The sequence below is a fragment of the Hydractinia symbiolongicarpus genome, chromosome 5, assembly GCF_029227915.1.
Source record: "Hydractinia symbiolongicarpus strain clone_291-10 chromosome 5, HSymV2.1, whole genome shotgun sequence".
Classification (NCBI taxonomy): domain Eukaryota; kingdom Metazoa; phylum Cnidaria; class Hydrozoa; order Anthoathecata; family Hydractiniidae; genus Hydractinia; species Hydractinia symbiolongicarpus.
In genome coordinates this window covers 27,844,966-27,989,144 of record NC_079879.1, presented here as the reverse complement: position 1 = coordinate 27,989,144, position 144,179 = coordinate 27,844,966, and the positions used below count along the sequence as shown (strand labels likewise).

At 36.8% G+C, this 144,179-nt stretch overlaps 7 protein-coding genes across 7 annotated transcripts; 3 read left to right on the top strand and 4 right to left on the bottom strand.

Moving 5' to 3' along the window:
- The first annotated feature begins 65,755 nt into the window (after window positions 1-65,755).
- On the top strand, window positions 65,756-71,035 carry LOC130646106 (uncharacterized). Its single transcript, XM_057452245.1, has 4 exons — window positions 65,756-65,792; window positions 66,103-66,163; window positions 66,274-66,376; window positions 68,299-71,035. The coding sequence occupies exons 1-4, from the start codon at window positions 65,756-65,758 to the stop codon at window positions 71,008-71,010; spliced, it is 2,913 nt and encodes a 970-aa protein (XP_057308228.1). The 3' UTR covers window positions 71,011-71,035.
- Window positions 71,036-71,251: 216 nt separating this feature from the next.
- LOC130645816 (ATP-dependent DNA helicase RecQ-like) lies at window positions 71,252-73,712 on the top strand. The gene is made up of 2 exons (XM_057451921.1): window positions 71,252-72,010; window positions 72,561-73,712. The coding sequence occupies exons 1-2, from the start codon at window positions 71,481-71,483 to the stop codon at window positions 73,420-73,422; spliced, it is 1,392 nt and encodes a 463-aa protein (XP_057307904.1). The 5' UTR covers window positions 71,252-71,480; the 3' UTR covers window positions 73,423-73,712.
- A 212-nt stretch (window positions 73,713-73,924) lies between these two features.
- Window positions 73,925-76,830, bottom strand: LOC130645815 (uncharacterized). Its single transcript, XM_057451920.1, has 2 exons — window positions 76,099-76,830; window positions 73,925-75,786 (listed from the first exon to the last, which is right to left on the bottom strand). The coding sequence occupies exons 1-2, from the start codon at window positions 76,426-76,428 to the stop codon at window positions 74,002-74,004; spliced, it is 2,115 nt and encodes a 704-aa protein (XP_057307903.1). The 5' UTR covers window positions 76,429-76,830; the 3' UTR covers window positions 73,925-74,001.
- A 1,644-nt stretch (window positions 76,831-78,474) lies between these two features.
- Window positions 78,475-80,916, bottom strand: LOC130645817 (uncharacterized). Its single transcript, XM_057451922.1, has 2 exons — window positions 80,398-80,916; window positions 78,475-80,080 (listed from the first exon to the last, which is right to left on the bottom strand). Exon 2 carries the CDS (start codon window positions 79,762-79,764, stop codon window positions 78,475-78,477), a length of 1,290 nt encoding a protein of 429 aa, XP_057307905.1. The 5' UTR covers window positions 79,765-80,080; window positions 80,398-80,916.
- A 553-nt stretch (window positions 80,917-81,469) lies between these two features.
- Window positions 81,470-85,486, bottom strand: LOC130645814 (uncharacterized). Its single transcript, XM_057451919.1, has 3 exons — window positions 84,935-85,486; window positions 83,754-84,619; window positions 81,470-83,442 (listed from the first exon to the last, which is right to left on the bottom strand). Exons 2-3 carry the CDS (start codon window positions 84,594-84,596, stop codon window positions 81,658-81,660), a joined length of 2,628 nt encoding a protein of 875 aa, XP_057307902.1. The 5' UTR covers window positions 84,597-84,619; window positions 84,935-85,486; the 3' UTR covers window positions 81,470-81,657.
- A 5,178-nt stretch (window positions 85,487-90,664) lies between these two features.
- LOC130645812 (myosin heavy chain, striated muscle-like) lies at window positions 90,665-107,687 on the bottom strand. Its single transcript, XM_057451916.1, has 6 exons — window positions 106,452-107,687; window positions 106,026-106,063; window positions 103,806-103,899; window positions 94,655-94,695; window positions 92,181-94,445; window positions 90,665-91,462 (listed from the first exon to the last, which is right to left on the bottom strand). Exons 1-6 carry the CDS (start codon window positions 107,116-107,118, stop codon window positions 91,238-91,240), a joined length of 3,330 nt encoding a protein of 1,109 aa, XP_057307899.1. The 5' UTR covers window positions 107,119-107,687; the 3' UTR covers window positions 90,665-91,237.
- LOC130645813 (uncharacterized) lies at window positions 96,065-97,826 on the top strand. The gene is made up of 2 exons (XM_057451917.1): window positions 96,065-97,341; window positions 97,454-97,826. The coding sequence occupies exon 1, from the start codon at window positions 96,742-96,744 to the stop codon at window positions 97,324-97,326; it is 585 nt and encodes a 194-aa protein (XP_057307900.1). The 5' UTR covers window positions 96,065-96,741; the 3' UTR covers window positions 97,327-97,341; window positions 97,454-97,826.
- Window positions 107,688-144,179: the final 36,492 nt, after the last annotated feature.

The following is a 144,179-nucleotide window of genomic DNA, read 5'->3' as shown; positions in this document are numbered from 1 at the left end:
TTGAGTTACAACAGTTGCGTCACATATTCGTATGAACATGTATTTAGCGATCCTTTTCTGATATTACTAGGTTGCATCGCTTTTAACAGTGAAACGATTGACTGTGGGACTTAATTAAACTGATTTTACATTTTGACTTTATAAATGTCATAAATGAGACAATTGGAATCCAAGAAAAAACATTGGCATGATTGCTGGAACTGAGCGATTACACTTGGCGCTGTCATAGCGCTTTATTTAAAAATTCAGATAAATAAGTCATCTTTTACTGTGGGACCAATCGCTGAAGAAATAGAAACAGTTTCAAAAACTACATTTCATTATATTTCTAACGGTATCAGTGCGTTTGAGTTAAAACGGTTGCGTCACATATTCGTACCAACATGTATTTAGCGATATTTATCTGATATTACTAGGTTGCATCGCTTTTAACAATGAAACGATTGACTGTGGGACTTAATTGAACTGATTTTCGAATTTAACCTTATAAAAGTAATGAATGAGAGAATTGGACTGCAAGAAATAACATTCTTTTTAATTTGGCTGATTGCTGGAACTGAGCGATTACACTTGGCGCTGTGGTATCGCTTTATTTAAAAATTTATATAAATAAGTCATTTTTACTGTAGGACCAATCCTAGCCGTTAGGGCGCGCCGAAGAAATAGCCAAAGTTTTAAAAACCACATTTCATTGATTTCCTAATGGTATAAATCCGTTTGAGTTACAACGGTTGCGTCACATATTCGTACCAACATGTATTTAGCGATCTTTTTCTGATATTACTAGGTTGCATCGCTTTTAACAGTGAAACGATTGACTGTGGGACTTAATTGATCTGCTTTGGACTTTGACCTGATGAATGTCATATATGAGACAATTGGACTCCAAGAAATAACATTGTCAAGATTGCTGGAACTGATCGATTACACTTGGCGCTGTCACAGCGCTTTATTTAAAAATTCGGATAAATAAGTCATCTTTTATTGTGGCACCAATCGCTGAAGGAATAAAGACAGTTTCAAAAACTACATTTCATTGATTTTTTAACGGTATCAATGCGTTTGAGTAAAAATGGTTGCGTCACATATTCGTACCAACATGTACTTAAGATATTTATCTGATATTACTAGGTTGCATCGCTTTTAACAATGAAACGATTGACTGTGGGACTTAATTGTACTGATTTTCGAACTTCACCTTATAAAAGCAATAAATGAGACAATTGGACTCCAAGAAATAACATTCTTCTTAATTTAGCTGATTGCTGGAACTGAGCGATTACACTTGGCGCTGTGGTAGCGCTTTATTTAGAAACTTTTATAATTAAGTCATCTTTTACTGTGGGACCAATCCTAGCCGTTAGCGCACGCGGAAGAAATAGAGACAGTTTCAAAAACTGCATTTCATTTACTTTCTAATGGTAGCAGTCCATTTGAGTTACAACGGTTGCGTCACAAGTTTTTAACAACATGTTATTTAGCAATACTTTCTTGATATTACTAGGTTGCATCACTTTCAACAGTGAAACGATTGATTGTGGGACTCAATTAAACTGATTTTGCACTTTGACTTTATAAATGTGATAAATGTGAAAATTGGACTCCAAGAAATAACATTTTTCTTAATTTGACTTGATTGTTTGAACTCAGCGATTACACTGGGCGCTGTGGTAGCGCTTTGCTTAAGAATGTAGATAAGTAAGTCATTTTTTACTGTGGGACCAATACTAGCCGTTAGCGCGCGCTCAAGAAACAGAGACAGTTTCAAAAACTACATTTCATGGACTCTCTAACAGTATCAGTCCATTTGAGTTTCAACGGTCGCGTCACATATTCGTAACAACATGTATTTAGCAATATTTTTCTGATATTACTAGGTTTCATCGCTTTCAACAGTGAAACGATTGACTGTGGGACTTAATTGAACTGATTTTAGACTTTGACCTTATAAATGTGAAAAATGAGACACTTGGACTCCAAGAAATAACATTATTTTTAATTTGACACGATTGCTGGAACTCAGCAATTACAATGCGCGCTGTGGTAACGCTTTATTCAAAAATTTAGATAAAAAAGTCATTCTTTACTGTGGGACCAATACTAGCCGTTAGCGCGCGTTTCAGAAAAAGAGACATTTTCAATAACTTCATTTCAATTAGTTTGTAATGGTACTAGTCCATTTGAGTTACAACGCTTGCGCCACAAGTTGATACCAATATGTTTTTTAGCGATACTTTTCTGATATTACTAGGTTGCATCGCTTTTAACAGTGAAACGATTGACTGTGGGCCTTAATTAAACTGATTTTAGACTTTGACCTTATAAATGTGAAAAATGAGACACTTTGACTCCAAGAAATAACATTATTCTTAATTTGACACGATTGCTGGAACTCAGCAATTACACTGCGGGCTGTGGTCACGCGTCATTCAAAAATTTAGATAAATAAGTCATTCTTTACTGTGGGACCAATACTAGCTGTTAGCGCGCGCTCGAGAAGCAGAGACAGTTTCAAAAACTGCATTTTATTTAGTTTGTAATGGTGCCAGTCCATTTGAGTTACAACTGTTGCGTCACAAGTTTATACCAACATGTTATTTAGCGATACTTTTCTGATATTACTAGGTTGCATCGCTTTTAACTGTGAAACGATTAACTGTGGGACTTAATTGAACTGATTTTAGACTTTGACCTTATAAATGCCATAAATGAGAGAACTGGACTCCAAGAAATAACATTCTGCTTAATTTGACATGATTGCTGGAACTCAGCGATTAAATTGGGCGCTGTGGTAGCGCTTTATTTAAAAATGTAGATAAGTAAGTCATTTTCTTCTGTGGGACCTATTCTAGCCGTTAGCGCGCGCTCAAGAAACAGAGACAGTTTCAAAAACTACATTTCATGGACTCTCTAACAGTATCAGTCCATTTGAGTTTCAACGGTCGCGTCACATATTCGTAACAACATGTATTTAGCAATATTTTTCTGATACTACTAGGTTTCATCGCTTTCAACAGTGAAACGATTGACTGTGGGACTTAATTGAACTGATTTTAGACTTTGACCTTATAAATGTGAAAAATGAGACACTTGGACTCCAAGAAATAACATTATTTTTAATTTGACACGATTGCTGAACTCAGCAATTACACTGCGCGCTGTGGTAACGCTTCATTCAAAAATTTAGATAAATAAGTCATTCTTTACTGTGGGACCAATACTAGCCGTTAGCGCTCGCTCAAGAAGCAGAGACAGTTTCAAAAACTGCATTTTATTTAGTTTGTAATGGTGCCAGTCCATTTAAGTTAAAACTGTTGCGTCACAAGTTTATACCAACATGTTATTTAGCGATACTTTTCTGATAATACTAGGTTGCATCGCTTTTAACTGTGAAACGATTGACTGTGGGACTTAATTGAACTGATTTTAAACTTTAACCTTATAAATGTGGAAAATGAGACAACTGGACTCCAAGAAATAACATTCTTCTTAATTTGACTTGATTGTTTGAATTCAGCGAGTAAATTGGGCGCTGTGGTAGCGCTTTGCTTAAGAATGTAGATAAATAAGTCATTTTTTACTGTGGGACCAATCCTAGCCTTTAGCTCGCGCTCAAGAATCAGAGACAGTTTCCAAAACTGCTTTTCATTTAGTTTGAAATAGTACCAGTCCATTTGAGTTACAACGGTTGCGTCACAAGTTGATACCAACATGTTTTTTTGCGATACTTTTCTGATATTGCTAGGTTGCATCGCTTTTAACTGTGAATCGATTGACTTTGGGCCTTAATTGAACTGATTTTAGACTTTGACCTTATAAATGTGAAAAATGAGACACTTGGACTCCAAGAAATAACATTATTCTTAATTTGACCCGATTGCTGGAACTCAGCAATTACACTGCGCGCTGTGGTAACGCTTCATTCAAAAATTTAGATAAATAAGTCATTCTTTACTGTGGGACCAATACTAGCCGTTAGCGCGCTGAAGAAATAGAGATAGTTTCAAGAACTACATTTCATGGACTCTCTAACAGTATCAGTCTATTTGAGTTACAACGGTTGCGACACATATTCCTACCAACATGTATTGAGCGATATGTTTCTTATATTACTAGGTTGCATCGCTTTTATCATTGAATCGATTGACTTTGGGCCTTAATTGAACTGATTTTAGACTTTGACCTTATAAATGTGATAATTGAAAAAATTGGACTCCAAGAAATAACATTCTTCTTAATTTGACTTGATTGTTTGAACTCAGCGATTACACTGGGCGCTGTGGTAGCGCTTTGCTTAAGAATGTAGATAAATATGTCTTTTTTTACTGTGGCACCAATCCTAGCCGTTAGCGCGCGCTCAAGAAGCAGAGACAGTTTCAAAAACTGCAATTCATTTAGTTTGTAATGGTACCAGTCCATTTGAGTTACAACTGTTGCGTCACAAGTTTATACCAACATGTTATTTAGCGATACTTTTCTGATATTACTAGGTTGCATAGCTTTTAACTGTGAAACGATTGACTGTGGGACTTAATTGAACTGATTTTAGATTTTGACCTTATAAATGCCATAAATGAGAGAACTGGACTCCAAGAAACAACATTTTTCTTAATTTGACATGATTGCTGGAACTCAGCGATTAAATTGGGCGCAGTGGTAGCGCTTTATTTAAAAATGTAGATAAGTAAGTCATTTTTTACTGTGGGACCTATTCTAGCCGTTAGCGAGCGCTCAAGAAACAGAGACAGTTTCAAAAACTACATTTCATTGGCTTTCTACCGGTATCAGTCCGTTTGAGTTACAACGGTTGCGTCACATATTCGTACCAACATGTATTTAGCAATATTTTTCTCATACTACTAGGTTGCATCGCTTTCAACAGTGAAACGATTGACTGTGGGACTTAATTGAACTGATTTTAGACTTTGACCTTATAAATGTGAAAAATGAGAAAATTGGACTCCAAGAAATAACATTTTTCTTAATTTGACTTGATTGTTTGAACTCAGCGATTACACTGGGCGGTGTGGTAGCGCTTTGCTTAAGAATGTAGATAAGTAAGTCATTTTTTACTGTGGGACCAATACTAGCCGTTAGCGCGCGCTCAAGAAACAGAGACAGTTTCAAAAACTACATTTCATGGACTCTCTAACAGTATCAGTCCATTTGAGTTTCAACGGTCGCATCACATATTCGTAACAACATGTATTTAGCAATATTTTTCTGATATTACTAGGTTTCATCGCTTTCAACAGTGAAACGATTGACTGTGGGACTTAATTGAACTGATTTTAGACTTTGACCTTATAAATGTGAAAAATGAGACACTTGGACTCCAAGAAATAACATTATTTTTAATTTGACACGATTGCTGGAACTCAGCAATTACAATGCGGGCTGTGGTAACGCTTCATTCAAAAATTTAGATAAATAAGTCATTCTTTACTGTGGGACCAATACTAGCCGTTAGCGCTCGCTCAAAAAGCAGAGACAGTTTCAAAAACTGCATTTCATTTACTTTCTAATGGTAGCAGTCCATTTGAGTTACAACGGTTGCGTCACAAGTTTTTAACAACATGTTATTTAGCAATACTTTCTTGATATTACTAGGTTGCATCACTTTCAACAGTGAAACGATTGATTGTGGGAATCAATTAAACTGATTTTGCACTTTGACTTTATAAATGTGATAAATGTGAAAATTGGACTCCAAGAAATAACATTTTTCTTAATTTGACTTGATTGTTTGAACTCAGCGATTACACTGGGCGCTGTGGTAGCGCTTTGCTTAAGAATGTAGATAAGTAAGTCATTTTTTACTGTGGGACCAATACTAGCCGTTAGCGCGCGCTCAAGAAACAGAGACAGTTTCAAAAACTACATTTCATGGACTCTCTAACAGTATCAGTCCATTTGAGTTTCAACGGTCGCGTCACATATTCGTAACAACATGTATTTAGCAATATTTTTCTGATATTACTAGGTTTCATCGCTTTCAACAGTGAAACGATTGACTGTGGGACTTAATTGAACTGATTTTAGACTTTGACCTTATAAATGTGAAAAATGAGACACTTGGACTCCAAGAAATAACATTATTTTTAATTTGACACGATTGCTGGAACTCAGCAATTACAATGCGCGCTGTGGTAACGCTTTATTCAAAAATTTAGATAAATAAGTCATTCTTTACTGTGGGACCAATACTAGCCGTTAGCGCGCGTTTCAGAAACAGAGACATTTTCAAAAACTTCATTTCAATTAGTTTGTAATGGTACTAGTCCATTTGAGTTACAACGCTTGCGCCACAAGTTGATACCAATATGTTTTTTAGCGATACTTTTCTGATATTACTAGGTTGCATCGCTTTTAACAGTGAAACGATTGACTGTGGGCCTTAATTGAACTGATTTTAGACTTTGACCTTATAAATGTGATAATTGAAAAAATTGGACTCCAAGAAATAACATTCTTCTTAATTTGACTTGATTGTTTGAACTCAGCGATTACACTGGGCGCTGTGGTAGCGCTTTGCTTAAGAATGTAGATAAATATGTCTTTTTTTACTGTGGCACCAATCCTAGCCGTTAGCGCGCGCTCAAGAAGCAGAGACAGTTTCAAAAACTGCAATTCATTTAGTTTGTAATGGTACCAGTCCATTTGAGTTACAACTGTTGCGTCACAAGTTTATACCAACATGTTATTTAGCGATACTTTTCTGATATTACTAGGTTGCATAGCTTTTAACTGTGAAACGATTGACTGTGGGACTTAATTGAACTGATTTTAGATTTTGACCTTATAAATGCCATAAATGAGAGAACTGGACTCCAAGAAACAACATTTTTCTTAATTTGACATGATTGCTGGAACTCAGCGATTAAATTGGGCGCAGTGGTAGCGCTTTATTTAAAAATGTAGATAAGTAAGTCATTTTTTACTGTGGGACCTATTCTAGCCGTTAGCGAGCGCTCAAGAAACAGAGACAGTTTCAAAAACTACATTTCATTGGCTTTCTACCGGTATCAGTCCGTTTGAGTTACAACGGTTGCGTCACATATTCGTACCAACATGTATTTAGCAATATTTTTCTCATACTACTAGGTTGCATCGCTTCAACAGTGAAACGATTGACTGTGGGACTTAATTGAACTGATTTTAGACTTTGACCTTATAAATGTGAAAAATGAGAAAATTGGACTCCAAGAAATAACATTTTTCTTAATTTGACTTGATTGTTTGAACTCAGCGATTACACTGGGCGCTGTGGTAGCGCTTTGCTTAAGAATGTAGATAAGTAAGTCATTTTTTACTGTGGGACCAATACTAGCCGTTAGCGCGCGCTCAAGAAACAGAGACAGTTTCAAAAACTACATTTCATGGACTCTCTAACAGTATCAGTCCATTTGAGTTTCAACGGTCGCGTCACATATTCGTAACAACATGTATTTAGCAATATTTTTCTGATATTACTAGGTTTCATCGCTTTCAACAGTGAAACGATTGACTGTGGGACTTAATTGAACTGATTTTAGACTTTGACCTTATAAATGTGAAAAATGAGACACTTGGACTCCAAGAAATAACATTATTTTTAATTTGACACGATTGCTGGAACTCAGCAATTACAATGCGCGCTGTGGTAACGCTTCATTCAAAAATTTAGATAAATAAGTCATTCTTTACTGTGGGACCAATACTAGCCGTTAGCGCTCGCTCAAGAAGCAGAGACAGTTTCAAAAACTGCATTTCATTTACTTTCTAATGGTAGCAGTCCATGTGAGTTACAACGGTTGCGTCACAAGTTTTTAACAACATGTTATTTAGCAATACTTTCTTGATATTACTAGGTTGCATCACTTTCAACAGTGAAACGATTGATTGTGGGACTCAATTAAACTGATTTTGCACTTTGACTTTATAAATGTGATAAATGTGAAAATTGGACTCCAAGAAATAACATTTTTCTTAATTTGACTTGATTGTTTGAACTCAGCGATTACACTGGGCGCTGTGGTAGCGCTTTGCTTAAGAATGTAGATAAGTAAGTCATTTTTTACTGTGGGACCAATACTAGCCGTTAGCGCGCGCTCAAGAAACAGAGACAGTTTCAAAAACTACATTTCATGGACTCTCTAACAGTATCAGTCCATTTGAGTTTCAACGGTCGCGTCACATATTCGTAACAACATGTATTTAGCAATATTTTTCTGATATTACTAGGTTTCATCGCTTTCAACAGTGAAACGATTGACTGTGGGACTTAATTGAACTGATTTTAGACTTTGACCTTATAAATGTGAAAAATGAGACACTTGGACTCCAAGAAATAACATTATTTTTAATTTGACACGATTGCTGGAACTCAGCAATTACAATGCGCGCTGTGGTAACGCTTTATTCAAAAATTTAGATAAATAAGTCATTCTTTACTGTGGGACCAATACTAGCCGTTAGCGCGCGTTTCAGAAACAGAGACATTTTCAAAAACTTCATTTCAATTAGTTTGTAATGGTACTAGTCCATTTGAGTTACAACGCTTGCGCCACAAGTTGATACCAATATGTTTTTTAGCGATACTTTTCTGATATTACTAGGTTGCATCGCTTTTAACAGTGAAACGATTGACTGTGGGCCTTAATTAAACTGATTTTAGACTTTGACCTTATAAATGTGAAAAATGAGACACTTGGACTCCAAGAAATAACATTATTTTTAATTTGACACGATTGCTGGAACTCAGCAATTACAATGCGCGCTGTGGTAACGCTTTATTCAAAAATTTAGATAAATAAGTCATTCTTTACTGTGGGACCAATACTAGCCGTTAGCGCGCGTTTCAGAAACAGAGACATTTTCAAAAACTTCATTTCAATTAGTTTGTAATGGTACTAGTCCATTTGAGTTACAACGCTTGCGCCACAAGTTGATACCAATATGTTTTTTAGCGATACTTTTCTGATATTACTAGGTTGCATCGCTTTTAACAGTGAAACGATTGACTGTGGGCCTTAATTAAACTGATTTTAGACTTTGACCTTATAAATGTGAAAAATGAGACACTTTGACTCAAAGAAATAACATTATTCTTAATTTGACACGATTGCTGGAACTCAGCAATTACACTGCGCGCTGTGGTCACGCGTCATTCAAAAATTTAGATAAATAAGTCTTTCTTTACTGTGGGACATATACTAGCCGTTAGCGCGCGCTCGAGAAGCAGAGACAGTTTCAAAAACTGCATTTTATTTAGTTTGTAATGGTGCCAGTCCATTTGAGTTACAACTGTTGCGTCACAAGTTTATACCAACATGTTATTTAGCGATACTTTTCTGATATTACTAGGTTGCATCGCTTTTAACTGTGAAACGATTAACTGTGGGACTTAATTGAACTGATTTTAGACTTTGACCTTATAAATGCCATAAATGAGAGAACTGGACTCCAAGAAATAACATTCTGCTTAATTTGACATGATTGCTGGAACTCAGCGATTAAATTGGGCGCAGTGGTAGCGCTTTATTTAAAAATGTAGATAAGTAAGTCATTTTCTTCTGTGGGACCTATTCTAGCCGTTAGCGAGCGCTCAAGAAACAGAGACAGTTTCAAAAACTACATTTCATTGGCTTTCTACCGGTATCAGTCCGTTTGAGTTACAACGGTTGTGTCACATATTCGTACCAACATGTATTTAGCAATATTTTTCTCATACTACTAGGTTGCATCGCTTTCAACAGTGAAACGATTGACTGTGGGACTTAATTGAACTGATTTTAGACTTTGACCTTATAAATGTGAAAAATGAGACACTTGGACTCCAAGAAATAACATTATTTTTAATTTGACACGATTGCTGGAACTCAGCAATTACACTGCGCGCTGTGGTAACGCTTCATTCAAAAATTTAGATAAATAAGTCATTCTTTACTGTGGGACCAATACTAGCCGTTAGCGCTCGCTCAAGAAGCAGAGACAGTTTCAAAAACTGCATTTTATTTAGTTTGTAATGGTGCCAGTCCATTTAAGTTAAAACTGTTGCGTCACAAGTTTATACCAACATGTTATTTAGCGATACTTTTCTGATAATACTAGGTTGCATGGCTTTTAACTGTGAAACGATTGACTGTGGGACTTAATTGAACTGATTTTAAACTTTGACCTTATAAATGTGGAAAATGAGACAACTGGACTCCAAGAAATAACATTCTTCTTAATTTGACTTGATTGTTTGAATTCAGCGAGTAAATTGGGCGCTGTGGTAGCGCTTTGCTTAAGAATGTAGATAAATAAGTCATTTTTTACTGTGGGACCAATCCTAGCCTTTAGCTTGCGCTCAAGAAGCAGAGACAGTTTCCAAAACTGCTTTTCATTTAGTTTGCAATAGTACCAGTCCATTTGAGTTACAACGGTTGCGTCACAAGTTGATACCAACATGTTTTTTTGCGATACTTTTCCGATATTGCTAGGTTGCATAGCTTTTAACTGTGAAACGATTGACTGTGGGACTTAATTGAACTGATTTTAGATTTTGACCTTATAAATGCCATAAATGAGAGAAACAACATTTTTCTTAATTTGACATGATTGCTGGAACTCAGCGATTAAATTGGGCGCAGTGGTAGCGCTTTATTTAAAAATGTAGATAAGTAAGTCATTTTTTACTGTGGGACCTATTCTAGCCGTTAGCGAGCGCTCAAGAAACAGAGACAGTTTCAAAAACTACATTTCATTGGCTTTCTACCGGTATCAGTCCGTTTGAGTTACAACGGTTGCGTCACATATTCGTACCAACATGTATTTAGCAATATTTTTCTCATACTACTAGGTTGCATCGCTTTCAACAGTGAAACGATTGACTGTGGGACTTAATTAAACTGATTTTAGACTTTGACCTTATAAATGTGAAAAATGAGACACTTGGACTCCAAGAAATAACATTATTTTTAATTTGACACGATTGCTGGAACTCAGCAATTACACTGCGCCCTGTGGTAACGCTTCATTCAAAAATTTAGATAAATAAGTCATTCTTTACTGTGGGACCAATACTAGCCGTTAGCGCGCGCTCAAGAAGCAGAGACAGTTTCAAAAACTGCATTTTATTTAGTTTGTAATGGTGCCAGTCCATTTGAGTTACAACTGTTGCGTCACAAGTTTATACCAACATGTTATTTAGCGATACTTTTCTGATAATACTAGGTTGCATCGCTTTTAACTGTGAAACGATTGACTGTGGGACTTAATTGAACTGATTTTAGACTTTGACCTTATAAATGTGAAAAATGAGACAACTGGACTCCAAGAAATAACATTCTGCTTAATTTGACATGATTGCTGGAACTCAGCGATTAAATTGGGCGCTGTGGTAGCGCTATATTTAAAAATGTAGATAAGTAAGTCATTTTTTTCTGTGGGACCTATTCTAGCCGTTAGCTCGCGCTCAAGAAACAGAGACAGTTTCAAAAACTACATTTCATGGACTCTCTAACAGTATCAGTCCATTTGAGTTTCAACGGTCGCGTCACATATTCGTAACAACATGTATTTAGCAATATTTTTCTGATACTACTAAGTTTCATCGCTTTCAACAGTGAAACGATTGACTGTGGGACTTAATTGAACTGATTTTAGACTTTGACCTTATAAATGTGAAAAATGAGACAACTGGACTCCAAGAAATAACATTCTGCTTAATTTGACATGATTGCTGGAACTCAGCGATTAAATTGGGCGCTGTGGTAGCGCTTTATTTAAAAATGTAGATAAGTAAGTCATTTTTTTCTGTGGGACCTATTCTAGCCGTTAGCTCGCGCTCAAGAAACAGAGACAGTTTCAAAAACTACATTTCATGGACTCTCTAACAGTATCAGTCCATTTGAGTTTCAACGGTCGCGTCACATATTCGTAACAACATGTATTTAGCAATATTTTTCTGATACTACTAAGTTTCATCGCTTTCAACAGTGAAACGATTGACTGTGGGACTTAATTGAACTGATTTTAGACTTTGACCTTATAAATGTGAAAAATGAGACACTTGGACTCCAAGAAATAACATTATTTTTAATTTGACACTATTGCTGGAACTCAGCAATTACACTGCGCGCTGTGCTAACGCTTCATTCAAAAATTTAGATAAATAAGTCATTCTTTACTGTGGGACCAATACTAGCCGTTAGCGCGCGCTCAAGAAGCAGAGACAGTTTCAAAAACTGCATTTTATTTAGTTTGTAATGGTGCCAGTCCATTTGAGTTAAAATTGTTGCGTCACAAGTTTATACCAACATGTTATTTAGCGATACTTTTCTGATAATACTAGGTTGCATCGCTTTTAACTGTGAAACGATTGACTGTGGGACTTAATTGAACTGATTTTAAACTTTGACCTTATAAATGTGAAAAATGAGACAACTGGACTCCAAGAAATAACATTCTTCTTAATTTGACTTGATTGTTTGAATTCAGCGAGTAAATTGGGCGCTGTGGTAGCGCTTTGCTTAAGAATGTAGATAAATAAGTCATTTTTTACTGTGGGACCAATCCTAGCCTTTAGCTCGCGCTCAAGAAGCAGAGACAGTTTCCAAAACTGCTTTTCATTTAGTTTGCAATAGTACCAGTCCATTTGAGTTACAACGGTTGCGTCACAAGTTGATACCAACATGTTTTTTTGCGATACTTTTCTGATATTGCTAGGTTGCATCGCTTTTAACTGTGAATCGATTGACTTTGGGCCTTAATTGAACTGATTTTAGACTTTGACCTTATAAATGTGAAAAATTAGACACTTGGACTCCAAGAAATAACATTATTCTTAATTTGACCCGATTGCTGGAACTCAGCAATTACACTGCGCGCTGTGGTAACGCTTCATTCAAAAATTTAGATAAATAAGTCATTCTTTACTGTGGGACCAATACTAGCCGTTAGCGCGCTGAAGAAATAGAGATAGTTTCAAGAACTACATTTCATGGACTCTCTAACAGTATCAGTCCATTTGAGTTACAACGGTCGCGTCACATATTCCTACCAACATGTATTGAGCGATATGTTTCTGATATTACTAGGTTGCATCGCTTTTATCATTGAATCGATTGACTTTGGGCCTTAATTGAACTGATTTTAGACTTTGACCTTATAAATGTGATAATTGAAAAAATTGGACTCCAAGAAATAACATTCTTCTTAATTTGACTTGATTGTTTGAACTCAGCGATTACACTGGGCGCTGTGGTAGCGCTTTGCTTAAGAATGTAGATAAATATGTCTTTTTTTACTGTGGCACCAATCCTAGCCGTTAGCGCGCGCTCAAGAGCAGAGACAGTTTCAAAAACTGCAATTCATTTAGTTTGTAATGGTACCAGTCCATTTGAGTTACAACTGTTGCGTCACAAGTTTATACCAACATGTTATTTAGCGATACTTTTCTGATATTACTAGGTTGCATAGCTTTTAACTGTGAAACGATTGACTGTGGGACTTAATTGAACTGATTTTAGATTTTGACCTTATAAATGCCATAAATGAGAGAAACAACATTTTTCTTAATTTGACATGATTGCTGGAACTCAGCGATTAAATTGGGCGCAGTGGTAGCGCTTTATTTAAAAATGTAGATAAGTAAGTCATTTTTTACTGTGGGACCTATTCTAGCCGTTAGCGAGCGCTCAAGAAACAGAGACAGTTTCAAAAACTACATTTCATTGGCTTTCTACCGGTATCAGTCCGTTTGAGTTACAACGGTTGCGTCACATATTCGTACCAACATGTATTTAGCAATATTTTTCTCATACTACTAGGTTGCATCGCTTTCAACAGTGAAACGATTGACTGTGGGACTTAATTGAACTGATTTTAGACTTTGACCTTATAAATGTGAAAAATGAGACACTTGGACTCCAAGAAATAACATTATTTTTAATTTGACACGATTGCTGGAACTCAGCAATTACACTGCGCCCTGTGGTAACGCTTCATTAAAAAATTTAGATAAATAAGTCATTCTTTACTGTGGGACCAATACTAGCCGTTAGCGCGCGCTCAAGAAGCAGAGACAGTTTCAAAAACTGCATTTTATTTAGTTTGTAATGGTGCCAGTCCATTTGAGTTACAACTGTTGCGTCACAAGTTTATACCAACATGTTATTTAGCGATACTTTTCTGATAATACTAGGTTGCATCGCTTTTAACTGTGAAACGATTGACTGTGGGACTTAATTGAACTGATTTTAGACTTTGACCTTATAAATGTGAAAAATGAGACAACTGGACTCCAAGAAATAACATTCTGCTTAATTTGACATGATTGCTGGAACTCAGCGATTAAATTGGGCGCTGTGGTAGCGCTTTATTTAAAAATGTAGATAAGTAAGTCATTTTTTTCTGTGGGACCTATTCTAGCCGTTAGCGCGCGCTCAAGAAACAGAGACAGTTTCAAAAACTACATTTCATGGACTCTCTAACAGTATCAGTCCATTTGAGTTTCAACGGTCGCGTCACATTTTCGTAACAACATGTATTTAGCAATATTTTTCTGATACTACTAGGTTTCATCGCTTTCAACAGTGAAACGATTGACTGTGGGACTTAATTGAACTGATTTTAGACTTTGACCTTATAAATGTGAAAAATGAGACACTTGGACTCCAAGAAATAACATTATTTTTAATTTGACACGATTGCTGGAACTCAGCAATTACACTGCGCGCTGTGGTAACGCTTCATTCAAAAATTTAGATAAATAAGTCATTCTTTACTGTGGGACCAATACTAGCCGTTAGCGCGCGCTCAAGAAGCAGAGACAGTTTCAAAAACTGCATTTTATTTAGTTTGTAATGGTGCCAGTCCATTTGAGTTAAAACTGTTGCGTCACAAGTTTATACCAACATGTTATTTAGCGATACTTTTCTGATAATACTAGGTTGCATCGCTTTTAACTGTGAAACGATTGACTGTGGGACTTAATTGAACTGATTTTAAACTTTGACCTTATAAATGTGAAAAATGAGACAACTGGACTCCAAGAAATAACATCCTTCTTAATTTGACTTGATTGTTTGAATTCACCGATTAAATTGGGCGCTGTGGTAGCGCTTTGCTTAAGAATGTAGATAAATAAGTCATTTTTTACTGTGGGACCAATCCTAGCCTTTAGCTCGCGCTCAAGAAGCAGATACAGTTTCCAAAACTGCTTTTTATTTAGTTTGCAATAGTACCAGTCCATTTGAGTTACAACGGTTGCGTCACAAGTTGATACCAACATGTTTTTTTGCGATACTTTTCTGATATTGCTAGGTTGCATCGCTTTTAACTGTGAATCGATTGACTTTGGGCCTTAATTGAACTGATTTTAGACTTTGACCTTATAAATGTGAAAAATGAGACACTTGGACTCCAAGAAATAACATTATTCTTAATTTGACCCGATTGCTGGAACTCAGCAATTACACTGCGCGCTGTGGTAACGCTTCATTCAAAAATTTAGATAAATAAGTCATTCTTTACTGTGGGACCAATACTAGCCGTTAGCGCGCTGAAGAAATAGAGATAGTTTCAAGAACTACATTTCATGGACTCTCTAACAGTATCAGTCCATTTGAGTTACAACGGTTGCGTCACATATTCCTACCAACATGTATTGAGCGATATGTTTCTGATATTACTAGGTTGCATCGCTTTTATCATTGAATCGATTGACTTTGGGCCTTAATTGAACTGATTTTAGACTTTGACCTTATAAATGTGATAATTGAAAAAATTGAACTCCAAGAAATAACATTCTTCTTAATTTGACTTGATTGTTTGAACTCAGCGATTACACTGGGCGCTGTGGTAGCGCTTTGCTTAAGAATGTAGATAAATATGTCTTTTTTTACTGTGGCACCAATCCTAGCCGTTAGCGCGCGCTCAAGAAGCAGAGACAGTTTCAAAAACTGCAATTCATTTAGTTTGTAATGGTACCAGTCCATTTGAGTTACAACTGTTGCGTCACAAGTTTATACCTACATGTTATTTAGCGATACTTTTCTGATATTACTAGGTTGCATAGCTTTTAACTGTGAAACGATTGACTGTGGGACTTAATTGAACTGATTTTAGATTTTGACCTCATAAATGCCATAAATGAGAGAACTGGACTCCAAGAAACAACATTTTTCTTAATTTGACATGATTGCTGGAACTCAGCGATTAAATTGGGCGCAGTGGTAGCGCTTTATTTAAAAATGTAGATAAGTAAGTCATTTTTTACTGTGGGACCTATTCTAGCCGTTAGCGAGCGCTCAAGAAACAGAGACCGTTTAAAAAACTACATTTCATTGGCTTTCTACCGGTATCAGTCCGTTTGAGTTACAACGGTTGCGTCACATATTCGTACCAACATGTATTTAGCAATATTTTTCTCATACTACTAGGTTGCATCGCTTTCAACAGTGAAACGATTGACTGTGGGACATAATTGAACTGATTTTAGACTTTGACCTTATAAATTTGATAAATGAGACACTTGGACTCCAAGAAATAACATTCTTCTTAATTTGACCCGATTGCTGGAGCTCAGCGATTACACTGCGCGCTGTGGTAACGCTTCATTTTAAAACTTAGATAAATAAGTGATTCTATACTGTGGGACCAATACTAGCCGTTAGCACGCTGAAGAAATAGAGATAGTTTCAAGAACTACATTTCATGGACTCTCTAACGCTATCTGTCCGTTTGAGTTACAACGGTTGCGTCACATATTCGTACCAACATGTATTTAGTAATAATTTTCTGATATTACAAGGTTGTGTCGCTTTTAACTGTGAAACGATTGACTGTGGGACTTAATTGAACTGATTTTAGACTTTGACCTTATAAATGCCATAAATGAGAGAACTGGACTCCAAGAAACAACATTTTTCTTAATTTGACATGATTGCTGGAACTCAGCGATTAAATTGGGCGCAGTGGTAGCGTTTTATTTAAAAATGTAGATAAGTAAGTAATTTTTTACTGTGGGACCTATTCTAGCCGTTAGCGAGCGCTCAAGAAACAGAGACAGTTTCAAAAACTACATTTCATTGGCTTTCTACCGGTATCAGTCCGTTTGAGTTACAACGGTTGCGTCACATATTCGTACCAACATGTATTTAGCAATATTTTTCTCATACTACTAGGTTGCATCGCTTTCAACAGTGAAACGATTGACTGTGGGACTTAATTGAACTGATTTTAGACTTTGACCTTATAAATGCCATAAATGAGACAACTGGACTCCAAGAAATAACATTCTTCTTAATTTGACTTGATTGTTTGAACTCAGCGATTGCACCGGGCGCTGTGGTAGCGCTTTGCTTAAGAATGTAGATAAATAAGTCATTTTTTACTGTGAGACCAATCCTAGCCGTTAGCGCGCGCTCAAGAAGCAGAGACAGTTTCAAAAACTGCTTTTCATTTAAATTGTAATGGTACCAGTCCATTTGAGTTACAACTGTTGCGTCACAAGTTTATACCAACATGTTATTTAGCGATACTTTTCTGATATTACTAGGTTGCATCGCTTTTAACTGTGAAACGATTGATTGTGGGACTTAATTGAACTGATTTTAGACTTTGACCTTATAAATGCCATAAATGAGAGAACTGGACTCCAAGAAACAACATTTTTCTTAATTTGACATGATTGCTGGAACTCAGCGATTAAATTGGGCGCTGTGGTAGCGCTTTATTTAATAATGTAGATAAGTAAGTCAATTTTTACTGTGGGATCTATTCTAGCCGTTAGCGCGCTGAAGAAATAGAGATAGTTTCAAGAACTACATTTCATGGACTCTCTAACAGTATCAGTCCATTTGAGTTACAACGGTCGCGTCACATATTCCTACAACGTGTATTGAGCGATATGTTTCTGATATTACTAGGTTGCATCGCTTTTATCAGTGAATCGATTGACTGTGGGCCTTAATTGAACTGATTTTAGACTTTGACCTTATAAATGCCATAAATGAGACAACTGGACTCCAAGAAATAACATTCTTCTTAATTTGACTTGATTGTTTGAACTCAGCGATTACACCGGGCGCTGTGGTAGCGCTTTGCTTAAGAATGTAGATAAATAAGTCATTTTTTACTGTGAGACCAATCCTAGCCGTTAGCGCGCGCTCAAGAAGCAGAGACAGTTTCAAAAACTGCTTTTCATTTAAATTGTAATGGTACCAGTCCATTTGAGTTACAACTGTTGCGTCACAAGTTTATACCAACATGTTATTTAGCGATACTTTTCTGATATTACTAGGTTGCATCGCTTTTAACTGTGAAACGATTGATTGTGGGACTTAATTGAACTGATTTTAGACTTTGACCTTATAAATGCCATAAATGAGAGAACTGGACTCCAAGAAACAACATTTTTCTTAATTTGACATGATTGCTGGAACTCAGCGATTAAATTGGGCGCTGTGGTAGCGCTTTATTTAATAATGTAGATAAGTAAGTCAATTTTTACTGTGGGATCTATTCTAGCCGTTAGCGCGCTGAAGAAACAGAGACAGTTTCAAAAACTGCATTTCATTTAGTTTGTAATGGTACCAGTCCATTTGAGTTACAACGGTTGCCTCACCAGTTTTTACCAATATGTTATTTAGCGATACTTTTTTGATATTACTAGGTTGCATCGCTCTTACCGGTAAACGATTGATTGTGGGACTCAATTGAGCTGATTTTGCACTTTGACTTTATAAATGTGATAAATAAGAAAATTGGACTCCAAGAAATAACATTATTCTTTATTTGACACGATTGATGGAAGTCAGCGAATAAATTGGGCGCTGTAGTAGCGTTTTATTTAAAAATGCAGATAATTAAGTCAATTTATACTGTGGGACCTATCCTAGGCGTTAGCGCGCGCTTCAGAAACAGAGACAGTTTCAAAAACTGCATTTCATTTAGTTTGTAATGGTACCAGTCCATTTGAGTTACAACGGTTGCCCCACAAGGTTATACCAACATGTTATTTAGCGATACTTTTCTGATATTACTAGGTTGCATCGCTTTCAACAGTGAAACGATTGACAGTGGGACTTAATTGAACTAATTTTAGACTTTGACCTTATAAATGCCATAAATGAGACAACTGGACTCCAAGAAATAACATTCTTCTTAATTTGACTTGATTGTTTGAACTCAGCGATTACACTGCGCGCTGTGGTAGCGTTTTATTTAAAAATGCAGATAAGTAAGTCAATTTTTACTGTGGGAGCTATCCTAGGCGTTAGCGCGCGCTTCAGAAACAGAGACAGTTTCAAAAACTGCATTTCATTTAGTTTGTAATGGTACCAGTCCATTTGAGTTACAACGGTTGCCTCACCAGTTTTTACCAACATGTATTTAGCGATATTTTTCTGACATTACTAGGTTGCATCGCTTTTAACAGTAAAACGATTGACTGTGGGACTTAATTAAACTGATTTTACATTTTGACTTTATAAATGTCATAAATGAGACAATTGGAACCCAAGAAAAAACATTGGCATGATTGCTGGAACTGAGCGATTACACTTGGCGCTGTCATAGCGCTTTATTTAAAAATTCAGATAAATAAGTCATCTTTTACTGTGGGACCAATCGCTGAAGAAATAGAAACAGTTTCAAAAACTACATTTCATTATATTTCTAACGGTATCAGTGCGTTTGAGTTAAAACGGTTGCGTCACATATTCGTACCAACATGTATTTAGCGATATTTATCTGATATTACTAGGTTGCATCGCTTTTAACAATGAAACGATTGACTGTGGGACTTAATTGAACTGATTTTCGAATTTCACCTTATAAAAATAATGAATGAGAGAATTGGACTGCAAGAAATAACATTCTTTTTAATTTGGCTGATTACTGGAACTGAGCGATTACACTTGGCGCTGTGGTATCGCTTTATTTAAAAATTTATATAAATAAGTCATTTTTACTGTAGGACCAATCCTAGCAGTTAGGGCGCGCCGAAGAAATAGCCAAAGTTTTAAAAACCACATTTCATTGATTTCCTAACGGTATAAATCCGTTTGAGTTACAACGGTTGCGTCACATATTCGTACCAACATGTATTTAGCGATATTTTTCTGACATTACTAGGTTCCATCGCTTTTAACAAGGAAATGATTGACTGTTGAACTGAATTGAGCTGATTTTCGATTTTGACCTTATAAATGTGATAAATGAGACAATTGGACTCCAAGAAATAACATTCTTATTAATTTAGCATGATTGCTGGAACTGAACGATTACACATGGCGCCGTGATAGTGCTTTATTTAAAAATTTATATCAATAAGTCATTTTTTACTGTGGGACCAATCCTAGCCGTTAGCGCGCGCTGAAGAAATAGGGACAGTTTCAAAAACTGTATTTCATTAACTTTCTAATGGTACCAGTCCATTTGAGTTACAACGGTTGCGTCACAAGTTTATACCAACATGTTATATAGCGATGCTTTTCTGATATTACTGGGTTGTATCGCTTTTAACAGTGAATCAGTTGATTGTGGGACTCAATTGAACTGATTTTGCACTTTGACTTTATAAATGTGATAAATGAGAAAATTAGACTCCAAGACAATACCAATCCGTTTGAGTTACAACAGTTGCGTCACATATTCGTACCAACATGTATTTAGCGATCCTTTTCTGATATTACTAGGTTGCATCGCTTTTAACAGTGAAACGATTGACTGTGGGACTTAATTAAACTGATTTTACATTTTGACTTTATAAATGTCATAAATGAGACAATTGGAATCCAAGAAAAAACATTGGCATGATTGCTGGAACTGAGCGATTACACTTGGTGCTGTCATAGCGCTTTATTTAAAAATTCAGATAAATAAGTCATCTTTTACTGTGGGACCAATCGCTGAAGAAATAGAAACAGTTTCAAAAACTACATTTCATTATATTTCTAACGGTATCAGTGCGTTTGAGTTAAAACGGTTGCGTCACATATTCGTACCAACATGTATTTAGCGATATTTATCTGATATTACTAGGTTGCATCGCTTTTAACAATGAAACGATTGACTGTGGGACTTAATTGAACTGATTTTCGAATTTAACCTTATAAAAGTAATGAATGAGAGAATTGGACTGCAAGAAATAACATTCTTTTTAATTTGGCTGATTGCTGGAACTGAGCGATTACACTTGGCGCTGTGGTATCGCTTTATTTAAAAATTTATATAAATAAGTCATTTTTACTGTAGGACCAATCCTAGCCGTTAGGGCGCGCCGAAGAAATAGCCAAAGTTTTAAAAACCACATTTCATTGATTTCCTAACGGTATAAATCCGTTTGAGTTACAACGGTTGCGTCACGTATTCGTACCAACATGTATTTAGCGATATTTTTCTGACATTACTAGGTTGCATCGCTTTTAACAAGGAAATGATTGACTGTTAAACTGAATTGAACTGATTTTCGATTTTGACCTTATAAATGTGATAAATGAGACAATTGGACTCCAAGAAATAACATTCTTATTAATTTAGCATGATTGCTGGAACTGAGCGATTACACATGGCGCTGTGATAGTGCTTTATTTAAAAATTTATATCAATAAGTCATTTTTTACTGTGGGACCAATCCTAGCCGTTAGCGCGCGCTGAAGAAATAGGGACAGTTTCAAAAACTGTATTTCATTAACTTTCTAATGGTACCAGTCCATTTGAGTTACAACGGTTGCGTCACAAGTTTATACCAACATGTTATTTAGCGATGCTTTTCTGATATTACTGGGTTGCATCGCTTTTAACAGTGAATCAATTGATTGTGGGACTCAATTGAACTGATTTTGCACTTTGACTTTATAAATGTGATAAATGAGAAAATTAGACTCCAAGACAATACCAATCCGTTTGAGTTACAACAGTTGCGTCACATATTCGTACCAAAATGTATTTAGCGATCCTTTTCTGATATTACTAGGTTGCATCGCTTTTAACAGTGAAACGATTGACTGTGGGACTTAATTAAACTGATTTTACATTTTGACATTATAAATGTCATAAATGAGACAATTGGAATCCAAGAAATAACATTGGCATGATTGCTGGAACTGAGCGATTACACTTGGCGCTGTCATAGCGCTTTATTTAAAAATTCAAATAAATAAGTCATTTTTTACTGTGGCACCAATCGCTGAAGAAATAGAGACAGTTTCAAAAACTACATTTCATTAACTTTCTAACGGTATCAGTGCGTTTGAGTTAAAGCGGTTGCGTCACATATTCCTGCCATCCTGTACTTAGCAATATTTTTCGGATAATACTAGGTGGCATCGCTTTTAACAGTGAAATGATTGACTGTGGGTCTTAATTGACCTGCTTTGGGTTTTTGCCTGATAAATGTCATAAATGAGACAATTGGAATCCAAGAAATAACATTGGCATGATTTCTGGAACTGAGCGATTACACTTGGTGCTGTCATAGCGCTTTATTTAAAAATTCAAATAAATAAGTCATCTTTTACTGTGGCACCAATCGCTGAAGAAATAGAGACATTTTCAAAAACTAACTTTCATTAATTTTCTAACGGTATCAGTGCGTTTGAGTTAAAGCGGTTGCGTCACATATTCCTGCCATCCTGTACTTAGCAACATTTTTCGGATAATACTAGGTGGCATCGCTTTTAACAGTGAAATGATTGACTGTGGGACTTAATTGACCTGCTTTGGGTTTTTGCCTGATAAATTTCATAAATGAGACAATTGAACTCCAAGAAATAACATTCTTCTTAGTTTCACATGATTTCTTGAACTCAGCGATTACACTTGGCGCTGTCATAGCGCTTTATTTAAAAATTCGGATAAATAAGTCATCTTTTACTGTGGCACCAATCGCTGAAGAAATAGAGACAGTTTCAAAAGCTACATTTCATTAACTTTCTAACGGTATCAGTGCGTTTGAGTTAAAGCGGTTGCGTCACATATTTGTACCAACATGTATTTAGCGATATTTATTTGATATTACTAGGTTGCATCGCTTTTAAAAACGATTGACTATGGGACTTAATTGAACTGATTCTCGAATTTGACCTTATAAAAGTAATGAATGAGACAATTGGACTCCAAGAAATAACATTCTTCTTAATTTGACTGACAGCTGGAACTGAGAAATTACACTTGGTGCTGTGGTAGCGCTTTATTTAAAAATTTATATAAAAAGTCATTTTTACTGTAGGACCAATCCTAGCTGTTAGGCCGCGCCGAAGAAATAGCCACAGTTTCAAAAGCCACATTCATTGATTTTCGAACTATATGAATCCGTTTGAGATACAACGGTTGCGTCACATATTCGTACCAACATGTATTTAGCGATCTTTTTCTGATATTACTAGGTTGCATCGCTTTTAACAGTGAAACGATTGACTGTGGGACTTAATTGATCTGCTTTGGACTTTGACCTGATGAATGTCATATATGAGACAATTGGACTCCAAGAAATAACATTGTCATGATTGCTGGAACTGATCGATTACACTTGGCGCTGTCACAGCGCTTTATTTAAAAATTCGGATAAATAAGTCATCTTTTACTGTGGCACCAATCGCTGAAGGAATAAAGACAGTTTCAAAAACTACATTTCATTGATTTTCTAACGGTATCAATGCGTTTGAGTAAAAATGGTTGCGTCACATATTCGTACCAACATGTACTTACGATATCTATCTGATATTACTAGGTTGCATCGCTTTTAACAATGAAACGATTGACTGTGGGACTTAATTGTACTGATTTTCGAACTTCACCTTATAAAAGCAATAAATGAGACAATTGGACTCCAAGAAATAACATTCTTCTTAATTTAGCTGATTGCTGGAACTGAGCGATTACACTTGGCGCTGTGGTAGCGCTTTATTTAGAAACTTTTATAATTAAGTCATCTTTTACTGTGGGACCAATCCTAGCCGTTAGCGCACGCGGAAGAAATAGAGACAGTTTCAAAAACTGCATTTCATTTACTTTCTAATGGTAGCAGTCCATTTGAGTTACAACGGTTGCGTCACAAGTTTTTAACAACATGTTATTTAGCAATACTTTTTTGATATTACTAGGTTGCATCACTTTCAACAGTAAAACGATTGATTGTGGGACTCAATTAAACTGATTTTGCACTTTGACTTTATAAATGTGATAAAAGTGAAAATTGGACTCCAAGAAATAACATTTTTCTTAATTTGACTTGATTGTTTGAACTCAGCGATTACACTGGGCGCTGTGGTAGCGCTTTGCTTAAGAATGTAGATAAGTAAGTCATTTTTTACTGTGGGACCAATCCTAGCCGTTAGCGCGCGCTCAAGAAGCAGAGACAGTTTCAAAAACTGCAATTCATTTAGCTTGTAATGGTACCAGTCCAATTGAGTTACAACTGTTGCGTCACAAGTTTATACCAACATGTTATTTAGCGATAATTTTCTGATATTACTAGGTTGCATAGCTTTTAACTGTGAAACGATTGACTGTGGGACTTAATTGAACTGATTTTAGACTTTGACCTTATAAATGCCATAAATGAGAGAACTGGACTCCAAGAAACAACATTTTTCTTAATTTGACATGATTGCTGGAACTCAGCGATTAAATTGGGCGCAGTGGTAGCGCTTTATTTAAAAATGTAGATAAGTAAGTCATTTTTTACTCTAGCCGTTAGCGAGCGCTCAAGAAACAGAGACAGTTTCAAAAACTAAATTTCATTGGCTTTCTACCGGTATCAGTCCGTTTGAGTTACAACGGTTGCGTCACATATTCGTACCAACATGTATTTAGCAATATTTTTCTCATACTACTAGGTTGCATCGCTTTCAACAGTGAAACGATTGACAGTGGGACTTAATTGAACGGAATTTTAGACTTTGACCTTATAAATGCCATAAATGAGACAACTGGACTCCAAGAAATAACATTCTTCTTAATTTTACTTGATTGTTTGAACTCAGCGATTACACTGCGCGCTGTGGTAGCGTTTTATTTAAAAATACAGATAAGTAAGTCAATTTTTACTGTGGGAGCTATCCTAGGCGTTAGCGCGCGCTTCAGAAACAGAGACAGTTTCAAAAACTGCATTTCATTTAGTTTGTAATGGTACCAGTCCATTTGAGTTACAACGGTTGCCTCACCAGTTTTTACCAATATGTTATTTAGCGATACTTTTCTGATATTACTAGGTTGCATCGCTCTTACCGGGAAACGATTGATTGTGGGACTCAATTGAGCTGATTTTGCACTTTGACTTTATAAATGTGATAAATAAGAAAATTGGACTCCAAGAAATAACATTATTCTTTATTTGATACGATTGTTGGAAGTCAGCGAATAAATTGGGCGCTGTGGTAGCGTTTTATTTAAAAATGCAGATAATTAAGTCAAATTATACTGTGGGACCTATCCTAGGCGTTAGCGCGCACTTCAGAAACAGAGACAGTTTCAAAAACTGCATTTCAAATAGTTTGTAATGGTACCAGTCCATTTGTGTTACAACGGTCGCGTCACATATTCCTACCAACATGTATTGAGCGATATGTTTCTGATATTACTAGGTTGCATCGCTTTCAACAGTGAAACGGTTGACTGTGGGACTTAATTGAACTCATTTTGGACTTTGACTTTATGAATCTGATAAATGAGACAATTCAACTTCAAGAAATAAAATTGATATGACTGCTGGAACTTAGCATTTACACTGGGCCCTGTGGTAGAGCTTTAATTAAAAGTTTATATAAATAAGTCATATTTCACTGTAGGAACAATCCTAGCCGTTAGCACGCTGAAGAATTAGAGACAGTTTCAAAAACCACATTTCATTGATTTCCTAACGGTATAAATCCGTTTGAGTTACAACGGTTGCGTCACATATTCGTACCAACATGTATTTAGCGATATTTTTCTGACATTACTAGGTTGCATCGCTTTTAACAGTGAAACGATTGACTGTGGGACTTAATTAAACTGATTTTACATTTTGACTTTATAAATGTCATAAATGAGACAATTGGAATCCAAGAAAAAACATTGGCATGATTGCTGGAACTGAGCGATTACACTTGGCGCTGTCATAGCGCTTTATTTAAAAATTCAGATAAATAAGTCATATTTTACTGTGGGACCAATCGCTGAAGAAATAGAAACAGTTTCAAAAACTACATTTCATTACATTTCTAACGGTATCAGTGCGTTTGAGTTAAAACGGTTGCGTCACATATTCGTACCAACATGTATTTAGCGATATTTATCTGATATTACTAGGTTGCATCGCTTTTAACAATGAAACGATTGACTGTGGGACTTAATTGAACTGATTTTCGAATTTAACCTTATAAAAGTATTGAATGAGAGAATTGGACTGCAAGAAATAACATTCTTTTTAATTTGGCTGATTGCTGAAACTGAGCGATTACACTTGGCGCTGTGGTATCGCTTTATTTAAAAATTTATATAAATAAGTCATTTTTACTGTAGGACCAATCCTAGCCGTTAGGGCGCGCCGAAGAAATAGCCACAGTTTTAAAAACCACATTTCATTGATTTCCTAACGGTATAAGTCCGTTTGAGTTACAACGGTGGCGTCACATATTCGTACCAACATGTATTTAGCGATATTTTTCTGACATTACTAGGTTGCATCGCTTTTAACAAGGAAATGTTTGACTGTTGAACTGAATTGAACTGATTTTCGATTTTGACCTTATAAATGTGATAAATGAGACAATTGGACTCCAAGAAATAACATTCTTATTAATTTAGCATGATTGCTGGAACTGACCGATTACACATGGCGCTGTGATAGCGCTTTATTTAAAAATTTATATCAATAAGTCATTTTTTACTGTGGGACCAATCCTAGCTGTTAGCGCGCGCTGAAGAAATAGGGACAGTTTCAAAAACTGTATTTCATTAACTTTCTAATGGTACCAGTCCATTTGAGTTACAACGGTTGCGTCACAAGTTTATACCAACATGTTATTTAGCGATGCTTTTCTGATATTACTGGGTTGCATCTCTTTTAACAGTGAATCAATTGATTGTGGGACTCAATTGAACTGATTTTGCACTTTGACTTTATAAATGTGATAAATGAGAAAATTAGACTCCAAGACAATACCAATCCGTTTGAGTTACAACAGTTGCGTCACATATTCGTACCAACATGTATTTAGCGATCCTTTTCTGATATTACTAGGTTGCATTGCTTTTAACAGTGAAACGATTGACTGTGGGACTTAATTAAACTGATTTTACATATTGACTTTATAAATGTCATAAATGAGACAATTGGAATCCAAGAAATAACATTGGCATGATATCTGGAACTGAGCGATTACACTTGGCGCTGTCATAGCGCTTTATTTAAAAATTCAAGTAAATAAGTCATCTTTTACTGTGGCACCAATCGCCGAAGAAATAGAGACAGTTTCAAAAACTACATTTCATTAACTTTCTAACGGTATCAGTGCGTTTGAGTTAAAGCGGTTGCGTCACATATTCCTGCCATCCTGTACTTAGCAATATTTTTCGGATAATACTAGGTTGCATCGCTTTTAACAGTGAAATGATTGACTGTGGGACTTAATTGACCTGCTTTGGGTTTTTGCCTGATAAATTTCATAAATGAGACAATTGAACTACAAGAAATAACATTCTTCTTAGTTTCACATGATTTCTTGAACTTAGCGATTACACTTGGCTCTGTCATAGCGCTTTATTTAAAAATTCGGATAAATAAGTCATCTTTTACTGTGGCACCAATCGCTGAAGAAATAGAGACAGTTTCAAAAGCTACATTTCATTAACTTTCTAACGGTATCAGTGCGTTTGAGTTAAAGCGGTTGCGTCACATATTTGTACCAACATGTATTTAGGGATATTTATTTGATATTACTAGGTTGCATCGCTTTTAACAATGAAACGATTGACTATGGGACTTAATTAAACTGATTTTCGAATTTAACCTTATAAAAGTAATGAATGAGAGAATTGGACTGCAAGAAATAACATTCTTTTTAATTTGACTGATTGCTGGAACTGAGCGATTACACTTGGCGCTGTGGTATTGCTTTATTTAAAAATTTATATAAATAAGTCATTTTTACTGTAGGACCAATCCTAGCCGTTAGGGCGCGCCGAAGAAATAGCCACAGTTTTAAAAACCACATTTCATTGATTTCCTAACGGTATAAGTCCGTTTGAGTTACAACGGTTGCGTCACATATTCGTACCAACATGTATTTAGCGATATTTTTCTGACATTACTAGGTTGCATCGCTTTTAACAAGGAAATGATTGACTGTTGAACTGAATTGAACTGATTTTCGATTTTGACCTTATAAATGTGATAAATGAGACAATTGGAATCCAAGAAATAACATTGTCATGATTGCTGGAACTGATCGATTACACTTGGCGCTGTCATAGCGCTTTATTTGAAAATTCGGATAAATAAGTCATCTTTTACTGTGGCACGAATCGCTGAAGGAATAGAGACAGTTTCAAAAACTACATTTCATTGACTTTCTAACGGTATCAGTGCGTTTGAGTAAAAATGGTTGCGTCACATATTCGTACCAACATGTACTTACGATATTTATCTGATATTACTAGGTTGCATCGCTTTTAACAATGAAACGATTGACTGTGGGACTTAATTGTACTGATTTTCGAACTTCACCTTATAAAAGCAATAAATGAGACAATTCGACTCCAAGAAATAACATTCATCTTAATTTAGCTGATTGCTGGAACTGAGCGATTACACTTGGCGCTGTGGTAGCGCTTTATTTAGAAACTTTTATAATTAAGTCATCTTTTACTGTGGGACCAATCCTAGCCGTTAGCGCACGCGGAAGAAATAGAGACAGTTTCAAAAACTGCATTTCATTTACTTTCTAATGGTAGCAGTCCATTTGAGTTACAACGGTTGCGTCACAAGTTTTTAACAACATGTTATTTAGCGCTACTTTTTTGATATTACTAGGTTGCATCACTTTCAACAGTGAAACGATTGATTGTGGGACTCAATTAAACTGATTTTGCACTTTGACTTTATAAATGTGATAAATGTGAAAATTGGACTCCAAGAAATAACATTTTTCTTAATTTGGCTTGTTTGCTGGAATTGTAGGATTACACTGGGCGCTGTGGTGCCCCTTTATTTATTATTTTGGATAAGTAAGACATTTTTCACTGTGGTACCAATCCTAGCCGTTAGCACGCGCTTAAGAAATAGAGACAGTTACAAAAACCACATTTCATTGATTTTCTAACAGTAGGAATCCGTTTGAGTTACAACGGTTGCGTCGCATATTCGTACCAACATGTATTTAGCGATATTTTTCAGACATTGCTAGGTTGCATCGCTTTTAACAAGGAAATGATTGAATGTTGAACTTAATTGAACTGATTTTCGAATTTGACCTTATAAATGTGATAAATGACACAATTGAACTTCAAGAAATAACATTCTTCTTAATTTGGCATGATTGCTGGAACTGAGCGATTACACATGGCGCTGTGATACCGCTTTATTTAAAAATTTATATAAATATGCCATTTTTCACTATGGGACCAATCCTAGCCGTTAGCGCGCGCTGAAGAATTAGAAACAGTTTCAAAAACAACATTTTATTGATTTTCTAACAATATCAATCCGTTTGAGTTACAACGGTTGCGTCACATATTCGTACCAACATGTATTTAGCGATCTTTTTCTGATATTACTAGGTTCCATCGCTTTAAACAGTAAAACGATTGACTGTGGGACTTAATTGAACTGATTTTACACTTTGACTTTATGAATGTCATAAATGAGACAATTGGACTCCAAGAAATAACATTGGTCATCTTTTTGTCAAGTCATCTTTTACTGTGGGACCAATCCTAGCCGTTATCGCGCGCTGAAGAATTAGTGACAGTTTCAAAAACAACATTTCATTGATTTTCTAACAATATCAATCCGTTTGAGTTACAACGGTTGCGTCACATATTCGTACCAACATGTATTTAGCGATCTTTTTCTGATATTATTAGGTTCCATCGCTTTTAACAGTGAAACGATTGACTGTGGGACTTAATTGAACTGATTTTGCACTTTGACTTTATAAATGTCATAAATGAGACAATTCGACTCCAAGAAGTAACATTGGTCATCTTTTTGTTAAGTCATCTTTTAATGTGGGACCAATCCTAGCCGTTAGCGGGCGCTGAAGAATTAGAGACAGTTTCAAAAACAACATTTCATTGTTTTTCTAACAATATCAATTCGTTTGAGTTACAACGGTTGCGTCACATATTCGTACCAACATGTATTTAGTGATCTTTTTCTGATATTACTAGGTTGCATCGCTTTTAACAGTGAAACGGTTGACTGTGGGACTTAATTGAACTGATTTTGCACTTTGACTTTATAAATGTGATAAATTAGACAATTAGGCTCCAAGACATAACATTCTTCTTAATTTGGCTTGATTGATGGAATTGAGGGATTACACTGGGCGCTGTGGAGCCCCTTTATTTAATAATTTGGATAAGTAAGACATTTTTTACTGTGGGACCAATCCTGGCCGTTAGCACGCGCTGAAGAAATACAGACAGTTTCAAAAACCACATTTCATTGATTTTCTAACAGTATAAATCCGTTTGAGTTACAACGGTTGCGTCACAATTTCGTACCAACGTGTATTTAGCGATATTTTTCTGACATTGCCAGGTTGCATCGCTTTTAACAAGGAAATGATTGAATGTTGAACTTAATTGAACTGATTTTCAATTTTGACATTATAAATGGGATAAATAAGACAATTGGAATCCAAGAAAAAACATTCTTCTTAATTTGACATGATTGCTGGAACTTAGCAATTACACTGGGCCCTGTGGTAGAGCTTTATTTAAAAATTCAGATAAATAAGTCATTTTTCACTGTGGGACCAATCCTAGCCGTTAGCGCGCGCTGAAGAATTAGAGACAGTTTCAAAAAAAACATTTCATTGATTTTCTAACAAGATCAATCCGTTTGAGTTACAACAGTTGCGTCACATATTCGTACCAACATGTATTTAGCGATCTTTTTCTGATGTTACTAGGTTCCATCGCTTTTAACAGTAAAACGATTGACTGTGGGACTTAATTAAACTGATTTGACACTTTGACTTTATGAATGTCATAAATGAGACAATTGGACTCCAAGAAATAACATTGGTCATCTTTTTGTCAAGTCATCTTTTACTGTGAGACCAATCCTAGCCGTTAGCGGGCGCTGAAGAATTAGAGACAGTTTCAAAAACAACATTTCATTGATTTTCTAACAATATCAATCCGTTTGAATTACAACGGTTACGTCACATATTCGTACCAACATGTATTTAGCGATCCTTTTCTGATATTACTAGGTTGCATCGCCCTTAACACTGAAACGATGGACTGTGGGACTTAATTGAACTGATTTTGCACTTTGACTTTATAAATGTGATAAATTAGACAATTAGGCTCCAACACATAACATTCTTCTTAATTTGGCTTGATTGATGGAACTGAGGGATTACACTGGGTGCTGTGGTGCCCCTTTATTTAATAATTTGGATAAGTAAGACATTTTTTACTGTGGGACCAATCCTGGCGGTTAGCACGCGCTGAAGAAATACAGACAGTTTCAAAAACCACATTTCATTGATTTTCTAACAGTATAAATCCGTTTGAGTTACAACGGTTGCGTCACATTTTCGTACCAACGTGTATTTAGCGATATTTTTCTGACATTGCCAGGTTGCATCGCTTTTAACAAGGAAATGATTGAATGTTGAACTTAATTGAACTGATTTTCAATTTTGACATTATAAATGGGATAAATGAGACAATTGGAATCCAAGAAAAAACATTCTTCTTAATTTGGAATGATTGCTGGAACTGAGCGATTACACTTGGCGCTGTGGTAGCGCTTTATTTAAAATTTTTATTAATAAGACATTTTTACCGTAGGACCAATTCTAGCTGTTAGGATGCGCTGATGAAATAGAGACAGTTTCAAAAACTACATTTCATTGATTTTCTAACGGTATCAGTGCGTTTGAATATAAATGGTTGCGTCACATATTCGTACCAACATGTACTTACGATATTTATCTGATATTACTAGGTTGCATGGCTTTTAACAATGAAACGATTGACTGTCGGACTTAATTGTACTGATTTTCAAACTTCACCTTATAAAAGCAACAAATGAGACAATTGGACTGCAAGAAATAACATTCTTCTTAATTTGGCTGATTGCTGGAACTGAGCGATTACACTTGGCGCTGTGGTGACGCTTTATTTAGAAACTTTTATAATTAAGTCATCTTTTACTGTGGTACCAATCCTAGCCGTTAGTGCACGCGGAAGAAATAAAGACAGTTTCAAAAACTGCATTTCATTTACTTTCTAACAATATCAATCCGTTTGAGTTACAACGGTTGCGTCACATATTCGTACCAACATGTATTTAGCGATCTTTTTCTGATATTACTAGGTTCCATCGCTTTTAACAGTGAAACGATTGACTGTGGGACTTAATTGAACTGATTTTGCACTTTGACTTTATAAATGTGATAAATGTGAAAACTGGACTCCAAGAAATAACATTTTTATTAATTTGACATGATTGCTGGAACTTAGCAATTACACTGGGCCCTGTGGTAGAGCTTTGTTTAAAAATTCAGATAAATAAGTCATTTTTTATTGTGGGACCAATCCTAGCCGTTATCGCGCGCTGAAGAATTAGTGACAGTTTCAAAAACAACATTTCATTGATTTTCTAACAATATCAATCCGTTTGAGTTACAACGGTTGCGTCACATATTCGTACCAACATGTATTTAGCGATCTTTTTCTGATATTACTAGGTTCCATCGCTTTTAACAGTGACACGATTGACTGTGGGACTTAATTGAACTGATTTTGCACTTTGACTTTATAAATGTGATAAATGAGACAATTAGGCTCCAAGACATAACATTTTTCTTAATTTGGCTTGTTTGCTGGAATTGTGGGATTACACTGGGCGCTGTGGTGCCCCTTTATTTATTATTTTGGATAAGTAAGACATTTTTCACTGTGGTACCAATCCTAGCCGTTAGCACGCGCTTAAGAAATAGAGACAGTTTCAAAAACCACATTTCATTGATTTTCTAACAGTAGGAATCCGTTTGAGTTACAACGGTTGCGTCACATATTCGTACCAACATGTATTTAGCGATATTTATTTGATATTACTAGGTTGCATCGCTTATAACAATGAAACGATTGACTGTGGGATTTAATTGAACTGATTTTCGAAGTTGACCTTATAAAAGTAATGAATGAGACAATTGGACTCCAAGAAATAACATTCTTCTTAATTTGGATGATTGCTGGAACTGAGCGATTACACTTGGTGCTGTGATAGCGCTTTATTTAAAAATTCAGATAAATAAGTCATCTTTTACTGTGGGACCAATCGCAGAAGAAATAGAGACAGTTTTAAAAACTACATTTCATTACATTTCTAACGGTATCAGTGCGTTTGAGTTAAAACGGTTGTGTCACAAGTTTTTAACAACATGTTATTTAGCGATACTTTTTTGATATTACTAGGTTGCATCACTTTCAACAGTGAAACGATTGATTGTGGGACTTATTTAAACTGATTTTGCACTTTGACTTTATAAATGTGATAAATGAGAAAATTGGACTCCAAGAAATAACATTTTTCTTAATTTGACATGATTGCTGGAAATTAGCAATTACACTGGGCCCTGTGGTAGAGCTTTATTTAAAAATTCAGATAAATAAGTCATTTTTTACTGTGGGACCAATCCTAGCCGTTATCGCGCGCTGAAGAATTAGTGACAGTTTCAAAAACAACATTTCATTGATTTTCTAACAATATCAATCCGTTTGAGTTACAACGGTTGCGTCACATATTCGTACCAACATGTATTTAGCGATCTTTTTCTGATATTACTAGGTTCCATCGCTTTTAACAGTGAAACGATTGACTGTGGGACTTAATTGAACTGATTTTGCACTTTGACTTTATAAATGTGATAAATGAGACAATTAGGCTCCAAGACATAACATTTTTCTTAATTTGGCTTGTTTGCTGGAACTGAGGGATTACACTGGGCGCTGTGGTGCCCCTTTATTTAATATTTTGCATAAGTAAGACATTTTTTACTGTGGTACCAATCCTAGCCGTTAGCACGCGCTGAAGAAATAGAGACAGTTTCAAAAACCACATTTCATTGTTTTTCTAACAGTAGGAGTCCGTTTGAGTTACAACGGTTGCGTCGCATATTCGTACCAACATGTATTTAGCGATCCTTTTCTGATATTACCAGGTTGCATCGCCCTTAACAGTGAAACGATGGACTGTGGGACTTAATTGAACTGATTTTGCACTTTGACTTTATAAATGTGATAAATTAGACAATTAGGCTCCAAGACATAACATTCTTCTTAATTTGGCTTGATTGATGGAATTGAGGGATTACACTGGGCGCTGTGGCGCCCCTTTATTTAATAATTTGGATAAGTAAGACATTTTTTACTGTGGGACCAATCCTGGCCGTTAGCACGCGCTGAAGGAATAGAGACAGTTTCAAAAACTACATTTCATTAACATTCTAACGGTATCAGTGCGTTTGAGTTAAAGCGGTTGCGTCACATATTTGTACCAACATGTATTTAGCGGTATTTATTTGATATTACTAGGTTACATTGCTTTTAACAATGAAACGATTGACTGTGGGACTTAATTGAACTGATTTTCGAATTTGACCTTATAGAAGTAATGAATGAGACAATTGGACTCCAAGAAATAACATTCTTCTTAATTTGGTTGATTGCGGAAACTGAGCGATTACACTTGGTGCTGTGGTAGCGCGTTATTTAAAAATATATATAAATAAGTCATTTTTACTGTGGGACTAATTCTGGCCGTTAGCGCGCGGTGAAAAAATAGAGACATTTTCAAAAACTACATTTCATTGACTTTCTTACGGTATCAGCCCGTTTGAGTTACAACGGTTGCGTCACATATTCGTACTAACATGTATTCAGCGATATTTTTCTGATATTACTAGGTTGCATCGCTTTTAACAAGGAAATGATTGACTGTTGAACTTAATTGAACTGATTTTTAATTTTGACATTATAAATGGGATAAATGAGACAATTGGAATCCAAGAAAAAACATTCTTCTTAATTTGGAATGATTGCTGGAACTGAGCGATTACACTTGGCGCTGTGGTAGCGCTTTAATTAAAATTTTTATTAATAAGACATTTTTACCGTAGGACCAATTCTAGCCGTTAGGATGCGCTGATGAAATAGAGACAGTTTCAAAAACTACATTTCATTGATTTTCTAACGGTATCAGTGCGTTTGAATAAAAATGGTTGCGTCACATATTCGTACCAACATGTACTTACGATATTTATCTGATATTACTAGGTTGCATCGCTTTTAACAATGAAACGATTGACTGTGGGACTTAATTGTACTGATTTTCAAACTTCACCTTATAAAAGCAACAAATGAGACAATTGGACTGCAAGAAATAACATTCTTCTTAATTTGGCTGATTGCTGGAACTGAGCGATTACACTTGGCGCTGTGGTAGCGCTTTATTTAGAAACTTTTATAATTAAGTCATCTTTTACTGTGGTACCAATCCTAGCCGTTAGCGCACGCGGAAGAAATAGAGACAGTTTCAAAAACTGCATTTCATTTACTTTCTAACAATATCAATCCGTTTGAGTTACAACGGTTGCGTCACATATTCGTACCAACATGTATTTAGCGATATTTATTTGATATTACTAGGTTGCATCGCTTATAACAATGAAACGATTGACTGTGGGATTTAATTGAACTGATTTTCGAAGTTGACCTTATAAAAGTAATGAATGAGACAATTGGACTCCAAGAAATAACATTCTTCTTAATTTGACATGATTGCTGGAACTTAGCAATTACACTGGGCCCTGTGGTAGAGCTTTGTTTAAAAATTCAGATAAATAAGTCATTTTTTACTGTGGGACCAATCCTAGCCGTTATCGCGCGCTGAAGAATTAGTGACAGTTTCAAAAACAACATTTCATTGATTTTCTAACAATATCAATCCGTTTGAGTTACAACGGTTGCGTCACATATTCGTACCAACATGTATTTAGCGATCTTTTTCTGATATTACTAGGTTCCATCGCTTTTAACAGTGACACGATTGACTGTGGGACTTAATTGAACTGATTTTGCACTTTGACTTTATAAATGTGATAAATGAGACAATTAGGCTACAAGACATAACATTTTTCTTAATTTGGCTTGTTTGCTGGAATTGTGAGATTACACTGGGCGCTGTGATGCCCCTTTATTTATTATTTTGGATAAGTAAGACATTTTTCACTGTGGTACCAATCCTAGCTGTTAGCACGCGCTCAAGAAATAGAGACAGTTTCAAAAACCACATTTCATTGATTTTCTAACAGTAGGAATCCGTTTGAGTTACAACGGTTGCGTCGCATATTTGTACCAACATGTATTCAGCGATATTTTTCAGACATTGCTAGGTTGCATCGCTTTTAACAAGGAAATGATTGAATGTTGAAATTAAATGAACTGATTATCGAATTTGACCTTATAAATGTGATAAATGACACAATTGGACTTCAAGAAATAACATTCTTCTTAATTTGGCTGATTGCTGAAACTGAGCGATTACACTTGGTGCTGTGATAGCGCTTTATATAAAAATTCAGATAAATAAGTCATCTTTTACTGTGGGACCAATCGCAGAAGAAATAGAGACAGTTTCAAAAACTACATTTCATTACATTTCTAACGGTATCAGTGCGTTTGAGTTAAAACGGTTGTGTCACAAGTTTTTAACAACATGTTATTTAGCGATACTTTTTTGATATTACTAGGTTGCATCACTTTCAACAGTGAAACGATTGATTGTGGGACTTATTTAAACTGATTTTGCACTTTGACTTTATAAATGTGATAAATGAGAAAATTGGACTCCAAGAAATAACATTTTTCTTAATTTGACATGATTGCTGGAACTTAGCAATTACACTGGGCCCTGTGGTAGAGCTTTATTTAAAAATTCAGATAAATAAGTCATTTTTTACTGTGGGACCAATCCTAGCCGTTATCGCGCGCTGAAGAATTAGTGACAGTTTCAAAAACAACATTTCATTGATTTTCTAACAATATCAATCCGTTTGAGTTACAACGGTTGCGTCACATATTCGTACCAACATGTATTTAGCGATCTTTTTCTGATATTACTAGGTTCCATCGCTTTTAACAGTGAAACTATTGACTGTGGGACTTAATTGAACTGATTTTGCACTTTGACTTTATAAATGTGATAAATGAGACAATTAGGCTCCAAGACATAACATTTTTCTTAATTTGGCTTGTTTGCTGGAACTGAGGGATTACACTGGGCGCTGTGGTGCCCCTTTATTTAATATTTTGGATAAGTAAGACATTTTTTACTGTGGTACCAATCCTAGCCGTTAGCACGCGCTGAAGGAATAGAGACAGTTTCAAAAACCACATTTCATTGTTTTTCTAACAGTAGGAGTCCGTTTGAGTTACAACGGTTGCGTTGCATATTCGTACCAACATGTATTTAGCGATAATTTTCAGACGTTGCTAGGTTGTATCGCTTTTAACAAATAAATGATTGAATGTTGAACTTAATTGAACTGATTTTCGAATTTGACCTTATAAATGTGATAAATGACACAATTGGACTCCAAGAAATAACATTCTTTTTAATTTGGCATGATTGCTGGAACTGAGCGATTACACATGGCGCTGTGATAGCTCTTTATTTAAAAATTTATATAAATATGCCATTTTTCACTGTGGGACCAATCCTAGCCGTTAGAGCGCGCTGAAGAATTAGAGACAGTTTCAAAAACAACATTTCATTGATTTTCTAACAATATCAATCCGTTTGAATTACAACGGTTACGTCACATATTCGTACCAACATGTATTTAGGGATCCTTTTCTGATATTACTAGGTTGCATCGCCCTTAACAGTGAAACGATGGACTGTGGGACTTAATTGAACTGATTTTGCACTTTGACTTTATAAATGTGATAAATTAGACAATTAGGCTCCAAGACATAACATTCTTCCTAATTTGGCTTGATTGATGGAATTGAGGGATTACACTGGGCGCTGTGGTGCCCCCTTATTTAATAATTTGGATAAGTAAGACATTTTTCACTGTGGGACCAATCCTGGCCGTTAGCACGCGCTGAAGAAATACAGACAGTTTCAAAAACCACATTTCATTGATTTTCTAACAGTATAAATCCGTTTGAGTTACAACGGTTGCGTCACATTTTCGTACCAACATGTATTTAGCGATATTTTTCTGACATTGCCAGGTTGCATCGCTTTTAACAAGGAAATGATTGAATGTTGAACTTATTGAACTGATTTTACACATTGACTTTATAAATGTCGTAAATGAGAAAGTTGGACTCCAAGAAATAACATTGGCATGATTGTTGGAACTGATCGATTACACTTGGCGCTGTCATAGCGCTTTATTTAAAAATTCGGATAAATAAGTCATCTTTTACTGTGGCACCAATCGCTGAAGGAATAGAGACAGTTTCAAAAACTACATTTCATTAACATTCTAACGGTATCAGTGCGTTTGAGTTAAAGCGGTTGCGTCACATATTTGTACCAACATGTATTTAGCGATATTTATTTGATATTACTAGGTTGCATCACTTTTAACAATGAAACGATTGACTGTGGGACTTAATTGAACTGATTTTCGAATTTGACCTTATAGAAGTAATGAATGAGACAATTGGACTCCAAGAAATAACATTCTTCTTAATTTGGTTGATTGCGGGAACTGAGCGATTACACTTGGTGCTGTGGTAGCGCGTTATTTAAAAATATATATAAATAAGTCATTTTTACTGTGGGACCAATTCTGGCCGTTAGCGCGCGGTGAAAAAATAGAGACATTTTCAAAAACTACATTTCATTGACTTTCTTACGGTATCAGCCCGTTTGAGTTACAACGGTTGCGTCACATATTCGTACTAACATGTATTCAGCGATATTTTTCTGATATTACTAGGTTGCATCGCTTTTAACAAGGAAATGATTGACTGTTGAACTTAATTGAACTGATTTTCAATTTTGACATTATAAATGGGATAAATGAGACAATTGGAATCCAAGAAAAAACATTCTTCTTAATTTGGAATGATTGCTGGAACTGAGCGATTACACTTGGCGCTGTGGTAGCGCTTTATTTAAAATTTTTATTAATAAGACATTTTTACCGTAGGACCAATTCTAGCCGTTAGGATGCGCTGATGAAATAGAGACAGTTTCAAAAACTACATTTCATTGATTTTCTAACGGTATCAGTGCGTTTGAATAAAAATGGTTGCGTCACATATTCGTACCAACATGTACTTACGATATTTATCTGATATTACTAGGTTGCATCGCTTTTAACAATGAAACGATTGACTGTGGGACTTAATTGTAATGATTTTCAAACTTCACCTTATAAAAGCAACAAATGAGACAATTGGACTGCAAGAAATAACATTCTTCTTAATTTGGCTGATTGCTGGAACTGAGCGATTACACTTGGCGCTGTGGTAGCGCTTTATTTAGAAACTTTTATAATTAAGTCATCTTTTACTGTGGTACCAATCCTAGCCGTTAGCGCACGCGGAAGAAATAGAGACAGTTTCAAAAACTGCATTTCATTTACTTTCTAACAATATCAATCCGTTTGAGTTACAACGGTTGCGTCACATATTCGTACCAACATGTATTTAGCGATCTTTTTCTGATATTACTAGGTTCCATCGCTTTTAACAGTGAAACGATTGACTGTGGGACTTAATTGAACTGATTTTGCACTTTGACTTTATAAATGTGATAAATGTGAAAACTGGAATCCAAGAAATAACATTTTTCTTAATTTGACATGATTGCTGGAACTTAGCAATTACACTGGGCCCTGTGGTGAAGCTTTGTTTAAAAATTCAGATAAATAAGTCATTTTTTACTGTGGGACCAATCCTAGCCGTTATTGCGCGCTGAAGAATTAGTGACAGTTTCAAAAACAACATTTCATTAATTTTCTAACAATATCAATCCGTTTGAGTTACAACGTTTGCGTCACATATTCGTACCAACATGTATTTAGCGATCTTTTTCTGATATTACTAGGTTCCATCGCTTTTAACAGTGACACGATTGACTGTGGGACTTAATTGAACTGATTTTGCACTTTGACTTTATAAATGTGATAAATGAGACAATTAGGCTCCAAGACATAACATTTTTCTTAATTTGGCTTTTTTGCTGGAATTGTGGGATTACACTGGGCGTTGTGGTGCCCCTTTATTTATTATTTTGGATAAGTAAGACATTTTCCACTGTGGCACCAATCCTAGCCGTTAGCACGCGCTTAAGAAATAGAGACAGTTTCAAAAACCACATTTAATTGATTTTCTAACAGTAGGAATCCGTTTGAGTTACAACGGTTGCGTCGCATATTCGTACCAACATGTATTCAGCGATATTTTTCAGACATTGCTAGGTTGCATCGCTTTTAACAGTGAAACGATTAACTGTGGGACTTAATTGAACTGATTTTCGAATTTGACCTTATAAAAGCAATAAATGAGACAAATGGACTCAAAGAAATAACATTCTTCTTAATTTGGCTGATTGCTGGAACTGAGCGATTACACTTGGCGCTGTCATAGCGCTTTATTTAGAAACTTTTATAATTAAGTCATCTTTTACTGTAGGACCAATCCTAGCCGTTAGGGTGCGCTGAAGAAATAGAGACAGTTTCAAAAACAACATTTCATTGATTTTTCAACCATATCAATCCGTTTGTGTTACAACGGTTGCGTCACATATTCGCACCAACATGTATTAAGCGATCTTTTTCTGATATTACTTGGTCGCATCGCTTTTAACAAGGAAATGATTGACTGTTGAACTTAATTGAACTGATTTTCGAATTTGACATTATAAATGTGATAAATGAGACAATTGGAATCCAAGAAAAAACATTCTTCTTAATTTGGCATGATTGCTGGAAGTGAGCGATTAAACTTGGCGCTGTGATAGCGCTTTATTTAAAAATTATATAAATAAGTCATCTTTTACTGTAAGACCAATCCTGGCAGTTAGCGCGCGGTGAAAAAATAGAGACAGTTTCAAAAACTACATTTCATTGACTTTCTAACGGTATCAGCCCGTTTAAGGTACGACGGTTTCGTCGCATATTCGTAGCAACATGTATTTAGCGATACTTTTCTGATATTGCTAGGTTACATCGCTTTTAACAGTAAAACGATTGACTGTGGGAAATAATTGACCTGCTTTGGACTATCACTTGATGAGCGTCATAAATGAGACAATTGAACTCCAAGAAATAACATTCTTCTTAGTTTGACATGATTTCTTGAACTCGGCGATTACACTGGGTGCTGTGGTAGCGTTTTATTTAGAAACTTTTATAAATAAGTCATCTTTTACTGTGGGACCAATCTTAGCCCTTTAGCGCGCGTTGAAGAAATATAGACAGTTTCCAAAACTACATTTCATTGACTTTCTAACAGTATCTGTCCCTTTGAGGCACAATGTTTGCGTCACATATTCGTACCAACATGTATTTAGCGAAATTATTTTGATATTTCTAGGTTGCATCGCTTTTAACAGTGAAACGATTGACTGTGGGACTTAATTGAACTGATTTTCGAATTTGACCTTATAAAAGCAATAAATGAGACAAATGGACTCAAAGAAATAACATTCTTCTTAATTTGGCTGATTGCTGGAACTGAGCGATTACACTTGGGGCTGTCATAGCGCTTTATTTAGAAACTTTTATAATTAAGTCATCTTTTACTGTAGGACCAATCCTAGCCGTTAGGGTGCGCTGAAGAAATAGAGACAGTTTCAAAAACAACATTTCATTGATTTTTTAACCATATCAATCCGTTTGTGTTACAACGGTTGCGTCACATATTCGCACCAACATGTATTAAGCGATCTTTTTCTGATATTTCTAGGTTGCATCGCTTTTAACAGTGAAACGATTGACTGTGGGACTTAATTGAACTGATTTTCGAATTTGACCTTATAAAAGCAATAAATGAGTCAATTGGACTCCAAGAAATAACATTGGCATGACTGCTGGAACTGAGAGATTACACTTGGCGCTGTGGTAGCGCTTTATTTAAAATTTTTAAAAATAAATCATTTTTACTGTAGGACCAATCCTAGCCGTCAGGTTGCGCTGATGAAATAGAGACAGTTTCAAAAACTACATTTCATTGTTTTTCTAACGGTATCAGTGCGTTTGAATAAAAATGGTTGCGTCACATATTCGTACCAACATGTACTTACGATATTTATCTGATATAACTAGGTTGCATCGCTTTTAACAATGAAACGATTGACTGTGGGACTTAATTGTAATGATTTTCAAACTTCACCTTATAAAAGCAACAAATGAGACAATTGGACTCCAAGAAATAACATTCTTCTTAATTTGGCTGATTGCTGGAACTGAGCGATTACACTTGGCGCTGTGGTAGCGCTTTATTTAGAAACTTTTATAATTAAGTCATCTTTTACTGTAGGACCAATCCTAGCCGTTAGGGTGCGCTGAAGAAATAGAGTCAGTTTCAAAAACAACATTTCATTGATTTTCTAACAATATCAATCCGTTTGAGTTACAACGGTTGCGTCACATATTCGTACCAACATGTATTTAGCGATCTTTTTCTGATATTACTAGGTTCCATCGCTTTTAACAGTGAAACGATTGACTGTGGGACTTAATTGAACTGATTTTACACTTTGACTTTATGAATGTCATAAATGAGACAATTGGACTTCAGCATTGGTCATTTTTTGGTCAAGTCATCTATTACTGTGGGACCAATCGCTGAAAAGATAGAGACAGTTTCAAAAACCACATCTCATTAACTCTCTAACGGTATCAGTGCGTTTGAGTTAAAACGGTTGCGTCACATATTCGTACCAACATGTATTTAGTGATATTTATTTGATATTGCGAGATTACATCGCTTTTAACAGTGAAACGATTGACTGTGGGACTTAATTGAACTGATTTTACACTTTGACTTTATAAATGTCATAAATGAGAGAATTTGACTCCAAGAAATAACATTGGCATGATTGCTGGAACTGATCGATTACACTTGGCGCTGTCATAGCGCTTTATTTTAAAATTCAGATAAATAAGTCATTTCTTACTGTGGGACCAATCGCTGAAGAAATAGAGACAGTTTTAAAAACTACATTTCATTAACTTTCTAACGGTATCAGTGCGTTTGAGTTAAAACGGTTGCGTCACGTATTCGTACCAACATGTATTTAGCGATATTTATTTGATATTACTAGGTTGCATCGCTTTTAATAATGAAACGATTGACTGTGGGACTTAATTGAACTGATTTCCGAATTTGACCTTATAAAAGTAGTGAATGAGACAATTGGACTCCAAGAAATAACATTCTTCTTAATTTGGCTGATTGCTGGAACTGAGCGATTACATTTGGTGCTGTGGTAGCGCTTCATTTAAAAATTTTTAAAAATAAGTCATTTTTACTGTAGGACCAATCCTAGCCGTTAGGGCGCGCCGAAGAAATAGAGACAGTTTCAAAAACCTTATTTCATTGATTTTCTAACGGCATCAATCCGTTTGAGTTACAACGGTTGCGTTACATTATCGTACCAACATGTATTTAGCGATATTTATCTGATATTACTAGGTTGCATCGCTTTTAACAATGAAACGATTGACTGTGGGACTTAATTGAACTGATTTTCGAATTTGACCTTATAAAAGTAATGAATGAGACAATTGGACTCCAAGAAATAACATTCTTCTTAATTTGGATGATTGCTGGAACTGAGCGATTACACTTGGCGCTGTCATATCGCTTTATTTAAAAATTCAGATAAATAAGTGATCTTTTACTGTGGGAACAATCGCTCAAAAGATAGAGACAGTTTCAAAAACTACATCTCATTAACTCTCTAACGGTATCAGTGCGTTTGACTTGAAACGGTTGCGTCACATATTCGTACCAACATGTATTTAGCGATATTTATTTGATATTACCAGATTACATCGCTTTTAACAGTGAAACGATTGACTGTGGGACTTAATTGACCAGCTTTGGACTTTGATCTGATGAATGTCATAAATGAGACAAGTGAACTCCACGAAATAACAATCTTCTTAGTTTGACATGATTTCTTGATCTCAGCGATTACACTTGGCGCTGTGGTAGCGCTTTATTTAGAAACTTTTATAAATAAGTCATCTTTTACTGTGGGATGAATCCTAGCCGTTAGCGCGCGCAGAAGAAATAGAGACAGTTTCAAAAACTGCATTTCATTTACTTTGTAATGGTACCAGTCCATTTGAGTTACAACGGTTGCGTCGAAAAGTTTTTACCAACATGTTATTTAGCGATACTTTTCTGATATTACTAGATTGTATCGCTTTTAACAGTGAAACGAATGATTGTGGGACTCAATTGAACTGATTTTACACTTTGACTTTATAAATGTCATAAATGAGACAATTGGACTCCAAGAAATAACATTGGCATGATTGCTGGAACTGATCGATTACACTTGGCGCTGTCATAGCGCTTTATTTCAAAATTCAGATAAATAAGTCATTTCTTACTGTGGGACCAATCGCTGAAGAAATAGAGACAGTTTTAAAAACTACATTTCATTAACTTTCTAACGGTATCAGTGCGTTTGAGTTAAAACGGTTGCGTCACGTATTCGTACCAACATGTATTTAGCGATATTTATTTGATATTACTAGGTTGCATCGCTTTTAATAATGAAACGATTGACTGTGGGACTTAATTGAACTGATTTCCGAATTTGACCTTATAAAAGTAGTGAATGAGACAATTGGACTCCAAGAAATAACATTCTTCTTAATTTGGCTGATTGCTGGAACTGAGTGATTACATTTGGTGCTGTGGTAGCGCTTCATTTAAAAATTTTTAAAAATAAGTCATTTTTACTGTAGGACCAATCCTAGCCGTTAGGGCGCGCCGAAGAAATAGAGACAGTTTCAAAAACCACATTTCATTGATTTTCTAACGGCATCAATCCGTTTGAGTTACAACGGTTGCGTTACATTATCGTACCAACATGTATTTAGCGATATTTATCTGATATTACTAGGTTGCATCGCTTTTAACAATGAAACGATTGACTGTGGGACTTAATTGAACTGATTTTCGAATTTGACCTTATAAAAGTAATGAATGAGACAATTGGACTCCAAGAAATAACATTCTTCTTAATTTGGATGATTGCTGGAACTGAGCGATTACACTTGGCGCTGTCATATCGCTTTATTTAAAAATTCAGATAAATAAGTCATCTTTTACTGTGGGACCAATCGCAGAAGAAATAGAGACAGTTTCAAAACCTACATCTCATTAACTCTCTAACGGTATCAGTGCGTTTGTGTTAAAACGGTTGCGTCACATATTCGTACCAACATGTATTTAGCGATATTTATTTGATATTGCCAGATTACATCGCTTTTAACAGTGAAACGATTGACTGTGGGACTTAATTGACCAGCTTTGGACTTTGACCTGATGAATGTCATAAATGAGACAAGTGAACTCCACGAAATAACATTCTTCTTAGTTTCACATGATTTCTTGAACTCAGCGATTACACTTGGTGCTGTGGTAGCGCTTTATTTAGAAACTTTTATAAATAAGTCATCTTTTACTGTGGAACGAATCCTAGCCATTAGCGCGCGCAGAAGAAATAGAGACAGTTTCAAAAACTGCATTTCATTTACTTTGTAATGGTACCAGTCCATTTGAGTTAAAACGGTTGCGTCGAAAAGTTTTTACCAACATGTTATTTAGCTATACTTTTCTGATATTACTAGGTTGTATCGCTTTTAACAGTGAAACGATTGATTGTGGGACTCAATTGCACTGATTTTGCACTTTGATTTTATAAATGTGATAAATGAGAAAATTGGACTCTAAGAAATATCATTTTTCTTAATTTGACCGGATTGCTGGAATATAGCAATTACACTGGGCCCTGTGGTAGAGCTTTATTTAAAATTTTATATAAATAAGTCATTTTTTACTGTGGGACAAATCCTAGCTGTTAGCCCGCGCTGAAGAATTAGAGACAGTTTTAAAAGCAACATTTCATTGACTTTCTAACAATATCAATCTGTTTCGTACCAACATGTATTGAGCGATCTTTTTCTGATATTACTCGGTTGCATCGCTTTTAACAGAGAAACGACTGACTGTGGGACTTAAATGAACTGATTTTACACTTTGACTTTATAAATGTCATAAATGAGAAAATTGGACTCTAAAAAATATCATTTTTCTTAATTTGACCGGATTGCTGGAAATTAGCAATTACACTGGGCCCTGTGGTAGCGCTTTATTTAAAAATTTATATAAATAAGTCATTTTTACTGTAGGACCAATCCTAGCCGTTAGGGCACGCAGAAGAAATAGAGACAGTTTCAAAAACCACATTTCATTGTTTTTCTAACGGCATCAATTCGTTTGAGTTACAACGGTTGCGTCACATATTCGTACCAACATGTATTTAGCAATAAATGAGTCAATTGGACTCCAAGAAATAACATTGGCATGACTGCTGGAACTGAGAGATTACACTTGGCGCTGTCATAGCGCTTTATTTAAAAATTCAGATAAATAAGTCATCTTTTACTGTGGGACCAATCGCAGAAGAAATAGAGACAGTTTTAAAAACTACATTTCATTGACTTTCTAACGGTATCAGTGCGTTTGAGTTAAAACGGTTGCGTCACATATTCGTACCAACATGTATTTAGCGATATTTATCTGATATTACTAGGTTGCATCGCTTTTAACAATGAAACGATTGACTGTGGGACTTAATTGAACTGATTTTCGAATTTGACCTTATAAAAGTAATGAATGAGACAATTGGACTCCAAGAAATAACATTCTTCTTAATTTGGCTGATTGCTGGAACTGAGCGATTACACTTGGCGCTTTCATAGTTCTTTATTTAAAAATTCGGATAAATAAGTCATCTTTTACTGTGGGAACAATCGCTTAAACGATAGAGACAGTTTCAAAACCTACATCTCATTAACTCTCTAACGGTATCAGTGTGTTTGTGTTAAAACGGTTGCGTCACATGTTCGTACCAACATGTATTTAGCGATATTTATTTGATATTGCCAGATTACATCGCTTTTAACAGTGAAACGATTGACTGTGGGACTTAATTGACCAGCTTTGGACTTTGACCTGATGAATGTCATAAATGAGACAATTGGACTCAAAGAAATAACATTCTTCTTAACTTGGCTGATTGCTGAAACTGAGCGATTACACTTGGCGCTGTCATAGCGCTTTATTTAAAAATTATATAAATAAGTCATCTTTTACTGTGGGTCGAATCCTAGCCGTTAGCGCGCAGAAGAAATAGAGACAGTCTTAAAAACTGCATTTCATTTACTTTGTAATGGTACCAGTCCATTTGAGTTACAACGGTTGCGTCGAAAAGTTTTTACCAACATGTTATTTAGCGATACTTTTCTGATATTACTAGGTTGTATCGCTTTTAACAGTGAAACGATTGATTGTGGGACTCAATTGAACTGATTTTGCACTTTGACTTTATAAATGTGATAAATGAGAAAATTGGACTCTAAGAAATAACATTTTTCTTAATTTGACAGGATTGCTGGAAATTAGCAATGACTTTGGGCCCTGTGGTAGAGCTTTATTTAAAATTTTATATAAATAAGTCATTTTTTACTGTGGGACAAATCCTAGGTGTTAGCGCGCGCTGAAGAATTAGAGACAGTTTTAAAAGCAACATTTCATTGATTTTCTAACAATATCAATCCGTTTCGTACCAACATGTATTGAGCGATCTTTTTCTGATATTACTAGGTTGCATCGCTTTTAACAGAGAAACGACTGACTGTGGGACTTAATTGAACTGATTTTACACTTTGACTTTATAAATGTCATAAATGAGACAATTGGACTCCAAGAAATAACATTGGCATGATTGCTGGAACTGATCGATTACACTTGGCGCTGTCATAGCACTTTATTTTAAAATTCAGATAATTAAGTCATTTGTTACTGTAGGACCAATCCTAGCCGTTAAGGCGCGCCGAAGAAATAGAGACAGTTTCAAAAACCACATTTCATTGATTTTCTAACGACATCAATCCGTTTGAGTTACAACGGTTGCGTCATATATTCGTACCAACATGTATTTAGCGATCTTTTTCTGATATTACTAGGTTACATCGCTTTCAACAGTGAAACGATTGACTGTGGGACTTAATTGAACTGATTTTACACATTGGCTTTATAAATGTCATAAATGAGAAAGTTGGACTCCAAAAAATAAATTTGGCATGATTGCTGTAACTGAGCCATTACACTTGGCGCTGTCATAGCGCTTTATTTAAAAATTATATAAATAAGTCATTTGTTACTGTAGGACCAATCCTTGCCGTTAGGGCGCGCCGAAGAAATAGAGACAGTTTCAAAAACCACATTTCATTGATTTTCTAACGGCATCAATCCGTTAGAGTTACAACGGTTGCGTCACATATTCGTACCAACATGTATTTAGCGATCTTTTTCTGATATTACTAGGTTGCATCGCTTTTAACAGTGAAACGATTGACTGTGGGACTTAATTGAACTGATTTTACACATTGGCTTTATAAATGTCATAAATGAGAAAGTTGGACTCCAAGAAATAACATTGGCATGATTGCTGTAACTGAGCGATTACACTTGGCGCTGTGGTAGCGCTTTATATAAAAATTATATAAATAAATCATCTTTTACTGTGGGTCGAATCCTAGCCGTTAGCGCGCGCAGAAGAAATAGAGACAGTTTTAAAAACTGCATTTCATTTACTTTGTAATGGTACCAGTCCGTTTGAGTTACAACGGTTGCGTCGAAAAGTTTTTACCAACATGTTATTTAGCGATACTTTTCTGATATTACTATGTTGTATCGCTTTTAACAGTGAAACGATTGATTGTGGGACTCAATTGAACTGATTTTGCACTTTGACTTTATAAATGTGATAAGTGAGAGAATTGGACTCTAAGAAATAATATTTTTCTTAATTTGACAGGATTGCTGGAAATTAGCAATGACACTGGGCCCTGTGGTAGAGCTTTATTTAAAATTTTATATAATTAAGTCATTTTTTACTGTGGGACAAATCCTAGCTGTTTGCGCGCGCTGAAGAATTAGAAAAAGTTTTAAAAGCAACATTTCATTGATTTTCTAACAATATCAATCTGTTTCGCACCACATTGTATTGAGCGATCTTTTTCTGATATTACTAGGTTACATCGCTTTCAACAGTGAAACGATTGACTGTGGGACTTAATTGAACTGATTTTACACATTGGCTTTATAAATGTCATAAATGAGAAAGTTGGACTCCAAAAAAAAAATTTGGCATGATTGCTGTAACTGAGAGATTACACTTGGCGCTGTCATAGCGCTTTATTTAAAAATTATATAAATAAGTCATCTTTTACTTTAGGACCAATTGTGGCCGTTAGCGCGCGGTGAAAAAATAAAGACAGCTTCGAAAACTACATTTCATTAACTTTCTAACGGTATCAGCCCGTTTGAGGTACAACGGTTGCGTCGCATATTCGTATCAACATGTATTTAGCGATACTTTTCTGATATTGCTAGGTTACATCGTTTTTAACAGTGAAACGATTGACTGTGGGACTTAATTCACTTGCTTTGGACTATCACCTGATGAATGTCATAAATGAGAAAATTGAACTCCGAGAAATAACATTCTTCTTTGTTTGGCATGATTTCTTGAACTCAGCGATTACACTGGGCGCTGTGGTAGCGCTTTATTTAGAAACTTTTATAAATAAGTCATCTTTTACTGAGGGACCAATCCTAGCCCTTTAGCGCGCTGAAGAAATAGAGGCAGTTTCCAAAACCACATTTCATTGACTTTTTAACGGTATCTGTCCCTTTGAGGTACAACGTTTGCGTTACATATTCGTACCAACATGTATTTAGCAAAATTTTTTTGATATTACTAGGTTGCATCGCTTTTAACAGTGAAACGATTGACTGTGGGACTTAATTGAACTGATTTTGGACTTCGACTTTGTGAATGTGATGAATGAGCCAATTGGAATCCAAGAAATAACATTGGCATGACTGCTGGAACTGAGCGATTACACTGGGCGCTGTGGTAGCGCTTTATTCAAAAATTTTTATAAATAAGTCATTTTTACTGTAGGACCAATCCTAGCCGTTAGGGCACGCCGAAGAAATAGAGACAGTTTCAAAAACCACATTTCATTGATTTTCTAACGGCATCAATCCGTTTGAGTTACAACGGTTGCGTCAGATAATTGTACCAACATGTATTTGGTGATATTTTTCTGATATTACTAGGTTGCATCGCCTTTAACAATGAAACAATTGACTGTGGGACTTAATCGAACTGATCTTCGAATTTGACTTTCTAAATTTGATAAATGAGACAATTGGACTCTAAGAAGTAACATTTTTCTTAATTTGACATGATTACTGGAACTCAGCAGTTAAACTTGGCGCTGTGGTAGCGCTTTATTAAAAGATTTATATAAATAAGTCATTTTTACTGTGGGATCAATCCTAGCCGTTAGTGCGCGCTGAAGAAATAGAGACAGTTTCAAAAACTACATTTCATTGATCTTCCAACGGTATCAATCCGTTTGAGTTACAACGGTTACATCACATATTCGTACCAACATGTATTTAGCGATATTATTCTGATATTGCTAGATTGTATAGATTTTAACACTGAAACGATTGACTGTGGGACTTAATTAATCTTGTAAACTGCCCACTAGTCAATGTTTTTTGTTATGAAGTCATGTACTGGACAAAAGTCACGCTATAGGGCATCGTGTTGCGCAGTAGAATGTCGAGGTAAAATATAAATCACGTTGGTACAGAAGGGCAATAGATGGACGCGAGGCGTAATAGAAAGACGCGTAACGGGTTGACGCGTAAGATCTGTTAGCCACCCAAAATATAGCCACTCCAGTAGTCATTTATTATGTTCTCCCCCATGCTTGATTATAGGAGGTGCTCTATTCCATTTTTAAGGAATTTTCACCGCCAGTCATCTTCCATAAAGGTCTATTGATATTATTCTGCGCTACAACTCTCCTTTAAAAGGCACAAGAGATTATGGTGGAAGTTTTCTTGATAAATATGGTAACAGTCTCGTCCTCAGAGCTCTGGGAATGAGGGATATGAAGCATGAAGACATATTTTTCCTGATTTCATTAAAGTATTTATGACAAAAAAGTGAAGATAAAACCGTTGCGTTTTCTCTGACACACATCCCCTTAAGTATCTATCCACTCAATCGGTTAAAATTTAATTAGATTCAAGTTCGGGAAGACGAATTGCAAGGTGGTATCCATTGTATTCAAAACCATTCATTTTTCTGCTTAACATTTCATACCTCTTTTTTAAAAGGAAGTTAGGAAACAGAGAAAAAGTAAATAGTTCTAGCAATTTGTATATTTAAATATACACGGTTACTTTTAGGTTGTAATATTGGGATATATGTTTCTTTGCATTGTATTCAACTCAATTTCATATTGCTTGCAATGATCAGCCGTCAGTGTCAAATCTGCATATATACTTTGTTTCACAGCTTTGCTGTTGATGTCTGCATAACGAGATATTGTTTTCCCTGTTTCATTATGAACGTTAGTATTTTGACTTTTATTGCTTTGTGGTGATCTCGTTCGGCTCATACTGACAATGACAAAACTTAAATAATTAATATAGAAAGTGTTGCGGAGAGGTTGCCAAGGCAAAGCATGGCAAGGAAAGGGCACAGCAAAGGCAGGCAAGGAAACAGGAAGAGGAATCAGCAAAGCAGGGGTAGGCAAGGCATAGAGGCACAGGCAAGGGCATAGAAGCCAGGCACCAGAAAAGGCATAGGAAGGGTAGGCAAAGGCAGGCAAGGAAACAGGAAGAGGAATAAGCAAGGCAGGGTTAGGCAAGGCAAGGGAACGGCAAGGCAGGGGCAGGCACCTTAATAGAGAATCCCCCTACAACTCAAAGATTCGTATACTCGATATATCTAAGATATGTATCATATTAATCCAGGAGTATAGAAAATATTGAGATGCAAATATTTCAAATTCAGTAGCTCAAACAAAGCTCTCAAATTTATATCCGGTCAATATATATACAGTGAATCATGTTAGCAGAATTATGTGCTAATACAAATATTTAAACAATCGGTCATAACGCCAAAAAAACTATCAATTTTTAATAAATCTGAGATTAAAAGTTAACTTGGTTCCAATGACAACAACATTAAAAAGTCAAGATATAGAAATAATTAGAGAAGTCCACGAAAAAGGCGAAACATTTACCTGGTTGTTGTAAGTGCAAGATAATTATGTTTTTCCTAGCCCTGTCCAGGATTTGAACCTGGATCTCTCATTTGCATGAGTGTCATAGCCATTAGACCAACAGGGCATGATTATATATATATGAAAAACTTTACATGTGCATCTTATATATGCTCAGTCTTTTTACTAAAAAATATGGCACCTAGTTTGGTATATTTGGCACGAGGGTGCCGATAAGCCGCATACGCCGTAAAAAGTGCGGGCGTTTTCGGGCGAGTTCGGCTTTTTGAAAAAGGTCAGGTATTTGCCCGAAAAAAACCGCATAGTCCCGAACAATTTTCAATATAAATACTATGGACAAGGTTGCAAAAAACAAATTATGGAGGTTGCATTTATTCTTTTATTTATAAAAAAAGTTCAGGCTCTTCTGCTAAAAAGAATATATGTCTATACCAATGTTCTTTTGCTGATTTGGCTAAACTTTTGGTTCTTAGTTTCTTGTCTAAAATTGTTAGAACCAACATATTTTGTGGATAATTGTAGATATTTGATGGTACTTTCCTAATCAGAGCATAATTAACTCATTGTGCAGTATGTGTATGACTAGAAAATATGTCTTAAGGATCATTTAAATCTAGCTACATAGCTAATTTTATGCCGGCCAAGTAGCCAGTTTTATGTCAGATAAGTAGCTAGTGAGAAAAACAGTTTTGTGCTGGTTAACTACCTAGTTTATGCTGCTAGCTAGCCAATTTGGTAGTGTTATACCAGCTTATTTTGCGACATATGTTGGTAGTTATTTGCTAGTTAGGTGTGGGTGAAAAGAGGTTCATTACATGTAAAAAATAGTGATATACTAGCTAGCTATTTATACTTCCCTCTTTCGTTTTCTTGAAAATATCAGTTCGTCCCCATTTTCCGCTTGGCACCATCTTTAAAAAACAACAAACACTCCATCGATTTGCTCTTTGATAAACACGTTGTCTCGCTTACTATAAACTGTACTAAAGAATGACCACATTAAATTGCTGGATTACTGTGATTTTTTGTTTGAATTTTTATAATTCGGATGTATAGGGACGAAATCGCATAGAAATGCTATATGCTCTCCATCGTACTTCTTTTCCCTTATATTTGGCTTATATAATGAGGAAATAGGCTCCGCTACTCTCCGCAAAAATTAACAAAGCCTGAATACAGAAAAAAATGTTTTATATAAAAACATATAAGATTTTAATGTCCACAAGTTTCACCTTTCTTCTATTTTGAGAGTGTTTTTAAAAATGTTTAGACTGACCAGGAGAAGAAGGACAGATAATATTAATTGAAGTAATTTTAAAAGGAAAATAAATATATTGTTTATAAAATGAGTATTTTTTGTATATTGTGTACTTTGTTGTATATTAAACTTAGCGCCTCTTTTATATTAAACTAGTCGATAATGGAATAATCCACTTAGGCTTGATAAATGATAAAAAATATAGGTTGTTTTAAGGGTTTTGCTGAAGTCAGCAGTGCATATAAAAGATATATTTTAAAGAATTTTTTAGCTCGTTGCCGGCAATATGTAGAGCTTAAAACAGTGATGAAAAAAATTGTAAAGGATCATGCGCTTTTGACGAAAAGTTACAGAGATATGGGTATTTAAGAGGTTTTCGACGTCTTTAACCCGTCTGTTCAAAAACAGGTGGGTTGACCAAGGAAATTAGTCCCAATTTGGCCCCTGCTGGTCCCTGGTTACCCCTGGTTATTTTGCCATTAAATTTAAAAGTGCAATGCAACGACTTTACCAAATCTAATATACTTTTTCTGGGAACTTACAGAACCATTTTATAGGCAATGTTTTAAAAAATTTGTTAAAGAAAATGTAAAGAATATGATCGACTTTGTAAAAGGTGCAGACAGACTGGCGGAAGCTTCTTATTATTATAAGTGACTAGTCACTGAGACCTGTGGAAAAATCCACTTAGGCAAAAACACAATGGAAAAACATATCAGTTGAATTTGGATGAAGTTTGCAAGGAACTGTCAATACACAAAAAATGTTATTGCCAAACGTTTAAAAACTGTGAGATTTAAAAATTTTAAGTATACAAATGGTAGAAATAATTTTTTTTTAATTTTTTAATTTGTTATCAACATTTGCTAAGGAAGAAAATTTGAAATATAATCGAAAAAACAACCTTGCAAGATGTTGTTGTTTTATATTTTTTAAACTTTTATGGGAGAGGTAAATATATTACCGAAATGACTGATTTTTCCATCTTTGACATTTTCTGTAATGTGATAATATGTGATAAGACAAATAATTGTTTTGGGTTGACTTGGGTTTGGGTCTGTAAGTATTATGGATTAAAGTATTGCGGTAGAGGGCAGAAAGTAACATACTAAAATCATTCAATTTTTTATATTTTATTTCTATGTGTCGTTGACTGTTAATTTCTTAGATTCTGTGTATAAATTTGGGAGGGTTGCAGCATGCAGTATACTCGATGTCTAATTTTGGTACGATGTGTTGCAAACTGTATATTGTGAAAATTTTAAAATTACCTTTTTTGTATGGCTTAAGGATGTTGAAGTTTTTTATATCTGTTATGTTTTTTTCCCGGCTGTACTTTTGGCATGGTTAAAGCAAGTAGAGTTTTAGCAGATTTAACTTTTATACTTGATTGTTGTTAGACACATTTATTTTGTTAGACATTTTGCATTTTTATTTTATTTATTTTTTACTTTTTCGCACCTGCTTATATTGTTAAACGTTTTGTTCCAGCGGGTATTAATATAGAATAATGCAGATAGTTAAAAATTCAAATTATTGTGTTTTATGTTTTTGTTTGGTATGCCTTACATGGATTCAATGAGGGATTCAGTCGATTCTTCCACAGAACAACGGTAGTACTCTATATTTCTTACCAAATCTCAGATTTCAGTATAAAAATTTTTAATGCTAAAATTTACAAACCATACGTTTTTACCTTTTTGGAATACATTCCTGTTAGGTTCTGATGCCTTCTCTTTATAATTTCCGATAACAGGTTATTATCCCGAGGAAAGCATTAAACTATAGTTAAAGTATTTTGCAAGTGAAGAAATTGACTTCGCCAGCATTAAATTTTATAGTGTTCCAAATGCTTCTTTTTCTTTTCCGTTACATTTCTTGAAAGCACAGTTTTGATGTTAAGATCTTTATTTAATTAGCCACTGAGCATATGGAGCGAGTAAACAGTATCAGTTAGATAAGAATCTAATTAGACCCATTAGCTGCATACCCTCTTTTCATACTTTCTGCGACTTATACAGTTCGTTTCAACATATTGCTTTTACAGCTGGTCGGTCTTAAGTATTCATACCTGGGTATTTGAGACTTGCAATCACAATTTAAGTCATGAACAAAAAAATGACAAACTAACCTTTATGTTTGAAAAACATAAAATTAATTGGTTTAAAATCAGTGTGATAGCCAATAAGACGATCGCAGTAATAATATTACTTGCAAATTGATAGTCATCTGAAAGATAAATATTCATTAAGAGCAGAAAATAAGATTTCGTGAATTTTAGTAAATGTTAAATTATTATTATTATTATTATTATTATTCATCTTTATACAGGTTTATCTACGTCAGTATAATATATACAAGATATATGTAAATGTTACTGTTATCAATGAGAGACCTGTGTAAAACAAAAATAACAAAATATAAAATTTTCGAAGTAAGATTTAAACGGAGAGAAATAAAAATTCGCGGATATAGAAAAATTTAAGAGAATAAACATTGAGAACCATATATGAGAAAATTAAAAATATGTGAAAGACTTTGTGCGAAAAATTTTCAGGTATATTCAGGTATGAAGCCTACTAACTATTAACTTAAACCATATGAACAGAAAATATTATTTTCACTATTATGCTGAATAAATTATTGTTTGGTATTAAGTCGTTTTGAATATTTTTAAGAGAATTTTTATTGTTTAAGACTTTTTTGTCGGAAAAATCGTGCATATCTTGAAAAAAAAATCATAACTTTCGATAAGAAGTAATTGTAATTAAATTTGGACCCTAAAAACTTCATGTAAGAAATACCGTCATGTTTCAGAAAAAAACAATCCAGATGTTGCAAAAGCAACAAAAGAATTAACTAAAGCTGCACGTCCTGTGTGTCGTTAAATCTTTTCACCCTTTCAAATTTCTCATTAAGTATTTCTTAGTTCCTACGGGTTAAATTACATTTTATTATTGATTTTCATTTTATTTTCTATTTGAAATCAACAAACTTAGGTTTTATTATTTTTTTTTCACTGAAGATGTTTTTAAGAAAGTAAGGCTGCTAGTTTAGTATATTAAAAGTGTGATTAACCATAAACTACAAATTGAATAGGCTTTAGTAAAATTTAAAATATTATTTGATTATTAAATTCTCCAATCTCTCTCGACTAATTCGGGATTTCCTAGAAATTTCTGCAACGACTTTAACATATTGTTTAACCCATCCCTTCATACCAGGAGCACCTAAGAACATTAAAGATAATTAACTTCTATATATACGGAGGTGTGGCACTCGAGGACTAAAATAAATCTGAAAATCATAAGGCAGAACCACTCTATGGGGCACATTTGTTATTAAACATTGAAGTGATAAAGTACAAGAGCTAAATATATTATTTTTATGTAGCTAGCTACACAAAAGATTTTTAAGGCATCCTGTCATTTTAAAAAAAGATAGCTAACTAGCTATTTGAACTCCCATAACAGTGAACAGTCAAGACTTGAGTATCTAGCTAGTTAGATATGTAAGGCATTGAATGTTAATTAAATATGTTGACAAACAGAAACCTGTATTTCATAAATAAATTTCTGCAAATATTCCGGTTTCTTTTATCAAACGGCAACCTATTTTTCATAAATAAATTTTTGTACATTTTATGAAATAACAACATTTGGGAAAGTATAGCCAGGAGTAATATTCGCTTGGAGCAGAAAGACCGAAAGTCTCTGTCCAGGTTATGACTTAGTAAAGGGTAAACTGTGTCACATGAAGGACACTTAGTGTCATGTATTACAAATCCAGTGGAGCGCTTATCGCATTAAAGGTATAATACATTTTTCATAAACCAACATTCACGGGACCTATGATGAAGCCTATTGTTACTTCTGCAAAGCAAATACAGTCATTTTGCATAATAAATTCCTGTAGATATTCAAAAATTAATTGTGAGTGGCACTAGACCGAGCGATTAGTGCAAGTAAACGTGTTGCAGATCCAGGTGGACAAAAAATAACTTTCTAACCACTTTGTATTTATACGGCATAAAATTTAGATTATGTATTTGGCACTGTGCTTTAGAAGCACATTCCCACTTTCTCTGAGCTGGATAAGGTATTCGGTCCTAAACCTGGGACACATATTATCTGTTTGAATTATTTTGAATCCTGAGAATCACTTTTGAATGTTTTCTGTACACATGGCTTGTCAAAATTGGTATGCTGTCAAACTCAGAAAGTATGAAAGTAGCAAAAACATTTATTGGGTTCATTTCATCAAACAGGTCTAAAACATAAAATACTAAGTTTCAAGTCATTATTTTAATTTTTACTGAAGTAGTAGGACTTTTAGCATAGTTTTTCATACCGCTGACACCAAAATGGCTGCAGGGACTAATTGGTTTGAAATTAATTTATATTATTTTAATAATAACCTCTCTTTATGTGTTTTCATTTTCCTGCAAAAGTTGTTGCATTGCTTATGTATGTGACATTATGATAAGGACGAAGAAGTTACTGTGGGACATGGGTTTTAAACCTTAAAAATTTCCAGCGAGAAAATTGAATACTAATAAATGACAAAATCGCAAAAGTTTATCTTAAAAATTTTTAATTTTTGTTAATGTGAAAGTAATCCGCTTGAAAAGGTTTGAAATTTTTTTTATATGTGAATATCTTGAGAACGAAAAGAGCTTTTTAAAGAAAATTAAAAAAAAATTGTTAGCCAAACTTTTTAACTCTATAATATAAGTCCAACATCATTTTATACCCTGGGTTCCCTTTAATACTTAGTAAAATAGTTCCAGTTTTAAAAATTTTAAAAGACTTGTTAACCAACTTTTTACTCTCTATAATATAAGTCCAACATAATTTTACACTTTGGGGTTTCCTTTAAGTAATAAATGCTATTTTAATCCTAAATCTAGCTACCTGTAAGAACACCATCAAACAACGTGGAGGCTGTTTTCCCAGGGGTATTTTTTGTAATAAGTACCAAATTGAATGTGTGCATTTCTTGCGCTTATGAGTGTAACCAAAGTGCCGTGTACGTAAATCCTAAAAATTTATATATCAGAATTAATTGTCTTTAACGAAATAGTTAATACTATACGGTACAATAAATATCAAAGAAGGCATACATCTAATCGAATTTTACAACTTGTACAGAATTATCATGCTGCAAAGTTTCACTCTTGAATAGAAACTCAACGGATTAGAATAACTCATAGTGTATTTGAACGTGTATTAAATTATTACATTCTCTGTTACCATATTTAGTAACTTCACGCGAATAATTCATTGTCAAAAGGGACTTAAAGCATGCAAAAAATTTCACCTCAACACAGAATGTGTTAACCCGTCAATTTATGAAACGTGTAATTTTAAGTAAACCCGCTTCTAAATCTCAGTATAAAAGTGGCCAATATTTAGGCATGTCCCTGCTTGGTTTTTTAATCTTGTTTTTTATGCATTGTAGAAACGCAATTTTATGTGCTTAATTAGAAAAAAGCCCCTTAATGCCTTGCGTAGTTTTCACGTCCATTTCTTAGTGATTTTATAAAACTTGTTTAAACTCCTGTATCTGCCCCTGAATACTATTCTTGCAGGCGAGATAGCAAAAATAATAAATTTATACACAATAATGTTATATTGATGACGCTAGATTTCGATTAGAATTGACAAAGTTCTGATAAGAACGGGCCCGCTGATTTTGTCCAAGTGCCAAGTGGTATCAAAAAGACATACAAAGCAATGTCTAGCTATCATCGTCTGTCTAGGTCAAAGTCACATCACTAATTTTACGAAAAGCTGGACGGAAGTATAAACTGCAAATGACATCCCAATACAATAAAGTCTAGATATTCTTTTTACACGCAGACAAATGACATGTACTATTATAGAGACAATATAATAATCTTTCATATAAAGATTGTCCTGTAAAAGACCTGTTCATAAAAACCGAGATTAGCTGTTTAACGAAAACAAAAATAAGAATCTTTGAACTATGCACTACCTCACTTACCGATTAACACGAGATTAACAGTAAGCGACAGCTAGCTGCTTAACGGGTTGCTGCTTTGTTCTCAAATTTAATTTTGTAAACAAATTTTGGTAACGTATTTTAAGGAAATTGTCGTAAAATAAAGATAAAAAACAATCTCAGAAAATAAGAACGGAAAGAAATAATATTAAATCATCACCCAACGAACAACGCATAATTAGGAACAAATAGTAGATATTTTCTTTTGTTCTATGAAAGAAAAAGAGCTACCGAACGTCGATTCTGTTCCAAAAATTATTTAACTTTGGAGCAAAAAATATTTACTAATACGCAACCCCTCCTGTGGCAAGAGTGTCAGCACAATTTTTGTTTACCCCAGAAAAATCGGAATAGTTGAGGTGGGAGAAAAAAACGCTGGGCAGCAAACGAATTTCCCACAGTCAGAATATTGACCGCGCTTTTTGATTGGTTATTTCAATTGTTCGTTACTCACGTAATCATTATCGGGAAATTCTTTGCTTCGAGCGCAAATGACCTCAATCACCCAAATAATTATAAATAATTAATTCATAAGTTATGATAATTAATAGATTTAAATTTTAGTAATTTGCTCCAACACGTTTGTGTGAGTCTAAGCTTTTGTATGAGAGAATATTGTTACACCAGGATATGTCGCAATCAACGTGAAATGTCGCAATCAACAGAAATCAGTTACTGTCAGCATAGAAATATATTTCAATCGGATTTAATTAACTTGGCGTTTTTAACCGGACCGAGGCGCAGTGGTGCTCTCAACTAATTAAAATCTCACCATTGCAGATGCCTTTTACCTACCAATTATTTTTACCCATGAAATAATGTGACTTAGTCTTTTTAAGCAACTAGAGAGCAGAATTTTCCCTTTCCTTTTTCACCTCGCTAATCATCGTACGTGGTTTGTTATCGACTACTTACCAAATCTGTTAATCATGGCCCACAAACAAATCGAGAAAGAAATATATAGAGGGAAACCCTTTCCTTATAAACAGACCCTTCATAATGACCAGCTGCTTACGCTAGGTCGGGTTGTTTTGATTCTATCACAGATCAATTTCACTACCGAGTAGAAAGTGGTATAAGAAACAAGGCCTATGCGTCTGATGAAGCCCTTGTTTCCTAAGTCATCCCTTTACCCACACAACATCCTTTCTCTACATACGATACTTCGAATCCTCCACTGGAGAGAAAAACAAAAAACAAAAAAAAGTTTACTTTTACGATTTGTCGAACTATTGTTTTAACGTCTTCCCTTTCAATACACATTACAAAATCGTAAGGAAGTGGTCTTTTCATAAGCGGTGTTTATTTCGAGACAACATTAAAGTTTAGTTTGCTAGGATTATTTGCGTATGTAAATAAAACTTTTTTAGCTTCTTGAAAATTTATATTCCTTCCCTCGGTGATACTTATGTTGTAGAACATTTTGAGAGTAATATTTTGATTTCAATCTGTGCGACATTTACCGTTGATCATCGATTTTGGTGCGACATTTGCTGTTGCGACATTTACCGTTGGGTTTGCGACATTAACTGTTGACTTGCGACATTTACCGGCGACGTTGCGACATTTACCGTTGATTGCGACATATCACATTGATTGCGACATATCCTGGTGTAACAAATATGAATCTTGATGTTCCTAAAAAAGGCTTAGTTAGCTAGGCAACCTCTCTTGCAGTAAAACTGTTTCACTAAATTTTTAAAAAATCTATATATTGATACAGAGACTGGGTCTGTCTGTCTGTCTGTAGCAGGCAAAGTATATTATAGCTTTGCAATTTTCTTTTAAAAGCGTTTAGAGTACATTCCCTATAAAAAATTTCGGTATTTTATAAACGTTTTGTTTACGAATATAATTGGATAGAAGAAATCATGTCGTAAAATAAAGTAATTTCATTAGTTAGGAATTTAATTGCATGCTAATTCAAATTTACCGTGACGGGTGCTTTGTTATAAATTATTGTACGGGTAAAGTCACAGGCATCAACGTTGTTATTGTTGTTGTCCAATTCGTTCAACAGTTTTAATTAATTGTTTATGATTTTTTAATGAAATTGGCAACAAATCACTTTGTGATAAGAAGCATACATTAAATTTTAAACGTTTTTTAGTTGATTTTTAAACAGGATTTCATTTGTTTTTTTTATCCTTCTTAATAAAATTATCGACAAAACCTTTTGTAATCAGAAGCACATTATATTTAAGTGGATTCTTCTACGGGTTTAAATAACTAGTTCTTAAGTAATAATTTAATTTTCGTTCAAATACGCTAGAGTTATTCAATATATTATTCCTCATCTGTTAAGTTTGTTACGTTAAATATCCATTCATTTTCACTCATTCTATTCAAGATTGACACTTTGTAGCATGATAAATTTGTACGAGTTGCTGAATTTGAAACCACATGTAGATACTATCGAATGGCTCTACTCTTTTATCTTTGCTAAACGATTGCTGAATAAAATCAAAACATATATAGCTACTATCCGAGCGGAACTAAACTATTATTTTGCTTCTGTTAATAAATTTTCAATAATTTTTCGGTACAATACACTGTTAACTATTCCGTTAAGTATTTTATTTTTAATAAAATTGGTGTATAATTTATCGATTAGGTCACCGTTTAAAACGGCCCTTAGATGTACCTCCTTCTTTTTGTTTAACCTCCATGGTTTATCAAGAAATTTTACAATCGTCTACAAAGTTTACATTCCACCATTTTTATTAATTTTTCATGTTCAAAAATGCGTGATGACGATTGTCATCCACCTTTGCTAACAAACATTTGAGCAATGTCCTTTCACTTATTGTACTACTAGGCCAATAAAAACAATTGTTCTATTATTACTTCGGCAAATACAATCACAAAAAATACTTGGTATAAACAATAAACAAAACACGTTTGCAAGAAATTTTCACCATCAAAATGTGTGGATCTTTTATTCGTAGAGCAATACAAAAACCGAGGGAGCATCATCAAGAGATTGACTAACAGGAGCAAGTAAAAGAAAACAGGTATCCTTTTCAAAAAAAAACTTTTGAATAATGAAATATATATGTACATTGCGTGTAGTTCAGTAACAAGTTTTAATGTTATACTAATGTGTGTATTGAACCTAATTAAATAAAAAGCTAGCTGTTAAAGAAAAAACGTCTTTTTATGATAGCTAAGGCTGTTGAAGAATTATAAAAATCAAGCAGATGATCATTAAATTGAGGAGAATAAAAGTACAATGTAATTAGTAACCTGTGGCCACGTAACAGAAAAACATAAACTAGTTACGTCCAGAATTTTCAGTTAAGTCTACGAAAACAACGGCATGGAATTAAAAAGACCTTCTGTACTAATATTTCCACAACTTTAAACGAAAAATACATAATCATCAAGGTTTTATAATGTCTTTTGATATCTTCATCTAAAAAATCCACAAAAAAATAAAGAAATGTCGAATCTGATATTCCTATAGAAGCACTGTGTAGTGCTATAATTAAAAAATACACACGTCACAAAAAAACAAAAAAACAAAAAGGTTTAAAGATGGCTCTTTACCCGGTGTTATTGTCTGAGATCACATTTCCCAAAGTAAACGTTCTTTGCACCATAAATAGCACGAACCATTAGTTTTCCTTGATATTATTGTTGGCGAATAGTGATTTCGCAATATGATTTCGATTTCGCAATATGTATTTCGAAAAAAAAAGGTCTTCTTGCAGTTTTTTAAACAATGATTAGAAGAGACTGTATACAACATTGACTCCTTTTTTAACAGAGGATGGAAAGGTACGGAAAGATGCATAAAATCTAAAAGTGCGCTGAATGGGCTAAAGGTTAATTAAATTATGATCAAATCCTGATTTCAGATCAAGTTTTTTAGTTTATTGTTGTTTTTTTTACACTTTACCACAACTTCTTTTAACTAAAATAGTTAAGACACAAAATTTTATTTATATTTAAGATATGTGTTATAAACGTAATCTACAGACAACACGAAAGTCCAAACCGCTTGATAAAATGTGTTGCTGTAAATTGAAATCGTTTATTTTGTTATAGATAAATCAAAAAGATTTAAGTATACATCGCACAAGAAAACAAGCTACATCGTTTCGTATCACGCAAGAGCCATATTAGCCAACCCTGCTTTGCCAATAAAAGGAATTAAATAAACTATACAAGGGAATCTTCCAGTAAAACATAAATTAAACTTTAAGAGCACGAGCAGACAAGAGGTTAAACTAATTACCAATCACGCAGTACATTGTCATAAATTATATAAAAATTATGGCTTCAGGCTTTCAGTTTGTTAACAAACTTTCAAAGGCTTTTAACGTTTTTAACAAAACGGAGACCATAAAATATGAAAGGCAAATAGAAACAGGTGTTTCAGTTCAAGATGCAAAAGCGATTTTCGAAGTAAATGAAGCTGATAAGAAAAAAACAGTGACATATTCGAATCCTTTTGATAAAATAGTTGAGGAGTTACAACAGAGACAGATTCAACAGATGCAGGAAGAAATAGATGAAATATCCCAACCACTTCTACCACCACAATTACCAATACAGACACATACTTTAAAAAAGAAAAAAACACCACCCCCACCCCCACCAAAACCATCAAGATTTAAACAATGGCAACCAAGTCACCAAGTCTCCCTGATTCCCACTTCACCTCCATCAGATAAAAGCATAGAAGGTAAGGAGAATAATTTGTGCTTTTATGCATAATAACTTGTTGCAAAGCTTCTTACCAGGAGTATTTGATCGATGTCAAAGGTGTTCAAAGTTATCATGGGCAATAACGTGTATAATTTTGTTTGTTTTTTACCTTTTAAGGATTCTTTTCTTGCCAAAAATATAAAAACCTATCCTCCTTTACAGTTTGAACTTTAAACTGAGGAAGAGTTTATTGTAAAAATCGAACCATAATAAGTACCGACAAGGACTACAAAATTTAAGATCTATCAACTTTATTTTTGTCAGAGGCATTCTACTTGATCACCTTTTAATTTTTGTAGGCGTTGCTGATTTTTACTCTTTGTTAGCAATATTTTTAGTTGATTTAAATTTGCAAATGTTCATATATTTTCAAATTAGCGTAAATTTACTTTGTTATATGAAGAAAAACGTAATGAACTCTTAATTTGGGCAACAATAACTCAAAGAATGTCCTTCAAATTCTGTTTGTCATCATATAATAATAAGTGCATATTTCAAATATTGAGGTTAGAGAAATGTATCCTTAGGGAAAATAACGTTTTGCATTTTGGTCTATTACAGAAAAGGGTCATTCACAGGATTATTTCCGTTAATTTTATATTCTTTTAATTTGCTTAAAGTATGCGTCGATAAGCATGAAAACTCTATTCTCTGTACAACTAGATACTTCTGTCAAGAAACGTACATCGCAATTACCGTTGGTAAGTCGTACCGTTATTGTGTTCAACATTTGTCTGTAAAGCTTTGTAACCCTAACCTAACCCTAACCCCAACCCTAACATTTTAAATATTGTCATCTGGCGTACTGTTTGCTGTGCAACAGATCTAATTCTGATCATACGTGAATATGTGACCCATCAATTACTCCTGACTCCTTTTCTAGAATCAAGATTTCTCAATTTATTAACAAGATTGGAGGTCTTTCCTCTAACAAAAAATTGCCACGCTTGAAAAACCTTGCCAAACACCTGATTCTGTATTTGGCCCAAACTTATCAAGGATGTAAAATCTCTGTTTTGGGTAAAATCAAATTGCAGAGTGAACAACAACAAGTGCAATAACAAAAATTGCTTTACAAACAGACTGATTGTTATTCTGTTGAAGATTCCTCACGTGTGCACGGTGAAGCCATGCACCAAAAATTACCAGTCATTTTTTTATGGCTTATGCATTGTACCCTAAAGCGTTGCGTTACGGTAAAATTTAACATAATAATAGTTAGAGCGTTCCTTTATAGAAGAAGTTGTGGCTATATAAGCGCGGCTTTTTACGATACAAATATATATACCCCTATACAAAAATACCTTTATAAGCCTGCATATATGGATATACGCTACATATGAATTAATGGGCTTAGATATTCACAGATTACACGGACTGTTACAGAGACAGTTGTATTTACACAGGTTTTTGATTTTTGTTAAGAGGAAGTTACATGGGTCTTTGCCATTAAGGTTAAAAAATTGTATTGGAAAGGATAGCGTAACTTTCTATTTATAATAATAGTGAATATAAACTTTCGTGGTTTTGTGGAAAAGGTTTATGCAATTCGAAAGAATTACTTTGGGTAAAATTAGACTTTACACCATAGACGGCCATTGGTGTTTTCATATTTCGTGCAAATGGCTATGGGGAAGAACTTCGTGTGGTATACGTTATTGTCAGAATTTTTTTCAGGAAGAAAATTACATGGCTTTGCAGGTTTTTGAAAAATTTAGAAAATCAAAATGCTGCGAAATATAACTTATTTTTTCAGGAAGAAAATTACATGGCTTTGCAGGTTTTTGAAAAATTTATGAAATCATAATACTGCGAAATATAACTTTTTTGTTTAAACAACAAAAATAAATTCATTTAAAGTTCTGTAAAAAAGTTTCAATCACCAAATATAATTTACTCCATATTTTCCTAAATCTATTTCTGAAAAATCACTGCTTATCGTGTTTATTTAAACCCTTAAGCCTGTTCGGTCCGGGGTTTGTCGAATATATTATGACAGAGGGGAGAGGGGGGGGGGTGGATTAGCCCCCTCCTTTCTCCTCCACTCAATAACTTTTCATAGCTCGACCAAATTTGAACAAATGTTCCACACTCATAGTACGGCACAATAAATTTTTGCTTAAGTCATCACATTTTCTGTGACGTCTTCAAAAGCTGAAAATTTGTTTAAAATGCCACTATCTGTTTAAAATTCAATTACTTTAGTTCAAGAGGAAATTTTTACATTCTGTTTGAAGTTTCTAAAAGCTAAATAAAGTTGTTAAGATATTTTCTTGCTTTTACATAGCTCGTATAAAAAAATGCTTGAAAATCCGGGGTTTTTTTATTTTTGGGTAAATTCTTAATATATCGGGAATTTAGTTTAACCGTGTGTCCAAAACATGAAAAAACATCTAACTTGGTAAAACAAAGTTTTGTTGTAAATTTCAAGTTCTAAGGATAATCCTAATAAGAGTCTTCCCCATTAAAACGATTTTATAGAGATTTTTAATGGTAGTTTAGGGTAAGGGACCTAAAAAGTAGACATGCAGGTGTCTGATAGATAAATATTGAAGTACCACAGACATACAACATAGTATTAAGGAGTTATTAAAAAAAACCGTCAAGGGGTGGGAGTTAATTTAGGTTTTAAAAACTGCTCTTTTCGACATATTGTTTAAAGTTTGGTGGATAAATATCGTATGCAATATGTCGAAAAACGTTTTATTGCATTATAATTTATACTTGCAATCCATCATTTTCTTTATATTTTGTGCCTCCAGACACTATATATGCAATATTTGAAGTGTTGTTAACTGTTTTTTTTTTTACAACTGTGTCAACCGTTAGCAGGGTGCACTATGCAATAAACTAACCGATTTTGAAATGTATAGAGATTTGTGTTTTATTTTGTACGAGGCATAAGGAAATATGTTACAATATCCATTTTAAGTTATAATTTAAATTTTATGGGTGGGATGTATGGTGGGATGTATTTAGAAAAGCTTTAGTCAACTTTTTTGCTCGAATAATTTTCGCATTGTCAGAGCAACTAATTTTATTAGGTTTAGCTTTTTAATGTCACAAAGTGGATTCTTCTATGGGCATACAGCTAGTAAGATAATGAATTTGCTCAGATACATTTAGCCGCCGAATTTGCCGTCCAATTCGCTTCAGGAATTCCCTCCTATACAAACTTAAAACCATCAACGCCTATCGCTGAAATGGCGATGTTTTTCTTTTCTTGACGAAATCTGCAGGGTCGCGCCATAACTCGCTTGATACGCAATTTTTATGAACCTATAGAAAATTTAAGTATCTTTTATGTCCCATAAATTTTTAACGGAACTTTTAAAAAACAATGACAATACTGAACAATATCTGTTCCAGTGTTACACTTTTTTTAAAACAGACTTTACTTATGGATCTAATATCAGATTAAATGAGTCTTAAATTTTCCTATTTGTAATAATAAGTGTGTAACTCTAATTTTGCGGGTTCCTAGTAGGTTATTTAATATTCGTCGTAAAGTAATGTGTTTGGCATCCGCAGGTTTTCACAAACAGGTTTTTTTGTATTTTCAACCGAATATCTGTTGAGTTTCATGAAAATACCAACCCGTATCAAAAATACCGACCAGTATTATCTTTCTTAAACATAAAAAACGACCAGGCCTTTTACAGTTATTGCAAATGATAATGATTAAATAAATTTCTATTTAAGGACAACATAGGATATGACTCAACGCAGATGAAAGAAAAATATGGCGATCAGATGCACACGCATGTTTCAGAAAAACATAACACTGTTGAAGTTCAAAAACATCATCAAGATTTGTCAAAAAGATCCACCGACTTTGGATCTAAAATTGATGCTGATCAAGCTGATATTGAGTTAGTAAATAAGAGAATATTCCAAGACAATGACGAAGTTCCTCTGGAAGAATTAGCGGAAAAGGACGAGCAAGTCAATTCGCTCTGTGCACAATTAGATGAAACAGCAAAAAAAAGTCTGCATGAAACGGAAGAGCTCCAAACACAGCTTGTTGACACAGAAACTAAATCAAAAATGATGCAACAATGCGATGTAACGCTAATGCTAGTGGACTCGCCAACTTGTCAAGAAGTACAGAATAACCAGCAAGAAACTAAGGTCCAAAATAAAGATAGATTGGGAGAACTAAGAACAAGCAGTGAAGGTCTTTCTTGTGGTGAACAAGAATCCTCATCAGAAGCAGTAAAAATAGAAAGCAATCCTATTTGTATGCATACGTTAAAGGACCAAAGTTTTAAAAGAGACAGTATGGCAGAAATTCAGCAAGATCTTCCAACGTCTCAAGAACAGTTGGCCACAACGCATGAAAGAGGAAATACGTTTTCTGACTTTCAAAGTTGTCCAGAAGAGCTAGAGGTGAAGATTAAAACTCAATATATGTGTGAATTAGAAACATTGAGTACAGAGCTACCTAACACTGAAGATGAATTGGTTATTCCTGATAGTAATAACGCACCATCATCGGCAATATTTGAGACTGAAATCAATCCTCTCTTTCCAGAAGAACAAAAAACTGAAAAACTACAACAAAATGAACAACATTTAACAGGAGAAAATTATTACTCAGACAGTCAAAAACAGCAATCATGCGAAACAGAACATGAGAATGGTTTGAATATTAAAAGTGAAACAAAACATCATCAACCATTTCCAGGAGAATTAACAACAAAGGACGAAGAAGAAAGTTCTTTCCATGCACAGCTATCAGAAGAACTAACCCAGAAAGATCAGAACACGGAACAGATGAGGACAGAGCTAATTGGCATTAAAACCAAATTTGATCTAGGAAAATTGAGATGTTATTACGTCAGAGAAGCTTTAGCTGACTTTGAATCTTTTCATGAAGAGTTAGTAGCACAGCATGATCAACTGTTGGAAACTAAAATCCAATATGAAAACGCATTAAAAACGTTAAGCACAGACTTAGCCAGCACGAAAGCTGAATTACACCTTGCAAAGAAGGGGCAGGATGACGCTAAACAATTTTTATTTGACTTTCAAAGCTATCAACAAGATTTAGAAGCTCAGAATTCTCAACTAGTAGAAACTAAAATCCAAAATGAAAATGAATTGGAACAGTTAAACACAGAGGTAATCAGCCTGGAAGCTGAATTAAACCTTGTGCAATTGGAACATCATAACGTTACGCAATTTTTAGCCGGCTTAGAAGCCTCTCAAGAAGAGATGGTATCTAAGAATGCGCAGCTAGTGCAATCTAATATCGAAATGAAAAGTGAATTAGAACAGTTAAAAACAGATTTATCTAACGTTAGTAAAGAATTAGCTATGGTAACATTTGAGAATTTTGACTTAAAAAAACTTAACAGTGAAATCAAAACTTTTCAGGAAGAGTTGATTGTGAAGGATGAAGAAGTAAAGTCTCTCTATGCACAGCTAGCACAAACAAAAAATCAGAATGAACAGTTAAATTTAGAACTAGTTGACAAAAACACAGCCCTTTATCGATTACAGCTAAAACATGACGAACTTCGGGAACAAGCAACAGCTTCTCAAGAAATTTTAACATCAACGAATGAAGAATTATTATCTGTACGTGAAGAGCTAGCGGAAACAAGAAACCAAAATCAGCAGGAGGAGGAACAGTTGAGGGCAGAGCTAGCGAACAAAAACATTGAACTTGATCGCCTAAAACAAGAAAATGAAAGAAGAACGGAAGAATCGCTGACCCTTCGTGCAGAGTTAGAAGAAATAACACACCAATTAAGAAATGAGCAAGATAGAGTTGAATTAATTAATGCTTATCTACAAGATCTTTCTAATGAAAGACAAAGCGATTCAAGGGACTGGATACTAGAGCGGGATGAATTATTTTTAATGAAACAAGAAATTGGAGTTGGTGGATGGGGAACTGTGGAACTCGCAAAGTTTCGTGGAACTGAAGTTGCTGTTAAAAAAATTCATCACCTTATATTGTCTCGTCACAATCGCCGACTGTTTGAACGTGAAATGGCGATAGCATCAAGGTGTCGCCATCCATGTCTTGTTCAATTTATTGGCGCAACAAACGATGACGGTGCTCCATTATTTGTGATGGAACGCCTGGAGGTTGACTTGAGGACATTGTTATCGAGGGAAACGCTGGAGAATCTAAACTGTTTACAAATAGGATTCGACACAATATGTGCTTTAAATTATCTTCACAAGTCAAAACCAGTCCCGATTATCCACCGCGATGTCAGTAGTGCAAACGTTTTACTGCATCGTGGAAAAGATAGATGGAGAGCAAAACTTTCAGATTATGGTGCAGCTAACTTTACCCGATTGTCGATGACAAAAAATCCTGGAGCCGTCCTATATTGTGCACCTGAAGCTTGTACTAATAATCAAACGAGTAAAGTAAGTGTATTCTTCCGTAAGTAAACTGTCTTTATATAACTTTGTACTAAATTTTATGGCCTGCATCGTAATTTTTTTAATACTCAAAATCTCTATTCCTATTTGTTTATTTTGTGCAAACGGATACTAGCCGGTATTGATGTGGTATTGTGAATTATTTTCTGACTGATACAAAAAACCGGTTAGTATAAAAAAATCCGATGATTTGATTGGTTTACGGCTTATTAAAACAGGGCTTGCAATGTCTGTGCCCTGACCGCAACCTCGTCCCCAGGGCTTGTTAGGCTTTTTATATTTGGACGGCCTGAACAAGGCCCTGGCCCTGGCTGGTCACGTGCCGACAAAATACCCACGTATGGTGGGTATTTTGAAAATAATTATTTTGCTCGCTCTTCCAACGCACACGGTAAAAATATACACAGGCAGTCGAGACCATCATCAAAAATACTTATTAAATGTTTTAATCTCGGCGAGTTACAATTTTAGTACGCCAAATGCAGAAAATGGACAAAGTGGTGAATTTATTTAGTCGTATTCAAACTTCACTTGAATGTAATAATGTGGCTGGCTTTTTCTTAAAACCTAAGCAAGTTGCCTGTTGGGAAAGCTTGCTTAATGGCCACGACGTACTGGCTGTTCTTCCAACTGGATATGGGAAGTCTTTGATATACCAACTGTTGCCTGATTTTCTACCAAGAAAATGTTCTCAAAACATTGTAATCGTCGTGACTCCATTGACGTCAATTATTGAAGATCAAATAAAAACAATGGAAGCTCAATGTGTTCCAGCTGGCGTTTTAAATACAGAAAGAGAGGAAACTAGTGAAATTATCAGCTTATTTAGCAAAGATATCACTCACAAAATCCAAATAACAGAAAATGTGAAATTGGGGAAGATCAAGATATTGTTTTCTCATCCAGAGTCGATTTTGAGTGCAGAAGGCATGAGATTGCTAAAAAGTCCTATATTCCGCCAAAATGTAGCTGCCTGTGTAATCGATGAAGCACACTGTGTTGAGTTATGGTAAGTTCTTACACATCATAATAAAAAAACGCAGCTCATAAATATACACAAGCTATAAATATTTTTCACTTTTCATAAACAGAATAAAACTGTGGATACAAATATGTATCAAAATAAAAAAACGCAGCTCATAAATATACAGCTACAAGCGATAAATATTTTTCACTTTTCATAAACAGAATATATAACTGTGGATACAAATATGTTGTTACATATAAATAAAATTTATTTTAAAAATGTATGTGTTATACCTTAAATGGAAGAAATTTTGACAGAAAGAAAATTTGGCGGATTTGACAAAAAAATTATCTGCCAAATTCCATTTTAATTTTTATTCACACAATTATATTCCACCAATTTTTTTTTCCTCTAAAAATTTATTCCTTCAAGATATACAATAGATATAATATATCTAAAAAGTAAAAAACTAGGTAAAAAATAAAGCTATAAAAAATCTATAAAAAAACAAGTTAAAAATAATGACGTGATAAATATATATATAAATATATATATAATATATAAGTTAACAAACACATTTTTCTCTTTATAGGGGCGAAGATTTCCGTAAAAGCTTTGGCGATTTAGCTACACTTAAAGCATTGTTCCCAACAGCAGTTACGTTAGCCCTAACAGCAACAGCACCACTAGCAATGGTTGAAAAAATTACTGACAGTTTATCTATTTCCTCGTGCAAAATTGTCCGGAGCAGTCCAAATCGTCCAAATATAAAACTAACTGTACGAAAAAGAATGCCAAATAACTATAGCAAAGCCAGTTATGATGAAATTCTTTTGCCAATGACCAAAGGACTCAACAGACTTAGAGAAAAATTTCCAATGACTATTATATATATGAAGTTAAAGTACTGTGGATATGCATTTAAGTTGTTCAATTCGAAAATTAAAGATCCGTTTGTTGGTGAAAATTGTGTTCCGGCCAACAGATTATTTGCACAATTTCATGCACCCACTACGAAACTAATGAAATATGACATAATTGAAGAAATTAGGAAAGAAAATTCAAACATTCGAGTAATTTTTGCCACAGCTGCACTTGGTATGGGTGTAAATATACCACATGTTACAAAAGTCATACATATCACACCACCAGCTACATTAGAATCGTATTTACAAGAGTTTGGTAGAGCTGGTAGAAATGGAAATTCCTCTTCTGCAATAATATATTACAATAACTCTGATATAAGTGAAAATAATAAAATTATGTCAACTGCAATGAAAGAATATTGCACAACAACAAATTGTTTGAGAAAAACTATTCTCACATATTTTGGATTTTCTTGTCAAGCACAAGTTTCATGTTGTTCTAATTGTAATGGAGATGAGAATCATTGTGAAGACAAAGAATTAAACCACATTGAAAAAAAAAACTTTCAGACCACTGGATGGTGTTAATTTCGAAAAGTTACGAAAAGAACTATTTGAAGTAAAAATCCAATCTGAATTAGCGTTATTCCATGTCTTACCGCAACAAGAATATAATTCAAAATGTATTGAAGACATCTTACAACAGTTACAATATATAAATACCTTGGACGATATGTTTGATAAATTTGGTATTTGCGATGAAACGTATTCAAAAAAAATATATGACCTTGTTGAATGTTATGCTCCTAGGTGTTAAAAATTTGTGAGGTTATTTTTTAAAACAAGGATATGAAAAAACTATTTTTATGCAATATAAACACTGACTTTTCTGTATATTTTATTAAGGAGCAAATTTGACAATTTTTATGTCTCTGGTCCATCAAACTTAGAAAAGAACTCTGGTCCATCAAACTTAGAAAAGAACTCTGGTCCATCAAACTTAGAAAAGAACTCAAACAAAAAAAGCTTCCACTTGTGAAATTTCAGATGCATATCTTTTTTGTACGTTAACTCGAATTAATATTTTTTTCTCACTTTTAAGGTATATAATATATATCATAACATAAAATTGTAAAAAATATTTAAAAAAAATAAATGCAACTAATTTCAAACTAGTTCATCTCTGTGTTTTTTCAACCAATTGTGAAAATCTGTCACGTTCATATAGCGCAAAGGTGACCTTTTTATAGCTGGGAAACTGTTATGGAAACGACCTGATGAATGGTGAAAAGGTTTTAGTTCGAGAAGATCTAATATCATTTCATTCTCATCTTCAAAAGCATCACTGGTGCTATGTTGTGTAGAGGATCTTTGTATACTAGCATTTTTGTCATAATTTTCCAGGATTTCTTTAATTCCGTTAGCAGCTTTAGTAATTTTAGTTATAGATGATATTGTCTTGTTAGGACCCATTCTCTGAACTATATTTTTGGAAACTTTATTCACAATCTCCTGAGCAAGGTCGTCTTCAATATTTTTCCCCTTACCGCCACGCCAGTTGACAAAATTCCCCCACTTAAACTCCTCAGATAATCGTGGTGTCAGTAAACACTCAACTTGAGCAATGCTGACAAACATTTCCAGAGCATATTTGCTGTAAGAACCTAAAGATTTAAACACATTTAAAAGCATCTTTTGGTTGATAAGAGTACGGTTTCCATCACCTTCTTTTGCTGCATCCTTGAGTTGCAGAACCAGAATCGTAAGAAATATTACGCAAAAACCATAATTTTCAACAAAATCATCACCATCTCTTGGTGGGGATTTCTGCAGCAAGTATTCATCTAAAAACTTTGTCAATATGTTATTCATATACGCGTCTTTCTCAGCATCAGATTTATGAACAAAGTTAGTAGGGAAAGGGTAAACAGATGGTTTATCCTCCAAACTTTCCATTCCAAAAAACTTCATCAGTGCAACAACAATATATGCACGTCCAAGACTGATAAATAATTCCTCACAACCATCAAAAGAATCGAGTACTTTAGCAGGAGTAACATTTTTTCGACGAAGCTTCTCCCTAAAATACTTTATCGTTCCATTCTCAGCAATGGATTCAGGTTTATGCAAGAGGTGGTATGAATATTGCAAAAGAGCTGCTTTGGTATGCCACATTACTGGTTTAAAAGGAGAGCAGTGTTCAAATCGATGGCTAGGAGTATGTGCACCAGCTAGTAAATCTTTTGCACCAGCAAATCTTACACGTGTTAATTGATCGCCACCAAACACAATTTTCATTTCTTTCATGGGATCAGAATCTGTAAAATTGATGTGTGCAAATTTCTGACCAGGGTTGGCTTGGAAGGTTTCAAGAAGTGGTCCATCATCAAGGTTTGGCATGTTTTGCAACATGCCTGTTTCATGGTAAATTTCTGCGATCCATTTTTCGTACGTTCGAAGTATCTTTACACAATCAGCATAGTGTGCTTCATTTGCATTAATGATAGGCATAGATGCAATGAATGACCGTTCCCCCATTTCGTGGCTATATTGATGATCAATGTGTTGTGGAACAAATGATTTCAGAAATTTGAACTTTGGGAAAAAATCCAACAAAATACGCCCAACCAAAATTTTTGAAGTTCTGATATATTCCCTCCACTCTGCAATGTTTAATGAAAATGTACTCAGTGGTAATAATGCAATATCACGTTTTGGATTGTCATTATCGAGATGGTCAAATGATAGACGGTTTTCAATCAAATTTGTGGCAAATAGATGGAGATCTTCATTTTGATTGTTTTTATGCATATCTCCTGTCCCTCGAAACACAGCTCCACCTTTAACTTTATCAATGACACCATCACGAAAATGACCACCAATCAAATCCAATAAAACCTCTCTTCTGCTCGGGCACAAGCAAACACCTAATCTTTGAAACCGTATCTGCAACTAAAAACAAAAGCCAATATAAATAGATTATTTTCAACAAATGAGGCTGTAGACTACACTTTTTTATAAGAAACTGGAAATTTGGCTTCAGCCCTTGAATTGTTTTTTTTTTTTTTCACTTGTTCAGCCTTACTGATAAGGCTGAACAAGTGAAAAAAGGTACTGATAACTCAATATTGAGAAAATTAAAAAAATAAATTGATAGATTCACAGGTCTCTTGCTGAAAAGCTTAAAAGTAATGTGAGAATAAATAAAAATCAGTTCAATTGCTTACACAAAATCCTTTATTATTATATTATGTATATACATACCTGTTTACTGCAACCACCTTCTATTAAAAGAGTGGTGTTAATTCTTTGAAATAAACTTAGTTCGTGCCAACGTGACTGCATCAGAATTGAGTAAATGAAAGCATATTTTATTTCACTCTGCCTGTTTTCAATATCACCAGCAATTGTTTCCAGAATATCGACAAAATAGGGGATTTTCAACATCTCAGTTTTGATATTTTTGATCTGCAAATTTGAAAGTCCATCATAGGTATTGTTAAGTAAAGTTGAACCATTTTCATCTCTCCTGCATAGACTTTTACATGCCATATTCAGATCAGAGAGTAATAATTTGACAAAAACATCAAACATCTTTAAAACCAGGTGTCTCCCACATTAATTTCCCAATAAAGGGTACTTCTTTTGTGCCAAAAACATTGTTCAATTTTTTCAAAATACTGTCACTTGATTCAATATTCTCTTTATCAATGTTATCTGCACTTTGTACGTTTGTTAAATCAAATAATTTCTTACGAGAAGGTTCATTTTTGCTTGTGATTGTGTTACAATCTTCTGGTAGCAGCATTCTCTTGACAGACATGTTTCGATTAAGTTCACCTTGGACGTTGTGACAAGAGTTCCTGTACTCGTCAACCTTGGTAATAAAAGATTCGCATGTTCGGCAAACGACTTTCGTTATACAGTCATGCTCGTTGATACCTATGCCACACACTTCATGCACTTTTGAAGCAAGATTTTTTGCCAACAGGGTGGCCACTCAAAATTAAAAAAAAATCCAAGAACTAATCAAGAACAATTCCAGAACAAAATATTGGTTTTCAAGGACAAAAATAATTTTTAACAACTTCAACAAAAGCTAATATCTTGATCAATTCACTGACTTTATACATCAATATAGCATAATCTGTGATAATTTGAACAAAATAAAAGAGTGTAGACATGTAGAAACCTTGATAATAAAGTTGATATCGTTCCAGAAATCATTCTTTTAGGAGTACATAGCTACTTTGTGTACAAGTTTATAAATACTTATCAGAAAGCTAGAATTATATAGTAACAAAAGTGTAAAACTAAAAATAACAGAATATAAAAGTCACAAAAATAACAAAGTTCAATAAATAGTGTTCTTCTCTTCTTGTTTCTAAAATCTATTTATCCAGTATTATGGAAACGGTCCAAAGGATTCTATTTCTTGTGTTTTATAAAACTTTAATTCTCAATTAAAAATAGAACATATATTGTATTGTATAAGAAGATCTTCAAATTAGAAAATGAACCAGACAAAATGACGCTAATATGAAGCTAATAAATAATCCATATATCTTGAAATAAACTAATGTCAACAAACTACGAGTATTATAGAGGTTATTAGTTTTTGAGATCTTCCTCCAGTTTTTTAATAGCCTCATCTAAATCCACCATTGTCACTTTTTTCTCTGTAATGGCTTTTCTGAATGCATGGCTAACCTCGCCCTCATCAAGACAGTTGTTCATATCTTTGTTCAATGATCGAATACATGTATCTACCTCCATTCGTTTGCGTTTCACACTATCAATCTCATATGCTATTATCTTTCTCTTGTTATTCGCTGCTTCATTTTCTTTTGATTTTTTTACTTCTTCAAGGGCAAATACATACCTAGAACGGGCTGTTTTACATGATGTAACCATTTTGGCAGTGATTTCAATATCATGCACATCTTTCTTGCAACACTTTAAGGCATCATATACCAACCGCTGAGCACATAGTGACTTGTTTTTAAGATTTTCGATAGTGACTTCTTTGTTGATGCTGAATCCTCTCTCGATCTGGCTTTGTCCATGTGAAATAGTGAAGACCATCACCATGACTTTCCATAAATCTTTGTATTTATCAGAACCGTTTAAATACTCGCGGTAAAAATGATCCAAACGATTATCAGAAAGGCTAAAGCCAAGAAACTTATCTTTATGAGTCTTAGCTGTGCGTGAGATGAACTCCTCCAACTGCAACTTGGCATTATCTGCTTCTTTTGAATTGATGTGATTTGTTGTGTAAAACTTGTCCACGACCTTTTCAAACTTAAGTAGACAGTTTTTACTTTCAATCATATTCTTTGGAACAAGACTAGACAAAGATCGAACAAAAAGGTGTTTCAATGGCGATCGTTCTTGTAGCTTTTCAATAATACCTTTAATAAGTGCAGCACATTCTCCTTTAAACTTCAACTTCTTTGTCAAACTGGCTTGAAGGGACGAAAGCAAGGTTTTGGTGGCAGTTGGTAACTTGACTAATTCCGGTGGTAAATGATTCTCTCGTTTCTGCAAATCAATTTTAATTAAAGAATAAGCTGAATCAGCTTCATCAATAACGGTTTTCCGAATGAAAATCTTCATTAACCGACGGATAATATTTTCTTATATTTCCGAAACAAATGGCATCATTGGATTATCCGTCTGGAATTGCTTCAGATACGAAGACATCATGCTGGCTACATCAACAAAGAATTGTAACTTTACTTGCATAAACATGTCAGTGTGGTGGGTGACCAAGGTGTCATACGAACTGTTTTTGCTTGGTTGTTTTGATTTGCATAAGGTTTGATAATGCTTTATGACATTCACAACATTTTCCCAAACTTCCTTTGCTCGGATGGCAACAGGTTCATCCTCAACCCAGCGTGTCTGGCAAAACATTATTGGAAAAACATCTGATTTGCTTAACTGAATATATAGATCTCTTCGAGCTGGGGAATCATTGAACAGCTTCCACATGGCCTTTAAAACCTTTTCCAATTTCCAGCCAGTTGCTTTTACGCCAGTCTGAAAGGCTCCGTGCACCACGTGTAATCCACACGAACCAACATCAATAATTTGGGGATATTCTTTCTCAGTACGATGCGATTTTAAATTTTCATAAACTTTCCAATTAGTGTTTGGTCCGTCCATGGAAAGCATGACCATTGATTTCTGGGGTAACGCATCAGTTGCTTGAAGAATCTCGTGCAAGATGTTATCTGCATTTGGGCGCCTGAAAAACCTTGAGGTTAGGTAACGTGTCTGGACTTCATAGAGATTTTCATTCCAGAAACGAATCTGAACGTCCATTTGTTCTTCCTGTTTATAATGATTCAAACTTTCGTCAAAAAGTGTGGAATAGGTTGGCGAATTTTTAATTTCTTGGAGCAAGATTTCCATGAAATATGGGGCTGATCCATGTACGATGTAGTACGCACATTTCGTTTTTGATAACTGGAATGACTTTGCTATGTCACTGTCAGGGAACATCACACAAAATAGCTGGTTCAAATTCAAGCAAGAACGAAATGAATGATGTGATGTTAGTACTTTCAGAGCCCAACGAATTTCAGCATGGGAAACTGCTAATGTACTCATCATTAAATCAATCTTGTTAGTGGCGGGGGAGGCGTCTTTGCTTGATGATGGCTTTGGAGGGTTACTTTTGAAGAACAGACCAGAAACTGGACTATAGTTTTTCACATTCACTTGATGCTTGTTGCCCTTAGAATGCGATGCTAAAGCACTTTTTCCCATTATAGTTATGTCTATCACTGTGTTACAAAGTCTACACAATGCTTTGTGTTTATCTGGTCCCCTTTTCAACCATATTTTAAACTGTTCATCGCTCAACCAACTTTCATTAAAAATACTTTTTTCATGCATTCTGGTACTTTTTTTACTAGACATTTTTTTACTATTCTAAAAAGATTTTTCATAGAATTGTAAAAACTCAAGAACATTCAAGAACCAAGGGTGGAAAACATACTATTTCAAGAACAATTCAAGACCAAATAAAATTCAAGAACATTCAAGAACATTCAAGGTTTTCAAGGACGAGTGGCCACCCTGGCCAATCCAATTTTAGAAAAAATTTTGATTAGGTGTCTCTGCTGAGTGAATTTTCCACATAATCTACACACTCCCTGTTGCGAAACATTTTTTCTTGGATAAAACTTCTTTGGTGTTACAGCTGCTGCCATGCTATGTTTGCATTCTCCATTTTCTGAAAATTTAAGAATTAGAAATATTACAACAGAACAAACAAAACTACTGTAAGGGTTTTACTGACAAGGATTTGTATATATTGTCCATACACAAGAATATCATACAATAATGATGAATGTTGAAAGTACAGTGAGAACACAAATTACAAAGTAATACTTTAACAGAGAACACAAAATGGTACATAGCCTAAGGTTCCTGTGTAGGATACGAGGCCTACCCATATTCAATGCAGGAACAAGAAATCATAAAGCAAAATATTAAATATTAATAAGAATTTTTAAGTCTACCCTAGCACACAAGATGATATGCACTTACTTTTCCATAGCTAAACATTATGTTACATATAGCTAGCTATATATGTATGACAGTTTTGATCGCTTGTGAAGTTCGTTCCTTCTTCAGTTCATTTAACAGTGTGAGTTTTTAGCAACACAAGATGCTCAAACCTGCTTTCAACCAGTTATTGTTAATCTTCTTTCTGGTAAAATACTTTCAGAACTGTTGCAGTTCCATATCAAAAATAATGTTTTTCCAAAATTTTGAATCTAGCTACATTTAGCTAGTAGAACAACATCAAAAACCAAACCAAACGCAACACCCACAAAATAACAGCCACCATTTTTAAAGAGCTACTTTTTGAATTGCTAATCCGCGGTCCATCACCACGAAAAGTTCTCGAATTTTGATTTTTTCTCGCCACATAATTTTGCCTCTAATATCACTCGCGGGACGCGTTTTAATTATGCGAGTTCTTACGGCCAATCAAATTTGTCACGTGACCAGCCAGGGCCAGGGCCTTGTTCAGGCCGTCCAAATATAAAAAGCCTAACAAGCCCTGGGGACGAGGTTGCCCTGACCGAGGGCTTTGTATTTTACAGTCCAACATCAAAACCGGTCAGTATCCGTTTTATTACCTGACTGCATCTTATCTGAAAATAAACATTCCTTTGTGAACAAAAAACAACAAAGCTATTTTTTTAAGTTGATATTTCCAAGCCACCAAGGAAGAATTAAAACGCATGTTCGATTTTTATACTTTTAGAATTTAAGATCGTTCGATTTTAAACTTTTGTAAGTTCACAAAACAATTTCAAATCATTGTTTATATGAATGGAAACAAAAAGTTGGTTTTAGGTGACGTACTTTTATATTTTTTCTGTGCTATGGAAATATTTTTATTTCTTTACGCTTTTATGTTACCATTTTTATAATGGCTTCCCAAACCGGTTAGTATTGCTATATACAAAGCCCTGGTTTAATAAGCCGTAAACCAATCAAATCATCGGATTTTTTCAGACTAACAAAGAAATAAATGAATTAATTGTGTTATGTGGTACTCTAACATAATGTATTTTTACACATATTACACATAAACATCAAACTTAGAAAAGAACTCTGGTCCATCAAACTTAGAAAAGAACTCAAACAAAAAAAGCTTCCACTTGTGAAATTTCAGATGCATATCTTTTTTGTACGTTAACTCGAATTAATATTTTTTCTCACTTTTAAGGTATATAATATATATCATAACATAAAATTGTAAAAAATATTTAAAAAAAATAAATGCAACTAATTTCAAACTAGTTCATCTCTGTGTTTTTTCAACCAATTGTGAAAATCTGTCACGTTCATATAGCGCAAAGGTGACCTTTTTATAGCTGGGAAACTGTTATGGAAACGACCTGATGAATGGTGAAAAGGTTTTAGTTCGAGAAGATCTAATATCATTTCATTCTCATCTTCAAAAGCATCACTGGTGCTATGTTGTGTAGAGGATCTGTGTATACTAGCATTTTTGTCATAATTTTCCAGGATTTCTTTAATTCCGTTAGCAGCTTTAGTAATTTTAGTTATAGATGATATTGTCTTGTTAGGACCCATTCTCTGAACTATATTTTTGGAAACTTTATTCACAATCTCCTGAGCAAGGTCGTCTTCAATATTTTTCCCCTTACCGCCACGCCAGTTGACAAAATTCCCCCACTTAAACTCCTCAGATAATCGTGGTGTCAGTAAACACTCAACTTGAGCAATGCTGACAAACATTTCCAGAGCATATTTGCTGTAAGAACCTAAAGATTTAAACACATTTAAAAGCATCTTTTGGTTGATAAGAGTACGGTTTCCATCACCTTCTTTTGCTGCATCCTTGAGTTGCAGAACCAGAATCGTAAGAAATATTACGCAAAAACCATAATTTTCAACAAAATCATCACCATCTCTTGGTGGGGATTTCTGCAGCAAGTATTCATCTAAAAACTTTGTCAATATGTTATTCATATACGCGTCTTTCTCAGCATCAGATTTATGAACAAAGTTAGTAGGGAAAGGGTAAACAGATGGTTTATCCTCCAAACTTTCCATTCCAAAAAACTTCATCAGTGCAACAACAATATATGCACGTCCAAGACTGATAAATAATTCCTCACAACCATCAAAAGAATCGAGTACTTTAGCAGGAGTAACATTTTTTCGACGAAGCTTCTCCCTAAAATACTTTATCGTTCCATTCTCAGCAATGGATTCAGGTTTATGCAAGAGGTGGTATGAATATTGCAAAAGAGCTGCTTTGGTATGCCACATTACTGGTTTAAAAGGAGAGCAGTGTTCAAATCGATGGCTAGGAGTATGTGCACCAGCTAGTAAATCTTTTGCACCAGCAAATCTTACACGTGTTAATTGATCGCCACCAAACACAATTTTCATTTCTTTCATGGGATCAGAATCTGTAAAATTGATGTGTGCAAATTTCTGACCAGGGTTGGCTTGGAAGGTTTCAAGAAGTGGTCCATCATCAAGGTTTGGCATGTTTTGCAACATGCCTGTTTCATGGTAAATTTCTGCGATCCATTTTTCGTACGTTCGAAGTATCTTTACACAATCAGCATAGTGTGCTTCATTTGCATTAATGATAGGCATAGATGCAATGAATGACCGTTCCCCCATTTCGTGGCTATATTGATGATCAATGTGTTGTGGAACAAATGATTTCAGAAATTTGAACTTTGGGAAAAAATCCAACAAAATACGCCCAACCAAAATTTTTGAAGTTCTGATATATTCCCTCCACTCTGCAATGTTTAATGAAAATGTACTCAGTGGTAATAATGCAATATCACGTTTTGGATTGTCATTATCGAGATGGTCAAATGATAGACGGTTTTCAATCAAATTTGTGGCAAATAGATGGAGATCTTCATTTTGATTGTTTTTATGCATATCTCCTGTCCCTCGAAACACAGCTCCACCTTTAACTTTATCAATGACACCATCACGAAAATGACCACCAATCAAATCCAATAAAACCTCTCTTCTGCTCGGGCACAAGCAAACACCTAATCTTTGAAACCGTATCTGCAACTAAAAACAAAAGCCAATATAAATAGATTATTTTCAACAAATGAGGCTGTAGACTACACTTTTTTATAAGAAACTGGAAATTTGGCTTCAGCCCTTGAATTGTTTTTTTTTTTTTCACTTGTTCAGCCTTACTGATAAGGCTGAACAAGTGAAAAAAGGTACTGATAACTCAATATTGAGAAAATTAAAAAAATAAATTGATAGATTCACAGGTCTCTTGCTGAAAAGCTTAAAAGTAATGTGAGAATAAATAAAAATCAGTTCAATTGCTTACACAAAATCCTTTATTATTATATTATGTATATACATACCTGTTTACTGCAACCACCTTCTATTAAAAGAGTGGTGTTAATTCTTTGAAATAAACTTAGTTCGTGCCAACGTGACTGCATCAGAATTGAGTAAATGAAAGCATATTTTATTTCACTCTGCCTGTTTTCAATATCACCAGCAATTGTTTCCAGAATATCGACAAAATAGGGGATTTTCAACATCTCAGTTTTGATATTTTTGATCTGCAAATTTGAAAGTCCATCATAGGTATTGTTAAGTAAAGTTGAACCATTTTCATCTCTCCTGCATAGACTTTTACATGCCATATTCAGATCAGAGAGTAATAATTTGACAAAAACATCTTTAAAACCAGGTGTCTCCCACATTAATTTCCCAATAAAGGGTACTTCTTTTGTGCCAAAAACATTGTTCAATTTTTTCAAAATACTGTCACTTGATTCAATATTCTCTTTATCAATGTTATCTGCACTTTGTACGTTTGTTAAATCAAATAATTTCTTACGAGAAGGTTCATTTTTGCTTGTGATTGTGTTACAATCTTCTGGTAGCAGCATTCTCTTGACAGACATGTTTCGATTAAGTTCACCTTGGACGTTGTGACAAGAGTTCCTGTACTCGTCAACCTTGGTAATAAAAGATTCGCATGTTCGGCAAACGACTTTCGTTATACAGTCATGCTCGTTGATACCTATGCCACACACTTCATGCACTTTTGAAGCAAGATTTTTTGCCAATCCAATTTTAGAAAAAATTTTGATTAGGTGTCTCTGCTGAGTGAATTTTCCACATAATCTACACACTCCCTGTTGCGAAACATTTTTTCTTGGATAAAACTTCTTTGGTGTTACAGCTGCTGCCATGCTATGTTTGCATTCTCCATTTTCTGAAAATTTAAGAATTAGAAATATTACAACAGAACAAACAAAACTACTGTAAGGGTTTTACTGACAAGGATTTGTATATATTGTCCATACACAAGAATATCATACAATAATGATGAATGTTGAAAGTACAGTGAGAACACAAATTACAAAGTAATACTTTAACAGAACACAAAATGGTACATAGCCTAAGGTTCCTGTGTAGGATACGAGGCCTACCCATATTCAATGCAGGAACAAGAAATCATAAAGCAAAATATTAAATATTAATAAGAATTTTTAAGTCTACCCTAGCACACAAGATGATATGCACTTACTTTTCCATAGCTAAACATTATGTTACATATAGCTAGCTATATATGTATGACAGTTTTGATCGCTTGTGAAGTTCGTTCCTTCTTCAGTTCATTTAACAGTGTGAGTTTTTAGCAACACAAGATGCTCAAACCTGCTTTCAACCAGTTATTGTTAATCTTCTTTCTGGTAAAATACTTTCAGAACTGTTGCAGTTCCATATCAAAAATAATGTTTTTCCAAAATTTTGAATCTAGCTACATTTAGCTAGTAGAACAACATCAAAAACCAAACCAAACGCAACACCCACAAAATAACAGCCACCATTTTTAAAGAGCTACTTTTTGAATTGCTAATCCGCGGTCCATCACCACGAAAAGTTCTCGAATTTTGATTTTTTCTCGCCACATAATTTTGCCTCTAATATCACTCGCGGGACGCGTTTTAATTATGCGAGTTCTTACGGCCAATCAAATTTGTCACGTGACCAGCCAGGGCCAGGGCCTTGTTCAGGCCGTCCAAATATAAAAAGCCTAACAAGCCCTGGGGACGAGGTTGCCCTGACCGAGGGCTTTGTATTTTACAGTCCAACATCAAAACCGGTCAGTATCCGTTTTATTACCTGACTGCATCTTATCTGAAAATAAACATTCCTTTGTGAACAAAAAACAACAAAGCTATTTTTTTAAGTTGATATTTCCAAGCCACCAAGGAAGAATTAAAACGCATGTTCGATTTTTATACTTTTAGAATTTAAGATCGTTCGATTTTAAACTTTTGTAAGTTCACAAAACAATTTCAAATCATTGTTTATATGAATGGAAACAAAAAGTTGGTTTTAGGTGACGTACTTTTATATTTTTTCTGTGCTATGGAAATATTTTTATTTCTTTACGCTTTTATGTTACCATTTTTATAATGGCTTCCCAAACCGGTTAGTATTGCTATATACAAAGCCCTGGTTTAATAAGCCGTAAACCAATCAAATCATCGGATTTTTTCAGACTAACAAAGAAATAAATGAATTAATTGTGTTATGTGGTACTCTAACATAATGTATTTTTACACATATTGAAATGGAATTATAGTAAAGTTTAACTGTACTTACATGCTTAACTCTATTCGGTCCAGGGTTTCTTAAACATGTTATAATTAGGGGTATGGTACGTCACACACAATAAAATGGCAGTAACAAATTTTTGCTTATGTCAGCACTGTTTTTGTGACGTCATCGGGAGTGTTAAATTTGTCAAAACAGCCACTATCTGCTTAAAATTCAATTACTTAAGTTCTAGAGCGAATTTTCAAATTTTGTTTAAAGTTTCTTACAGCCAATAAATTTTTTTTTAAATATTTGTCGGTTTTTAAATAGCGCCTGGAATGCGGTTTTTCTCGATTTTCAAGTAAAATTCAATAAAATTAGCAAATCGGATCAATCACGTGTCCATAAGTTACAGAATGATTTGTATTGATGAAAAGTTGTCTTTTAAGTTTCAGGTTCTAAGGATAATTTTAACCGAAGGTGTAGTTTTAAGTAATTGCCAATATCTAAGGCTTTGAGAGGTATGGCACCTAACAATTTGGCATAAAATTGATAAGTATGAAAAAAGTCAAAAGAAGTATCATAATCATGCAGCATAACAAAAAGAACTGGACCGAATAGGGTTAACAATAACTACTTTTTTCTTCCGTTTTTTACTATTAAAAGTGTAGTAGGCACTCGATTATTTTGAAATTTTTTTTTTATTTGAGCATAGTACTTCTTTCTTGGGTAAAGTTGATTCTCATTTAACTCTATTTTAGGAAGGGGGTATATTGGGTCTGAATTTTAAGGGGTAGGGTAGTTTAACCACTCCATCAAAGGAAGGAGAAAATAAAATAAAATAAAATAAAACCTTTCACAGTAGCTAGGCGAAATAAAAAAGTAATTTGACAACAACAAGTTTGATGACATTTTTAAACTTTTTTTTTAGTTTATTTGAATTTTTTCATCTCTTTTACTTCCACATTATATAACAGAACAAATATTTCCAAAATTTTCCAACCAGCTCCGACAAAATGTAAAAAATCCCACTTGCATTTCAAAAATGGAAAGAACTTTTTACATGTTCTCGTTATAAAGAAGAAGTAGAGGTCAAAATTTTCCTGGTTTATACCTCATCTAGAACAAAAGTCTTTGAAAATAAACCGCTGAAGGTAGAGAATAATCTCTGGAGAATAAAATGGATGGGTAGGAGGAACAAATTCATAACTAAATTGCCTTAAGTGATTTTAATAGTATAGTTTTTAAAACATTTAAGTATACGAAGTATACCTTTCATTTTTTAGCTTGACGTCTATAGTTTTGGTGTATTATTTTGTGAAATGTGTACACAAGAATTACCAGTACCTGAACAGCGTCAAGAACAAGTCGATATGGTAACCAATACGAATTACAAAGATCTTATCCAACGCTGTTTGGTGGAGAATATTGAAAATAGATTAGACAGTCAAGATGTACTGCTGATTTTTGAAAGATGGATGAATTAATTAAAAATTTAACAAACTTCTTCGAAATACTCAAACTAAATTACTGTAACATACTTTTAACACCGGTAACAGTGCCAAATTTTAGAGAGTTTTTCAAATTTTACGGAGATCATCTTCACTGAAGAGACGTTTATGTTTTGAAAGAAGTTATACCTGTATTATTCATGACCAGTCACTTGAGGTTTCGACATCAAAATTTTGTTTATTGTGATTTTTTTTTAATTCTATTAAAAGTATTGTAAGATAATTGATTATAAGCTAATATTGATTATAAGCTATATTTACATTTTTCGTGCCTTGCACGCCTTTCGTAGATCAAATGAAAGCTTGAAAAGCACTAGGATCCCTTTTGCATGACCCTCATTGATAACAGTTCTATTAGGAACTGAAGAGGCTGTCCCAGGTAAATAATAATAATAATTAATATATGATAATGACCAGGTGGTTACCAAGATGTTTCTAAAGCGATGTGTGGACTCCTTGAGTGAAGTACAGGCTTGATATTGGGAGCGAAATTTAAATGCAGCAATGACGTCGTTTTACTACAATTAAATTTTACCCCTATTCTATTACAACATTTCATTAATACACTACGCTTGATGACACGTGCCGTAATCTCGTATGTATGACGTGATTTAAATGTTACCGACATTTGTAAATTATATTTTTCCATTTAAAAAAAATTCTTCCATGTTTGTTAAAGGTTATAGCATAAGTAACATAACAAAGTTTAACAAGAAAGACATACATCTGCGCTCACGAAATTTTCGTCAAAAATTTCACTGAATGATTCAACAGTCTGACAGATTTTTGCTTAAAGCGTAGGCGGCCTTTTTGAAAAATTATAAGGCCATTGCAGCGCGTCTTAAGTAAATTTGGCGTTTAGGGTGAAACTTCAGTAGCCTTACTTCATTAAATAGAAATTAAGAAAGGCAAATTAATAAAAATTCATGACATCATAAAAATGGCTATTGTTTTACAATGTCCCTAAGCTGAATATTTAGGCTGTCAAGCATTCATAAAAACAATTATTTTATTAAAACTAGTTTTATTACAACTGGCTTCGTTAAAACAGGTTCTACTGTGGTATGAACGGGTATATAAAAAACATGGTTTTATAAAACCACATTAAAGCATGTTTTTAACTTTAGGTGCGAACGGGGTATTAGTAAATGTGTAATTTTGCAAAACTCCAACCGATGGCAAAAGCTTCTTTTTCGGTGATGGATTATTTTTGTAGTTATACTGATGTTTAATAAACAACGTATATATATATATGTACGTGAAAAATGAAAGTACATTATCATAAATACTGGATTAAACTCCTTCCTTCCAATAACCCTAACCCTCCCTTTCAATAAGTTCCAGTTCTCAAAAAAAAAAACATTTCTGGAAAATTAGCTCCCACAGGACTTATTCAAGTATTTATTTGTCCAGGGAAATTTAATAACAAACACTTAACGTTAATTAGCGTTGAAGGCACTAATACCTTAGCCCTAACACTCAGCGCTATAAAATTAATAACGCTAATATATATTTGTTTGTAATGATATCAACACTAAGGCGATGATAATAATTAGTGTTAAAGTAACGCTTTTAACGTTAAGCGTGATTACGCCATTTTGACTTTTCGTGTGCCGGCAAAATTTGTTTTTTAGCGCATGTCAAATAATGCGACTAGAGCAAAGATCTTTTCTGCGCGACTTACTAGAACGCATGATTGGCTTTTACTTTTAGTTTTTCAGCCATATGTTTGAGGGGTATTTTTATCCAAATTTGTAAATATTGAGGTTCAAGTATATACGTAACTAAAACAAGATTTACCTTTTTTAACACATATACAAAGGCTGCAATTTTGTGAATATAGAATCAAGTGTCCTGACTTATAACCATTTCTATCTAACAATAGTATTATCATGCATAGCTAGCTAGCTATAGCTACGCATAACTCTTAAAATAATGACTTCACTCAACTGTCCGCTTAATGGGTACTTAATCTTTTGTTTGTTTTTTGATTATTATGCGCAAGAAAAACACTATTGAAAGACGGCAATTCAGCTAGTTCGTTGTACCCTGACATATCTACTCGGTTTCGAAGAACAGGTAACTCAGGTGCTCACATAACAAGTGGCAGCCGCTCATCACCGTGGTGTGAGCAATCACAGGCTGTCTAGGTTGATTTTGTTACTCCGCTCCTTAAATTATTTTATGGGCTGTGCGATCTTTGCAGTGTAACTAGCGGACTTGCGTCTAGTTTTGAAAACAGTATATGCGGCCATACAAACTTCTGTCAAGCTGCATTGACAACCAAACCCTTTCTTCCGCGCACAGTGTCATCCAAGATGCTGTGTTTTCTCTGGGCAGATAGTATCTGTTTAATTAAACACTAACGAAATTACGATAATAATAATAATAAATACACTGTCAATTTCAGTGGCTATTCTAAAGCTTGGTTTTCATTGCACGCTAACGCAACGATAATCCTTGTGTGCATATTTGCGTTAAACAATAATCAAAAATCTTTATAGTAACGCTGTGAACGCAAAAAAAAATAAAAAAAAAATAATTTTTTTTTTATTTTTATTTTCTCGTGAACACGATTCTCTGCTAACAAGACGCCAAATGACACCGACAAAAGTATTACGAAAATTTGTTTTTAAAGACTATATAGTTTGGTATAAATACTTGGGAAACATTTCCAAGTTCTAATTTTTTCATATTTTTCCTTAACGTTATCTTAAAAAAATGCAACGTTATGCTAGCAGTGGCTTGAATAGTTTGTAATCACTTTTCGTTATTTCAAAATTCTTGTCGCGAGTATGCACACCAAGTTTATTGTTGCGGTAGCGCAATGTACAGTAAGCTTTAAGAAATAAAGCGTTCTCGTACTAAACGAGGGTCAGCTCAGGTAATTGAGATCTCACTTGATTTTACCAAGATTCCCTGTGGGTGAAATAAGATTTTAAGCGAGCCTGTTTCGATGATAATACATGAAAGAAAGTTCGTGCGTAAAATCACCACGTGACGTTATCAACATGCTTTAGCACGGCCTCTAGGATTAAGTCTTAATTAAAAAAATAATAAATGTCTTCTAGAAGAGCTTAAAAGATCCCCAACAAAAAATAAATTATATACGCTTTACCATGTTTCTCGTATCAAAAATTTTGATACAGATAGATCATTAAAAAAAGCATTTTAACAAAAATATATTAGGCGTCTAGGTGTCAAATATGATATATATATTTGTATAAAAAACATACCAGGTTCCAAAAATTTACAGTTTTAGTACATTTTATCGGAGAAACTTTTGCGAGACAAAAACTTTGGAAAAGCTTTGCGAATATAAAAATTAAAAAAAATTCTCTCAAAAAAACTTTAACAACATCTGAAATCGCGAATAGCTAAGTCTCACGAGACAAAGTTCCAACGTAACCACTCTATGACACTTTGGAAGCGCCCTATAGTTATCCATCCAAAAGTCCTAATATTCATTAAAAATGGCGAATGTGCTTTCGCCATTTTTATATTCTGATCAGTATAAAAAAAACGACTAAATTAAAATTGACCCCTTAAAAAATTGCAAATTGCAAAATCAATTTTTACGACTCAGCCTTCATAGAAAAATACTGCGGAACTGTTTTTTGCGATATCAGTATTTATAGATTGTTTACCTTATACGAATCTTTCAAAAGATTTACAGATCATTAGAGATTTTCCACGGCTCCCCTTCAATTTCCCACACTTCATGCAGTATTAAATTTTGCGACTGACAAACTATTAAGGTAGTCTAAGTAGATTTAAAAACCATTATTGCCAAGCCTAAAAAATCTCCATCGTTCAAACCTTGATAATACGTTCTCACTGTCTATTCTATCTTCGACACATGTTTTTAGGCAGTCTTCGATAAGACTTTTGTATGCAGTGTTGGTGACCATATTGACTTGTTCTTCACGTTGCTCAGGTGCCGGTAGTTCTCGTGTACACATTTCACAAAATAAAACACCGAAACTGTATACGTCAAGCTAAAAGACAGATTTAACCATGTATAACAAAGCATGTGTCAAGTGTTGTGACATTATTATATGATTTTTTAAACCACAGTCAGCGAGAAAAAAAGTTGACACATGACGGAAAATTTCGAAGTCCATATCCTCATTAAGTAATATCGACTATTCTGTATTTGGTAACAGTAAACCGTGAAACGATCCCGAAAGACTCCCAATGACTTTCAACTATCCCCAATGACCCCATACAACCCTTGAATACCAGAGAACTGAATCGCAACTGAAATAATCGCGGAATAAATAAAATAAAATTAAATTTATTTTTATAGCTTTAGCGTTAAGGGAAGTCTTTATACTCTATGGTTTTGAAAACATTTCCCAATGTACAGTACACTCCTGATTATTCAAAGCCCCCACAGGGAATAGAAATTTACTTCCGTTAACTGAAATTTCTAATAAGTAAAAATTACCTACTTTAGCCTAATTTTGCTTCTGGAAGATTTGGTGGTATATGAATAAACAGCTGGGAAATCCAGGTCTTACTCTATTATTTTTGTAAAATAAATAAAAAATATGGAATTCAAGTTAATCTTCTCTGCAAAGCGCAAAAAATGGAATAAATTTATTACAAATCAGAAATTACCGTCTTTTTTTATACTCCGCGTTTCTCTTGATATTTAGAAATTGGTGAATTCAATGTAAAAACAGGTAAAAAATAACTAAAAATATCACTCACCTTCGGTGTTTGATTGATAGCTGCTTCAGGTGCACAGTAGAGTGAAGTTCCTGGATGCTGCATTAGGAAAAGTCGAGAAGAATTAGTCACCTCATAACCTGCTAGTTTTCCTCTCCATCCATCTCCATCGTGATACAGCATTATATTCGAACTAGTGACATCGCTATGAATGATAGGAGCAGGTTTCCACCGATGGAGATAATTTAATGCACATATTGTGTCGAATCCTATTTGCAAACAGTCACGATCTCCCAACGATTCTCGTGACAACAAACTTCGTAAATCGCTCTCAAGAAGTTCCATGACAAATAATGGTACTCCATCTTCATTTGTTGCGCCGATAAATTTCACAAGGCGTGAATGACAGCAATGTGATGCTATGGTTACGTCAAGTTCAAACCGTTCACGATTGTCACTTGAAAGAATCAATGAATTAATTTTTTTGACAGCCACACCATTACCTTGAAGTCGACCAACTTTAACATTTCCCCAAGACCCCTCCACCATCACTTGTTCTGTCATAACTATTTCATAACGATCTATAACCCAAGCACTAAGAGCGCTTTGTTCATCATTGAAATTATTTTTGTTAACCTTTGTGCAATTTTTTAATTCGTTAGCGTCAATTATGGAAGAACTAACCTCCGCTATCGCTTCAGGTGTTAGATTCTTTGGTTGTTCTTTTTTTTGTTGCTTTTGATTTATTTCTGTTTCTTTAGTAAGGCACGCGAGTTTCTCATTATCTTTTACAAAGTCTTTTTGGGAGGTTTGGAAGTCAGCGCGAAGTTGTTTAACTTCGGTATGATCCGCTTTAAACAGTTCAAGTTGAGCTCTTGTTTCAGCCAGGTCTTTTCTCAACTGCTCTTTCTCTTGTTGACTGTCAGTTCTTGCTTTTTCTAGTTCGGCATTAACAAATAAAATTTTCTTTTTCGCTGCTACTAACTCTTTTTGAGAGGTTTCAAAGTCAGAACGAAGTTGTTTAACCTCGGGATGATCCACTTTTAACAGTTCAAGTTCAGCTCTTGTGTCAGCCAGGTCTTTTCTCAACTGCTCTTTTTCTTGTTGACTATCAGTTCTTGCTTTTTCTAGTTCTGCGTTAACTGAGAAAATCTTCTCATTCTTTGCTATTAATTCTTTTTGAGAAATTTCAAAATTAGCGCGAAGTTGTTTAACTTCGGTATGATCCGCTTTAAACAGTTCAAGTTGAGCTCTTGTGTCAGCCAGGTCTTTTCTCAACTGCTCTTTTTCTTGTTGACTATCAGTTCTTGCTTTTTCTAGTTCTGCGTTAACTGAGAAAATCTTCTCATTCTTTGCTATTAATTCTTTTTGAGAAATTTCAAAATTAGCGCGAAGTTGTTTAACCTCGGGATGATCCGCTTTTAACACTTCTAGTTGAGCTCTTGTGTCAGCCAGGTCTTTTCTCAACTGCTCTTTCTCTTGTTGACTATCAGTTCTTGCTTTTTCTAGTTCGGCATTAACTGAGAAAATTTTCTCATTCTTTGCTAATAATTCTTTTTGAGAAATTTCAAAATTAGCGCGAAGTTGTTTAACTTCGGTATGATCCGCTTTAAACAGTTCAAGTTGAGCTCTTGTGTCAGCCAGGTCTTTTCTCAACTGCTCTTTCTCTTGTTGACTGTCAGTTCTTGCTTTTTCTAGTTCGGCATTAACAAATAAAATTTTCTTTTTCGCTGCTACTAAATTTTTTTGAGAGGTTTCAAAGTCAGAACGAAGTTGTTTAACCTCGGGATGATCCGCTTTAAACAGTTCAAGTTGAGCTCTTGTGTTTAATAGATCAGTTCTTAGCTGCTCTTGCTCTTTCAAGTTTTTACTTCTTGTTTTTGCTAACTGTGCATATAGAGAAGTTACATCTGTATCCTTTATTACTAAGTGTTTTTGTAAAGCTGAAATTTCAGCGCAGAATCGTCCAGCCTCTGGTTGTTTTAGTTTTATACGATCGATTTCAGCTTCCTTGTCAACTAGTTTCATCCTCAGCTCTTCTAGCTCTTGTATATTTTGTTCTCTTGTTTTTGCTAGCTGTGCATGCAGCGACATTACTTCGTCGCGTTTTGCTTCTAACTCTTCTTGAAAAACTCTAGCTTGTTCCAAACTCTCTGATATTGTATATACCTGCTGCTGATCTTCACGTAATTGTGATCTTAAGTTTTCTACTTCTTGATTGTATTGTTTCTTCATTAGCGTAATTTGGTCTCCCGTTTTTTCCAATGTCTTGGAGAGAACAGCCCCATCAACAGATTCTACTTTGTCCTGAAGTAAACGAAAAAGTTACAATAACATACATACATACATATTTTGTTGCTCAAGCTTTCCCGTGAATTTCACGCTCCTGTTAGACATAAAGAAAAATTGAAAAACTTGTTATATTTATCCAATGTTTTTCTGTGATAAAATTAATTTTGCTCGTAAAAGATATTTTTTTGCATTACTATACGTATAAAAGTAACGATTTCACTTACCACAAGAATATGAGATGCTTCCTCTTTCTCAATTGAAATTTCTAAAAATATCGTAATTAAACGTTGTAAACGATTGTAATATTGTGTTGGTTTTAATCACAACAATAGCAACGTTAAGAATTGTTGACGGGGTCATCTACGACCTAATCTTTCCAATAAGTAAGTGAAGATTGGGTGAATCCCTGAAAACCAAATTACCGGTTTCCCTTTGACTCGCAAAGTACCATTTTAAGTTAGTTAGTAAAACGATATCTTTGAAAAAAAGTCAAACTGATAAAAACACACAGAAAAAGCAAATATAAGTGTGATGTTGTCACAATATGATAGTAGTTGTTTTGATCTTTTTTACGTTGTCGCTTTCGTCAACATTTCGTGATCAATTTTCCGTACGTTTTTTTTGTATGATGGCCTTTCAAAAAAAGTTATTGATGAAGGCTTTGCAGATACCTTAGAGGAAACTTTTTAAGGGAATTTATCGCAAGCTTCGGGCGGTGAATAAGACAAGCCAAATTCCATTAGAACAAAATCACTGTAGAAAAAATAATTTTCAAGAAATTAGCAACATGGTAAACAGTAAAAACAGAAAAAGACTTTGAGACTATTTCAGTTTTGTTTTGCTATCAAAAAATCACTTTTAAGGCCGCTTTCCATACAACTGCATTTTGCGCCCAGTCGTAAAAAGCGCCGTGACTTTTGATCTACGCATGCACATTATCAGAATAATACTGCTGACCTCGCGCATTTACATGCGATGGGGTATGAAGAGCAATTCGTGCGAAAATTATTTTTCGTGTAATTTTTTTTTTCGTTTCATGCAAATATTTTTGGCAGGATTCATTTTTTTAGAATATTATTGAATTTCCGCGCCCGAAGGCGTAGGAAATTCTTTAAAACCGTCGTTTTTTTCTTTCGGATCATTTTTTAAGAAAAAATCGACCTTGGGATTTCACGTTCCTCTGAGAGAAGGATAGTGTTGGTATACCTGACTAACTAACTAACCCTGTCTCAAATGGTCAATTGAAACGTCACAGATTTAAACTTCGTACTTTTCCCAAGCTCCCTAAGTACTAGTAAATGACGTTTCAGGCCAAAATTGGTATTTGTTTTCGACAAAATTTGGCACAGTTAACAAAAAAAGTATGCTGAACATAATGGTGACATCATAATTTTGATTTTTGTCGCTAAATGTCATTTTAGGCCAAATTTGGTACAGTTAACAAATAAAGTATGCTGAAAATGATGATGATACAAAAGTTTGATTTTTTGTCACTTAAATGTCATTTCAGGCCAAAATTTGTCCAAAAATTAAAACTACTTTATTTTCGACAAAAATTGGCACAGTTAATAAAAAAAGTATGCTGAAAATGATGGTCACATCAAAATTTTGATTTTTTGCCACCTAAATGCCGTTTAAGACCATAAACGTTTCAATCGCAAGACTTTCAACCATGAATGATAGGCTGTATTTTTTGTTAGCAATTTCTTTTAAAATGTGAGTTTATTATGACACGTTTCGTTTTGTTTGCGTTTGTTGTAAGATATAATGTAACTTGTGTGCTTTATCTTCAGAGCTTCATGCACCAAACCTCTTCGAATGTTTGGCACGATAACACAACGAATTAGCAGGTTGTCATCAAATATTTTGGTAGCGAGCGGAAATTCTTAGAGCCCCCAGGGCTTTTTGTATTAAATTTATTTTCGAGTTTAGATTTAGTTTTTTTGAAGCAATTACTTTTTTTGTCGTTTTCTTATTATTTTCTTTGGCATTTATTTATTTTTTAAGTGTACGAAACCTTTTTTTGCACACGTTGTTATGTTTTTTTTTTCGACAGCATGTTTTTATTTTTGATAGCCTTCTTTCTCAGTCTCTCTTAATGTGCCAAGACCCGTTCGACTGCTCCGCAATTCTGGTAAAAAAATATGGCGGACGAAAACAACAACTTCCAAGAGGCTTTAACAAGATGTGCACAAACTTTTTTGAGTATGGTTGACAATTTACAGCAACCACCGAATACTGGCCAAACTACAAGAAACATAACATCTATCGAAACGCTGGTGCAGAGTTTTCGCGATTATTTCGTAGTAGAATGTTAAATAACCCTTCAGCTTCTTCCACCACCAGGTTTGTGAGCACCACCAACATCACCACAATGGCACCAGCATCGATGTCAGTCACTGCTTCCACTTCAACTCTTCCCTTCAGCGTTTCACCTGGACTTTCAATAACTCCAAGACGGTTTAACCATGTCAGCAACCGCAGGATAGGTATACCTGCCAATAGGTACAACTCACCAAAAACAAGAAATGGTTTTTTGACATTTGTTTATTCGAATAAAACAGATGCAAGCACTCCAGACATAGAAACAAAAGTAAATCTGTTACTAGCTGGTTTGGGTGAGAAACGAATAACATTTCCTTTTACTGAATCTTCAGGACAATTTTCTGAAGTATTGTACCAGAATTTTGAAAAAATTAGAATTGGTGGTGGGTTTGAGTTGCTAAGGAATGAAAGGAATTGTAGAGAATTAATTTCAATCCCTGTCCCAGCTGGAGGATATAATGGACAGTTCGTAAAGACAATTTTTGGTCAAGCAAAATCTTTTGTGCGACTAATTCTACAAAATCTCCTGGATGATGAGAATAGCAGTCTTGTTACAAATAATGGAAATTAAGAAATTAATAAAATGGTATATAAGCATTGCTTGTTAATAACGTTATAAATTTCTTATGGATCCTTATGAGTTCTAATCTAAGAACTGTAGATTTTCCTCATAATGGGAATGTATTTCTGCTCTTTAGGATTTGTATGAGACCTGTTTCAATTGCTCTGCCAAAGTTTCCATAGAAGCTATGAATCAACATGCTAATTTTTGTAATGGAAGTTGCAGTGGTATACAAAGAACTATACCAGAGATGTTGATGCAACCGAAAAAAGAACAAAAAGTTGAAGTGAAGAATCACTTAATAGAAATGTTTCCAGATTACTCTCTCAGTCGATTAGAGGCTGTAGCTGCAATGTCTATTGTTCGGATGAAACTGTAGAAATGATTATTAAAGGAAAAGAAACCACCCTAATTGATATTATATCAAGATACCAGAAACGTATCCAAACAGAGGAAAACCATTATCTGAAAATTGAAAGAGGTAATATTTACAGTATATTTAGTAATATTTCTTACGTTTTATAAATGTGCCCTTGCCAGAAAGGTTTTACTAAATGACAGTTTTTTTGTTGAATTTAAAAATGAAGATGGCATAGATCCAGGTGCAATTAAAATAGAATTTTTTGTGAAATTTTTTGAAAGTGTCGATAAAGAGTTATTTGAGCAAATTGGTGTGTATTCGATCCCAAAGAGATCTGCTGGTAACCTTATTTTGTTTAAAATAGTTGGTGTTGCCATTGCGCATAGTATTTTACAAGGAGGACCATCATTTTCTGCTTTGCAGCCATATTGTTATGATGTAATGTGTCGAAAAGTGAAGACACCTTCCTCACTGCTGATATAATTACAAGCTCGTGAGCTTGTATTAAAACGCAAATGTGTCCTACAAGAATGGAAATTTTTGCCTCTCTGAGCACCGACACGGGAGTAGTCGTGTGTTCGAATCCCATCTTGGTAACTATTTTTACTTTTTTTTTCTTTTTACTATCTCGCCCGCGAGGACGTGTTTACAGACTGACCTAACGAAAATTGAAATTTCGAGAAATTTTCTATCAATATTATTGCCTATCCGAATAGCAAAATATGTCGTGTCTAACTTCAGCTTTTTATACACTTTTTTGGCGAGGTTGTTTGCGTATATCATACGTCTTGTTCCCCTTAGTGTTGCAACAGGGAACTTGTTGCAATTTATAAATAAAATTAAAGAATGCACAAGTGACCTAGAAATCAATGATGTGTTTGTTATGAAAGAAGGTCCTGCATTTGAACAATTAGTTCACACAGTTCACAATGGGATGCTACCTTACCAGTCACCATGCATAATAGGGAAACCTTATTATGTATGTTAATTTTTGAGGAGTTAGTCTTAAAGCGTGAGAGGCAACTTAAAGCCATACATGAAGGCTTAAAATACCTGAACTTAATGGACATAGTTAAAAGAAATTTAACATATTCAAATCATCATTTGTTTCTGAAGATAAACCACTCACATTTAATGATTTAGACTTTGAATATTCCGAATCAACAAAAGAGAGAGAACGAAATACATTATCATGGTTTAAATTTATGGTCGAAAATATGAGTTCTAAGCACTTGGAAATGCTATTGAAATTTGCAACATCATATAAAATTCCTAAATTTCGAGCCCTGAAATTCATGTTACCTGCACGGAAGAAAATAAAAGTGTCTATCTAAAGTCATTTGTATGCACTGAAACAATTCGTTTACCTATAGTGCATAATTTCAAAGAAGAATTCGAGTTCAACATAATTTCTGCTCTACAGTTTGAATGTGAGAGATTTTTTGAACTTTAGGTTATATATGTAAATTAGGATAATATTTTTCAGCACCATTGCACTACTGATAAAACAAATATCGTCGAATATTAAAATAAGTGGTCATGCCAAAATCCTCAGGTGTTAATACCGCTGAAGCTTCAGGAACATCTACTCTAGCCACATCATTATTGTCAGGTATGGGACCATCCCAGTCAATCCCATAGAAATCATAGTCATCCTGTAGAAAAGTCAAGCATTTTTTTACATTTCTAAGATAGTAGTCTATATTTTGAGAACAACTTATTTGTTATTTTGTTTGTTATTAAGGTTGCTATGTTGTTTGTTACTTTAATTGGAGAAACTTTCGCGGGAGAGACTTTCGCGAATTCGCGATTTTCCGGCATTTTCGCGAAAGTTTCTCTTGCGAAAGTTTCTCCAATTAAAGTATTCTTTTTATATTTTGTTATTTTTTGCGTTTAGTTTTTGTTTGCAAAATATATGTACTTACTTGAATAAGAGCTGCTATTTCTGCGTCGTAATTGACTTGGTTTTGGTTGTTCATTAACCCCTCAATAAATAGTTACATTGGTGTTTTTTCTCTAGCAGAGGACATTTTATGGCCAATCTATCCTTGTCGCCAAATATCCAAATGACGATTTATCCTTGGTAAAAATATGTAATGTAAGCAGAACAGATCCATGTCGCAGGAAGGGTCTAACATATGACAATCTTCCATATAGTAAAAAAAATTGTAATACAGTTTCAGCACGCCAGTAAAAACGTCTCTCCAAAGACGTTCGATTCTCTGATTGTGTACACTCTTACCGCAAATCATACTTCCCCGATCTGGACCACGCAAGGGGTGGTTTAACATGAACCATGCAACATCGACATTTTCACCGCCTTTGTCGGAACGGACACGTGAAGGAAGGCCGTACTTACGGATTGCGTCTGTAAAACACTGAAGAACTGTTAATGCTTTATTATTGTTCGAATATTTTAGGAATACTGGGACTCTACTACATCCATCCACGCCACCATAAACAACTATGCCCATCCAAATAAGAAATAGTAATGGGTACATTATGTGTTGGAAACATTAAGAAACTCTAAGTATTAATTGCACACATTGTACAACGGTGCGATACAAAAAAGGTTACAAGTTTATATACATATAGGTATATTCCCTGAACACATACCGAATAAGTTTGTGGGTTCCATCTATGTGCCACAAGGATAACGGTGCTGGTACGTAATATTTACGTCGGTGAACTGGGGATTGTAACCACCTTTCAGTAACCCCAATAGGGTCAACTCTCCGGAGAGATTCTCTTGCTTTAGTTCGACTTACTCTGATTCCTTGTCTGGATAATTCACCCATCAGTCTCCTATATCCAATATTAGGAAATTCAATACAAATACGTTGCACTTTATCATCGAGTGATTGCTCGTCCACATGACTGTATAACATACGTTGAGTTAGTCCAAGTTCTGACATTCTTCTTTTGACTGTCGTTACAGAAACAGTTAACATGCGGGCAATGTCAACGCTGCTCGTAATTTAATTTTACCTTCGGTCTACCACGTTCTAAACATGTAAAAGGAACCTCGTAGCCAACTGTAAATTCATTATTTTCAATACTGTCATCAACTAATCTATTTAAGGTGTTATTAACGCTGAGAAGGTCATCATCACCCCAGTTGCCAAGCCTTATCATTTGTCGGCTAATTTGGTCTAGCAACCTGTGTGCAGAATCAAGTATGTTGTCATCTACAGGCTCTTCCAAGTCTCTGATAACAGACAGAAGCAAACTACGTATTCCACTTACTGCTGATTCCGCGGACATCATGGAATTACAGCAGGAGGCATGGTTGTGTACTGCATATGTCCCCTGCGCATTGATGACGTATTACGCAAAGCATTAGTGACAAAAATATTCTTCCAATTGGATAATACACGAAAAATGTTTGTGCTCAAATTTTTTTTAAAAAACATTTCAAAAAAGCAAATAACAAATAGTAAACGAAAATAAAAAATACTTCCTTTTGAAGGTTGAAGGTTATCCAATGAAGTGAGATCGGCTATGTGTCCATACCTGTTGTTAGAAATCCGGCGAGAAAACTTTATTTAAGACACAATTAAACAGCTGCACGAAAAGGTATGTGTGTTGTAATTGCTTTTATTGTGTGTGATGTGCCCACTCTGTAAGGATATTTTTAAATGTTTTTAATACTGAAGGAATTGAATTTCAGATCTTTTCTTAAAGAATTGGCATTAATGTTTGCATCATATTTGAATATTTACTCTTCTTTGTCAACTTTGTTAGAATTTTTCCGGTTCAAAATAGCTCGAAATAAAAGCAAAATGTCGGTAATTTTGAGCCAAAAAATGGCAGAAATGTCAAAAAAATAATTTAATTTAATTTTTATTTTTTCGATTTTTTTTATGTGCATGGATTACGAAAGAATTTTAAATTATATCATTTCAAAATGGCTATCAACATCTCGTTTCTGTGTTAAATTTTTGTCAAAGCAAATAATGTAGAGAATCAGAATATATTTCATTCAAGTGAATTAGATGAAAACCAAAATATTTAATGAGTCTGTGGAGACACAAAGAAACAACATTGTAAACAAACTTAAAAAGACTACTCGTGATCTGACGACATTAAATCCTTAAGCAAAACGTTGTACAGTCCTTTTATTCTTCTTTCTATGGAAAGTCGTCTTATCCACATGTTTTTCTTACGTATTTTACAACGATAAAGGTCGCGGCGCATTTTACGACTAGGCGCAAAATGCAGCTGTATGGAAACCGGCTTTTAGGACACTTTATTGCGCATAATCATTTGAGGTTTGGTTTTCAAATTTAGCAAATTAAATAAAACACGTGTTGTCTTTCAAGATGTTTTGATATAAAAATAACACAAGAAAAATTTCATAATAAATATGAATACACGTAGCTAGTATTTATTTTTTTCTAAGTAATAATTCATTTCTAAAACTCTAAAATCATATTCATAACAGTGAAATATCATTATATTCTGCAGAAGATATTCATTTCCAAACCTGATAAATAAAATTACTCTCAGATACTTGCAAATGGCACAGTTTAGCGTTCCCTTGCTTCTTTAATTCAGAATACGTTTGTTTACGTCACACAAGATAGTATTTTACCTAACAGAATGTACAAATTGACACTGCTATGGCGACGACCGTGGGGCTACTTTGACCTTAAATATCTCACGAACCAGGAATAAAAAATTGGACACAGTTCATATTTACACTATAACAATGACAAAAATAGAAAGTATACTATTGAAAACACTGATTCTCCAATGTTGTTATGCAAATTCTCTTACATTGGAAGCATTTCGACGAGCGGTTATAGCAGATATCTCAGTTTATGTTTTTTAACAGCGTCATTAACCTACCTAGGGTTGGATCATATTTCGTCCCTGATGCTTCAAAAAAATGGTCAACAAGTTTTGTTGTGAACGGTTTAGTCACCTACTGCAATAAGTTCGTCAATATCAAATGTTTTAGAAATTAGCTGCATAACAGATTTGCTTTTATACTTGTCTATATACTTGATCAAAATAACGAAACGAGCGTAAGTTTGAAATTCGCCTAACAAAACCTTTTATTTCTTGCTTAGAAAAGTTGGTTAGTTAAATGATCAAAAGGTTGATAATGAGTATAGTATGTTTTTCTAGTATATAATATATAGTATATAATTTGCTGTTTAAGAAAATACATATTGAGTCTCTTTTCAACCCTAAATACACTGGGGAAAGGACCGAATCAATATTTTGACCTTTTTCATGTAAATTATGTAAACACCGGAAAATATGCTTCTCATATTCGCCATTGAGGGTAAACATCAACCTCTTATAAACACAAGGTACTCCACCCCACCCCGTGACTGACTTTTTATGCTTAGCTATTAGACACATGCCATATTGTTAGTTCCTGTAGCTCTCTTAAATATTCGCTATTACTCGAAACTACTCTTTAAAATTCTATGAAATCCTTACAATAGGGAAATTTTAAAACTTTCGTTAGGATTATCCAAAAAAACTTGAAACCCACAACAGAACTATAACGGGAAACATTATGTAAAGTTTAAACACGTGATTATCCCGATTTGCCGATTTTTTTAGATCTTACTTAAAACAGGAAAATCGTATTTTCAGGCAATTCTTGGCATTAAGCAAAATGTTAAACCTTTATTTCGCTATCAGAAACTTCACACATCGTTAAACTTTGTTCTACAATTAAAAAGATTCAATTTTAAATAAAAAGTGATATGTGGAAAACTTTTAGGGTTTCCGATTATGATTTGTTTCTTTCAGAACGTACCTAAATATGCCAATTTTGAAATGAATAGAGTTAACCTTGATAGCAACACAAAAATTTTAACGTTTTTTAATTACGCGAAAGGCTGTTTTTTTAAAAAAAATTGCACGACTTGACTTCAGAATTTTTAGTTAAAAAGTTTTTACTCGCTATACATTAATTTTATATATTTACTACATTAAAATTTATCATTTTTATAGCTTAAAAGTCTATAATTTGAAAGTTTTTAAAATTTGCGATTAGGAAAATTTAGTAAGATTTTTACTTTGCAAAAAGAACCCAACGAAATTTCTTGATAAACACTTTAATAGAAAAAGAAAAGGTAATACATAAAATTAATTAGATATATACCTTTTAAATCCTTTTGAACTTCGCTTATTGCTGATTTCTCAAATACTGCTCTTCGTCTTCCAAATGAACTTGGTGTAACTTGTTCAATTTCCGTCTAAAAGTTCATTAAAAGGTACTTATGATATCAGCTCGGAAGATATCATTCCAAACATTCCTTGGTAGCAAACTTCAAGTCGCAAGGAAGTTGTATCTTGGTTTTGTCGAAAAATGCCTGTCTGATTCAACATTCGAAGGAGCTTTCTTACGTTCAAATGACTTAAAAAGCAACCTGTGTGTGCATGTTGACCCCAGACATATAGCAACATTTACATTTGACCAAGTGATGAGAAATACAGGTACATATGGTTGCCTCCAGAAAGGACAGCATGTTGTTCTTCAGTTCCAAGTGAATTCAAACCAATGGCTCTAATTTAACATCCTGGTTTTATTTGTTGTTTTTATATGGCTATGGAATTTTAAAGATTACCTATAAAATTGGAACTGACACTTTCTTGAATTTCAGTGTTTTGTTTGCTGTTACTAACACTCATGTTGGCTTTCACAGTGGGCCAGGCCTCAAGACATAAAGTAAATCTTGGGATATATATGTTTGTTGTAAAACTTCTTTATTAAAACTGATATTCATATCAACTGATATTCCACAGCTACAAGATATCTATACAAAACATTATAAATGTACCTATCTAGTTCGAAACTTTGTATGTTCTGATTCTCCCCATTTTTGGGTAAAAAGGAAGACAAAGTTAAAAAAATTAAAGACACCTTAAGGCCAATGTATGGGTTTTTAACCTAAAAAAAATATACTAATGAGACGCCAGTTAGTTGGTTCTGTTTGTGCTACGTTTAAGAAGGCAAGCAAACATGCTGAAAATTGTCCTTATCCCCCCCAAATCACGGTATTATAATATAGTTGTAGCAAAATCCGTCCGTCTAGTAACCCTTGATATTCCATCCTGTTATTTACGTTAATATGATTTTTGTTTTGTTTTACCTGGGATCAGTTGCATTGTTGATTTTGAAGTATTTAAATCTTTCAAACATTAATTTCTTTTGATTTAACCTAACTTACTATACCTCACTGATTGAAAGTACAGTAACTTTTTTGAATTGTTCTGAATTTTTGTATTTTTGAAAAACATAGATATACTTTCAAGATTAATCAGGTATATAAAAACAGATATCGCATGTCCATAGTTGTTCAATATCTGATTTATCCAGTCTTAGTAAGACAATAATCCAGTCGGCTGTACATCATGAAGTATTACTTACCTAGAGTAAATTAATCTGCATTTTCAACGAAGAGCATGCAAACGTATAAACATACATATCTGCTTATTATTATATACCCACCTTTCTCTATTGAGTTCACTTGTTTAGCAATTCCTCCCGAGTTTTACATTTACATCAATAAGTTGAAAACTTTACTGGCTTTTAACCCTATTCGGTCCGGGGGGGGCAGATTCCGCCCCCCCTGACGGTTTTTTATTAATAACTCCTGATTGCTTTGTTATATGGCTATGATACTTACTGAGTTTCAACATTTATCTATTAGACACCTGCATGCAAATTTTTTAGGTCCCATACCTTTCAGAGGCTTTGATATTGGCCATTACTCGAAACTACCCCTAAAAATCTCTATGAAATCCTTATAATGGAGAAAATATAATAACTCCTGTTAGGATTATCCTTAGAACTTGAAACTTGCAACACAACTTTGTTTCATTAAGAAGAATCATTTTGATTAATTTGAACACGTGACTAATCCGATTTCCCGATTTTGTCGGATTTTACCCGAAAATCGAAAAAAAACGGATTTTCGGGCAATTTTTGGCAATTTTTTATCAGATCCATGTAAAAACCGGAAGATATGTTGAATAACTTTTATTTAGCTTTCAGAAACTTCAAACAGAATGTAAAAATTCGCTCTAGAACAAAAGTAATTATATTTTAAGCAGATAGTGGCATTTTTAACAATTTTTAAGCTTTTGATGACGTCACAGAAAATGTGCTGACGCAAGCAGATTTTTTTTGGCGCCATTTTGTTCCTTTTATGACGTACTATAAGTGTGCCAAGTTTGATTCAATTTGAACAACCCTATGAAAAGTTATTGAGGGGGGGCGGAATCCGCCCCCCCCCCCGGTCATAGTATGTTCGAAAAACCCCGGACCGAATAGGGTTAATAAGAAAAGAAAACATAACAATGTGATGGAAAAACTCACTTGATGCATCTGCGATGTTTCTTCTTCCAAAGAAGTACCTAGGTGTATGAAAATTAAACTTATAGATTTTAATAAAGCTTAGTTATCAAATAGAACATTTTATTCCTCACATTCTGCAACCCTCGGTGGATGAACGCACCTGCAGATCGATCCAGTTCAAAGCAAATATAATAGATCAGGTTTACAATGAAATTAACCCTATTAAAATTATATTAAAATTTTAAATTCGCGAAGACGCAAGTTTTTTACCTTGGTCTTAAAGTTTAATACAGACAAAGAGTGTCCACTCAATATTAGCTCCTTATTTTCCTCATTAGCGTGACATTTTTATCACATTTCCTGACTTCACTTAACTAAAACTCTTGGGACTTTTATAATTTTTAGCTATTTCAAGCTATATAATGAGTAAAAGTTATAAGAATTTACCTTTCAAGATTTTCCTTTCAGTTATTACATATTTTTTAGTTTTGTTAGTTGCAGATTTCTCAAACATTGCTCTTGCTGTTTCAAAATCTGGTTGATTTTGTCTTATTTCATTTTCATTCGGGATAAATTCAGCACTTTTATTTGATGTTACATTAGTAGGAAATGATTTTTCTGGAGAAGTCATCTTTCTTTCTCCTGGTGTGAATACAGCTGGTCTCAGGTCTTCTAACATAGATCTATTTGGCACTGGATGTGAATATCTCTTTGACTGTGCCGTTTTAAGTGAGTTGGTACACCGTGGTATTGCTTCCTGAGATGGTGGTGATACTTGCAATGTTACTGTTTCTAGTTCAGCTTGTGTTTGCTGACGTGGTTCATATAATGATAATGGTCGTTGTGATAGTAATGGTCGTTGAGATGGTCGTGGTCGTGGTAGTGGCTTTAGCCACGGTACAGTTTGCTTCTGACTTTGTCTCAGTCGAAGTGGTAGTGTGTGTCGCCGTGTTAGTGGTGATGGTAGCACTTCTTCTTGCGGTAAATCTAGTGATTGTGGTTGTTGTTCTTTTTGCAGTATCTTCTCTTGTAACTCCTTTAATAATTGTTTGTTAATAGTTTTGTTATTTTTACTGTAATTGTGTTGCTTTGAGTGAAATATTGGACTTGCCATTGGGCCGGATGACCTGATTCTTGTGTTCTTTTAACACTTTCTGTTTTATTTTATGATATGATTAGTTGCATTGAAGATATTTAATCACACATTTTTTGTTAACATTAACAGTAAAAACCCATACCTCGATCAGGAAATAAAATTCTTAAAAGAGTTACTTTTATAGTACTCTATTGTCTTTTGTTACCTATTGATGGTTTAATATCTCTACCAGTGTTTGGCTCAGCAGTAATTTCTTGTGTAACTTTGTTAACTAATATGTTTCGGGACTCATCTATAACATAAACAAAACATAAACATTTAACATAATAAAAACCTCAAAAGAACTGGGGTGGGTTCAGAATATTTTTCACCTTGGACAAATTTTTGATCACAGAAAACCGTACGTACATATTGCATAATACTTATTGACTAGCTGTTAACCAGTGGAAAAATCCACTGGGCCTGCCATCCTTTATATATCTCATTTCGTGTTTCCGTAACAGGACGCGGCTTTCTCGGACAGACAGACAAAGTATGGCTATTATTAAAGAGATAATAGCCCGTGGAAAAATCCAAGGGTTTGCCCGTCGTTTTTATACCGCATTGCGTGCGTCTCACTACTTCCCCAGCTAAGCTACCATTTTGCTTGACAGACAGACGAACAGACGTATACGGACATTATAATATAGACTAGCCGGGAAACCCGGCGTTGAAAGCCAGGGTAGGTCACAAATTTAGGTGTGACCCTGCGTTGAAAAACCTGTGAAGCACTTAATAAGAGCTGTAAACTGTTTCATAAGATCAGGTGAAGCGTTTTAGTATAGGTATGCAGTATGTTATAAATCAATTGCAACGCACACACCGTTGCGGTGTCTCGACTGTAACATATTTTTCAAAAAATAACTTTACCGCAACGATGAAATAAAAATAATGTTTACAAACCAATGTTACCCTGTCATAGCAAAAACAATTGGTCAATATTATTTTATTTTGTGGAATAAGTTTTTGTAAAAGTTAAAAAATTAGTTGTGGCATCGGGCTAAGCGTTTAGTACAGTTAAACAGAGTTAAAGAGGCGTGTAGGGACAATACCCTTTTGAAAAAACTTTCTCGCAGACTCTGTTTAAATAAAAACACAAGAAACGTCCATTACCACCACTGGGCTGAGCAGTTAGTCCAAGTAAACAGTGTTGCACACCCGTACAGGTGTGATTCCCGAGAAAGTTTAAAAATTAGTACAGGTTTTACAAAAAACGTGGTTAAAACTAGGTTAACCGCTTCGTACAGTTAAACAGAGTTCAACAGGCGTATAGAAGTACCCTTTTCCAAAAAAACTTCATTGCAACTTCGGTTTAAACCATTGTTCAGCCATTTAATTTGCAGAAAAAGTTTCAGGAAAATAATAAAAGATGCTGGCTACCTAGCTAACTGTATTTAGCATAAAAATTATCGCTAGATAGATAGATAGATAGATGTGCATATTTTACATGGCTAGCCTCACAAATATCGAGGGATATACCCTGTCTATTTTTTCCAGGAGGGGCCATGGCTTAGATGGAGAGCCCTAGAGTATTTAATGCTCATTTTGAGCGGCGCAGACCCAATTAGGGCCCGCGCTCTACTAGACAACTACCGGCAACATCCAACGGCCCACACAGTGTGCCATCTGCCCAATTTCCCTCACATGGCTTGGGTTAACCCGGGGCTATGGTAACATTCACTCGCCCATGTTGAATCGCCGTCAAGAGGAATCGAACCCCGGTCTCCCGCACAGAGTACAAGAGCTATAACCACTAATCTACGGCGCCGCTTAAGAATATTGTTGTAGCCAAACTGCATTTTTATCTTTATGCTCTCACTCTTTAGCCAAAGATAGGAGCTAGCTAAATAGCTACAGCCTCAACATAAAAATCAATGTTGGGTAGGATAAAAAGCTCTTAGACCTTACAGATTAGTAATAAGTAAGGCTCTAGCTAGCTAGCCTTCAAAATCTTCGTGTTATGCATGAGCATAGGGGTACTATTATTTTCCAAAAGTCCTTATCGCTGCGGAGGTAAAAAAAATCAGCCTGGTTCTGTTTAAATTTTTAAAACAGTAATAAAAGTGGTCGCTGCCAACTGCATGTGGCGCCGTAGATTAGTGGTTATAGCTCTCGTACTCTGTGCCGGGAGTTGTCTAGTAGAGGGCGGGCTCTAATTGGGTCTGCTTAGCTCAAAATGAGCATTAAATACTCTAGGACTCTCCATCTACGCCATGGCCCCTCCTGGAAATAATAGACAGGGTATATCCCTCGATATTTGTAGGGCTAGCCATGTAAAATATGCACATCTATCTATCTATCTATTGAGCTTAACATAAGAATTGTTAAGAATTGTGTTGCAGCAAAACTCCAAAACTGTGGCGCGGTAGATTAGTGGTTATAGCTCTCGTACTCTGTGCGGGAGACTGGGGTTCGAGACTGGGGTTCGATTCCTCTTGACGGCGATGTAAAATATGCACATCTATCTATCTATCTCCATTTGACTACTTTCACTTGCAGCCAAACTGCATTTGGCTACTTTCACTTTTTAGCCAGAGGTAGCTAAAAGGAGGTAGCTAGGTAGACCCAACTTCAACATAAAAATAAAGAATAATATACCAAACTGAATAAAAACTTTAACAGAATAGGAATAAATAAAGATAGCTACAGCTAGCTGCCCCAAAATCTACGTTTTGTAGCTAGCCAAAAACTTAAAATTTGTTCGTTTAAGATTCATACGTAGCTAGAAAACGTGATGAAATATTCACCTTAACATGTGAAAACAAACTAAATAGTCCTATATGATAAGAAGTACTCAGAAGAAATAAGGAGGATTGAAAGGACACCTATACAAACTTCACACCATCACTTCCAAACTACAATGTCCTTCGTAGGGGTAGCATCTTTCCTCCTGTTGGCATGTTGAGGCCGCGAAGCACTTGGATTGGTCATTAGTGAAAATGGAGCCTCGTGATTGGTTTATTACGCGTGAGCGGCAAAGCAAGGCCAGTAAAAAAACGGGGTGTGCCGGGGATTCGAAATAAAAGTTCAAGGCCGCGGGGATTTAAAGCTGCAGGACCGCGGGGATTTTCGGCAGGTCTCGCTACTTGCTCCGCCATGTTGCGCAGAGACAGACAGACAACGGCTATTATTATAGAGACTAGCCGGGAAACCCGGCGTCGAATCGCCGGGATGAGCCACAAGTAACTGTTGTTGAACGCCCTAAGGAGCGCTTAAAAAGAACAGAACTGTAAACTTGCGGCACAGTCAGGTGGAGCGCTTTAGTACAGGTATGCAGTATGTCGTAAATCAAGTGAAACGCACACAAAATTATAGTGTTGCGACTGTAACATATTTTTCAAAAAATAACTTTCCCGCAACAAAGGCTGAAATAAAAACACAGTTTACAACTGTTGTGACTCTGTCATAGCAAAAACAATCGGTCAATATTATCTTTTTTTGCGGAATAAGTTTTTGTAAAAGTTAAAAAATTAATCGTGACACCAGACTGAGCGCTTAGTACAGTTAAATAGTGTTACACATGTGTATAGGGATAATACCCTTTTGAAAAAAACTTTCTTGCAGACTCTATTTAAATGAAAACACAAGAAACAGTCCTTCGCTTCTTGCACAGGGCTAAGCGGTTAGTCCAGGTAAACATTGTTGGACATTCGTACAGGCGTGATTCCCAAGAAAGTTTAAAAATTAATTGTCACAGTGGGCTGACCCGCATAGGCGTAACAGCCTTTTTCAAAAAACAGGCTATTGTTAAGACTGAGCTGACCGCTTAGTACAGTCAAACAGATGTGAACAGTACCCTTCTCCAAAAAAACTTTATCACAACACAGGAAACAGCCTGTCGTTACCCCTCCAGCTAAAGCAATTGCTCAGCCATTTTATTTGCAAAAAATTTTTTAAAGAAAATAAGTAAAGATGTAGCTACCTAGCTAAACTGCATTTAGCATAAGATTTATTGCTAAGAATATTGCGATATGTTGGGTTAGAGAAAAACCTCTTATACCAAACAAAATTAGTAAAAAGTAAGGCTATTGTACTACACTATTAGCTAGCTAGCCTTCAAAATATTCGTTCCTAGCCAAAAATCCTAAAACTGGGGCGTTTAAGATCTGTACGTAGCTAAAAAACGTGTATATTTATCTTCACATTTTAGAACATAAAAAAAACAAATATTACAAATATAAAAAGCTTATAGAAGACAAAAAGGTGAAACAGACTTAGAAACAACACTGACCACCATTACTTTTTAAAAACTAAAATGGCCATCATGTTTCTTCGTTGGCATGTCTAGGCTGCGAAAGTCTTGATTGGTTTTTCAAAGAATAAGGCGTTTTGATTGGTATACACGTGCGAGCGGTCAAAACAAAGTCAGTTAAACTGTCAGTAAACTGTCCCATTTGTTCTCTGTAGCTCCTGAGCGAAAACGGCGATCGAGGTCACGGGGGTAATTATTATTAAAAATGGCGTATTAAAATAATGCATTCATTTTTATCACTAAATTTTTTTTCTTACTTATGGAAATAAATTAAAGTAATTCAATTAATTAAAGAAATAAATTAATTTTAAGGATTTATTTTAATCAATAATTTGATTTGCGATTAAACAACCCCCTGTTTTCTAAAAATTCGCGGAAAGATCAAAGGAATATCGGTAACCCTTTTGAACAGACAGACAGACGACGGCTATTATTATAGAGACTAGTCGTTAACCCGTGAAAAATCCACGTGGTCGCCCGTCCTTTATATATCACATTTCGTAACAGGAAGCACCTTTCGCGGACAGACAGACAGACAGACAGACAGACAGACAGACAGACAGACAGACAGACAGACAGACAGACAGACAGACAGACAGACAGACAGACAGACAGACAGACAGACAGACAGACAGACAGACAGACAGACAGACAGACAGACAGACAGACAGACAGACAGACAGACAGACAGACAGACAGACAGACAGACAGACAGACAGACAGACAGACAGACAGACAGACAGACAGACCTGTTTCGCGCACCTGTTATGAGATTACTCTGTGGTAGCCATGGTTCCCGGAAATATACACTTATAGGCGCGGAAGCAGTGTAAACTATACCTTTTTTATAGTGTAGATTATCGGAAGTAGTGTTACTCCGCTTTCTCGTAAAATTCATATATTTAACAATAACTGACGCATTTTTACGACCTGATTGACGTTTAAAAAGAGGCCTTTCTTGAAAAGAGCTTTTAAAAAACCAAATTTGACATTTTCTTACTTTTTGTTCAGCTAAAGATATGATAAGTTTCGGCCAAAAAAATTAAGCACATTCAGGCTTATTGTTTCAAAAAAAATGGTTGAAGATGAAACAAAATTTTACAAAATAATATTCAAATTCATGTTTAGAAGAAACGAAAAATCACTTACTAAATTCTTCTAAAATTTGTAGTTCTCCTATTATCAAAAACTTGTTTTTGTTAATTTTCTTTCAAAGGCGCAAATAACTAAAGCTTCTTTAATGAAATAGACAACGCAATGTTAATTGTCTGCAAGTTTTTTGCCTGTGTAGTTATTTATAACAGAGAAACTGCATCGAAGGAACAATATAAATTTAATTAACCATGAATTTTGTATAAAAAAGTTATTGAATTAAACTTTTGGACTACGCAAAAGACAAAATAAGAATAAAACTTTAAAATAGCGTAGCGAAAAGATCAGAGAGCTGTGCGCAATTTCGTGCTTGGTTAACACAAGTCGCTTTTGACGCACAAACAGACAGACGGAATACGGCTATTATTATAGAGACTAGTCGTTAGCCCGTGGAAAAATCCACGGAGTCGCCCGTCCTTTAAATTTACCTGTCGCAAAAAAGTGGACAAAAATATATCGCATTTGGTATTGGTGCGCATTTTAAAATTTTCGTGTTTCAGTTACGGGACGCGGATTTCGCGGAGACACAGACAAAATACGGCTATTATTAAAGAGAAGACAAATTAGAGCACAATGTTTACAGTGACTCTGAGTTTAATGTTTCATTACAATCATCAAACTCCTAATAAAGTCGTTAGTCAATGATACTAAGTATAAGAGATAGGGAAATGTAGAGATGGATAAATGTTCTTTCTAGCGGAGTCGCGTGTGCACGTCACGGCAAAGTCACCGACAAGTCACCGACAAGCCCCTATTACGTGATATTGCAAAAAGTCGTGGTTTATAAGCTACGTAAAGCTGAATTGGTTAGCTTATTAGAGGAGGATATGCCACAGAGGCCATCAAGATGGATCAAGATTGTGCAAAGGGATCTCTTTGCACTCAAGCATGTACCCGTTAAGTTCAAAACGCAAGACATGTGCGGGGAGGCTGTTGAAAAGTATCCCGTTGCACTCAAATATGCACCCGGTAGGTTAATGACGCAAGACATGTGCGATTAGGCTGTTGAAAAGCATCCCCACCTGTTCAGGTATATGCAAGATTAGCTCAAGACGCAAGGTATATGCGATAAGGCCGTTGAAAAGGATCCATGGTTGATCAAATATATACCCTATCTATTCAAAACGCAAGGTATGTGCAATAAAATGGTTGCAAAGAAGCCCGGCATGCTGGGGGATATACCAGACCAGTTCAAAACGCAAGACATGTGTAACAGGGTCATTTTAAGGAAACCCCGGATGCTCAGGTATGTGCCGGTCTGGTTTATCACCCAGGATATATGGGATATGGTTGTTGGGAATGAGGAGCTTGAACTACTGGAGGCCTACTATTATAGGAAGATGGGAAAGGCCGGGATTAAGGAGGATCTTCTTCCAATAGCCTGGCATCAAGATAGGATCATCGATTGATGCTTTTCAGAAGATGAAAAGACAGTCCTCAAAAAAGATTGGAGGTAGGCCTGAAAACGTTATCTTACAGTAATTGTTGCAAGATAATAGTACAACTAATAAAGCATGTGTATCAACTGTCAATATGGCTTAAACTGGGCCTTAATATCGTCCTGCAAGAGAATTATTAGTACATATAGGGGTTGCATGTAAATACGGTGTTTGGCATTGCCTTTTAATACCTTCCCAAGATCCAAGCAGGGAATGCAACTTTTCGTAGTTTGCCTTTTGCCCTTTGACTTGAACTGGTTCAATGGTAGGATTTTTTGGGCATTTAGAATACTGTTTGTCCTCCTCTTCCATTATTTTTTACTTGTCTCTATGACAAATAGAAATTTCACCGGGCGGTCTATTTTGGAGCTATTAATGGTTTTTTTACCACCCCTGCTTGATCGCATATTCATCGAACAGTATCGCCGCACTCATATACCCGGCTAGCTTACGACCATCTTCCAAATACATTTTAGCCCCGGGCCTGGAGACCCCTAGGGCCTTTTTTCCACCCATAGCGATCAGAATTGTATATGATACTAGCCTGACAGACTCCCATAGGGCATCGATTATCATGGTTTCCTTCGGTCCCATGTTTTCATCATGTTTGTTTGTTGCCATTTTATTAGTATCATTTTCTAGCAAAATTCAATGCATGCTTGGAATAGGCTGGGTATTGCCCTGTTGGGACTCCGGATTAGCCGCAGGCTTGTTGGATCCATTTTTACCCCTGCTAATCATATACCAGACGCCTACTCCCACAGCATACACGGTTATCGCTCCAACCCCATAGATGTGTACACTGCCCATAAACTGTACGGTACTGGTCCCAGAAGAGGCTTTGACTGCAGGCTCTACAGTACCCTCTTGTTGCTTCATTCTTCCTTCCTCTTCTTCATCAGCGCCGCCAACTTATGTCACTGTGCAACTCTTCCCGGTTGCTTTGGATGCTTTGTAATGACTCTCTCCTCTTTCTCTTCTTCACTCATTTGTTGTAAGTCCTAAAACTAATAACAAATTACTTCTTCTTTTCTACAAGGGAGAGAGTAAGGTCCTGGTCCTCAAGGATCTCCATCGCCTCTTTTATCCGGATGAGTATGGCTTCGGGGGTGTTTAAGTCCCTCTCAAAGTATCTCAGGAATTCCCTAAACGTCATTGGTTCTTTCTTGTGGGGCCTTCGAAGCCGCTTCCATTCGGCGAGCCTCTTGCCAGCAGCAACTCTTCCCTCTTTTTGTGTACCTCAACATTTTTTTCTACGGCCTCGGGCTGCTGTTGATTGATGATAATACTACACGCACTGCTCATTTTTGTTATCTTTGGTCTCCTCAGCGTTCTCCTTCTTTTTGCTCATATGCCGAGCCGTATGGCCCACCACAAGCAGCGTTGCTAGGCACCTCCCAATGCTGCAGTATACGAGGATCCCCAGATCAGTCATGGATTCCCGAATAATAGGATCTTCCTCAATATCTCTCTTAGCTCCTCAACGCTGTCTATATTCACAAATTTCCCTACCATGCTGGCATATAGGCTAATAACATGGGTGAATAGGGCTTTTGCCGTCTTCTTTCCTTTCTCTTGGAGTTCTCACTGTGCATACTCGGTATGTACCTCGATAGCCTCCTCCAGAGCCTTGTCAACAAAGCCTTCTGTGCATTTTTGGGCAAAAGATGCCCTTTACATTCACGAAGAGCCTCCTTTAAAATTTGACGCTTTTCAATGGGCTTTTCGATATTTTCATATTCTGCTGAGGTGGCTGTGTCGAATACTTGTGCAATATCGGACGACATCTTTATTATACGTCGATATCGAAAAGGTATGTAGGCAATCAAGACATATGGTAGGAGTATGGCTATATACAGACATGCCTCCATTCTTATTCCCCTGTAGACGCTAGGCGGTAATGTCCCCTGGCAAGCGTTGTAATCTGGTCCTGTTGTACGATACGTTTGTCGTCTGCCCTGTTTAGTGCCAACTTTAAAACTTCCTGTGTGTATACCTTATGGCCCTTGTTTTGGATTAGCACTTGGGTTTTGTATATATCAACGCCTTCTTCCAGACATCGAAGGTTATCGACTTCTTGGTGACATACCTCTTGACGCCTTTCGCTTTTCCATCACTGCCTTCCTTGGTAAGGCTCTTATATGCGTATGCCTTGGCCCTCAACGTAATGAACTCTGTCATGATTTTGCCACCCAGCTCATCCTTCATCAAGCTCACCACTTTCTTGTTTTTCCCTATAGAAAGGGGCCTTCCATCATCAGAATTATAGGCACTTGTATCGAAGCCTGCTTCAACGTCCTGCGCAATATCGTTGTAAAAATCATGTGTCTTGATATGGTATACGAAGCTGTCTGTGTCCATATAACAGAGCTGCAGCTTGCTACCATATTTGGGCTGCATATAATCATAGTCGAATTCATACATTATCATCTTCGATATATCCAAAATGGCAGGTTTGATGTAGACATGGTTGTTCATTTTTACCTCTGTTTTACCCATCTCTACACCTAGGAGGTGCTTGCTAAACCGATATACACCCTTGAAATTCGGCTTCATTACAAGTTTCGTGTACTTCTCCTCGTTGGTAACCAGTTGGATGTTGCAGTGGTTTCTAATACTCTCCATAGTTTTACCAAACACTGAGAGGTTCATGAGCTTGCAAAAGTCCTTCTCGAACTCCTTCCTCCCGTTTGTTCTCAACCTCGTGTTGTGATCGATGTACCCTTTCAACTATGCCTTCTGGTTAAACTGGATGACCCTGCGCACTTTCTTGAGCTCAAGCCCATGTTTTATAGCTTCGTGAAGGGCTCTGATATGGACCAAGTATTTCCTCTTGTTTTCCAAATTAGGTATCAATTTTTCAACCTTATGCACCATCTTGCGTTCGGGTAGGAACGGTAGCTCGTTATGCTTCCCATGTAGTCCCTCCGGGTAGTCGATATCGACCTCTATAATGTACCCATGCTTATTATCCTCAACGAGCTTTCCGATCCGCTTTTCCGTGAATGCCTCGACGTTTGATACCCATTTGAAGCCGTCCGTTGCTAAGTCTTGCCGCATCGCAAATCCGTATAGGTTGTTGGCATCGAGATACTGAAGGTAGGAGGATTCAACCACCGAATCGTACTGCTCTCCAATGTACTTGGTGTACGGCCTGTGTTATACCTCCTCGGATACCTTTTTCAAACATCAATAGCATGTCGGGGTCCGTAAGGAGTTCTAGCTTGATCCCGGTAAATTTGAGTGCTGCCTTCCATGCCAACCCGGGTGCGGAGTAGAAATGGGCGGGATCAAGGATGTAATTGTCCAAGCAGACGCCTCGAAATGTCTCGAAAACGTCGGCTAATAGCAGGACGTCTATGGTCAGGTAGATTTCATGGTAGTCCCCCATGGTGACGTTATCACCCTCCGGGGTAATGACATCCCATACTTTTTTAGCATGGGTATAGTCCCTGTCGCTGATGTCCTTCATATTTAGCTTGCTGTAAAAGGCCTCCTTTGGCGGTAGCTCAAACTCCTTAAACTTTTGCCATCTATCCATGTATTCATACGAATAGACGCCTTTTCCTGCATCAGCCTGAAGACATCATCTTTGTCGATACATTTGGCCATTGATGGTACATTTGCCTTTATCTGGTCTCGATTAAGCTGCTTTGTGGTACTCGTTGATTCACAACTTTCGCACCAAAACTTTGCCTTATATGAGGCGTCTATGCTCTGGAATTCTAGACATGTATCGGCAGATTGTTGACATTTCATACCAGCAGCGTTGGTAACAATGAGGTTACTTGGTAATTTATCCAGGCTGGACGGCATGAGTCGACACCTATCGATAAACCTGAATTCGATTGTCTTGTACTTTTCCCCATCGCCATAGCCCATACCTCTAAGGGGTACCTTGATTTTCACGTTGAAGCTGATGTATTTCTTTGTGTTTTCGGCAATACAGCCAATATCCTGGGTGTCGTGACTCTCACCCAATTCCCGTATGAAGAGGTGGGCGTCATACCCCGATAAGTTATGGAATATCACAGGGATGTGGCTGGGTATCTTGTATTTGAGGTTACAGCTGTTATGCGCTGCACCCCTGTATAACGCGGTATAGTGGCAATGGTTCATGACTTTACGGTTATTCTTGCCGTCACCCAAGGGCTTTAGACAGATATGGCATTCCGATGCCTCGTCATGTTCTCTTTTTGGGACCTATGTTAGAGGCAGCATGTCCTACTGAGGGTAGGAACAGTATAGTCTTTTGACCTCATCCTCCAGATGGTTGACAAAGCGGGTGACGCAGTCCTTGCCGCGGTACACCAATAAGGGATCTGGTACATCCCCATAGGCAAATGTGCTATAAGTACGCCATCCAGATGGTACGTGCCTGCTAAGCCTTTTAGTCTTGGTCTCTCTGGCATCCTCTTCCATTGGTATTAATAAGCTTTTAAAGTCGGCGTTTTTTTGCAAAGGGCACCTTGAATTGTTTCTGGCCATCTCTGTATTATAGACATTTTTCAGCCTCTGTTGGCATCATAATTTTAACAGCCCCGTGGTCTATGCAGTACCTGTAATGCTTGTCCCTCGACTCGATTGTGGGAAAACCCTTTAGGCATTTTAGGCAGAAGTGCATTTGTATTCCTATTATTTGAAATCTCTTTGCCCAGGAACCTCGATAAACTTTGGACAACCGTATAGTGAGTCTTTTTATCATCTTCAATAAGCAATAGGGTCACCACTTTGGTACGTCCGTTGTGCAACGACCATCGTAGGATGTTGATCATTTTTTTCTGTTATGTATAGGACGCTTACCACAATCTCCTTGTTGTTCTCCTCAAACTTATATATGCTTGTGATGCTTGCTGGAAAGTCTATACCCTCCCACTCTATACCTACCCACTTTTTTATAGGCTTTGGGACAGCATCAACCAGACAGTTGTAACATTTCTGCTTCTAATCCATTTCAATGGAACGATTTTTCGACAGTTCCTGTTTCTCGAAGGCGTCCATCTAGGATGGGGGCAATACCCAGTTGTACCATTCCCCGATTTTGCTCCCGATAGCTGTACGGGTCTTGGCCATGTCCTGCTTCTCGAAGATATCCATATCCCCCGGTACTATGGGCTTAGCCGGTTGTTTAGCTGGTCCTGGGGTGTATTTAGGTATAACCTCCTCTAATAAGCTAACCAATTCAGCTTTACGTAGCATATAATACCATATTAAACCACGACTTTTTGCGATATCACGCAATTGTTTGACGGTTTTTGATTCCATTCTCTCTTTTTTATATAGAACTTTTTTGTTTGTCACAGGATTTCATCCTGCTCGATCTAGCGTGTCTTTACTGCGCATTTGTTAATTATTGATGAATATTGGGGAATTTCCCCTTTGACTCATTCGTTGTATGATAGAAACTATGTAGATTAATATGGGATGGTCTTGGATAGTGCTGGATTACCAGGTCCTGAATGTTGGTGCGGTAACTATTAGGGGATTGTAGGTGACTTGTCAGTGACTTTGCTGGGGGTTCCTGTGGGTTGCCGTGACGTGCACAGGCGACTGCGCTAGAAGGAACATTTATCCATCTCTAATGTATGTTCTAGCGCAGTCGTGTGCGCGTCACAGCAAGCCACAGCAAATCCCCGATCATCCAGTACCCTCCAGCACCATACCATGTATGGCTATAGAATTCAATGCTTAAAATCCCTAATGGGCAGTGCTGAGTAGGGTTAATTCCCTAATACGTAAAGACGTCATAAAGTGCATCAAATGAGTCCGAAATTCTAGCGCAGAGGGAATTCCCTATATTATATTAGGGTATTGCCCCCATTTGAGATGGACGTCTTCGAGAAACAGGAGCTGTCGAAAACTCTTTCCGTTGTAAGGGATGGAATTAAGGGATTTATGATTGGCTTGTGGACGCTGTCCCCAAACCTACAAAAGAGAGGGTCAGGAGAGCCTAGGCGACCATCAAACGTACGGTGATGAATCTCTATAACGGGGAAGCCAACACAAGGCCTACACTTCATAACTAAGTAGAAAAAGAGGCCGGGGAAGACTATCTACATGAACAACCGGGGCAGGATATTACATCCTAGGAACATAAACATGCTCTCCACAGGACCTTCCGAAGTTTCCGCATTCCCGGCATAGCGGGGGGGCGATGTTGACGAGTGTATGGAGATGGTGCGACCAAACGTGAAAACCTTGGTTGGGGACCAGGTAAAAGATACGGGGTAGGCAAATGTACAGCTGTCACTATGGATTATTGGAAGAAACCGTCAAATATAGAGGGGGCTAACGATGAGTACATTGAGGTAAAAAAGGTCTTCCATAGTAATATGGCCTTGGTATTCCAGAGTAGCGACGTGGACGAGGTGCTAGATAGGATGTTTGCCCAAATCAAAACGGATGTGAAGAATCCAGCACTACCCAGAAGTGGCTTTACGATCTCTCAAATCCTATACCTCGATGCAGACTTTCACAAATTGAGACTTACAAGGGGCTCATCGTATATACAAGCACCTAAGTGGATAGCCTCTAAAAAGAATATTATTAACCCAAAAAATGATGATGAGGAGTGTTTCAAATGGGGCATCATCGCTGGTCTACATCATGAGGAGATTGAAAAAGATCCACAAAGAATTACGAGACCCTACGTAGACCACTACAATTGGCAAGACATAGAGTTCCCTACAAGCACCAGGAGTATATACAAGTTTGAGGAGAATAACCCGGGCATTGCGGTAAACGTCCTGTGTGTGACGGGAAAGAAGATCAATATCCTAAGACGATCACATCATAGCGAACGTGGCAAGCAGGTGAATCTACTGCTACTTAAGGATGACAAAAAGACTCACTACACGGCGGTCAAAAGTCTATCACGGCTCCTGGGTATTGAGACCTCGAAAAATACGCCAAAAATTCACTTCTGCCTAAACTGCCTACAGGCCTTTTTCACAATTGAATCAAGAGATAAGCACCATGGCTACGGCATGGATCACGAGGCAGTCAAGATCACAATGCCAACAGAGGCCGAAAATGGTTATATTATAGGAATGGACAACAGCAATTAAAGGTAACCTTTGCCATCTATGCAGATTGCAAAAGTCTACTCATCGCGGTAGAAGATGCAAGAGGTAAAAAGACCAGGAAGTTGAGCAAGCATCTACCATCCGGCTGGTGTACCTATAGTACCTTTGCCTATGGGGATGTACCAGATCCTCTAAAAGTCAGGGGTGAGGACTGTGTGACGTAGTTCGTGAACTATCTATAGGATGAGGTGAAAAGACTTTACAATACATACCTGTAGCGGAACATGCTGCCACTAACAAAGGTTCTAAAAAGAGAACATGACCAGGCATCGAAATGTCATATCTGCCTAAAACCCTTCGATGACTGTGAGATTAACCGTAAAGTCAGGGACCATTGTCACTACACTGGGCAATATAGAGGCGCGGCGCATAACAACTGCAACCTCAAATACAAGATACCCAACCACATCCCTGTCATCTTCCATAACCTTTCAGGGTATGATGCTCATATCTTCATACGGGAACGGGGTGAGAAGTACGACAGTCAGGACATCGGCTGTATAGCGGAAAATATTGACACATATATCAGTTACAACGCGAAAATCAAGGTACCCCTTGGAAGCATGGGATACGGTGATGGGGAAAAGTACAAGACAATAGAGATACGGTTCATTGATAGTTGTCGATTTATGGCATCATCGCTAGACAAATTGGCAAGCAACCTTATTCGTACAAACGCCGCTGGTATGAAATGTAAGCAGTGTGCATATACCTGCCTGGGATTCCAGGGCGTAAACGCCGAATACATGGCAAGGTTTTGGTGTGAAAATTGCGACTCAAATACTACGAAGCAGCTTAATCGAGACTGGGTAAAGGCAAATGTACCATCCATGGCAAAGTTCATCGCAAGGATGATACCTTCAGGCTGATGCTTCGAAAAGGCGTGTACCCTTATGAGTATAAGGATGGATGGCAGTGATTCGAATAGCTGGAGCTACCCCCAAAGGGGACTTTCTAGAGCAAGCTGAATATAAAGGGTATTAGCGAGGTGTAAAAAGGTGTGGCATTTCATTACCCCGGAGGTTGATAACTTCACCATGGGGGACTACCATGATGTCTACCTAACCATAGACGTCCTGCTAATAGCCGACATCCTCGAGACATTTCGAGGTGTGTGCTTGACAAACTACAAGCTTGATCCTGCACACTTTTACAGCGCGCCTGGCCTGGCATGGAAGGCTGCACTTAAGTATACAGGAATTAGGTTAGAGCTTCTCACCCATCCCGACATGCTCCTGATGTTTGAAAAAGGTATCAGAGGAGGTATAACACAAGCTGTACACCAATATGCCAGAGCAAACAATAGGTATATGGGGGACCAGTATAACCCAGATGACGAGTCATCCTACCTACAGTATTTGGATGCGAACAACATGTACGGATGGGCGATGCGTCAGGATCTGCCCATGGACGGTTTTAAATGGGTATCGAATGTCGAGGCCTTTACCGAAAAGCGGATCGGGAAGCTCGTTGAGGATAATAGGCATGGATATATCCTGGAGGTTGATATCGACTACCCGGAGAGGCTACACAACAAACATAACGAGTTGCCATTCTTACCGGATCGCACGATAGTTCACAAGGTTGAGAAATTGGTACCGAAGTAGGAGGACAAGCGAAAGTATGTGGTGCATATCAGGGCCCTTCACGAGGCCTTAAAACATGGGCTTGAATTGAAGAAAGTACGCAGGGTCATCCGATTTAACCAGAAGGCATGGCTGAAGGGCTGTATAGATCATAACACGAGGCTGAGAACGGATGCCAAAAACGAGTTTGAGAAAGACTTTTACAATTTGATGAATTTCTCGGTGTTCGGCAAGACCATGGAAAAAATACGCAATCACCGCAACATCCAGCTGGTTACAAACGAGGATAAGTATACAAAGCTTGTAATGAAACCTAATTTCAAGGGCGGGAGCCGGTTTAGCAAAAACCTGGTAGGCGTTGAAATGAGTAAAACAGAGGTTAAAATGAATAAGCCCGTATACATTGGCCAGACCATCCTGGATATGTGAAAGCTGGTCATGTACGAGTTTCACTATAGTCTCATGCAGCCAAAATATGGTAGCAAATTACAGCTCTGCTACATGGAAAGAGACAGCTTTGTATACCATATACGAACGAAGGACTTTTATAGGGAAGCGTGCCTCGACATCCGCGCAGGACATATGCCTACTAATTGCTGTTGTCCTGCCATATGCCATGATCGCTTATATACTTTTTCGATATGGACGTATAATAAAAAGGATGTCTGATATTGCACAAGTCTTTGACAGTGCCTCTGCAAAATATGAAAATATAGAGAAAGCAATCGATAAGCGTCAGGCTTTGAAGGAGGCCCTATTCAAAGGCCAGGGTCATCTCCTACCGAAGGAGTGCACGGAGGGCTCTATTGACAAAGCCCCTGACGAAGCAATCGACAAGATCCATACCGAGTACCTTCAGCGTTAGCTCCGGGAGAAGGGGGAAAAGACGGCAAAAGCACTGTCTACACACATGATTAGCTTGTATGCTAGCATGATTGGGAACTTTCTTAATATAGACAGTGTCGACGTATTACATCCAGATATCGAGGAAGACCCTATAATCTGTGACTCTATGAAAAATTTGGGAATACTCGTGTACTGCACCACTGGGAGGTGTGGCAGACCATACAGCTCGGCATATGAGCAAGAAGAAAGAGAACGCGGAGAATGAGGTGGAGGACACTGAGACGGTGCTATAAGATAAATGGAAGAGCAAAAACAAGAAGAGAGAGTCATTACAAAACCACCGAAGCATCTGGGGGTGTGTGGCTTAAGGACAAAAGTTGGCGGCACTGATGAAGAAAATGATAGAAGAATTGAAACAACAAGAGGGTACTGTAGAGCCTGCAGTCAAAACCTCTTCTGAGACCAGTTTCGTACAGTCTATGGGCAGTGTATACCTTAATGGAATCGGGAGTTTGGCCATATTGGCGATAAGTGTTGGGGTTTGGTATATGTTTAGCAGGGGTAAAAATGAATCCCAAAACACCACACCGGAGCCCTAGAAACAGGGCAAACAGGTCAAAACTCGGCCCCAGATGGACATTTTAAGGATGCAATGAATTTTTTAAAAAAAATGACACTTATTAAACGGCAAGCAAGCATGATGATGGCAATATGGGACCGAAGAAAACCATGGTTATTGACTCACTTTGGGAGTCTGTCAGATTAGTCTCGTACACAATCCTGATCGCCATGGGAGCAAAGAAGGCTCTGGGCGTTTCTAGACCCGGGACCAAGATGGACCTGGAGGACGGTTTTAAACTTGCAGGTTATATGACGGCAGCGATCCTATTTGACGAATACGCGATCAAACAAGGGTGGTGCAAAAAAAACACTGACACCTCCATAATAAGTGTCCGTTAAAAACTCGTGTTTGTCCTAAGGACAAAATCGAATCAATATGTAGGAGACCAAATGTTCAAAATGTAAGCACTTTTTATCCTTAGGCAATTTTAGGATTAAGTTTTACGGTCAACCAACGAAATGGTGCAAAAAATGCCTCGATAAAAAAAGACGTCACATGAACGTTCAAAGTGTCCCCGTCAAAGGCAAATATCAACGTGTAAAGACTGCGGGGGAAGTGAGATCTGCGGGCATGGTAGGCGGAGATCACACTGCAAATACTGCAAGGGGAGTCAGTATTGCCACCATGAAAGGCGGAGGTCAACGTGCAAGGACTGCGGCGGAAGTCAGATTTGCCATTATCAAAAACATAGGGCAATATGTCCCCCCTTGCAACCCTGCTGGACATATCGCTAACGTTGTAAAAAGCCGAACCCACCATGCCCTACGGGGAAACATAAAGCTTTGTTCTCAGAACCCATACTGAGGCCCAGTTTGTCCAGGGTATGGGCTGGAGCAATTACGAAGAGTGGCATATCGATCACAAAAAACCACTCAGGTATCAAGAAAATGGCAATGCTCCGTCGCTTGCCGAGGTGGCGAAAAGGCTTCACTATTCCAACACTCAGCTCATGTGGGCGAGTGAAAACATGTCGAAGGGCAATCGATACATTACGGAATAGACCATGCGATAAAATTTCTGTATCTCCTGGAGATATAGAAATATGATGGAAGAGACAAAAAATGTTCCAAGTGTTCCAAATCCCTTACCCTAAACCACTTCAAGATAAGGGGCAAAAGTCAACTAACGAGTACGTGCATCCCATGCCTTGATCTTAAGAGGCTGTCAAAGGATCGCCCCAGGCGCCGCACCTATATGCGGCCCTTACATGAGTTGATAATTATCCTACAGGACCATATTCAGGCCCAGTTTTTCGAAGTTTATACCAGGGAAAACTTCGAGTTACACGTACACCCTTAAAAAACCAGGAGACCTTTAAGTCTCCAACGCTTGCCCAGGTCGCCAAGGCACTGCACAGGGCGTACACCGCAATATTAAATGACAAACAAACGTTTTAGAGGATGCAAAAAACTGCCTGACCCAGACAAGTTTAAGATTAGAGGTAATAGTTAGACAAAGACATGTATAAGCTGCCTGGATAAAGCGAAGGCTAGGCGTTGTTCCAAATGCAATGATAACTTTGAACATAAAGTAAACCCCCTTGCCCTTGATAGGGAAATTAGAGGGTTTCAGCAGGATGAAGATTACCTACTTCTTTATACTCTGTTCACATACAACATCATACCTCGGTGCGCCGAACCCATCGGAGAGGGTCCGGAAAAGGCACTGCTCGTCAAGACATATACTCCACTACCCCTTAAATATAAGACTCAAAATACCAAGCTCTTCCCCGCTTGCCGAGGATCCTTGGTGAACAAACACGGGGTGTATGGATTTGCGAGGCATGTGCTGCGTTATACCCGAAGATTCACGATCGAAAGTTAGTAAATGGACATTGTGAAGGAACCGTGCACGGCAATTTCCACAGGCCCTACTTCTTGCGGCAAAACACAGAGATAGTAAAACCACGCATCTGGGACAGTCGACGACGACGACGACAAGGGAAATTCCCTAAATCTTGAATTCCCATAATCCGATAAATTCTGGAAATACCGATAAAATCCAACGCATGCGCAATAGCGACTAACGGGAATAATACTGACATCAACAAAAATAGAGACTGCGCAATTGAGTAAGGGAAGTCCCACTGTCCCAGAATCTTTTAGTTGAGGTCTATATACAATAAATGTATACACACACCGTGAAAGAGTTACACGCTATTGCGAAAACCCGTGGACTTACGGGCTATTCCAAGCTACGCAAAGCCAGCCTTGTTGCACTCCTGGAGGTACCACCACAACCCGCTTACGGAGCTTAGCTCCCAAGAGTACCTGGGATGCGGCATCTGCACATTAATAGGTCATTTCCAGGCTTAATTCAAAGACGGGATGAACTGGAGCAACCGGGGGCAGTGGCAAATGGATCATAAAATCCCCATTAAATATAAAGAGAACGGGGTATATCCAAGAAGTGCAGCTCGCGAGGCTCTATTACACAAACATGCAACCCATGTGGACCGTGGATAATCAAAGCACGGGCCATCGATATATATCCGAGTAAAGTAGGTCGCGTTGAATAGATTTGTGTTTTTTTTTCTCACAACTTTGAGTCACTCCTCTTCAGTATGAAGCGGTAGCAACAAGATTAAACTCATTTGCCTCATCTGTTTAAAAATGGACACTTTCTGAATAATCAAGAGGTTTTCTACATGATGAGCAAAAGACCTAACCGGTGATGCGTGAAATTTCACACAGGTAATACTCAAGGTGATACTGAATAGCTATATACGAAGGTGGATATCTATATTATAATGCCCGTATACGTCTGTCTGTCCGTCCTTCCGTCTGTCTGTCACGCAAAATGGTTGCTTAGCTGCGAGGGGCAAACCCGTGGATTTTTCCATGGGCTGACGACTAGTATAGTAAAAATTTGGGAGCAGGGCTTAGGTCCTGGCTGAAGGTTAGGGCGTGCACGGGCGAGGGTACGTACTAGCTGGAGGCGGCCGTCTCTCCCCGGTTTCTCCAACGCTGTGCCAGTCGGGAAAAATTGTGCAAAGTGCTGGTTATATGTCAGTGCTATGGAACGGCCTCTGAAAGTGCTCACTTAAAAAAGTGGGTATCGTTAATGCGTAGTACAAGCACGACATTCTGTATGGAGTATAAATAGCAAGTACGCTAAGCCTGCAAAGCAGGACAGCACTGAAAAAACACCTCGGATATGGAAAACCAAAGGCCCCGAGTGGTAAACTCACAGAATCAAAAACCTTCTGAGTTCAAACAACAACAACATCTAAACACCCAGAGGGCTCCCTTACGGGGGTTTTGTATTGAAAAAATAAACATGATATGCGAGATATCCTTATGTCTCGCTGTACTCCTGCCGTATGTCTTAATTATCTTCAATTATTTCTGATATAAACGACTAATAATAAACATGTCCAAATTAGCTGAAATTTTCGATGTTGCAGATACCCCGGCAGAAGCGCTTGAGCAACATGAAAACAAGCGCCAGGCTTTGAAAGATGCACGCAAAGGCAAGGCACACTTTCTGCCAAAGAAGTGCACGGAAGGTTATATTGATAAAGCATGAGACGAAGTTATCGACAAGGTGTACTTTGAGTTCATTCAGCGTGAAATCCAGGAAAAAGGAGAGAAGACTACCAAGGCATTGTCAACTCATGCCATAAGCATGTACACCAAAGCTGTCAGCAACATGGTGTCTATCGACAATGCCGAAGACTTAAGGCAAGATATCGAAGCTGACCCTATCATCAGGGATAGCATGGCTGACTTAGGGATACTGGTATATTCCGCTTTTGGAAAGCTATTGACACCCCTGCTTATTGCTGCGCACACGATTAATCATACACAGCTCATAAAAATCACGAAGTGTGATGATCAAGAAGAAGCGACCCTACCTACCAACCAAGTCAATAAAAGATAAGTCGTAAAATAGAGTCGCAGCGCACGCTACGTCGTCCGGTGAAAACTTGTTTTGATAAACCTGAGGTTCATCAAAAAATGATTGAAGAGAACGGCAAAGCTCGTAGCAAGAAATGCACGCAATGTAAACACTTTTTATCGTTGAAAAATTTTAGGATCGACAAACGTAAAGGTCAATTGACAAACATGTGCATCAAATGCCTCGATAGTGCAAAGACGTCAAAGGAAAGAAACAAATGCCCTCATCAAAAACAGAAGAGTCAATGCAAGGACTGTAAGGGTTGCCCTCATGAAAGAATAAGATACATATGTAAAGACTTTAGAGGTGGAGGGATCTGCAAGCATCAAAAAGAGAGATCCAAGTGCGAAGAATGTGATCCTGTCGGACATCTCGCTAACATTGTACGCAGTTAAACGCGCAAGGCTCTATGGTCAAACAAAGAACTGGGCTCGCAAGAGTACCTCAGGTGCAATACGGCTACACTACGGATCCATATTGAAGCCCAGTTCATGGAAGGCATGAGCTGGGAAAATTACGGTGAGTGGAATATCGATCACAAAATACCGATTAAATATGTAGAAAATGGGGATGCTCCGTCGCTTGATGAAGTAGCGAAAAGGTTGCACTACACCAATACTCAGTCTATGTGGGCAAGCGAAGAGTATCAAAGAGTATCAAAAAGAAGTTATCGATAGCTTGTGGGAATCTGTGAGACTGGTATCATATACTATTGTCTTGGAATTAGGTGCCAAAAGGCACTAGGCGTTTCTAGACCAGGGGCCAAGATGGACCTGGAGAATGTATTAAAGCTCGCTGGATATATGCCGGGGGCGATATTATTTGATGACTACGCGATAAAACAGGGTTGGTATACGCGTTCAATGATGCGACCAAAATAAGCACCCACAAGGTTCATATTTGCTTAATAGCAAATATGAATATCATTAAGGATCCTCATACGGCAATATTTAGTGGGCCTATATCGTGCAGGAAAACTCAAAGAGTCCTGCACTTACTCGAGAAACGAATTTAGGGGTTATTTTAACAATATAGTGATACTCTGTCCCACTCTCCGGTGGAATAGGACTTACCTGGAAAGAGCATCACTGTGGAATGGCCCCTATATATTCTTTATAGAACCCGGTGAGTAGCTCTGTTACTATATTGAAAAACTGTCATCGCTGCTGCCGGGCGAAGAGAGCCTTTTTGTTATTGACGATATGATCGCCGATGAAAGACTCGACATAAGTCAACCCTTACTGGAACTAGCCATCAGTGGCAGGCATAGAAAACATAGCTTATGGCTTCTCACACAATCTTATACGGCTTTGCCCAAGAACCTCAGGCGACAAAAGAAGCAGTTATTCATGTGGTACCCGCATAAAAGGAGTGATATGAAATTGGTGGACGAAAAGACCAACATCATTAACGACTGGGAATTGATCAAGAATCAGGTGCGCAAATCCAAACACGCGTGTTTGTATGTGAGATTGGAACATCACAGGGCTTGGAAAATTCTGGATTGATAGGTATAATAAATATGTCCTGTTATAATTTTAAAACAATTAAATTTCTGGAAAATCAGTTGGAGGAATGCCACAAGGGGCTCGATCGTATTCCCTATCTTGAAAGTCAATTGGAGGCGATGGATGAGGAGCTTCATGAAGCATTGGAGAGGGAAAGGACCAAAAAAAAAAAACTTTATTTGGGATTTTATTAACCTCCCTGGTAGCGTACCACACGCTACGTGTATAGTGCGTCGGACGCACCCACCAAGAAAGTCGCTGGGGGCGAAGCTTTTGTGACTTGAAATAGGGATCGTTGCTAACGACCCCCTTGGCAAGGCAAAGAAATCCACATGTACCTGACAAGTATAAAATACGATATAAAGACGTTAAAAATGATGTGGAAAGGGGGGGTCAATATTGACCGCCCCCCCTCCAACCAGACACGGTTTTATTGACAGAACCACCAGCTACATGGTCGGGGCGGCATACCATGCCGGGTAAAGGAAGGTCAAAAAATGATATGTGGTCCCCCGTTGCGGAAATGGCCCTCGGACTAGAGAAATGTACCATTCTTTAGCATGTCCCCAGCAGGTTTATAAGGATGTTAAAAGTCAAGACCGGGTTGGTTTGAAACCAACCCTATCTCATGACCTGAAATGGTCCTCTTAATCGTGAATTTTACCATTCTTTTACATGTTCCGGAGGTACTTCAACATCCTCTGGAATCAGCATCAATCCCTCTCCTACAAAGCTTGGATTAAGTCTATCTGCCAAATAGTACAGGAGACGGGTACCAGTCACGATACTGTCCCACCTGTACTTGTTTTTGCTCCACCAATCATCCGTTGCACGCTTTTTAGCATCTCCATTTTCCTCGCCGGGTTGTAGGAGATACAAGTAAAGACCATCCTCAGGCAGAGTCTTGTCTTCAGGATATTCCTCGCCTTTCGCAAGTGGAACCTCCTCAAGTTTAATGGCCTTGCTTGGCTTCATACCAATCATCGCGGTTTTGGAATTGTTCAAACTTTTCAAGATAGTATACAAGTGTTTAACGCATGTGGTACTAGTTTCGTTCGAGGCAAGCTCTTGTGAACCTTGAGGTTTGAAAAGTCTTTCCGCAAGCACCTTGTTATAGGACTCCACCAACGCCGTGAAAGTGTGGTGGTACTTCGTAGTCGCTCGCTTTATCTCGACACCTTTACCCTCCAGCAGCTTGCCCACATCTGATTTGAACTCACTACCGTTGTCACACTGAAAGATCTTCGGATAACGGAGAGGTCCGGCTTTGTATATGTCCTTGAGCATGTCAGCGACTTCGCTAGCCTTTTTCGTTCTCAGGGGCCTCGCTATCTCATACCTCGAAGCCACATCGATGCCTGTAGGTATATACTTGTACGTGTTTCTATAGACTTTATCGTGTGGCATGTACAAGATATCAAACTGGTGCATCTCGTTGGGCTTTTTGACGGTGAAATGTGGGTAGTTGATGCGCTCTGGACCTTTGATATGTCTGAGCCACAGGAGTTGATGACCTTCTTTTTGGGTATTTCGCTCTGCTCGGGGTGTAGTTTATTAGCTTTCCGTCCAGTCCAGAGATGTTCTGGTTGGTAGTAGATTTTGCTTAGTTTTTCCGCCTCTTCAGCCGTAACAACATGCTTTACTTTTGACATGTTTATTATACATGTCAAAAATGTTCTCCTTACATATAATTGTACGCTGCAAAACCTAAAAGTGCTTGCAAGCCCACGGTGAACGTAAGTTCGCCGTCTTGTTGTTGCTTGCTTGGTGTGTAGTAGTCGGATAAATTTGGAGCTTTTTCGATCGTCGCGATATAGTACTCTCTCATACCCTCATCAAGCTCTTTCAAGGTTTCGCCAGCTCGACGCTTAAGTTCTCGCTGCTGATTGTACCAGTCGATTTTTGCTTTTCTGTCACGTACACATTGGGCTTGAGCGGCTTGAAGTTGTGCAATCGCTTTATCATGTCGTTTACGCTCTTCGTCGCTATGGCCTCCGAGTTTGCTGAAGAAAAAATTAGAGCCACTAAATGCCAACGCGTTAATCGCTGCACCTGCCACGAGTACGCCAATTGTTGCCATTTATTTAGTACTCCACACTGTGAAATCTACCATTCAAAAGTTCAATTGCGCATTTTGGAGAAAGTACACGTAGTAGCGTATATCCCCAGTTCCGTCAGCTTTCTTCGTCATGTGCAAAGTGATACCGTCTGACAACCTCTGTAATGGACTTCCGCTACCGTGTAGGCTATGATCTGGGCTTGCTCGAAAATCCATGAACAACGCATAGCGCTCCGTACGAAACTGCCCAATGGTCAATTTGCTATCGTGGGATCTGAAAAGTTCAAAGACATGTTCCAGATGGTCCTTCGGCAACATGGCGTGGCTATACAGTTCATTCGGCTCACCCTCGACAGTGAGCGAAATCTTCCCGATCTTGGGGTTGTAGAAGACTTCATTGAGTCCGCTATAGGCCTTCACTTTCCCCGGGTCTACGAACAACAGTAGGACGCCTTTCAGAGACTTGGCAGGGGTGTCGATCTGGAGGTTGTAAGAGGTGTCTGCCTTTTTTATGGTCACCACTTTGCTGCGGAGTACACGCTCATATGGTAGAGCGAGACGTCTGTATCGAGACATCATAGCTCTCGCTAAACCTTCATTGGTAACCTTATCAAACTCGAGCGCAGAATTGGTAATTTTATAAGCGCTATCAGCGGGCTGAGCTGCCGTGCTTCCAGCAGCAGCCGTACCAGCATCTTTGATGACTTGGTCGTAGGGTGCAAAATGGATTACGAACTGCAGCCTGTCGTGTAAGCCTGCTTGGTAGAAGGGTAAGTCTCTAGTGAGTTCGAACATTTTACCGATATGCTGCAATGATCGCTTTTTCTTCATCGTTTCCAACATGTTCACTAGCCTTTACCTGTAGGGCGCGGATGGTACCATCATTGAGATTTATGCCCTTTAAGAATCAAGTTGTTCTCACGCTCCAATTCGGGCAGCCACAAGTCCCTATACACAGCGAGATCATTAAAATTGCTGATATTCTGCGCTTCATTCCCATTCAAACTGATACGAAGGTTCTGTACTAGGGCTTTCCCGATGTTGCTGACGATGGTGCGTTTGGTATTGGTACCCTTAAGCTCCAAGTCAAAAAAGGAGCTTTAGGGAGCCAGGGAAAATCACATCATTTTGACCCATGTTTGGTATGTGCACATACAAGTCCTTATTTTGATTGATCGTACTGGGGACATGAGAAGATGGAAGCTTCACGGAACGTGAAAGAAGAGGGCTCAACCTCGAGCTCCAAACATTGCGAGCTAACCTGAAGCAGCTGAAGGGTAAGATGATATTTTACGATAGCGAAATTGACAAAGCAGAGGCCAAGGTGAAACATCTCGAAAACAAGAAAGATACGCCTGGGGTATCTGAGGTATCAGATATCTGGAATGAAGACATCGCGAAGGTCAAGGAAGACCTGGAACGACTCCGCTGTTGGTCTCCTGATTTCAACCATCATGCTCGCCGATACGGGAGGTGGAGGTGCTGCTGGAGGAGGTAATGTTGGAGGAAGTACAGGTGGGAAAGGTTTTATACGGAAACAGCTTGAAAGACTCGGGGAATTTTTGACGTATCTAGCCGGTAATGCGGGTGCTGGTTTGCCGGGGATCATTGGAAGCGTGGTTTCGCTCTTTTTCAGAGTTGCGGCTAGAGTTGTCGAATTCGCAGCCAAGAACTTGTACATGGCTTTTGCTGCTGTCGTCGCATTCGTTGTGACCTATGTCGGGAGGGCTGGGAAGGGTGGCAAGAAGTCGTAGATGATCTAGTATGTTGGCAAAAACATATTAGACCTTTACCTAAGCCACAGATATGCTAGGATGAGACCTACTCCTAACGTGATAACGGTAGCCTTGGCATCCTCATGTTTTTGAGCTTTGCCAAGGGGGTCATTGCTAATGACCCCTATTCCAGGACTTGGTGCTTGATGTTTCAACGATTCGATGGTCTGCCTCGGAGGTGTGGTGAATGATGACTCATGCTTGACAGCATGGCCCATGTTATTTAAATCTAGCTCTACACCTACACCTATGTTAGAGGGTCAATCAGAACCTTCTTGTTATACCACGCAATCTTTCCAATGCGGAGGTCCATGTTGGAGGGTAGCAAATACACGTTGGACGGTAATGTCGTGGCCTACATTTTCCTCACGTTGTACCATGGCCTCAAATTTCTGCAGAAAGATCTGTCTAGCCGTGAAGTTATCGACGTTAGAACCTAGGATTGAGGCCTTGGCACTCGCTTGTGATCCTAGTAGCAGAATCACGTAAACGCGAATACTTTCGCTAAGCTTCATCAGGCCCTCCGATGTCAGGCCCCGGCTAATGGGGATAATAAACTTGGCCCAATCCCCATCAACCTGCAGCCACCATCTACCATTTGTCAAATGACACCAGGGCTTTGCCTTGTACGAAGCGTTGGGGTCTGCACCGTACTCACGACATATTTGCGCATACCCCGAGGTGGAGTAGGGGTTCTCGTACCGGGAAAAGCCTCCTTCGTATGGCATGGGTACCTTCATTCTCGCGAGAATAGGTCTCATATGGTAATAGACATGGAATTTAAAAATGGATTGAACGAGGGGTACGGAGCCACTCATCTGCTTGGCAGAGATACCCAACGCCGTTGTCGCACAATGACAAGCGAAATTCACCTGAATATTCCAATAGTCTAAGGCTTGGCCCTCCTAATTTACACTCACAGGATCGTTCAAAAGGTTAGTGGAAACTTTGATGCGGTGCTTGGTGAACTGTGGGAAGGCCACAGAAATGTGCTGAGTTGTAGACATATATAAATCCCGATGCTCTAAATTAGTTACACCGAGAGGCCACTCACCTTTGTTGGACTTGTACCTTGCTTTAGGATTATACGAATAGATGTTCATGTTTGTTTAACAAACATGAAGCAACTGTATGTCACAGATATTGAGAAACCTATCATTTTGGAGGACTACCTAGGGCAGGATACGAGGATAGCCTTGAAATTCATCGGCATTCGACCTATATGGCTAAACCTTTTCGAAAAAAAGAACGAGATCAACATTTACAAAGCGACGCCTGGGTCGACCAATGCTGGGGACTTTAGTGTCGTCGATTTTGAAGCGCTCATTTTGTTTGAGAAAGGTCTGTATAGGAACGAGAATTTGGTGAGTATCATCAACAGACAAGCAGGGGATAAAATCAAACTTTTGGTACTCAAGAACGGAGTCGGTAGAGTCAGAGTTAGTAAGGGGTATGTTGCGATAGTCGAATTAACACTGACGGATCTTATAGGGTATAATTTTGATACCAAGCCAATGTTTACCGAGTGCGACCATGATAGCTACTATAGAACCGATGTTTACCAGCGATTGAGACTCACTTGCCACCAACTCGATGAGGAAAGATGCCTTCTTAATGGGAAAAAATCCAAGATACTACCTATGCTTGCAACGAAGGAGTTAACTAACTGGAGAGATATGTTGATATGGGGTTTCAATAACCCTGTACACCTCCCTCTTAAAGGTTCGACGGATCGCCTTGAGTTCATGCTGACGGATGAGTATCACAACGATAAGAACGTTTTATTCGTTGGAATTACTATGCACTTACTCATAGAATAAACATGACAGACATTACAAAGCTTTATCCGCCTTTACCTTCTGCACCTACGGAGGACAGTTCACAAGTCTATTGACTGAAGAAGATCGAAGAGGTGGAACAATATATACGTAATGAGATTAAAGAGCGTGACAAGCTCGCTAAAAAGTTCAAAATGCATGATACGTGGGCTAGATATATGGATCACGGGCTATAAGCGGTAAGCGTGATAACTTCAGGCGTTGGTATTGGTAGCATGCTATCTGGGATCGTTGTACCATTAGCCGTGGTTATGTTTGGAATTACGATTGCCGTAGGGTTGGGACAGGCTGGTCTGCGGAACTCTGGGAAGAGACTGGGCTCTAAAAGTAAGAAGCATGAAAGCATAAGATTACTAGCGGAGACCAAGCTCAACTCTATCGTTGACCTTATCAGCAGAGCTGTGGAGAATGGTGACCACGAGTTCAGCTTAATCATGCAAGAAAAACAGAAGTATATGATGCTGAAGGAGCAAGCCCGACAACGAACACGCAAAATCGTGGAATCGATCAATGAACGTGAACGATATCAGCTCATCGCGAAAGGTCGAAAGGAGGCCAAAGATGAGCTATTGAAAAAACTACAATCTGTGCAGCATGTAAGTTCTACTTAGAGGAACCACCCGCTTATTCATAAGGATATATAAATGATCTAGTGTGTTTGAACAAACACACTAGATCAAATACTACTATGATATGCCAACCACTTCACCTGTATCGCCATCGATCAGCAAGTAACCATCGTGTATGATAGTTCGCTATTTTTCGGAAAGCTCTCTCATGTATTGTTCGAGATTTTTCTGCCAAGCGATAGTACAACAAGGTTCGCAATAAGGATCGTCTGTTTGCGTCGAAGCGTCTTTATATTTGACTTTTCGAATGACTTCGAGAAGGTCAATCTTATTCATAGTTGAGTACCCTTTAATACCCAGCGCTTTAGCTTCATTTTTAAGTTCGTTAACATTCATGTTTATTTCTATGGCTGAAGACAACCATAGAACCTTGATAAGCCGCTTACAATACGGTGAAACCCTATTCATCATCGGAGTTACTGAAGTAAAAAGTGCTGTATCCTTCAACCTCTTTATATTTGCACTCTTCCAAAATGGTCTGTGCGTAGTAGTAACGCCCTTGCCTGTAGATACTCGCCAGCTTGATAATGGCCTTACACTCACAGTTTTTTAGTGCTATCTTCTTATGGAATTTTGATCTGACTTTACCATCCCACATCTTTAACTTGGTGTTAAGGTACCTCCCTTTTTTCACGCTAACATTAGTGAAGCAAATGCCCTCAAGGGACTCCACTTTATCCAAAATCTCTTCGTATTCAGCCAATCACTCAGGATAGTTTGCTAGATCAAACGACATCGTTAGCGCGAAGCCTTCGCTGTATTGAGAGACATCCTTTGAGCGGATCTTTTCAGGGGTCAGGATCAATAACGTTCCTGGGTTGCCATCTTGATATCCAATCACGAATCGCTCATCCTTGCCCTTGTTTGCTGGGATAGAATCACTCACTGTGATGTTTTCAATGTTTATATCTTCGATATTTAATACTTTCGAATTGGTGTAAAAATCTTCAGATTTTACAGTTCTCTCCAAATTTCAACATCCTTTTATTCATGGAAAAAAACCTCAACTAGGGTTTGTTACATGTACAGGTTCCACCATTATATGTAACATACTCATACCACCAGTCCCAGCATAGTAGCTTACCTTTTATGAAGAACCTTCGTCCACAGGAGCATCTGTCATTGATGTCGAGTACCCGTTCACATTCATCGCATTGATTCATCGTTTATTTTACTCCACAAAAGCTTAAGGTCTGCCTGTTCATCCACCAAAAAACACCCGTCTATGACCCTATCAGGATGCCAGGTCACTGGAAGAAGCTCTTCCTTAATCCTGGCTTTTGCCTTTTTCCTTAATCGATATTCCTTGAGTAGTTAAGGATAAATATCCCCTCGCATTTCCCGAGTTATGAACGAGTCTGGAACATACTTGATCAACCAATCCATTCCTTGAATTGCCTCCCCATACATTTTTTTCCGTCTTAAAATGATCAGGAACATACGCAAGTGCCCGTGGGTTTTGCTGGACTGCCGCGGTACACATTTCGTGCTTTTTTAAATGGTCCGGAACAAAATTGAGTAGGGAGGACTCTGACTGAAGCGCCCTGGCACACATTTCCTGGGTCCTTAAATGGTGCCGAATGAGAATAATTGTCCAGGGATTAACTCGAAATACCCCATTACACATTTCTGGGGTTTTTAAACAGTCTGAAACAAACGCGAGGAAGCATGAATTAGCTCGAACGACTCTATCGGGCATTGTCATGTTCTCATGATAATGGCTCATGTTTTATTATATCCCTTACTCAATTCTATTTTTCTTGATATCAGCAGTATTTCCATTGATACTATTGCGCATGCGCTGGATTTAATCGGTATTTCCAGGAATTGTAGGATTCGGGGTGATTTCGGATTTCGGGAATTTAGGGAATTTCCCTTGTCGTCGTCGTCGTCGACTGTCCCAGATGCGTGGTTTTACTATCTCTAACACAACGTGTCCTGAACCTCCTCGAAAATCAGTATAGGAAGCACTTCCACAATATAGTGATATTATGCCCTACTATACAGTGGAACAGTACCTACCACGAGAGGGAATCGCTTTGGAAGGACCTTCACGTGTTCCTTATAGATCCTGGAAATGACCTGTTCGAATGGATAACGAAATTGTCCTCATTGTTGGCAAGTGGGGACAGTCTCTTCACAGTCGACGATAATGAAAGCCTCTACAAGCGGCGACAATCACTACTTGATCTGGCTATTTCGGGAAGGCATCGCAAGCACAGTTTGTGGCTACTCACGCAGTCGTATACGGCTTTGCCCAAGAATCTGAGGAGGCAGAAGAAAGCCCTGTTTCTGTGGTACCCTAATGAACGCAGCGACATGAGGCTAATCGATGAAGAGACGAACATGATCTCCGATTTGGATGATATCAAGGCCGAACTTAAAAAATCCAAACATGCGTTCTTATACGGGAGGCTGGAACATCCTAGGACTTGGAAGGTTCTCGAATGACCATACAAAAAAGCTACCTGAAGATATGACAAAAATATGTCATCTCAAAAGGTTGTTATGGTGCTTGCCCCACACGTAGAAATCATATACGACGATTGTGGGGCTCCATGGTTCAAAAGAGCTGATCTTTGCAGGTTTTTGGGCATTGAAACGATTGGAACAACATACAAAAATATTAAAGGACAACGTAGGGATAAATTTTCCCAATCATCCTCGTCCCGATTAGGTATGCAAGGAAGAGGGAAAAATGGGCACGATGTATTTATTTCCGCTGAGGTTGTTATGGAAATCTTGGTTCGATGCAAAAGTTTGGATGCCATTAAAATTGCGAGGCTTGTGGTATAGAAATTCAAAACATAAAGCTTTTATCCAAGGAGGAGGGCACACTTAACGTTATCCGCGCCGCTTTTGACGGTGAGGATATGGTGATGCAGCATCATATTGATGGATATAGGATCATCCTGTACTTCCCGAGGTACAAATTGGCTATCGAATGTGATGAATTTGGGCATGCTGAAAGGGATAAAGGTTGTGAGGTAAAGAGACAAAAACATATCGAGCAAGCCTTGGGATACACCTTTATACGATATAACCCTGATGTCTCCAACTTCTCCATTTTTCACATCATTAATAAGATTTATCGCGTTTGTTGAAATTAACCTTGGGGGACCATGACTTAAACGGGCACTAATTTTCACTACTCTTGCGGGTAGTTAAAATTATCCTCGAATGACCACTGTGAAAATTTCCGGCTTACGTCGATATGTTAGAAAGATGTCGTCGCAAGGAGTTCAACGCAGTTATGTTTAACGCAGGAGCCATCGAGACCTTATCCAACAATCGAAATCAACCTATGTTCAAACGTGCCAATATTGGCAGGTTTTTAGGGCTCGTCGATATTCGTCACATGTTTTCAGATAGTGAGACCACGCATACACGCTTTTAATCGTTTTGAGGAGGAGGGGCATGTAGGACGTTATAGGATTCATTTTGGGCTTATAGATCTTACTTAGGATGACCTGTATGATCTGGGTTTTCCGGCACTAAAGGACTAGCCAGACGCTAAGTTTTACTACTCTTACAAGGTAGTAAAAATTGTAGGGTTGAGGGGGAGCGGTGGCAACTGTAGTCGCCGACTACAGTTATTCAGTTATGCTAATTGAAGGGTCTACCAATCTTTCACGTGCTCTGGAGGCCCTTCAACATCCTCTGGAATACGCATCAACTCTTCTGACACAAACCCCCTTTTAGGACCGTCCCTCAGATAGTATAAGACACGGCTACCAGCTACTATACGGTCCAAACTATTGTTTTTATGCTCTACCAGGTGTTGGTGGCGCGTCGTCTCGCATCCCCATGCTCCTTTCCCAGTTGTAGTAGATATAGGTACAATCCATCCTTAGGTAGGGGTCTCTCCTCGGGATATCTCGGGGTATCTCATCCATCTTAATTGCTTTGCTTGGCTTCATGTTTATCATGGTAGTCTTGGTATGGTTGAGACCCTTCACTATGGTATATAGGTGTTTCACCCAAATGGTACTAGTCTCATCGGAAGCCAGCTCCTGCGCATCTTGAGGCTTAAAGATTCTCTCCGCAAGTACTTTATTGTACGATTCGACGAAGGCCGTAAATGTATGGTGTTATTTGGTAGTGGCCCGCTTAATCTTAACCCCTTTACCTTTTAGTAGCTTGGTTACATCCGATTTAAACTTGGAACCATTGTCACACTGGAAGGTTACTGGATAGTGTAAAGGTCCCGCTTTATAGATATCTTGGATCATCTCCGCAACTTCGCTGGCTTTTTTGGTACGCAGAGGTCTCGCTACTTTGTATCTCGAGGCTACATCCATACCTGTCAGGATATACTTCTAGGTCCTACCATACAACCGATCATGTGGCATGTACAATCGATCGATTTGATGCATTTCGTTGGATGTTGTAATGGTAAATTGGGGGTAGTCAATACGCTTCGGACCTCGAATATGCCGTAGCCACAAGAGTTCCCTGGATTGCCAATGAGTTACTAGCTTTTTAGAGAGACCGCTCTCCTTCGCGAGTAATATAATAGCCTTGCGCCCAGTCGGCAGATGTTCTGGGGTATAGTAACTTTGACCTAATTTTTCAGCCTCTTCTTCTGTGGCGATATGTAATGCTTTAGACATGTTTATTGTATATGTCAAAAACGTTCTTACAGATACTTATAGGCAATGAACCCTAGTAGGGATAAGGAGCCAAGGACGAACGTTAACTCGCCATCCTGTTGCTGCTTTGAAAGGGTGTAGAAATCCTTCAATTGCGAGGCTATTTTATCAGAAGCGATATAGAATTGATACATGTCGTCATCCAAATCTCTCAGAGTTTTACCGGCCTTTAATTGCATCTCCCTCTGCCTGGCAAACCAATCGAGCTTATCTTGCCTTTTCCGTATCCACTCTGCTTAGGCTGCATTGAGCTTTTCAACGGCCTCCTCGTGCCGTTTCCGTTCCGCCACATCGTGCCCTGAGAACTTGGAAAACAAGTTAGTCCCACTGAACGCTAATGCGCTGACTGCCGCCCGGCCAGGATTACAGCTATAGTTGCCATCTCTATATCAATACACCACACCATCGAGCCTACCATCCAGGATGTTCATTTGCGCGTCCTGTAACAAGTACACGTAACATCTAAAATCTCCCGGTTCCATCAGTCGTTTTAGTAATTTACAACGTGATGCCATCACTAAGCCTCTCCAGGGGTCTACCGCTACCATGTAGAATATCTTCAGGAGCGAGCCGAAAGTCCACAAATTGGGCATACCTTTCATTGAAGAATTGGCCTATGGTTACACTAGAGTCATGGGCACCGAAAATATTGACAATCTGCTCCAAATGGTCCTTGAGAAGCATGACATGTGAGTATAACTCATTAGGCTCTCCCTCGACAGTAATACTAACACTCTCGATCTTAGTGTTGTATAAAAAGTCGTTAACGCCTGCATAGGGTTTAACTTTCCCAGGGTATATGAAGAGTAGCAACACACCTTTCAAGGACCTAGCAGGAGTATCGATCTGGAGGTTGTATAAGGTATCGGCTTTCTTCATGATCACCACCTTGCTTCTCATAATCCGTTCGTAGGGCAAAGCGAGACGGCTATATCTTGACATCATAGCACTTGCCAGGCCTTCATGGGTGATCTTGTCAAACTCGAGCTTGATGTTTGTTATTTTGTATGTTGCATCGGCTGCCTTGGCTGCCGTAGAACCCTGAGGCCGCCGTCCCTGCATCTTTGATGACGTCACCATATTGTGCAAAATGTATTACAAATTACAACCTGTCGTATAAACCCGCTGGATAGAAGGGTAGGTCCCTCGTCAGTTCAAACATCTTGCCTAGTGGCATAGTGAAGGTGTTCCCGTACGCCGCAACGATGGCCTTCTCCTCGTCGGTTCCTACATGATCGCTGGCTTTTACTTGCAGGGCCCTGATGGTACCATCATTGAGGTTGATGCCTTCGAGGATTAGATTGTTGTCACGGTCAAATTTCGGCAGCCAGAGATCTCGGTACACTGCCAGGATATTGTAATCCGATATATTTTTAATCCTCTTTGCCATTCAACGTAATACGCAGTTTTTTACCAGGCTTTTGCCTATATTGGATACGATCGTACGTTTCGTGTTTGTTCCTGTTAGCGTCAGGTCAAATGAGAGCTTTAGACTAGCCGGGAAAATGACATCATTCTGGGGCATGTTGGGAATATCAACGCCAGGACAGCAGCAGGAAGGTGCGCGCAGGCAATTGGATTTGGGGTTGGGAGAACTGAATTTGGAAGATGATGTCAACGACCTTTATGATAAACTTAGCGAGCATTTGAATTTGACGTCAACCGGTAAAAAGTATCATTATTTTAGGGTTGATGAGGGAAAAAAGCTTATTTTTAGGAAGGTAACGCTTAAAGATAAAGCCAATAAGGAAATAGTGCTAACAACTAGTATAGGTAAATTTAAATCCATTAACACCATGGAGACGGACTTAGGACCTACGCGTCTGATGGCCTTCAGGTTTTGATAAATATCAAACATCTAACAAAGGTAGAAAAGCAGAGGCCCAGAAACTTCTGCAGAGGGAGGAGCATATTGAAATGGATTCAATAGATGGTGTTAGAAATGCAGAGATTTTCGTAAACGAGTCGGAAAGACTCATTCAAGAAACTGTTTTGGGTGAGAATATCGAAGGCCTTAATCAGCGTGAAATGAATGGGCTTCATCGGACATCGCAAATTCTCAGGGGCGTCTTTGAGGTACTGCGGGCAAGGCAGATCTTATATAAGGACAAAATTTGAACGGCGGGGGATAGGTTGAAACAGCTTCAGAAACGGAAGGCCGGAAGAGATGGGGGCCAGTGGAATTAAGACAGCCTTGATAAAGAGATAAAAGAGGCAAAGGCGACCTTGAAAAACGGATTGATTTAAAGGAGACCGACGAGGAATCGGAGATGATACAAAAGCAACATATTTATAGCCGTTAAGGGGGGAGGAGGTGCCGCGGCAGGTCCTGCAGGAGGAAGTGCCGCTGATGGGGCTGGAAAAGGGTTCATGGAGAAACAACTTGAAAGGCTCGGAAACTTCCTGAAATATCTGGCAGGTAAGGCGGGTATCGCATTACCAGGAGTCATGGGTACCGTAGTCTCCTTCCTCCTGAGGGTAGTTGCAACAGTCGTTGGATATGCTGCAAAACACCTGTATATGGCCGTTGTGGCGGTAGCCGGCCTTGTCGTGCTATATATCAGGAAATAGACCTATTTTTTAAGCCAGGTGTAGGCAATGATGATCCCCACCCCTGTTATGATCATTACAGTCTTGGATCCTCGTGTTGATTTTGTGGTTGTTCGGGTATGGGAGGCGATGTAGTAGGCCTAGGAAGTATAGATGGTATAGCCTGTATGGTATGATCGGGAGTATGTATGGGAGGTGTAATAAGTGTAGCATGCTTAGGAGGGTGATATGGCATCTGCCAAGTGTCCGATAGTATGCCTTGGAGGTGTAGGTGGTATAGTATGTATGGGAGGTGCGGCATGCCTCACAATAGGTTTGTTATTTAAATCAAGCCGGATGCCAATAATTGCATTGGCGGGTGCTATTAAAATGTTGTTGCTGAATGTTCCAATAGTCCAGCGCTTGCCCTTTCTACCCCAATTGAACGGGGTCATCAAGGTAGGTTGTTGGGACCTTGATGGCATACTTTGTAAACTTGGGAAAGACCACAGAAATATGGGACTCCGTGGACACGTAGAGATCCTGGTGCTCCAAATTTGTAATACCAAGTGGCCATTCTCCCCTGTTACTTTTGTAGTTTGCCTTGGGGTTGTATGAGTATATGTTCATCCTTTCTTAGAAGAAAGGGATGAAACAACTGAACATCACCGATATCGAAAAGCCTACTATATTCGAGGATTATCTTGGACAGGATAGCAGAATAGCCCTGAAATCCATCAGTATTAGACCTGCATGGCTTAATCTGTACAGCAACAACGACTTTACCATTCGTAGGGTTGGGCCTGACCAAAGGGTGACTTGTATCAAGATTATGAATTGCTTGTACAGAATAGAGGATATCGCGACTATTGTCATTAGCCAGGCGGAAGATAAGATTAAGCTTCTTGTCTTGAAAATTAGACTCTGCAGGCTCCGTGTCAGTGACGGGTATACGGTGGTTATTAGCAGACCCCTACAGGAGCTCCTTGGTCTACCATACGACCCCGCTAAAAAGTACTACACGAGCGGTGACCATGATGCCTATAACAGAACGGAGACTCGTCTGTCCGCAGTTGGATGAAGACGACTGCCTACTTAATGGTAAAAAAATTTTGGCCTTGCTTCCCACTAAGGAGCTAAACGCTTGGGGGGACATGCTGACTTGGGA

What these genes read in the sequence shown, in the direction of transcription:
- LOC130645813 (XM_057451917.1), top strand. Translation starts at nt 96,742, where the DNA reads ATGTTAAATAACCCTTCAGCTTCTTCCACCACCAGGTTTGTGAGCACC.
- LOC130645815 (XM_057451920.1), bottom strand. Translation starts at nt 76,428, where the DNA reads ATGTTTGATGTTTTTGTCAAATTATTACTCTCTGATCTGAATATGGCA. An exon ending in AAGGTGGTTGCAGTAAACAG is followed by an intron (nt 75,787 to 76,098) that starts GTATGTATATAC and finishes TTTTGTTTTTAG; the next exon opens with TTGCAGATACGGTTTCAAAG.
- LOC130646106 (XM_057452245.1), top strand. Translation starts at nt 65,756, where the DNA reads ATGGCTTATGCATTGTACCCTAAAGCGTTGCGTTACG. An exon ending in ATTCGAAAGAATTACTTTGG is followed by an intron (nt 66,164 to 66,273) that starts GTAAAATTAGAC and finishes AATTTTTTTCAG; the next exon opens with GAAGAAAATTACATGGCTTT. An exon ending in AAAATTACATGGCTTTGCAG is followed by an intron (nt 66,377 to 68,298) that starts GTTTTTGAAAAA and finishes TTTCTATTTAAG; the next exon opens with GACAACATAGGATATGACTC.
- LOC130645814 (XM_057451919.1), bottom strand. Translation starts at nt 84,596, where the DNA reads ATGGCAGCAGCTGTAACACCAAAGAAGTTTTATCCAAGAAAAAATGTT. An exon ending in AAGGTGGTTGCAGTAAACAG is followed by an intron (nt 83,443 to 83,753) that starts GTATGTATATAC and finishes TTTTGTTTTTAG; the next exon opens with TTGCAGATACGGTTTCAAAG.
- LOC130645816 (XM_057451921.1), top strand. Translation starts at nt 71,481, where the DNA reads ATGCAGAAAATGGACAAAGTGGTGAATTTATTTAGTCGTATTCAAACT. An exon ending in GCACACTGTGTTGAGTTATG is followed by an intron (nt 72,011 to 72,560) that starts GTAAGTTCTTAC and finishes TTCTCTTTATAG; the next exon opens with GGGCGAAGATTTCCGTAAAA.
- LOC130645812 (XM_057451916.1), bottom strand. Translation starts at nt 107,118, where the DNA reads ATGGCAAGTCCAATATTTCACTCAAAGCAACACAATTACAGTAAAAAT. An exon ending in AAACATCGCAGATGCATCAA is followed by an intron (nt 103,900 to 106,025) that starts GTGAGTTTTTCC and finishes ATGAACTTTTAG; the next exon opens with ACGGAAATTGAACAAGTTAC. An exon ending in AGTTCAAAAGGATTTAAAAG is followed by an intron (nt 94,696 to 103,805) that starts GTATATATCTAA and finishes CGATATTTTTAG; the next exon opens with AAATTTCAATTGAGAAAGAG.
- LOC130645817 (XM_057451922.1), bottom strand. Translation starts at nt 79,764, where the DNA reads ATGTCTAGTAAAAAAAGTACCAGAATGCATGAAAAAAGTATTTTTAAT.